The 144,179-nt window shown below is 33.8% G+C and overlaps 11 protein-coding genes across 11 annotated transcripts; 6 read left to right on the plus strand and 5 right to left on the minus strand.

The window, feature by feature from the left end:
• Positions 1-694: 694 nt before the first annotated feature.
• On the plus strand, positions 695-3,878 carry LOTGIDRAFT_101234 (hypothetical protein; the record flags this gene model as incomplete). The annotated part of the gene is made up of 2 exons (XM_009048352.1): positions 695-835; positions 3,741-3,878. Coding segments are annotated over 2 exons (279 nt in total), but the record flags the coding sequence as incomplete, so codon positions are not given.
• Positions 3,879-7,718: 3,840 nt separating this feature from the next.
• LOTGIDRAFT_137986 (hypothetical protein) lies at positions 7,719-9,023 on the minus strand (the record flags this gene model as incomplete). The annotated part of the gene is made up of 1 exon (XM_009048353.1): positions 7,719-9,023. A coding segment is annotated over one exon (1,305 nt), but the record flags the coding sequence as incomplete, so codon positions are not given.
• Positions 9,024-16,485: 7,462 nt separating this feature from the next.
• LOTGIDRAFT_224662 (hypothetical protein) lies at positions 16,486-17,761 on the plus strand (the record flags this gene model as incomplete). The annotated part of the gene is made up of 2 exons (XM_009048354.1): positions 16,486-16,992; positions 17,095-17,761. The coding sequence occupies 2 exons, from the start codon at positions 16,486-16,488 to the stop codon at positions 17,428-17,430; spliced, it is 843 nt and encodes a 280-aa protein (XP_009046602.1). The 3' UTR covers positions 17,431-17,761.
• Positions 17,762-17,889: 128 nt separating this feature from the next.
• On the minus strand, positions 17,890-20,863 carry LOTGIDRAFT_199520 (hypothetical protein). The gene is made up of 5 exons (XM_009048355.1): positions 20,607-20,863; positions 19,989-20,118; positions 19,595-19,701; positions 18,901-18,997; positions 17,890-18,204 (listed from the first exon to the last, which is right to left on the minus strand). The coding sequence occupies exons 1-5, from the start codon at positions 20,798-20,800 to the stop codon at positions 18,094-18,096; spliced, it is 639 nt and encodes a 212-aa protein (XP_009046603.1). The 5' UTR covers positions 20,801-20,863; the 3' UTR covers positions 17,890-18,093.
• A 9,545-nt stretch (positions 20,864-30,408) lies between these two features.
• On the plus strand, positions 30,409-32,439 carry LOTGIDRAFT_62427 (hypothetical protein; the record flags this gene model as incomplete). Its single annotated transcript, XM_009048356.1, has 2 exons — positions 30,409-31,671; positions 31,966-32,439. Coding segments are annotated over 2 exons (1,737 nt in total), but the record flags the coding sequence as incomplete, so codon positions are not given.
• Positions 32,440-63,867: 31,428 nt separating this feature from the next.
• LOTGIDRAFT_171795 (hypothetical protein) lies at positions 63,868-65,026 on the plus strand (the record flags this gene model as incomplete). Its single annotated transcript, XM_009048357.1, has 2 exons — positions 63,868-64,064; positions 64,885-65,026. 2 exons carry the CDS (start codon positions 63,868-63,870, stop codon positions 65,024-65,026), a joined length of 339 nt encoding a protein of 112 aa, XP_009046605.1.
• A 2,602-nt stretch (positions 65,027-67,628) lies between these two features.
• Positions 67,629-68,219, plus strand: LOTGIDRAFT_84253 (hypothetical protein; the record flags this gene model as incomplete). The annotated part of the gene is made up of 1 exon (XM_009048358.1): positions 67,629-68,219. A coding segment is annotated over one exon (591 nt), but the record flags the coding sequence as incomplete, so codon positions are not given.
• A 9,848-nt stretch (positions 68,220-78,067) lies between these two features.
• LOTGIDRAFT_138023 (hypothetical protein) lies at positions 78,068-90,982 on the plus strand (the record flags this gene model as incomplete). The annotated part of the gene is made up of 9 exons (XM_009048359.1): positions 78,068-78,193; positions 78,527-78,770; positions 79,357-79,470; positions 79,966-80,154; positions 81,046-81,148; positions 81,515-81,649; positions 87,086-87,193; positions 90,089-90,353; positions 90,767-90,982. Coding segments are annotated over 9 exons (1,500 nt in total), but the record flags the coding sequence as incomplete, so codon positions are not given.
• Positions 90,983-93,298: 2,316 nt separating this feature from the next.
• On the minus strand, positions 93,299-119,680 carry LOTGIDRAFT_237855 (hypothetical protein; the record flags this gene model as incomplete). The annotated part of the gene is made up of 13 exons (XM_009048360.1): positions 93,299-93,913; positions 94,363-94,542; positions 95,377-95,438; positions 95,870-96,513; positions 97,309-97,459; positions 98,405-98,511; positions 99,220-99,367; positions 100,867-101,007; positions 104,630-104,726; positions 105,604-105,693; positions 106,735-106,817; positions 113,204-113,361; positions 119,592-119,680. 13 exons carry the CDS (start codon positions 119,678-119,680, stop codon positions 93,299-93,301), a joined length of 2,565 nt encoding a protein of 854 aa, XP_009046608.1.
• An 11,311-nt stretch (positions 119,681-130,991) lies between these two features.
• Positions 130,992-131,546, minus strand: LOTGIDRAFT_138021 (hypothetical protein; the record flags this gene model as incomplete). The annotated part of the gene is made up of 1 exon (XM_009048361.1): positions 130,992-131,546. A coding segment is annotated over one exon (555 nt), but the record flags the coding sequence as incomplete, so codon positions are not given.
• A 5,501-nt stretch (positions 131,547-137,047) lies between these two features.
• LOTGIDRAFT_171801 (hypothetical protein) lies at positions 137,048-137,889 on the minus strand (the record flags this gene model as incomplete). Its single annotated transcript, XM_009048362.1, has 2 exons — positions 137,048-137,482; positions 137,863-137,889. The coding sequence occupies 2 exons, from the start codon at positions 137,887-137,889 to the stop codon at positions 137,048-137,050; spliced, it is 462 nt and encodes a 153-aa protein (XP_009046610.1).
• Positions 137,890-144,179: the final 6,290 nt, after the last annotated feature.

Here is a 144,179-nt window from a genome sequence, read left to right on the forward strand (position 1 = left end):
ACTAGAGTTTATTCTACGAAACAAAAAAGTCAACGTTCAAGATGGCTTCTTTACAGGTTTGCTTATTAACTTGTTTGGAGTGAAAACTACAATATTTGGAAATATGTAAGCTTATATAATAGTCTAGAATCAGAGTTTGAACTAATTGTTATTATGAAAAATTTGAAAATCAGAATCTTTTTGAAAAGTGATATTAAGTAAATGATGTTCATGAATAAGTATTACATCCTATTAGAACTGGGTGATATATTGATATCAATATCATTAGTATAGGAATTTATATGATTAGTAATATTGCCTGATTAAAAAATACAGAAATATCACCATATTGTGATATATGGTAGTTATCATGATATACAGTCAAATTTTTTCCAAATATGATCATCTACACGATTCTAATAAGTAACTTCATATTTTGAACAGATGATTTTGCATGCCATTAAAGACTTGGTTTTTTTTACATTTAAATTTTTTTTTGGATGGAAAAAATTAACATTTTAATTCAAATACCAGACTTAAGAAATATCACGATATAAACGCATATCGTGATATATTACCGTTAATGATAGGTATCGTGATATGCGCTTTAACGAGCCCTACCCCCTAACTTAACCATAATGAAAAAATGTAACATACATACATATACATATATGTACCCAACACAGATGATATATTTGAACTATCTTTTCTAGAGACACCTCTACATTGTGCCTGTAAGAATGGAGATATGAAGGCAGTAGAGATGCTAGTGGTAGCAGGTGCTGATGTGAACTCTGTAGATCATAATACCTGTACCCCACTGTGGTTGGCTGTGGAAGCAGAGCGAACTGATATCGTGGAGTACTTATTAACATCACCTGATATTAATGTAGATATTGATTGTAGCTGTAAAGACCGATTCATGGCTAGGTGAGAAAGAATTTAATTACTGCCTCTATTTTGGACAAACTTCATCTTATACCTTGACTGCAATAGCCACCTTTTTGTATCACAGTTTACAGTGATTTCATTGTACGACAGCCAATCAGAGCCAGATCATGATGTGAGGTGCTCTCTCAAATCAAAATAAATTCTTCTACACCAGTTGGCCACACCCTGACACCCTATTCCCGCACACCGGGTTGGGAACCAGTGTCATAAAAGATCCAGTGGTTGGTAAAGAGGTATTTTTACACCTTGTATTGACATTATTAATGACTTTCTATAATCATCCCAATTTTTTTAAAACAGAAGTATCCCACCTAAGATTATGGGATTGTTGTTATTGTTATTTATTCAGGGATGCCAGTTGTACACCAATAAATAAAGCTGCTGAGATGAATAATACTGAAATAGTTCGAATATTAGCTCAACATGGTGCCAATACTGATATACCAAATAATCATGGGTAAGATTATTATCACCCGAATACAGATTTTGACATGGTCTTATTAACCCGTATTAAAACTAAGTCTGATACTATTAGTTTGTGGGCGTGGAAATGAGATTGGTGCTAATAATATATGACCAATCAGGAATGAAGAAGGGGTGAAGGTCATATAAACAAAAGTAGAGATGAGAACACTTTTTTTCCAGCTTATGAATATTCCAAAGTGTGGTTTTGATGACATCACTAATTGAAAAATAAGCTTGTATCATATTAGGAACTTTGTGATTAGTGATGTCATCAAGTATTTAGTTTTAATGGAATTACAGGAATGATAGAGGCCTGATTGAAAATTTGAATGGCGAAATTAGCGCTATCGGAGTATCAGATACAATCACTTTAATGTTAATGTCTGACTGAAAATTGAAATAGTGGTATTCGATGCTATCAATGTCTTGGACAAAGTTTGGAAAACATCTATACAATGTTCTATATATCAGTAATAAGTAGTGCTGAGTATTGTCAACCATGCCATGATACGATACCTATCGGGATACAAGAGTCACGATACGATGCATATCGTGATACAAGAGTCATGATACGATGTATATTGTGATACAAGAGTCACGATACGATGCATATCGTGATACAAGAGTCACGATACGATAATGTCTGGATACATGAGTCATGATACGATACATATAGGGATACAAGAGTCACGATACGATACATATCGGGATACAAGAGTCACAATACGATACATATCGGGATACAGGAGATACGATACATATCGGGATACAAGAGTCACGATACGATACATATAGCGGATATGGGGTAATGGGATAAAATTAACTTTTTATCTTTAAAGTTTCTATATATATTAATTCATAACTTTATTACTGTGATATTTGGTAATATAGTTGATAGAAGTGGTTAACGTCCACTGTCTTATAAATAGTTTCTATATATATTAATTCATAACTTTATTACTGTGATATTTGGTAATATAGTTGATAGAAGTGGTTAACGTCCACTGCCTTATAAAAAGTTTCTAACAATTTCAGTAAAAAAAATTGTTATATCAAAAAACTTATAAAAATCCACACTTTTTTATGGAATAAAATGTATTGCCAAGTATCGATACACATCACGATACGATACATGTATCATGGCATGTCATATCGCAATACATCGATTCACTGATATATCATACAAGCACCAGTAATAAGTGACTGATATCAATGCCAGTTATTATCTATATTGTAGAAAAGTAGCGTTGCATCATGCTTGTTATAATGGTAATAAAGGAATGGTAGATATATTATTAGCTGGTAACTGTAATGTTAATTTACTAGATGAAGATGGTATAAGTCCATTCTATGAAGCTTGTAAACACAATCATCATGAAATAGTTAGACTATTGATATCTTGTGGTAGGTAGTAGCCAAACTTCAATTTTAGGACAGGCTTTTGTGCCATCAGTTAGATTGTTGAAATCTTGCTGCCGGCAGATTGTGGTTGTGGGTTCTAAACTAAGTTAGCATGTGTAAGTGTATTGATGCAGTAGGTAGCCAAACTTCAATTTTAGGACAGGCTGTAGTGCCATCAGTTAGATTGTTCAAATCTTGCTGGCAGCAGATTTTGGTTGTGGGTTCTAAATTAAGTTAGCATGTGTAAGTGTATTGATGCAGTAGGTAGCCAAACTTCAATTTTAGGACAGACTGTAGTGCAATCAGTTAGATTGTTGAAATCTTGCTGGCGGCAGATTGTGGTTGTGGGTTCTAAATTAAGTTAGCATGTGTAAGTGTATTGATGCAGTAGGTAGCCAAACTTCAATTTTAGGACAGACTGTAGTGCAATCAGTTAGATTGTTGAAATCTTGCTAGCGGCAGATTGTGGTTGTGGGTTCTAAACTAAGTTAGCATGTATAAGTGTATTGATGCAGTAGGTAGCCAAACTTCAATTTTAGGACAGACTGTAGTGCAATCAGTTAGATTGTTGAAATCTTGCTAGCGGCAGATTGTGGTTGTGGGTTCTGAACTAAGTTAGCATGTGAAGGTTTGGTGACATAGTCATTATCTCAGACCAAACTGTAAGTGGTCAAGGATAATCCAGGGAAGATCAAGGCCAAGGACCAGCTTGTAGATAGGATCCTTGAGAACTGCAGTTGTTATCCTTGTAAAATATGATTGCATAACCAAAAAAACTCTTTGAAGATGTCAAATTAGAAATTGAGACAACAATGGCTCTTTATGGATCACATTGTATTATTTTTTTTATTTTAGGTTGTGATGTAAATAAGAAAAGATCGGACAGTGGATGGCATTGTCGAGGATTTTCACCATTACATGTAGCCACACAGTATCATCGCAAGCAAGCTGTGGAGGCACTGTTACAGGCTGGAGCAGACGTCAATGTGGGAGACTTTCGTGATGTCCAACCAGTAGCTCTAGCTTGTGAAGAAGGACAATTAGATATATTGAATCTGCTACTCCAATATAATGCCGATGTTAATCACAAAGATGAAAACGGATCTGTGCCTTTGGCATATTGTTTCGAATTTTCTTATCCACATGATGTGCTAAAGAGACTTCTGCAGGAAAACTTAGATGTGAACGTATGCATGTTTGATCAAGAACCTATCTTGCACTATGCTGTGCGGAATTTTTCAGTGGAAATACCAACAATGTTGATTAATAACGGTGCAATACTCAGCATTTTAGACAGACGTGATTTAAACGCTCTTTATTATGCCATCAATATGGGCAAGATGGCAACCAGTTCCTTGCTTTTGGTTCATGGCGCCAGAATTACCGAGTATGAATTAGAAAATGCTTTGACGTCTTTGAGAATAAACCAACAGTTGTTAAGCATCATAATTGATATTCTGGATATGAACATGATTAGAAATATCTTGCCAAAGTTTACCTCGGGTAACAAATATTTGGTTGCTATGGTAACCAACGTACTAAGTCAGCCTTCGAAATTGAAGAGGCTGTGTCGAGATGTGATAAGAGATACTCTACAGAGGAAAACTAATCAGTCTGTTTTGCCTTTGATTCAATCTGTGAACCTGCCTCATGTGATATTGGACTACCTGTCTTGTAATTGTTATTTAAATGACACAAGTTCTTGATGCTGATCCAAAGGATTTTTCCCATTCTGATCAACAGCGTTGGAGTTTAATTCTTAGACACTCTTAAGTACTTGTAGATTCATTAAGAACATTCAAATTCACGATAAAACTGCAAGAGCATAGTATCAAGTTCATTCATATTAAAGAGGTTTTCATAAATTTGTATGTGTATTGGGGACACAGATATCATCACTATACACCATTCCAATTTTCATTCCGATGTCTGTGGTTCCTGAAATTCCACTAAAACTAAGTGTTTTTTTACATCACTAATCGAGAAGTCCATATGTGATAAAGCATAATTATGAGTGACATCATAAAATACTTGGTTTAAGTGGAATAAATTGGAATGGTGCAAATTGATCCTATCAGTGTCCCCGATACACATAAAAAAAAAACAACTCTTTACAATACCTTTAATTACATTTTGCCCATTAAGCTTTGCCAAGTAATATTTTCTATTGCCAAGCTTTGTAGTTGTTTTGAATGTTATAAATTGTTGACTTTTGTTTTCAAAATTAAGTTTTATGAGATATATATATAATAATATATAAATAATACTTCACTGGGGACACAGGTTGAAAATAGGTCTTTAGATATAGGCATGAAAATAAGTTATACTTGTCGAATTTCAGTAGGGACGCAAGCTGAAAATAGGTTAGTTGTCTTAAACACTATGTCCAAACCTGTCTTGAAGTGTAGACATGAAAATAAGCTCTACTTGTCAAATTTCAGTAGGGATCTCAATTCAAAACAAATACTTGTCCTACACCAGCTGGTCACACCCTAGTCCCACACCCCAATGGACCCATTAATGATTCGGCATCCTATATATACAAAAAACACAGGAAGATATCATGCCTGAGGAACTGGGAAGATTCAGAGATGCTGTGCCATTCCACAGACAAATGTAGATCTATATTAAGAACAATTTAATATAAATAAAGAAAATAACAAATTCACAAATCATCATCATCATAATCATTAACACAATCATCATTACAATTTAAGAAGTTATCAAAACAACCTCATTTTCATATCACTTGATACAACTGATTCAACCAAAATAATCACTTGATATAACTGATTCACCCTAACATAATTACTTGATACAACTGATTCAACCTAGCATAATCACTTGATACAACTGATTCAACCTAGCATAATCACTACATACAACTGATTCAACCTAACATAATCACTTCATACAGCTGATTCAACCAACATAATCACTTCATACAACTGATTCAACCTAGCATAATCACTTGACACTACTGATTCAACCTAGCATAATCACTTGACACAACTGATTCAACCTAGCATAATCACTTCAAACAACTGATTCAACCTAGCATAATCACTTGACACAACTGATTCAAACTAGCATAATCACTTGATACAACTGATTTAACCTAACATATTCACTTGATACAACTGATTCAACCTAGCATAATCACTTCATACAATTGATTCAACCTAACATAATCACTACATACAACTGATTTAACCTAACATAATCACTTGATACAACTGATTCAACCAACATAATCACTTCATACAACTGATTCAACCTAGCATAATCACTTGACACAACTGATTCAACCTAGCATAATCACTTCATACAACTGATTCAACCTAGCATAATCACTTGACACAACTGATTCAACCTAGCATAATCACTTAACACAACTAATTCAAACTAGCATAATCACTTGACACAACTGATTTAACCTAACATAATCACTTGATACAACTGATTCAACCTAGCATAATCACTTGATACAACTGATTCAACCTAACATAATCACTTGATATAACTGCTTCAACCTAACAATCACTTCAAACAACTGATTCAAGCTAGCATAATCAATCGATACAACTGATTCAACCTAGCATAATCACTTGATACAACTGATTCAACCTGACATAATTACTTTATACAACTGATTCAACCTAACATAATCACTTGATACAACTGATTCAACCTGACATAATTACTTTATACAACTGATTCAACCTAACATAATCAATTGATACAACTGATTCAACCTGACATAATTACTTTATACAACTGATTCAACCTAACACAATCACTTGATACAACTGATTCAACCTGACATAATTACTTTATACAACTGATTCAACCTAACATAATCACTTGATACAACTGATTCAACCAAACATAATCACTACATACAACTGATTTAACCTAACATAATCACTTCATACAATTGATTCTTCTAGCTGGAGGTTATGTTTTGGATGGAGGTTATGTTCCATATTCAATTCCTCTGGATTGAATTTATGTTCTATTTTTGATTCTTCTAGCTGGAGGTTATGTTCTGGATTGAAGTTATGTTCTAAATTTGATCCCTCTGGATTGAGGTTATGTTCTATTTTTGATTCTTCTAGCTGGAGGTTATGTTCTGGATTGAAGTTATGTTCTATATTTGATCACTCTGGATGGAGGTTATGTTCCATATTCAATTCCTCTGGATTGAATTTATGTTCTATTTTTGATTCTTCTAGCTGGAGGTTATGTTCTGGATTGAAGTTATGTTCTAAATTTGATCTCTCTGGATGGAGGTTATGTTCTGTATTCAATTCCTCTGGATTGAATTTATGTTCTATTTTTGATTCTTCTAGCTGGAGGTTATGTTCTGAATTGAAGTTATGTTCTATATTTGATCACTCTGGATGGAGGTTATGTTCCATATTCAATTCCTCTGGATTGAATTTATGTTCTATTTTTGATTCTTCTAGCTGGAGGTTATGTTCTGGATTGAAGTTATGTTCTAAATTTGATCTCTCCGGATGGAGGTTATGTTCTGTATTCAATTCCTCTGGATTGAATTTATGTTCTATTTTTGATTCTTCTAGCTGGAGGTTATGTTCTGAATTGAAGTTATGTTCTATATTTGAGTCCAAAAGATGGACGTTATGTTCTACATTCAATTCCTCTGGATTGAGTTTATGTTCTATATCTGAATCCTCTGGATCGAGGTTATGTTCTACATTCAAATCCTCTGGATTGAGGTTATGTTCTATATTCAAATCCTCTGGATTGAGGTTATCTTCTACATTCAAATCCTCTGGATTGAGGTTATGTTCTACTTTTGATTCTTCTAGCTGGAGGTTATGTTCTATATCTAATAGGTCTGTATTGAAGTTATGTACAATATCTTCATTTATTATTGAAGTTTTGGCGGGATCCAAAATTTTGTTGTGGGTAAGATTATGATTTCTGAGTTGACTCTTTTGAATAAAAGATTTTTTACAAATATCACATTTATGAGGTTTCTCTCCGGTATGGATCTTTATGTGTCGATTTAAGCAACTTTTATCTGTGAACGCTCTACTACAATGGCTACACTTATGGGGTTTCTCTCCTGTGTGAGTCATTTCGTGAGTTTTCAGATGGTTGTTACTTCTCAACCAACGCCCACATATGTTGCACATCACTTTCTTACGAATGTTTGCATCATGGTTTTTAGCATGTCTGTTTAATTGGCCTACACTTATAAACGCCACTCCACAGGTGCCACACACAAAAGGTCTTTGAGGATCATGCGCTTTCACATGCATCCTGAAAGTATTTCTGTTTATAAAGGATTTGCCACAGAATTCGCATGTAAATGCTCTCTCACCAGTATGTGTTCTCAGATGATCCTTCAGATAAGATTGCCTTTTAAATGCTTTACCGCAGTATTCACAATTATAAGACACTGGGTCTGCATGCTGTGTCTTCTTGTGTGATTTCAAATCTGAAACATTATCGAACACCACATTGCAAATGTGGCACTCTTTATTTGGGACATATTTTAAACCATGTACACAACTTTTCTTGTGTTTGTTTAAAGGTCCAACACTTATAAATGATGCTCCACATTTTTCACATTTAAAGGGTCTTTGAGCGCTGTGTGACTTGGCATGCATGCCTAAGGTACCCATATCTTTAAAGGTTTTTCCGCAAATTTCACATGTATATGGCCTCTCCCCTGTATGTGATCTCACGTGAACATCTAAATGCCAACGTTTATGATATTGTTTGGCGCAGAATTTACACTTGTAAGGAGTAGGACCTGGATGGGTTTTTTTCTTGTGGATTTTCAAATTAAGAGCACTGCTAAACACTATGTCACAAACATTGCATGTTTTTTCTTTGCCTTTGGTTTTGGGGTTGTGAGCGTGCAAATGATTTCTTAGACGCCTTCTTGACGAGATGTTCTTGGCACCACAAATTGTGCACTCGTAAGGGTTTTCCAGAGATTTATGTCTCTTGGCATGTTCTTGAAGCTCCTCATACGTCTTGACTTTAGCACAGCAGTAAAAACACGCCAGGTTGTCTTTGATATATTTGTTTGATGTAGGATTTACAGTAGGAACGAAACTTGGGGTTTGTGAAATGTAATTGTGATCTGTATTTAAATGATTGGTTTCATCATTAGTGTCATTGATATCATCATTAACGTCATTGATATCATCATTATCATCATCATTATGCGCTTTAATATCTTCCATCTTTACCAAACTTGTATAACTAATATTACAACCTTTGGAGTCTTTTGCGATCTAATCAAAAAAAAAAAAAAAAAAAACACATATTAAAGAAATGAAATATCACTCAAAAAAAATTTTTTTTTCTTAAAATGTATTTAGGTCTATAGAAATATAAGGTCCAGTGATTTTACATTTGAAATAGACACACTTCCCTCCTTTAACATTCACGTGAAAATGACCTACTTTTCGGACTGAAAATTCTATATTCTGTAAAATCATATTTACTTATATTAACTTTTCCAGTGGTTATCAACCCAAAGACAATCTAAGACTCAGTAGTAATGTGTAATTGATATTTTAATTCGTTCGAAAATGATTGCCAAATTTCGATTCAGAAATCATTGTAGTCAGAGAGTAAGATAAAATTCACGAACACCAAAATTAATAAATAAATAACAAAATAAATGTGATTCTCGCAGATAATGACAGGCCATGAGAAAACCTTCTTCAAAGCTTCAAGAAAAGAAATTTTTCTGTCATTTCAAAAATATTCATTTACATTTTAAAAAAACCATATAGAAAATATTCATTTACATTTTAAAAAAACCATATAGAAAATATTCATTTACATTTTAAAAAAACCATTTAGAAAACCATAATTTGCATTGAAAATTTCCCCTAGTAAAATAATATTTAAAAATAATAATTTAAATAAAAATAATTGGCATTTTCATTAACCAAAGAAATTTAAGACTTAAATTCATAAAAATATTATAGGCAAAATGCCATTTGTAAACATTGTAGTCTGATTGTTAACCCTTTAGACCAAAAGATCCCCATAAAACAGGATTTATTTTTTCTGACTCTACTGCAGCTGACAACTGTCAAAATATCTATCAGAGGCTGGAATAGAGGCAAATGTATTTGCACTCACTTGTATTGCTCTATTTTCCAGAAAGTTTGTGCAGTAATCATTTAGATTAATTGCCAACAATTCACTTGCTAAATGTAAGTATGATTTAACATTATCTTGATCTATATAGACTGTTATAGCTTCTTCACAACTATAAAAATAAACAGAGTTACTGTGTTACCATGTTACTACATGAGAGGTTATAATAAATGTAATACTATGATTTAGTATACTGGGGCCATTATTCAAGTGAAAAAATACATGTTTATTCATGAAAATAGTATAATACTAAAAATATGAATATACAAACCATTTTGTTAAAGCATTAAGTTTAAATTTAGTAGATATCTTGAGTAATTCTGTGAGAGAATTTAAATCTTCTTTTTCTAACTGTATTATGTTTGTATATACCCATTTCATTAATGTATAACCAACTTCATACTTTAAATCTAAAATTAAACACAGTTCATACTTTAAAATTAAACACTTCATACTTTATAAATTAAACACAGTTCATATTTTAAAATTAAACACAATTCATACTTTAAAATTAAACACAGTTCATTCTTTAAATTTAAAATTAAACAGAAATAAATCATTCTTTAAATCTAAAATTAAACACAATTCATACTTTAAAATTAAACACAGTTCATATTTTAAAATTAAACACAGTTCATATTTTAAAATTAAACACAGTTCATATTTTAAATCTAAAATTAAACACAATTCATACTTAAATCTTAAATTAAACACAATTCATACTTTAAATCTAAAATTAAACACAAATAAATCATACGTTAAATCTAAAATTAAACACAGATAAATCATACGTTAAATTTCACAATACTTACAAGATAATTCAATAAATCATACTTTAAATATTACAATACTTACAAGATAAATCATACTTTAAATCTTAGAATACTTACAAGATAAATCATATTTTTAATCTAACAATAATTACAAGATAAATCATACTTTAAATCTTACAAAAATCTTAGAATACTTAGAAGATAAATCATACTTTAAATATTACAATACTTAGAAGATAAATCATACTTTAAATCTTAGAATACTTACAAGATAAATCATATTTTTAATCTAACAATACTTACAAGATAAATCATACTTTAAATCTAACAATACTTACAAGATAAATCATACTTTAAATCTTACAATACTTACAAGATAAATCATACTGTTTATCAAACAATACTTACAAGATAAATCATACTTTTAATCTAACAATACTAACAAAATAAATCATACTTTAAATCTTACAATACTTACAAGATAAATCATACTGTTAATCAAACAATACTTACAAGATAAATCATACTTTTAATCTAACAATACTTACAAGATAAATCATACTTTAAATCTTACAATACTTACAAGATAAATCATACTGTTAATCTAACAATACTTACAAGATAAATCACACTTTAAATATTACAATACTTACAAGATAAATAATACTTTTAATCTAACAATACTTACAAGATAAACCATGCTTTAAATCTTACAATACTTACAAGATAAATCATACTGTTAATTTAACAATACTTACAAGATAAATCATACTGTTAATCTAACAATACTTACAAGATAAATCATACTTTAAATCTTACAATACTTACAAGATAAATAACATTTTAATCTAACAATACTTACAAGATAAATCATGCTTTAAATTTTACAATACTAACAAAGATGTTCTTCAGTAAATAAATCTTCTACACCCCAATCTTGACTTCTAGAAGCTAAAATAACTTTATGTGCAGATATCTGATGACCATCTTCTAACCAAATATCAATATCACTGGAAACGAGAACACTCAAAGATATTTGGTTTTAAAGGGACAGATGTGCCAATTATTCTTACCTTAGTTTCAGAAACAATTTTTTTTATCTAAGCCAATTAGTAGACCTAGTACTTACAGCTCACTGTCAAAATTTGAGTCTCAAATCCATGTGTGTCCAGAATTATTCGTGTGAAATTTTCGTACATTTCTAGTACTGCTGAAGACTATTTACATTATATATTCAAGCAATCAATATTCAAAACTGTTACTAAAACCATAAAATTTTGTTCATAAAGCCAAATTTGCTGTAAGCTTAGAGATTAATATAAAAAATAATTACAAAAACAAAAATTACCTGAATGGGGACTCATTAAAAATACTAGCGACAAATTTTCCTAAATTCTGCAAATAGACATCGTGATCCGACTGTTTTGGGTCTGGTGCCAAAGTAACATAATATACATTGGCACCATTAGCTGGAATTTCCGAACCATTTCTTTCATTCTCAGACTCTACCGATAACACTTTCAATTTTGAGGTATCAACAAGTCCTACACATGAAATACAGGGATAAATATTTAATTCTAAAATTAAAACCAATCCATACCCATACTTTAAATCTAAAATGAAACACGAAAAGGAGGTAGGGAGGCTGTTAGCTTCAATCAAGAATTTGTGCAGGGGGGGGGGCGGAGGAAGAATATATTTCCAAGGGGGCCACCAAACCACCCCCCACCCTTTAGTTACGGGCCTGTTTAGAATAGAGGATTGACTAAAATTGTTTACATACATGTGGGTAGGCTATAGGGCCTATTTAGGACGTAAAACTCCATTCATTTCATTTCATTTATAGGGCCTATCATAGAATCTAAGACTATCTTATTGAGAACTTGACATGTTAAGAAACACATTGAGGGCATGTACTGACGTACATAATGTTTAACTTGTGTCTATTTGTTGTAATAGATCTTATTTATGAAGCAAATCTTCATGGAAGATAACCTTAGTTATTGTCTATAGGCGTCTACGAAAATACGCAACGTACGTGGTAAATAGACACTGCCACAATTCTAAACATGTATATAAACAAGTGTAGATCTATCGTGCTAATCATGGAAAATCAAATAAGGCCTACTGAGATTCTAATCAATGACAAGTATTTCAAAGCAAAATTTCAGATGAAAGTCAAATAGCCCTAGTTACCTAAATAACTCAGATTTTCCATTCCAACCAATATTACAAGGTTTCGCCCCCTTCTTCCCTAGTTGTCAAAGGGGAGTAATTTCTAATATTATGTTTGTGGTCTGAAATAAATAATGTTCGATTTTGTCTCAATTTTTTATGGACCAACTTGTTAAGGATTTAATCGTTGTATTTATAGTTCAGTGGATTATATAGTAGGCTACAATCCCTGAGATAAGAAAGGCATAATTCATAAGGTTGTAAGGAAGCAAAACATCTTTGAACCAGGGACGCTTAGATGTCTAATATAAGATATCACGTGATTTGTTATGGTCAAAATGGCGGACGAAAATTTGGGTAATTAATTGTGTTTCATTCTACATGATTTTTATGTTCCATGTCTTTCATCATAGAACTTTCACAGGGGACACGGGGTTACAAGGAAAACTTAAGAGAAAATCCAGAAATAACAAGTATTTATAGGGGGAGGGGGTATTACAGTGGGTAATGCAATTTATCAAGGACTCTGAAGAGGGGTAGGCCTAATATATGGTTGAAAACCCTTCTTAGGGCCTTGTTAATTTGATTCGACGCTGAATAGGTATGCCAACCTATCTCACATTCTTTATTTCAATAGAATCTGGTACAAGAACAAGAGCAATGAAGAAAAGAAAATTTGCAGAAAATATGGACAATGAGCTGAATGTATTTGATATAAATTTTGAAGAGAACTCAAAACTATCTGATCAAGATGTCTATTTATACAATTTAGGACAATTTGTAGCCAGTATTTTCAATGAGACTCGATACAGGTAATGTAAATGCAAATGTTTTCCATTTGGTAACTCTCTGAATGTCTGAGCTAAATCAATCTGTTATAAATGAAATACATTTCAATCCTTGTGTATTGTGGGGCAAAGCTCTTTACTGCAATGTTTTATCACTGTTAAATTGATGATTTGTGGCATGAATATAGTCAATAACTGGGGGATATTTTGGAGAAACTTGAGACTGCGAGTGAAGCTGAAGAAAGTATGTGCTAATTTCCTGAATGAAATTGTGTACATAGTGATAATGTGAATGCAGTTTAGTGGCACATGATGAATGTTGAGCTAACATATCAGTAATGATCTTTACTAGGGCCAGCCCCATTGTTAGGGTGGGGTCTGTGGGGCTGGGGCCCCAGCAAGTGATAATTAATCCCCAGCAAAACCTTCTGAAGTTCAAAAGAGATTGACTCATTTACAGTGTCTTTGTACAATATAAAAAAAGATATAGATTTGATACTTTTTTGGCACCTCAAAATTGTCAGAAATGAGTCTTCAAATTTTCTCAGCCCAGCAACAATTCATTCCTGGTGACAGGGCTGGCTAGGGCTGCAACAATTCAGCAATGAATCGATGAACCATGATTCTTTCGTTTCCATCATTCTATTGGATAAAAAAATCAGAGTTTTTTTTTTGAGAATTCTCTTGTTATAATATTAAAACTATTTTTAGTTTAGTATCTCAATACATCATATCGATCAGCATCGTGTAGTTCATGGAATCACAACTTCAAGAATTATAGCAACGACTTTGAATTAAACTAGTTGTACCACAGCTAAGAAATTATCGGTAATGGTTTTCCCTCTTATCAAGAGAAATGTCCTGTAAACAAAATGGTTACAGAATAAACAATTATTTTCCAGTGATATTGATATTTGGTTAGAAGATGGTCATCTTATATCAGCACATAAAGTTATTTTAGCTTCTAGAAGTCAAGATTGGGGTGTAGAAGATTTATTTACAGAAGAACATCTTGATTTATCTTGTAAGTATTGTTAGATTTAAAGTATGATTTATCTTGTGTAAGTATTGTTAGATTTAAAGTATGATTTATCTTGTAAGTATTGTAAGGCTTAAAGAAAGGTTCATCTTGTAAGTATTGTAATATTTAAAGTATGATTTATCTTGTAAGTATTGTAATTTTAAAGTATGATTTATCTTGTAACTATTGTAATATTTCAAGTATGATTTATCTTGTAAGTATTGTAATATTTAAAGTATGATTTATCTTGTAAGTATTGTAATATTTAAAGTATGATTTATCTTGTAAGTATTGTAATATTTAAAGTATGATTTATCTTGTAAGTATTGTTAGATTGAAAATATGATTTATCTTGTAAGTATTGTTAGATTAACAGTATGATTTATGCTGTAAGTATTGTAATATTTAAAGTATGATTTATCTTGTAAGTATTGTTAGATTAAAAATATGATTTATCTTGTAAGTATTGTTAGATTAAAAGTATGATTTATCTTGTAAGTATTGTAAGATTTAAAGTAGGTTTTTTGTGTGTTCAATTTTAGATTTAAAGCATGATTTATTTGTGTTTAATTTTAAATTTAAAGTATGAACTGTGTTTAATTTATAAAGTATGAACTGTGTTTAAATTTAAAGAATGAACTGTGTTTAATTTTAAAATATGAACTGTGTTTAATTTATAAAGTATGAAGTGTTTAATTTTAAAGTATGAACTGTGTTTAATTTTAGATTTAAAGTATGAAGTTGGTTATACATTAATGAAATGGGTATATACAAACATAATACAGTTAGAAAAAGAAGATTTAAATTCTCTCACAGAATTACTCAAGATATCTACTAAATTTAAACTTAATGCTTTAACAAAATGGTTTGTATATTCATATTTTTAGTATTATACTATTTTCATGAATAAACATGTATTTTTTCACTTGAATAATGGCCCCAGTAGACTAAATCATAGTATTACATTTATTATAACCTCTCATGTAGTAACTTGGTAACACAGTAACTCTGTTTATTTTTATAGTTGTGAAGAAGCTATAACAGTCTATATAGATCAAGATAATGTTAAATCATACTTACATTTAGCAAGTGAAATAATAGCTAATGATCTAAAAGATTATTGTTCAAACTTTTTGGAAAATATTGAAAAAACGGTAGGTGTACAATAAGTACTATTAATATTAAAGATAACTTTTTGGATATCATCAAGCCAACAATGTGGGTATCAAGTAGTATCTTGTCAAAGTCCAGATCAGACATGTGCCATTTAGATTCTATTTTGCCATATATATTTTTCCATGCATAATCAAATAAAGATAAAGCCCTTGCAGATGCTTTGAGAGGCTGTCAGCAGAGCAACATTCTCACTGCTTCTTTCACCACAGGAAAATGAGTGAGATATTAGCTAAAACGAGAGCTCATTTTCCTGTTTTGGAATTTAGCTAAATTAACAGCGTATAGACACATGTTCGAAAAGTCTATCTTATAAAATTGCGTCATTCACGAAGTCACCGATGGTTTTGATGACATCCACACATGGTGAATTTCTGGCCTCCAGAGGCACAAAATATCAAACGGAATAGATATGTTTCTCTCACTAAAAATTCTGCAAAGACGGGGGGACATTTTCCAAATATTCCCAATGATTTTTTAGATTGAGAAAAGCTTTGAAGGTGATGATGAAAATGATAATGATGATGATGATGGTATGGATAATGATGAATCAAATGATAATGATGATCAAAGTGATAATGAGTTCATACCAGAATCTACCATGAAACCAAAGAAGAGAAAGTCTATTAAGGATAACTTATCATGTTTTTACTGTTGCATCAAATTCAAGACTGGTGAAGAACTTGATGAGCACGAAACAAAACATAAAGATGTCGAAAATCCTTTCGAATGCACAATTTGCGGTTTGAAAGATATTTCTAATAGAAGACGCTTACTTAGGCATTTACAAGCCCACAATCCGAATTCCGACAAAAAGAAAAAGTGCAGTGTTTGTGCAGAAGTGTTTAGTAACGCCCTTAATTTAAAGTTACATAAAAAGACACATCATCCGGGCAGTAAACCACACAAGTGTGAATACTGCAATAAACCATATAAAAAACGTTGCGATTTGGAAATTCACGTCAGAACACATACTGGAGAGAGACCCTATACATGTGAAGTGTGCGGGAAAGCTTTCAGAGATGTGGGAACATTACGCATGCACGTAAGAACGCATAATCCTCATAAACCATTTGTGTGTGACACCTGTGGAGCAGCTTTTATAAGCGTTGGTTCGTTGAACAGTCACGCTAAAAATCATGATGAAGAATATCGAAAAAAATCCAAGCGGGCATTTATTTGTAATATATGTGGGCACACTTTCGCTCAGAGCTTTTATCTGAAGACCCACGAAAAGATTCATTCTGGTGAAAAACCACATCAATGCAATCATTGCGGGAAAACTTTTACCGATCGCAGCAGTTTTAGACGTCATAATAAAATCCACACGGGAGAGAAACCTCATAGATGTGATATCTGTGGTAAATCATTTATTCAACGGATTCAACTTACGAAACATAGACCAACTCATGAGAAACCCAATGAGTCCAATCAAACTCAATCTCAACCTCAGATAATATTTACAGATAAACTAGATCATAACATGAGTACAGATTTTACAAATAAACATAACTTTATGGACCAATTGTATCATGTGATTTCATAAACATTAGTAAAATTGTTCATATCTATAATTATGGTTGGTTTTTTATTTTTGGGGGACGTGGTAGCTCAGTGATTTCCAATCAGATTAAACTAAGATAACAATTTCGTCACTCGTAATCTAACAATATTTATACCGAAGTCGCATACTGTTGACATCATTTCAACCAATCACGGCTGGTCATGCTTGCTGTCTTTGAGGTCAGCTCAAGTATTTATTTCTGCATACTGTTTCTTCAGATTTTCCACCCATTTCAGAGACTTTTGCAAAAAAAAAAAGAAACCACAATTAACATCAAAGGGGATTAAAGATGGTTTTCCTTATTTTTTAGTGTCAAATTAAGCAAACTATTTGATTAATTGGTGTTTCAAATGAATTATCATGTATTTTAATCATATCATCATGTTCTTATTGCATATTAAGAGTTTAAACCAATCATAAATGTCCATGTACATATAGTCTGGATAAACAAAAAAAAGAGACTTTTTGACCTTTCTTGATCGGTCACTCATTGAAATTCTGATGGTAATTCTCTTCTAATTTGGCTAATTTTCAATTAATTATGGACATGTGAGACAAACTCAACTTTCATTTTCATTAATGAATAAGAGAACCAATCTTTAAAAGTTTCATCAATATTTTTCAGGAATTGTCCAATATTTCCTCTTATCTTCTTTTATATATACAGGGATTTAGTTCGACATCTTGAATAGCTGATTTTATACAGGGTTTGACTTTATTGAAATAAAATAGATGAAACATCTTATGACTGGTTTCCTGCAAAAAATAAAAAAACTTGTGCCATATGACATCTCAGGTGTATTGCACTTATACATTTTGTCAATTGATTATTCAAAGGGACAGGTGTGCCATTTTGGGGGGTTGATTTTAGTCTTTATGTAAATAGTCTTCAGAAGTACTAGAAATGTAAAAAAATCGCATAATTCCTTTAAAAATACTTCAAACAAGGAATTTTACTCACAATTTCTATTATGTTTTTTCTATATGCCACAAGATAATTCTGGACACACATCGATGTAATGACTCAAATTTCAACGGTGATCTGTGAACTCTATTACTGATTGGCTTAGCTAAAAAATTTACGTTTCTGAGTATGATTGATAAAAAAAAAAAGGCGCACCAATCCCTTTAAATGGTCACTGAATGTTTTTTGGGGGAAAAAAGTACTAAATCTTGAAACAGACTGCAGAACTGATCACATAAATAAACAGCTAAAGTGCAACAAATGGATTTTAAACTGGTTGCATCCATGGAGAGTTTGATCAATAGCTGCATTTTGTACAAGAATAATAACATAGGTTCACAGAGGATCCTTGCTACCTGCTTGTCCTTGACCAAACCTCTTGGCATTGGTCTATCCTGGATTATCCATACCCATTTTACAGCTGGGTCGACTGGAATAATAAGAAATATATTCTATGATGCTCAGAGCAAACCTTGACGATACCTTACCTTTTCTAAGAGTTTAAAACCAAAACTTTCTATTTGTGTTATAAAGTTCTGTGAATTGGCTATTCTACTTTCTACTTCAGCTATCTTTAATTCACCACTGGAAAAATAACATTAAAACAATGAATATATGTAATTTATTAATCCAATGCATTATTCAGGACATTGTTGGGCACCATTGATCTGCCCCGTTCCTACACCAAAGTCATTTTAAAATTTCCTTTTCCGGGTAAAAATTTCCAAATGACTGAATTTATGAGATGCCACCAGGCTTATATACATGGTTAATTAAAGAATCATCATTTTCAATAAGAAATTCTATCATTTTTCTCATAATAATAACTCACAATTTCAGATATAAGGACCCTATTTGGTAAAGAAGCTATGAGGTTTTGATTTAGAAGTTTATTTATTTAATAGAATTATGCTGAATAGCTATAATGGAATGGTGGAAATCAATGCTTTCTTTGGAATTTATTAAGAACATCTCTTTACAATCCCTCTAAATTTGACAAACTAGCATAATAGCAATATTTTGCTCAGTGGCATACTTAGACGATGGGCCATTGGCCATACATCCCCACCCCTAAGGCCTGTGACTTTTGAACACTCGGCATCAGGAGGCATCTGTCCTTCATGCCACAGAAAGACACCTCATACTAGCAAGAGATGATAAATAACAAACAATAAAACATACCCTGGTTGTAATACTCTATTAGCTTCAGCTACATAATCATTTAGATTGGTACCCATTAGTGATAAACAAAATACTGCTACATCCATACTTTTAGTAGGTAATGGTACCTAAAATATAAATCTACTATTATCAAAGCAAAGCACCATCAAATATCTATCAAATTTTTCTTTTAATAGTAAGAGAAGCCATAAATCCAGTATGACAGCCTTTATCTTTTTATCAAAAAACAGAAACAGGCTTTGATTAGTTAAAAAAATAACATCATCAGCACAAGACTGGGGTAAAAAATTAGTTAGATTACAATTGAGTCCGATATATCTGAAAAAAAGAAACGCAATTCTCATCATATTTGAAGAAAAGACCAAGGCCTTTTCAAGACACTAACAAAGTTTACCTTAGAGATATCACAGACGGTAACAAATTTATTTAATGGTACCAAATCAAACGAATGAACTTTCTGTGGTACACTTTGAGCTAATTCTGCAGCACCACAACCAAAATCTGCTATTGTGTGAGTTTTTGGTCTGAAAAAAAAAAAAACCCAAAAAACCTGATATACACAATAAAACCAAACTATGTAATTTATATTTAACATCATATATGCCCCTAAGAACACATCTTCAATTGTCTGAGTAACAACATGTTTCAGGTTCTGTTTTAATATTCCTTACATGATATATCCACATTCATGAGATAAATAATGATTAATACTTCCAAATAGTAAAACCCCTAAATTCAACAAAGATAGTGGACCACAGCCATATACGCCCACCACGGCATGCGGATGGCAAACATTCAAGATTTTGGGGCAAGGGCAATAACTCGGCTTCTAACGGTCGAAAATAGCTCAAATTCGAACTTGATCTTCGTTTTATGAATATAGAGAGATGTGGCAATGTCATATGTGTACTAAGTGATATTCCATTACGCTAAAACATTATCAGTAAAATTTGAATTATGCTAAAACTGCAAAAATGCAGAATTATTTGTTATCTGTGGTACCAGTACTTACAATTTTTTGACTTGATTGATGAAAATGTTTAAAGGGTTGACTGGCCATTTTGAAACTTGTGACTGAAAACCTTCATGGTAGACCTTGAACGATTCCTGATCTTCTTGGAACATTGAGAAAGCTTCTGGTCCAGTCAGAGTGTACAACTGTTCATTTAGGAACCGGAATCTGGCTTCATTCAGCTGACTTTTCATTCGTTCTTGAAGTGTTTTTGTTTCTTTTTTATTCTTAGAGTCCTTTTTATCTTGATTTGAATTCCTTTCAGGAGTTTGCACACCACAATTTTTATTAGCTAAAATGTTTGATAATTTATTCGTATTAAATTTGCTAGCTATTTTTTTTTCACTTTCGCTGAATTTTGAAGATTTTTCATTTTTCTGTGAAGCAGCCTCTTTATTTTTCTGAACATTTTTGCCAACTTTTTGCTTAAAATCTGAATCTATTTTTGACTTTTTGGGGGGGATTTTCACTTCACCTTCATTTCCAGAATTTTTCCTTTTCTTATTTGATTTCTGAAAAGTATCTCCCAGATTTGAATTATAAGCCTTGTTTTTCATAGTGTTTTTGTCAATTTTCGTTTCCCCATTCACTTTGGACTTCTTTTTCTGTAGTGGCTTCTCTTCACTTCCTAATTTATTTTCAGTGTCATTCACTTTATCAGAATTGTTAACTTCTTTGTCACTACTAATGTCGTTTGTCAAAAAATTATGGTCACTTTTAGTAGCCTCTTTCACTTTAGAATTCTTTTTCTTTTCTGGCTTCCCTACACTTCCCTCATCATTAAATTTAGACTCAGACTTTTTATTCAAGGGCTCAAAATTTTTGTTTTTAACATTTTTGGTTTCTAAGGCCAATTTCTCTTGATCGGCTTTTTTCTTTAATTTTTTCTTTTGTTTTTTGGATAAATTTGGAGTTTCACATTGGAAAGGGTTATCAACTTTTTCTGTTTCCAATTCTGTTTGAAGATTTTCTGTTTCCATAGAAATCGTTTTCTTAATTTTGTCCTTTTTCGTTTTCTTCACTTTCTTTGGTTTTTCTGTTTGAACTTTCGGTATATTTTTTATTTTCGGTACATTTTCAGGAACGTATTTGGATTCCTTTCGGTCATCTTCTTCGTCTATCTGAGCGAATAATTCTTCATCTGAATCCATGTTTTCTTTTTTCCTTTTTGCATTTTCTTTTCTATTCAATTCCTTCTTCCGTTTCTTTCTATTTCTTTCTTTCAGGTTTTTCTTGGCTCTTTTACTCAAGTCATTGCCATCATCTGAATCACTACCACTGACATCAAATTGAACAATTTTCAGAGTTTTCTGAACAGATTTAAAATTTTGAAGAAATTCTTTTGCTTGTTTGGTTTCTTGATCAATTTGTTTGGCTGTTTTCTTTTTCTTAGTTGTGGTTGACTTCTGAAATTGACAAATAAAGTGGAAACTTATCGTATTAATAGCTTAATCAAATTTTGAGAGTCCACATAACCAGTTTTGATTCTATTTATTTCACACCAATGGCAAAAGGCTGGTAACTCTCGACTCTGAAGCTGTTTGCTTTTTAATTCTAAAAGTTTGTTTGTGAGTGTGATGATCATCACATGGCAGAATGTTTCTCATTCAGAAACACCTGATGCCACCAAAAGTGGGTATGTCAACTAGGCATCCTTTTAAGCGAAGACAACATATCTACTTTAGTTTCACACAATCTGGAGAGCTCAGCTGATAGCTACTTTGCCTTTGGTCAAGCAATCAAGTTGCAAAACCTTCAACCACAGTCAATCCAATATCATATCTATGCAATTTTTTCTAATTTTCATGATAGGCCCGATCTCGAGCAGAAGATGCAGGGTATTCTTTTAATTTCTTACCAAACTTTAGACGGAAAGATCAATTCGATCATGTCAACGACTGTCTACAATTCTACATGGTCATGGACTCAGTGACTGTCTGATTTTCGGTTGACACCATGATTTAGATAAAGAAAACACTTACAACTACATTTTTCTTCTTGCCTCCGAATAAAGCATTATTTAAGGCATCGGTAGTGTCATTTTCATCCCAATTATCAGATCCAAACTGCATTTTTATTAGATAACAGTGTTGGGTTTTAACTCTCTCACACGTGTTTTTGTTTACATGACCATTTTTAGTTTTACTGAATGGAGAGCTCTCTATAAGGGAAATAACAAACGTTTTTCAGACCATAATAAAATAATTAATAAAACTTCAAGGTTTATGTCGATTTCTAATTTGTGAATTTTAGGTTGTAACATTGGGTTAAGCAATGCTACGAAAGCACAGGCACAGGCATGTAGGCTTAACCTCCAGTGATTGGGGCTAGGTCAAGGCACACAACCTACCTTTAGTCCATGATAGCCAGTAGTGAAGCAAAACTTAAATTCACTTTCAAAAAATAATGTTGCGTTGCGTTTAAAAGTAAAAGAAAAGAAAAAAAGATTATGTATGAAACTGAAAGCCGAATGCATTTTGCGATTTTTCAACGCAAAATTAAGAATCCTAGTTGATTAAGGAAAGGTGGTCTCTTCTGAACATATATAGTATCAATAAATTCAATTAACAAAAACAATGGGACCTATTAAACACTCCAATATATGTCATAGTATTTGCTTGGAAAACATTTTTAGACCCCATTGTCGAAAATCATTGGGCCAATATCATTACTTATACTTACTCGACGCTTACTTTTGAAAAGTAATTTGTTAATGAATTTAAAGTAATTAGGCTACCTGTCACCTCAACATGTCAATGTATTTGTTTTAATGACACCACAATAAAATTGAAATATTTGATCTGTATTCATAAATTTCATTTGGCTAAAAAGGATCTTTTTTGGACAATGCGTGCCCGATTTTAATTTATATTAATGTGTATGGAGAAATTTCACTAAACATTTTTTCATTTTAGGCCTATTTTAAATTTATAAGCTTCACTAAAATAAGTTATATGGATAGTGTCAGTAAAAAAAGGCATGCTCTCTCTCCCAAATGACGGTATGCCATTCTGCGACTAGGCTTTTCAACTCAGAATCACTTTCGACAAGACTACACGATTAATAATGTTTCTTAGACGCATTCATTTATATCGAATACATTATGGAAAAACGAAAACAGGAACTTAAAGTTTGACAGTCGAATGCATGCAATGTAACTAAAACAATTATTTTTTTTCGGATGCTTTTAAAAGATTATAAGATTAACGTTCGCGAAGGTGACAATATCATAGAAATTTGGATGTGAACGAAATTTAACATATATTGTCAATGCTATCTGAAAATTCTCACGAAGCTTTCGTTGGCCCAGAATTAATCTTCATTGATATATTAAAAACAAGAGAACACAGTGACGGTCATGTTAACATTCTTGAACGCCTTTGACACAACAAAAATTATCCGTTCTCAGAGCTTTTCTCAGAACAGAATGGATGAATGTTGTGTTCTGAATTCTGGTCCACCTGATTTCTGTTCATTGCATTTAAACATAAAGTGAAACCAAGCCTTAAAATTTCCCCTTTCACGAACGACACTTATATTCAAAGGAATTATCAAGAAAGAGGCCAAAAACCTGTCTTTATTGCCTTAATGATTGAGTATCGGTCTCTATTCTTTTTCGAACTTCTACTAAGGCATACGCCCATTACGATCTGAAGTTCTCACGTGCTGCATAAAAATGATAAAATTCTGGATAGAATCACCGAAACGTAAAAAAGTAAATATGTATTCATTAGAAGCGATTTCGATGCAGAAACTATCCACAAAAGACGGAAAACTCAATTCATTCATTACAAGAGACAGATGCACATTTTTTCGCATTTCATCTGAAAGTCAGATGAACAGTGACGAACAACAAAATTATAGATCAAAGACAAGTCAATAGACAGAAAGAAAAACAAAGGTTAAACTTTAAACCAAATAGTTTAAAATGAACAAAACTCCATCTTCATTATTTATGAGCAATATTTTTGCTATTCGTCGTGTTTATTTTGATAGAGATTTATATCGACAATGAAATGGAGTAATCATATACGTAAGAAAAGATTTATGTACAAGGGCATAAAAGAGTAAGAAATAAAAATGTTATGCTAAGGTATAAAGCAAGGAGTATTGTTATGTCCTATTGTTTTATGATAAGCGGTAGAAGATCTAAGGAGTAAAATTTACCTAACGAGTGATAATATTACTAATCCGCTTCAGGTGAAATCTGGTCTAAGGCTACGTTCACACGATTGATTTGCTGCATCATAAATTTTCTCATGATCGATTTGGGTTTTGGGTTAAATTGTATCGTCTGTACTTTTTCGTATATTTTCCCTATGTTATACGAAATTTTTTCTGAATTTGAAATTTAGTGTCGCTGTTTTTTTTTAAAGGATTTTCTCAGAACGGGTATGGGAAGTTTTGTAGGGCTAACTCGTTTGTTGATTTCAAGAACGCTTTCAGTATATTCACCGTTCGTGTACCCTGTAAAAAATATTAATGTTAGATTGTCTCCCTTTGATTGAAAATCCATTTGATTGTTGAGAGAATGGTAATTGCATAGAAGATATCAACAAATTTATTCAAATGAGTTAATATAACGAACACTTAACTATATTTGGGTACAAGTGAAATATCATTTCAAACATTTGATATCATGTGGAAGGCTAAAAATGAAATAGAGAAAGTCTCCATTCACTTGAGAATTAAATTCCATCCAGGAACAAAGTCTATAAAAAAATTATGCCCAATTAATTAACATGGTCATTGGCATGTGCCTGACAGAGATAAAATCATCATTGATTCTAACCCAGTATAGCAATATCTTGATCAATTTTATTCTCCGTAAAAGAGAATAAGTTTGGATTGTCTCCCTTAGATAGGGTAGCCACATTCGGTTAAACCGTAAATAAATACCATGCATTAGGAGATCCAAACATTGGTTATGTACAGAACGACCGAACAGTACAATAATAGGTAATCAAATTAATACAAGACACCAATAATGAACATTTCTATTAAAAGCGTAGGCCTACGTATATGAGCGAGGGTTGACAACAGAAAAATGAATGTATCACTTTTTACGTCTAAATCGTTATCATTACGTATTGCCCAAGCCCCTGTTCGTCCAAATGGCTTATCGACGAGATGGAACTAACATTTTTAGTCAGATAACACTTTGTGTGCAGGATTATATCAGTTATTGTGCAATTTTGAATTTGGGTACGAGTCGACAAATATTTCTTGAGTTACAGTCCTTGATATAATGTTAAAAGTGGGCGTATATTGCTTCCAACACATATCTCAAATCGTACATGCTAAAATATTAACAACAATTTCGATTGATAAAAATATCAGTATCTCTTTGATTTCTAAAGAATCAAAATCTATATTCAATCAAATGTTGACAGAATGATTAATGCATGAAAGAGATGGAATTTGTAATCAAATGCAACACATCTGTAAATCATAACATGCTAAAATATTTTCAAAATTGATAAACATCGGTAGGGGAAAGTCGGGTCTTTAAATTGACTGGGGATCAAATACAGGTTTGACCAATATCAGTAGATCACAAGTAGCGCTGATGGCGAGATTAACACCGTGGATTAACACCCCTTTAATCTCTTATCATTTCATCATGTACTGATGAATATTATCCTAAAGGACATCAATAGTATAAGTGCTAAATATGCTGATATACTCTTCAAGGTTATTGTATCGATCATGAGTTATTATGATTATGATTTCACATCAATAAACACACATTTTTTTCTGTTATCTTTTCGTTTAATTAGGGGTTTATCAGTTTTTATTTCGATATTTCTGTTTTTTTTTATCTATTCTTTGGATTGACGATAGAAGAGAATCCAATAAGGCAATAATTGTAAGAATGTATACGATCATACGATACGTTACTGAGTGATGAAATGTGGAGAATATTACTTTTGGCGAAAAATAAACAGAAAAAATCTAATACCATTTTATGACGAAGCCTCCATACCAAAGCATGAAGTTCGAAATATTCGAATGAAATTTCCAGAAATGTCCGCAATATAATCAAATGCAATGATTTTAAGTAAACATAGTCAAAGGATGGAAAAGTACAAAATGAAATTTTCTTCAAGTCTATTTTGATAATGATTACATTGCGGTGTCGGCCTCCCGTAGTCGCTTAATATCTTATTAATCCCAGCAACAAATACATCAGTTTGGATGCCGTCGCTGAATCGGAATTTCAAATCAGATTCAAACGCGCTGTGTCGGATCGAATTGAATCTTTTAGCGGCTTTTCGGTGAACGCGATAAACTGTCATATTATTTATCCTTTACCTGTCATTAAAGGTAATTACAGAAGTTAATTTCTTTACTTGTCAATCAATTACTATCTAAGATACGCCCCTTAGTTCTGATTGGCTGATGAGAATGTAAAGGCGGGGTTATCATCATCAAGGTAAATATTATCTGAAATGAAAGTAAATTGTGTAGTATTGTATTTACATGTTAAGGCAGTCAAGCTGTTGGATTTTTAAGATCTGCATTTGGATTAATTTTAAATTATTCATGAGCCATAATTACTTAAAGAATAAGACATAAAAAGTTCGTTTTGGAGTTAATGTGCTAAACGTGTGTTTTAAAGTGAATGTACAAAGTCATTGGACTTGTATAAGTTCTCTTAGTAGAAGAATACCCACGTGTGGATATCTAGCTGTTACGGTAGCAATAGTAAAAGGTAAAATACAGTTTATTTTAACAGGGTACGATATGCCCATGCATTTCGATTTCCTCGACCCGTGCTTTTTGTTGCGTTATGCTCACGGAAAGGGTGTAATTGTTATACTTCGACTACTAGCATGACTCGTCTTAGATGTTGATGAGAACATTGTCTCATAAAAGCACTGGTCGAGGTTACAAAGTAAAGATTCATGTTAACACAAGGTATATACAAGATGAAATTTAAGATAATTATTACGTTAAATATGGATGTCTTATCATATCTTTTGCTGATTACATAGAGTTAATTCCTTGAAAATAACTTGATCGGCCCATGCTTTCGGCATTGATTATTTTACTGAACGTACCAAATGCATTGACTGCAACAAATGCTTTTAAGGTTTGGTATGGATTCACAACCATCTTTGTAACCTATAGCAGAATTTTGCTACGACCTTTGCTTCCGGGTATGACTGAAAGTCAAAGAAATGGCTACCACTTGAATTAGGCAATTGGGGTAGATAGTTGGGTACCATGGATTCGAACCTCTTTCACAAGAACAAACTTTGATGCCACAAGCACAATTTCGAGGGTCAGCCTAGTGTCAAATCTAACTCCCCTATCTAGCTAAGCGATACACAATTGTTTGTGCAATGAAGTTGACAAACCCCGGGTTATGCGTAGGATAAAACTGAATTCCTGATACCTCAACCGATGCCTTCGAGTGTCAGCCAAATTTTCATCTATAGCTAATAAATAATGGATCGTTTGTGCAGTGAAGTCGACAAACCCCAGGTGATGTAGGATAAAATATTGAATTGTTATTTTTCAGTGAGTAAAATTAATTAACGGGACCCTAGCTAATTGTAAATGTCAGGGTTGATCGCATCCATTTACAACTTTACATACATACTGAATATACAATTAATATCGATTTTATATAACATATTATATACATTATATACAAATATCCTATTGATACTGATGTTATATTGGGTCTTTGGAAAAAAAAAACGTGACTATGGAACTTGTAAGGATTATATAGATATTGATATTTTTAAAGATCGATCTATCGATCTGGTCATATCTTGGTCAAAGATTTTTAGTACTATTTGTTAATTAAGCAGTTTGATCTAGCATTGGCTTTTGGCTTTATAATGACTCGATATCTTTTTAGTTGAAAACAAATTTTGCTAAAATTCGTACAGTAGTGTTCCGAAACCAGCCAAAAAGCATAACGATGTTAAAATGTTTATGTAAATCGTTTAACTTGTTTTGGCGTTCTAAAATTTAGGTTTAAAATTTCACATAAGTTAAGTGACACATTTCTCTAGATCTTGTTGTTTTTATAAATTTGAGTAAATTTTTCCAGACTGCTCCTTTAATAGCATAGCACGTCACAAGGACATTAAAGGGATTGTTAAAAGGTTTTTGTAAATCAAATTCCACCATTCCAATTTTCATTCAGATGTCTGTGATCCCTGAAATTCCATTGAATTTAAGTGTTTGATGACGTCACTAACCAAAAAGGGGCTCATATTTTGCGATATTAGTGACGTCATCAAACACTTCTTTTTATGGAATTGCTGAAACCACAGACATCTGACTGAAAATAGGAATAGTGCAAATTGATGCTATCTGCAGTGTCCGTGGTACACACACAAAATATAGAAAACCTCTTTACAATACCTTTAATAAAGTTCGAACCTATGGAACCGATTATAAGGATAATTTTATTATATAATTTAATATTTGGCTCGAGATCTGTCTGTCTACTTAGTTAGGCATGGCCACTTTATCTGCCTTGACATTTTGAATTTAAGTAACGAGTCTTATAAAAAATATCTCAAAATTATATTGAAGCTTTTTATCACTAAGATGAAGACTGCACCCAACAAATTTGAATTTTTGAACTCTATTGTTCAAATTGTTACAGAAACTCCACCATGCTTGACTTATGACTAAAAAGTAAACTAGTGCAGTAACCACGCGTTTATACCAATTTTTTTAATTAATTTACTTTTTGAGTTGTTTACGGTTGAAAAATGAATTTTAAATAAGTCAAACGAAAAGAACATACTATTTTTAATGACGTTCCACCCCTCTTATAGTTGGTTGACCGGTTTCGTTAACATTAGTCAAAAAAACCTTTCATGTTGCTTTGTATACGTTTATTTGCCTGCCTTATCAATTTCCTTCATTCTAAATATAATTAACTCTCCTCTTTTCAACAAAACTTCATGTTTTATACAATTTTTTTTCTTTTCATTTTCGCCATCAACAGCTTTGATTAATCGTAAATGCCTTGGTTTTGAAATGAACAAAAATAATTTTAATTTGATGGAAATTCTTCGGTGGTGAGTCTTCAATCTTAAAGTTAGGATGTCTTTTTTGTTTGGACGATAATAATTGAGAATAATCATAAAGACGTTGGTCGTGGCAGTCTCAAATAATAATATTGTAATATAGAGTGATTCGAATCCAAAGCACCAAAATCACTGAATGTTTTTGAGAATGTCCAGATCTGATACGATGGGCGATTTTTTTTTCGTTTGAAAATATTCTAATATGGAGTTGTGTAGTATTTTGTTAGAAGAACAAGGAAAATAGAGCGTTATTTCAATTCGATGGTGATTTTTTGCATATTATTATTAATTACAGTTATGTTATGCTTTTTACTTACCACCTTCAAACATGCACTTTTTATCACCCACCTTAAACATTCTTTCCTTTCATTTCAGATTCTCTCTGTATGTGGATTAATGTATACAACGAGCTGTGATGAAACGAAGAAAATTAGACTTAATCTCAACTGACACAATGCATCTAAATCAACAAATTTCGTTACGGGCTGTGTTTGTTTTATCGATTTTAACCTCCGTTTACGCCGCCGATTTACAAGTAACCTACACAATACCCGAAGAACAAACGGTCAACAGTTTCATTGGGAACATCCTTAAACGACACCGAAAATCTTAAAGGTCTGATCAGCGACGAAGACTTCCCGAATTTGAGATTCAGCTTTTTAAGTGAAGGGAACGCCATCACATCCCTGTTTTCGTTAAGTAGATTAAATGGTGATCTAAAAGTCGGACCTAACTCTACATTAGATCGCGAACAAATTTGTCCGTTTACGACAAACTGTGAAATAGCCTTGGACGTAGTCGTACAATCACCATTAAGCCATCTCTTCAAAAAGGTCGCAGTGAAAGTTGTTTTAAAAGATATTAACGACAACAGTCCTAAGTTTCCCAATCCGATTGTTAATCTTGACGTATCTGAAGCTGTATTAGTCGGAGCATCAATTCCACTTGAAGGTGCGTCCGACGCAGACAGAAGTAAGAACAATTCCCTACAGTCTTACGAAATCGTTCCCACCATTGGCGCCTTTGGCATCTCTTACAGACAAAATCTTGACGGCACTACGTTTCTAAACCTGATTGTCCGCGAGGAACTTGATCACGAAACGCAGGATAAATATTCCTTACAGATAATCGCCAAGGACGGAGGACAGCCGCAACGCCAGGGTATTTTAAGTGTGAATGTAGCCATCACGGATGTCAATGACAATGTGCCAAAATTCACTAAAGACAATTATACTGTCACCATTGATGAAAACGTATCGCATACCTCCGTCATAATTAACGTTCACGCAACGGATGACGACTCCGGCGACAATGGAAATATAACCTATAAACTCAGTTCGCACCAAGACCTGAAACTAAGGACATTGTTTAATATCGATTCTATCTCAGGTGATATGACAATCAAAGGTAATTTAGAAAAAGAAGCCACAGCACAATACAACGTAATTGTGGAGGCAATAGACCATGCGTTACAGCCTTTCACGAGTCAGACAGTAGTTACGATCAACGTGCGTGACGTTATCAACAGTCCACCTATGTTAACTGTCAACGTTTTATCAGATGCTGCAATCTCCGAATATGCCAGTGTCGGCACCGTTATCGCCCATGTAGCCGTTAAGGAATCTGACCGCGGGCGGAACGGGATTGTCTCATGCCAACTTGATGATCCCAATTACTTCCAGCTCCAAGGATATGATCTGGACGAGTACAAGGTCATTGTAGAAAAACCAATTGATTCGGAAATTACCCAACAGCAGAACGTTACCATCATTTGTCAAGATGCAGGAACACCTCCTCTGTCCTCGAATTTCTCCTTCCTAGTGACTGTTATCGACGAGAATGATAACACTCCAATCTTTACCAACGGTAGATATTTTGGAAAAATTTCTGAAAATAGTCGAATCGGACTGAGTGTTTTGAACGTCAGTGCTTCCGATCAAGACCGAGGACAAAATGGACGAATTCGTTATTTTCTCGGCCCCGAATCTGCAGGCCATTTCAAAGTTTCTCCCGAAGATGGTTTTATTCTAACTGACGCAGATATTGATTATGAAACCAATCCAAGAATAAACTTCTCTGTTCTTGCAGTAGATGGTGGCAAACCCGCCAAGACAGCTACTGCTGAAGTATCCATTCAGATCCTAGACGTCAATGACGAACGTCCTAAATTTTCACAAAAGACCTTCATATTGGACGTGTCTGAAGCAGCCAAGCCTGGCGAGATTGTGTCATTAATATCTGCTTTTGATTTCGAAACTGGGCGAAATGGCGAGATCGAATACTTTTTAATAGATAAGACGCCATCGACACCCTTTACATTACTAAGTAATGGATCATTAGTTTTAGATAGATCTCTAGATTACGAATCAAAACAAGTGTTTGGTTTTAATGTTATGGCCATTGATAAAGGGATACCTCGCCTCAACTCCACGGCTGAAATTGTCGTAAAAGTCAAAGATGAAAACGATAATATACCTATTATTACTTTCCCCAATTCGCCTAGTTATCTTATTAATGTGACGTTCGCCGATAACAAGGGAACAGTGATTACTCGTTTAAGGGCCATTGATTCTGACTCGGGGCTAAATGGACAACTACGTTACGTCATCACCAGTCGAAACGATAGCGGGAGATTTGAAGTTGATGCAGAAACTGGAGATATATACACTACAAAGAATTATAACTTGAAAGATATTGACTTTTACAAATTAATTATTGGAGTCCAAGACATGGGGACCCCACCAATGGCCGCCCATATCACCATTTACGTTAAATTGGAGCAAGGCAACGGTACCGCAGCTTTAGGTCAAGATGACACTAACGACCAAAACATACTGATAACCTTAAGCATTGTGTGCATAACTATCGTTTTCGCAGCCATCGTGGTGTTGGTCATCGTTATTATGAGACATAAAGACAAGAAGAACCAAAGTTCTGGCAGTAATTCTCAGAATCAGTCTGGATTGGAACCAACTCAGTACGATGCTGTGGTCAAAACTAATGGTAATCACGATCTTCACCCTCATCTTGCTGATGATTCTGGATACAGCTTCAGTGTGTCATCTGATAAGAGTGCAGTCCTTCAGAATCCATCGTGTATAGAAAATAAAGCAAAGGTAAGAAACTCAGATTATTTCTTTAACCATCTATGCATTCGCTATCCCACTTAATACCAAATTTTCAAAATGTTCTTAGCATTTAAGAATGAGATGAATTTTCACCAATATTTACCATTTGCCAAGTTATATCACGCTATCTAAGGCGTAACTAAACTTCAATAACATTTTAAATATAATAGATTTAATCGTCTGGCAGAAGGATCCGTTTTAACTGCTCAATATGTGCCCAATTAAATATATTTTTATATAAGCAACATTTTTGGTTTTTCAAGCTACAGAACAGCTATAAATCTCCTCTTTCGTATTCTCACTTACAAAATTAACATAACGTATTGAAATCTTTAACACGTAGACCTAACAAACGAATCTCATTAAGTTAGACCACCAAGTAGTTCAATTTCATTCCATCACAAAATCGCACATACTTTTCACGACAACACCTTATCTCCATAGCTCTCTATCAATCTTGTTTGACATACCTTACTTAACTTCTTACATTAGAGAGTTTTGTATGAAATTTGAAATAAAAATAACAAGTAACACACTTTAGTTAGAAGTCTGTCAGGGTTGCTTACAGAGCTTAGTTGACAAACCAAGACGCAGAGTGGTATGTTGTCTGCAAGATCACTTACTTTTCAAATTAATTACATATCTTATACTATAAGGCATTCTTTCATGTCCTAACGATAGCTTTAAAAACTGAATATTGCATGCAAGTCGTTTACCAAAGATCACTTCAAATGAATGGAATTTTACGTCCCGCTTTGATGAAAAATCACTAGATGTGTCAATGCCAATGCAAATTTATATCATAACCTTATAAGAGTAGTTCAATTACATGTATATAGATCAACCTATTTCGCTGTGTTAGATCCTGTTTTCATACATACTAAAGTGATATAAATTGCAGACCTAGATCACGCAATATATTGGATTAGAAACACATGCGTAATGCAATATGTTGGATAACACATGACATAGGTAATATATTGGATTAGACAACACATACCATGGGAAATACAATATATTTGATATGGGCGGATAAAAATATTGGATTATACATAACATAGGCAATGCAATTACACATAACATGGGCAAGGCAATATGTTTGATAACACAAAGGTAATACAATATATTGGATAACACGTAACATGGACAATGCAATATGTTGGATAATACATAGCATGGACAATGCAATATATAGGATAACACATAATATGGCCAGTGCATAAATGGGATAACACATTAAATGGGCAGTGCAATATGTCGGATAACACATTCTAAGGACAATGCAATATGTTGGATAACATATTCTAAGGACAATGAAATATATTGGATAACATATGACATGAACGTGAAAAAATATTGCGTTTCTAAATTGTGGTATAGCTAAAGCAATATTATTGATATTACCAACGACTTAAATTAACTAAAGCTCATTTCACGATGCCAACATGTTCAGGATAAACAATATTCATCAGGACAGCTTTTCTTTGAACAAAACTGGCATCGGGCAATTCTATCCAACCCCAACGAAACCTTATCTTCCATCTTCCATATATTTCAAATATATGAACAGAATTTTTTTGGCGAGATCCCACTTGGTTACGTAAACTGTAGAAGGCACATGTCAAGAAAAATAACATATCGTTGGAACTGAGAAGGCAATTAAGATTAAATTTAGATAGTGCTATTCATTAGTCTAGGAATTGCATGTTAGCTTGAGGGAATTAATAGCTCTCTCAGAAACTTAAACGCCCTTTGTCAAACCTTGCACCTGTTGCAACCAATTTTTTACCAGAACGTTCTCATCAAATTTGGCAAAAACAGCAGGAAATTCAAGTCTATTACTCAAGACTTGATGAGGCGTGCGTTTACGGGTCTCTGATATCAGTAGTCATCTTGTTACCAAGCTGATGAAAGAATGGTAGAATGTTTGTAGAAAGAGTAATAAATATGCTAGCGATATGAAAGTTGTTTAAAACTTGTAAATTATTATCAATGTTAGTATTATCAACGATCTGAAAGTGATGAAAAATTTACACCGCCACGATATTCTGATGAGAGTTTTGTTGTAGATTATTTTGAAACGACTTTGAACGATTCTTAAAATGTGCATTTATAATTGATAACTGATAAATGCTGCGATATTTTGGACGTCACTTTGATTTCTTTGAGTTTTGTTGTAGATTATTTTGAAACGACTTGGAACGATTCTAAAAATGTGCATTTATAATTGATTGCTGATAAATGCTGCGATATTTTGGACGTCACTTTGATTTCTTCGAGTTTTGTTGTAGATTATTTTGAAACGACTTTGAACGATTCTAAAAATGTGCATTTATAATTGATTACTGATAAATGCTGCGATATTTTGGACGTCACTTTGATTTCTTTGAGTTTTGTTGTAGATTATTTTGAAACGACTTTGAACGATTCTAAAAATGTGCATTTATAATTGATTACTGATAAATCCTGCGATATTTTGGACGTCACTTTGATTTCTTCGAGTTTTGTTGTAGATTATTTTGAAACGACTTTGAACGATTCTAAAAATGTGCATTTATAATTGATTACTGATAAATGCTGCGATATTTTGGACGTCACTTTGATTTCTTTGAGTTTTGTTGTAGATTATTTTGAAACGACTTTGAACGATTCTAAAAATGTGCATTTATAATTGATTACTGATAAATGCTGCGATATGTTGGACGTCACTTTGATTTCTATAAAAAAAATGTACACATATAATTAAATATTTTGATTACATAGGTGAGAATTCATAATGTATGTAGGTTTGTATTTCATTGGCTAGGGCGGTGTAGTGTACATTTCTATTTTGTATATAAAAATCTGCTAATGAATTCTGCTTCACATATAAAAATTACCTTTACATGCAACCTCTACCAATCTGACGTCGTTAAAAACATTGCCGAATTTGTACAAATGTGTTGACTGAAAATTATGAAAATTCAAATTCAAACAGTTCAGTTAATTTTGATATTAGTTAATCTCTAAATCAATAAGGCCTTCGATCCCCGGGGGGTCAACCTCCGACCCTGCCCATTTATTTTAAGTTCAGAACAAATATGGGGCAAATGTACCCGATCACCTGTCTTTAAACAGTCATTAGTGTAGAATTTACTTTCAAAATCTTCTGAAGTGGTAAGATTAACCTTTGCCATATGTCTAGTAGTCGCGAAATACTCGCCACATACTCTACTTCCGGATTAGCCTAAACTATCAAAATTAAACCGCCATTAAAAAGACCATAAAATTTTAGCCTTCTCCCCTCGTTAAAGACGTAAAAGTGGGCATAAATCACGACTTTTATGACCCCGGGCATGCTGCAAAAAACACACATTTGGAGTATTTAAGTCGTAAAATTGTGTAACTAGTTATACCGGGTGACGCTTCATCCATCTTCTTGCTAATTTTAAGTGTCAATTTTTAACGAGACTATGGTAAAAGTTTGACAGTATTTTACAGTGAGCTTGTTAAACCTGTTGATCGAGTCTACAATCCAATTAGTATTCTTATGGTAATTGCACGTGTCAAATTATGACATGTTTTCGGGTAATGGTTAAAATTACATTAAAATCGATTTAAAAACGAAGAATATATATTATATGAACTACTTATGGTTATTATCTAATAATACGTCGAGCGTTAATTCGTTTTCCATTTTATTAAAATTTCATTTTGCATATAAAATTGAAGCTTACACTTGCAGAATTTCAGGGACTTATTACATATAAGCTAGGAAAGCAATCACAGCTATGTGTAGGCTATGTCTACAAAAAAATTCTCAGGCAGTTGACAAGGTTAAAGAAATTTTTAACAATTTTTCTTAAAAAAAATAATGTTTCAGTCAGTGACTGCATATTATTTAAAGATGGGTTCCCTATGTTTCTGTGTCAAATTAAGCAAACTGTTTGATTAATTGGTGTTTCTAATGAAATATTATGTATTCTTAATCATATCTTTACGTTCTTATTGCATATAATTAAGAGTTTTAACCAATCATAAATGTCCATGTATGTACAGTCTGGATTCTGGATAAATGAAAATAAAGGAACCTATCTTTAACCATTTCAAGTATATGATTACAAAAACGAAATGCTTGTTGCTTGACGACCAATTAATACCAATTTTGTTTTTTGTGTAAATTGCATTCGCTTACAGTTTGCTTAAGATCGAGAATTTGTCTACGAATTGGGTATTTTATATAGAAAAACCCAGCCTCATAATTAGAAAAAAGAAAACCTGCAAAATAATTTTGAAATAATATGATCGAAAACGATAGTCTTAAATGAAAAAAATTCCAACTTAGTCATTCAGATTTGTACAAGATTGAAAGTATTAAATTTTTTCATAAGCACTTCAAATCAGCCCTATACAAAAGTTGATGACTATTGTCCTGTTTGATTCAAGTGAAAGCTGTAAAGTTATAAAATAAAGTGGCAGTTTAAAGATGACAGTAAGGACTTGAAGTGATATATTTAACATGGTATATTGACAGTCATATTACCTACTTCAACCCTAGCCTGTTGGTCACTAGTCATAAAACTCTTCAAGTTTTTACTTATATACCTTCAGCTTGACACGATGGAAATCATAAAATTCTTATTAGAAAGTGGAGTACTTTGACTTTGGGTTTGGGTAGATCGGAGAGATTATCTCCATAATCTTGTCATTAGAAAGTGGATTTGCTCTAACGACGTCTTTGGACAGATCAAATAGAACTTCCAAATGCATATGAAATTATCATTTTGAGTTGGTCTTGGACAGACAATAGATTTCAGATTTAGATATATATGACGTAAGAGGGGCTTAAATGGAAAAAGCGTCTAGTCGTTCGGATCGGACAATAAACCGAGGCCCCGTTTGCTACAGGCTGTGCACGTTAAAAATCCCTCGACAGTTGGAAATCGAAAAAGTGCAGACTAATGCCGCTGTTCTGGCAAAATTTCCCTCATTGCACCTCATTGCATGGCGTAAAACTCCATTCATTTCGTTATATATGTCGACGGGGAAAAATATGAATTGCGGTTTTGAGTTGGGATGAGCGAAATTTCAAATAAAAGGTAAAATTCTCAGCAGCGCTCATAATTTTTATAAGAAACCATATAGAGTTTTCGTATCCTTGATCTTCTCGAATTACCCTTTACATATTATATACTATTTCAAAATTGAGCTTGAAACATCAACTTAATTTCTAAACCCATCCCTGTGGTAATTCACCCATTTCGCCTTTAAATTTTCAATAAACGGGCTGAAATACACTGCTCACTCAACTGACATCAAAGGGAATTATATCGCGAGATAGTCGTGCGTCTTATAACTGTATATTTCACAATTTTATCAATTTGAAATATTGTGTAATTTTTTATTTATCAAAATGACTGAGTGCATTCGAAATAATAATAACTTTATCTTTGAAATTTTTGTGAGGTACGCTTCGACTGGCACAGGTACGTGATACAATCTAACAAAATAATGCGGCAATTGAGCGCTGTTCGAGTTGACATTTTTTGTTTGATTAGAGACGATGATAACTATGCCTAAACCATTAGTGCTATCCTAACATTTATTAAAAATATAAATTATGCATCAGTTTCGACTGCACGTTTACATCAAATTTGACTAGATTATGACTAATGCAGATTTTTAGCGACGAGATTCAAATGATGAATAACATTTTTGCTTTCAATAATCGTACGTAGGTTATACAAAAATATTATTGAAACATCTGCCATGTGGTCGTTTTAATCATTACCGTCATCATCATTAGCAACAGAATTACCAGTTATAACATCATCTGCATTGTCATCATTAAAATGTATCAGTTTTTCATCAACGTCATCATCATCAAAGTCGTCGTCGTCGTCGCCCTCATCATCATCATCATTACGTCATCATCATCATAATTACGTCATCATCATCATCACGTCGTCGTCGTCATCAGCTGTATCAGTTGCAGCAACATTTGTATCTTTATCATCAAACCATATTTGGAATAAAATCAGCAATAGCATCTGTTTCGTCATCATCAATCATGATTTAAAACTCACGGCCTATATTCTATGAAAAAGCTACATGAACAACAGCTTGTATCGTCCAGTCAAACACCGAGTGGACATTTATAAATAAAGGAATTATAATGACATAGACTCAGTAGGAGCCAAAAGTTGTAACAGCTTACTCATCACAATTTTGTTATCTTTGTCATTCACATACACATCACATATACAGATTTCTTACAGGAACTTTGCTGGTTACTAGTAGGGATTTAAAGTGATTGTAAAGAGGTTTTCTACATTTTTTATGTGTATCGGGGACACTGATTACATCAATTTGAACCATTGCAATTATCAACTAGACGTCTACAACACGTCACGAATCGCCTTATGAGATAAGGCATATTTTACGATTAATGACGTCATCGAACACTTAATTTCAGTGGAATTATAGGAACCACAAACGTCTGATTACAATTGGAATGGTGTAAATTGATGCTATCAGTGTTCCGGATACACACAAGGAATTTAGAAAACCTCTTTACAATCTCCTCTGATAATTATTTATCTATACAGTGTTTTTAATATGCTAGTACCAAAAGCTTGTAGGTGCTCGTGGGCAGTGTGTCGAAAGAGGATAAGAAATTATCAGTTTACTATTCATTCAGATCTATATTTAAATTCTTAGTAAGAACGATTACGAAAATGACTTTTCTAAAGTAAACAATTTAGTAATGAGGCAAAAACAGAACCCTGCCTTATTATTTTTATTTTGTCTTTCTGCTTCAAAATGCCTTCAATTAATTAAGAGTATAAAGAATTTCAATGGTACCATCACTTAGTTATGCCGCCATTATGTAATGGCGTCTGTGTTGCTCAAACCAATATCGGTCTCTTTGTAATGACGATGAAATTTTAATGAAGATGTAGAAATTAAAAGAAAACCTCAATCAATTCCGGTTTTAATATTCACAATAGATTAAACCAAGAGAATTAAATGCATTTTGGTTTAGAGGGTTTTAAAATGGCGGCATCACCTGAGTAAACAAAACCAGAAAGAGATGTGGGATAATCGCACGCACGTCCTTTTGATGGAGTTCGTTTATTACTGAGTACAATCTGACCTAGCGAACCGTACTTTCTGGTCTGTTTGCTCGTTTGTTTGCGCTGGAAGTTAATTAATAGAGATTTTCTCCATACCTCAACTAACTTATAAAGCGAAGCCCTCAAATATGATAATTGGTAGCGCAAAACCAATATTGTACCATTGAGCAGGTCATTTTTTAAGCTTTTGTGCAGTCTTCCACATCATTTGTTACAATGACTGTTTTGTCAACCGTATTTTCTACATACAAATTAAGACTCTTAACTTAACGATTTTGTTTGTCGGAAATAAAAGTAAATAAAAATAAGCCATTAAGTCAAAGTATAAAATAATATTAAAAATTGATATTTTCTAATGCATTTATTTAGCAAATTATTGAACCGATACATAATATGATTGGGTATGAGAATATATTTGAATAAAAAACACGACATCTTTAAGATACATTAAGACTTGATGACCAGGACAACACTAATATTTTCAAATTTGTCCAGTGGTTTGAATTTATACTTAAAAAACCTTAGCAGGGGTATGAATTAGCCAATCCGAGATAACGTATGAGATGAAAAAATTAGTAATTCAAAATATTGTGATACACGTCGCAAAAAATAACGTTAATACATAGTCTTTTTTCGTTAATTTTTTTTGTATTTTTTTCTAAATAATGATAAACCAAATCTTTCATTTTTAGGAGAAATTAAAAATAGGGGAAACGTAACCTTTCGTACTCTGTACACTTATTTCTTATCTACATGTATAGCTAATAGCATTTAATGCATATATAGATAATGCTCGTTGTAACTAAAATGAAAAGGAAAAACTTTAACAAAAAACTGTACTGAAAATCAACGACATATTGAACCAATTATGTAATTTTTTAGAAAAATGCATTGACATCAAACGTATTGATAACGGACTTAAATGTTTTGCATCAACGATTTCTTTCCTTTAGTCGTGAATGCTATGAACTTACTGTTGCGATCCTATCGTAGATTCAATACGGTCTTCTTACAATATTGTACTGATGATATTTGAAATTGAAAAAATTTGCTGTCAAAATTTAAAATTACTTCACTTAAAGGCTTTATCTTGATTTTAAATCGAATTTTGTCAAATTGCCTTGTATTACAAAAATTTTGTTGTGACTCACTGAACAATAATGTACTGTATTTGTCTTCAATTTGATAAGATGAAAGATCATATCAGACCTGCAATTATTTTATTATTAGCAATGCTTGATATTGATGTAAAAATGTGGGCACATTTTTCGTTTCCGGTTATCGGGATTTACAAAAACCGCCAGAGACAAAGAAGCTATTTACAATCTATAATATAAGCAAATGTAGCTTATTTTGTCTGTCCTATGATACCAGCGAGTTATAGTAAGCCTCCCCGGGGATAAAAAAAAAATTCTGCATTCGCCGCATATATTATCCTTGGATGCGGTTCAACACAGACGGATATAGGTCTTTGCAATAGATGGACGGACCAAAGCCCCACCGGACAAATTCCACCAGTACGTAGGACAAAAGCTCTCTCATCCCCGGACAAAAGTCCATATCACCAAGGGCAAAAGTCCCAACCACCAAAAAATAAAGAGTATAGGTCTTTCGGTATTGGACTGACAAACAATCGATCGAAACCGATAGTTTAGTTCGCAATATTAAACAATGTAAAATGATCATTGGAGACACCAAATTGATTCTTTACGTTTTTTCCCCTGTCACTAACTCGTTATGTTTATTTGACGACTCGTCTTTTCTTATTCACTTTGCTACGTTTGTTGACAAAATCCTCTTCATTTCTAACAAAACATTATTTACATTCACCATGTAGCTCTCAATCAACCACATTCAATACCTCGCTAAGTCGAGATTCGTGAGGTCAAAAAGTTGAGGACAGGTGACAATGTTTCGTTCCGGATTGTTTTGTTTCCGATTTCTCGAGTCAATCCAAAATTTTACGACAGCTTTGTACACACTGCATACCAGCCCTCTTTTCACTCGCCATCCCCTTAGACAGACTGGACAAAGACCTTATCAATAAGTGACTTTTTATTGACAAAATAAGAGACAATGTAAGGGGATATATTGACGCTTGTCCATTTTTATGACCAGAATAATGATCTAAAGCCGGCTTAATAGAACAAAATGGCGGCGGCTTATCGTGGACATACTTCCGCCGTTGCTTAGGAACTATTGGATCTCGTTTCGTCAGGTGCTCGTGAGCTTCGTTTCGGCCATTATCAAGATAATCCTAAATTTAAGTGATAAATAACCCATGTTAAATTGATAAAACGGCTCCTTTATCTTCAGTTCAAGCTACTTTTCATACCTTCTGTACGCGATTAGTCAGGTTTTCAAACGACTATTATTTAATTTAACTAGCGATAGACGTGCTATTTGTCAAAATAAACGTCAAATATCTTTAAAGTTCTTGAACCCGTGGCAAGTTTGAGAACATTGATCATGATGATTAGGCCCTGTATTTACATTTAAAAATTCTATAATCATAATATCGTTTTTGACAAGATTAGGCGTAGTCATAATTGATTTTACATATTGCAATATAGATTTTAAAAATAAAAGAAAAAAGGTACATGCAGGCCTATAGATAAGGGCGTCTAATCTTTTATGATATCACCACGAACAATAAATGTTCAGTAGGCCTAATATAGATTTACTAGTTTGAAAATGTAATTTTAGATTTAATATCCTTAGTATATGTATATTTTACAATAACAAAATATTCAAGATTATATTCAGTTAAAAAGATATTCACTCTTTAAAAATAACAAGATTTTACAGAGTGAAACATCATAACATTTTTTTTAGTGAGTGAAAAATAACAAGATTTTTACTCAGTTAAAATTACTTGAGATTTACTCAATGAAAATAACTTGAGTACGAAACAATAACAAGATTTGACTCAGAGAAAAATAACAAGAAATTTAATAAGTGAAAAATAACTTGATATTTGCTCTACAAAATAACAAGATTTTTACTCAGTGAAAATTACAAGATTTTTTACTTAGTAAAAATTACTTGAGATTTATTCAGTGACAATTACTTGAAATTTACTAAGTACGAAACAATAACAAGATTTTTACTCTGCGAAACATAACTTGATATTGACTCAAATAAAATTATATACAAAATATTAACTTAGTAAAAAATAACAAGATATTTAGTAATATTGATATTTACTTAAGGAAAAGTATATTCAGTAAAGATAACAAAATTTTTAATCAGAGAAAAGTAACGATAACAAGACGTTTACTCAGTAAAGAACAATAACAATATATATACTTTGGGTTATCGTTTGTTCCAATTTAATATTTGACGTTTACAATTCCTGCAGTTCCAATGGAACAGATTATATGGATTAAGATTAAAAGAAGGATATAGATTTATATATATGCATTCTTCTAATTTCAGACATCAGAGCCATCCAGAGATAGGAACTTGTCTTCCAATAGTACCAACTCTCAAATTAGTTCCGACTGTGGTCGTCAAGAATCAAATAACGTAGATAATCTTACAGCTTTACAGTTACATAAAGCCTTATTACAGAACTATAAACAAACACATGTAAGTAATCAATGTTTTATAAACAGTAATTATAATAGATTTATGTTATAGTGCTGTCTGACATAATTTACCACATTGCCCACTGCATGGCCGATTCAATCGGATTGTGAAAAAAAAAGACCAATTGCCTACTACATAAAAATTTGCTGTTATTGTTTTCCGGATGTTCTATTTATACAAATTTAACATTATTTTTTTAGGGTACTAATGACTGGTCGAGAAATAATGCAGCTGATGACGTCAGTGATGCATCAGGGGAAACCGCGACGAGCGATAGTGGCAGAGGCGGAAGTGAGGAAGACGTCTGCAGTCACAATGAAACTCACAATTTTGGTAAGTTCCCCATGACTCACAAGCAACCTAAAACCGCAAGCAAAAAAGCCAGGATGCAATTACCACTCCTGTGAAAAAGGACATTACGCTTTAATGAACATCAATACTAAGCTTCCGCCATGATTGTTTTCAAAAAATCTTCATTAACTGGAAATCAATTCCCAATCTCCTATACTATTATTTAAAATTATATCAATTTATGAATAATTTTCTATATACCGCGTACTGGCGTAGAGATTTAACATTGCCTGAATGTGGGGCATCGGGTAAATTCTACCACGAACTCTACCGTAACGTCTGCAACTCAATACAGTAAATTGGTTTTGCGGGACAAAAATCATGTGTGAGTTATCTGAGCAATATTTTACCCGAGTCTGGATTAACCAGGTAAACATAGGTACCGAATGTTAATAAGCCGACTTAAATATGCTTTTTAACATGGATTAACTACCTGTTGTGAAACACGAACAATCTTGCTTGGCACAATCTAGCCAAACATTCCTTAGCAACCAAGACTTAATCTGAATTTTCACGAATTTCTTGGAATCATTCGCTTTTTGGCAGGTTCTGAAAACAGTCAAAGGTCCAGGCCAAGTATTCTCAAAACGATCTTAGCGCTATAGGATGTCCTAGAATCAATGTTAGAAGATAAGAACCTAGGACATCCTAGCGCTAAGATCGTTTCGGGAATACGTGGCCAGGATTATAAAAATACACAGAGACTATGACAAAAAGCCAATTGCAATGTCTTGAAGGTTTGCTTAAACACCATTATCCATTATCAACCGAGTTTCAATCGACCGTTTTATTTGAAATTTCGACTCTCACGATTTCGTTTTATGTGTTATATTGCCGCTAATCGTCAGACAGTAACAATGAAAATATTTGCTTATCCTGCAATTCCCAACACAACAGCAAATACTATACTGAACGTAACATTACGTCATTATTAGTGCATACTGTACTGTCTCCGACTTTCCCAAAACGATATAACGCAAGCGTCACCGTCTGTATGCCAATCGTAAACAACCGTTACAAATTTTAATTGTTAAGTCTTGAGATTGAAAATTTGGAAAATTCGCGCATCGCTGAGGAAATGTCGATGACAAATCCCATTTAGTTAGTGGAATGTTCTATTTGATTAAGCGACGCTGTGACATGGTTTTAAGGTAATTATTTGTCGATTGTGGTATGTAGGGGAAACAAAAAACTTTCCTTAAAAACGCACTTCGTATTTACATTGACGACTCCTGTCTTCCTACTGTTTCTTAGAGCAAGCATTCTTAAAGTTACCACATTTTATGCAAGACAATCAATTGAACGGAAACCATCGAAACGTAAAAAGGCGCGTAAACGTTTGTTGTTTTTTTTTTCGTGTAACAAAAACACCGAAAAGACAATTTACCGAAACCTGATGGTTTTATTTCACACGCTGTCCGGGGACTAACCTGTTTATGGGCGAGGAAGTGGTTTCCCAATGATTTACGGATCCTCGACGCTTGATTTCCCTTCCACGATCCGAAATTTTTGTAGAAAAAAATAAGTCTGCTAAATATGTAGGGAAGGGAGAAAGAGGTTCACACCAAACACATAAATACAAAAAAAATTGAAATGAATTTTACGACGCCAAGTTTCTAAATAACATCTTACTCAGCACGATTATCAGTTCCTTATGGTTCTTGCACACAGCTATTTTATCTGTTATAACCATACTGTCTTGTAGCTTCAAAATGATGCCCAAGGGACAATCGTATCTCGTGTATCTGTTAAAACTGCGAAATATTTTAATACAAATGCCTTCTGTAGATATCAGACACGAAAATATCATATAAAATTCAAGCTGTTTGTTATCAATAAGAGTTTCATTTTTGCCGCTTCGCTTTGTGATCTTGCGTTCTTCATCAACTGCCTAAGAAACTGCCGAAAACAATGGAATGGAAACTTTGATTCAGTTTCAACCAGTATCCCTTGGAATACGTAAGCCATCTCCTCAAATATATGATAAATATGCAGATCCGTTATTACGTTTCGTTTTGTGTTTGTAATGAATTGATTCCACTTGCCATCCATTATCCGAAGAAACTGCTTGCACTACGAGTTCAAGATCAATTAAATATTCAACCAATCAAATGCTTTGTTAGGAATTTTATGTGTATTTCCAGCACGCTTTAAACTATAAACCAGAAATTTTGATGCCATAGAGTCAAAATTCGACTAGATTTTCAGAATATTACCTCAAATCGTAGATAATGATTGCAATAACTCGTGCAAAAACACAAACACACCATCTGAATTTCTGCATTTGAATTAATAGCCAAAAATAATACTTTAGAAACTCGCGATGAGCAGAATTTCTTTTCTATTTCCCATCATTTAGTTTTAGCTCTGTCTGTTAAATATACTAACAAAATCTGACGTATCTTTTAGAAGTTGAAAGTCATTAAAGAAATGAAACAAGAAGTTTATCAGTAAATCCTACTGATCAGATTGGACACTGGCCAGTTAATTACCTTCTACATAGAATTTAATCAACATTAAAGGGCGGAACCTGCTAAAAAAAGAATGATTTTATTTTTCTGTCAAGGTTTGTGTTCTATGACGTCATTGACACCCCGTGATCAGAAACAGGTCGTCCGGTCCCGTTTTTATGTTTTTGCTCTAAACATACTTAATAAACATTCCCGGAAAAATTGCGCACTACAATAAACGAGGACGCTATGTTTCGCCTACATTTAAAATGGGTTCCCTTATTTTCATTTAAAATGCTAATACTTATATGAATAGAAAGTAGAGGTAAATTAGAAGAGAATTACCAGCAGAATTTCAATGAGTGACCGATCAAGAAAGGTCAAAAAGTATTTTTTTGTTTATCCAGACGTACAAACATGAGCATTTATAATCGATTAAAACTCTTAATATTATATGCAATAATAACATAAAGATATTATTAAGAATACGTGATAATTCATTAAAAACACCAATTTGTCAAATAAATTGCTTAATTTAACACTAAAAAATAAGGAAATCCATCTGTAAATCATTTTCATTGAAAAACGTAGATTTTCCTCCATAGCAGATACAAATTGGCTTTAAAAGATCGTTTTTATCTTTTAAACTTTTAGGAGGAAAAAAGATATCAATTTCCAGTATAACCCCCCAAAAAAAGAAATCGATGGGCTAAAAACCCACTAAAATTTATATAAGCTAGCGAGACTCTCTCTTTAACTCGTCAAATCGTTTTAATTGGTTCCAATGAGAGATAGCTAGGTTTTGAACATGTACCTTATTAAAGATATATACCCCTCTCAGATTTCTTATCAAAACAGAATTTTTTACATTTCACAGAATAATCAACTGTTCTCTTTCAATCAAATCAAGGCTAATGGCCATTTGGTGCTGTCTCGATATAAATAAATCTGTAAATTGAATTCCTTCAGATATAATTAACCTACCACTTAGCTTGGCAATTCATTTTTTAACATCATATTTAGTTGATTGGCACCGCCATCGGTGTTGCAAAGGAAATGTACGTCATTATTTCAGACATCTTGGAAGCTTGGCACATGGAATTAGATTGGATTCTAATTGCCGTCATAATCTATTATATGCACTGAAAACCCGCTGTGCACTAATTGTGCAGTAATTAAGCCATTATTACCAATAAGAAAATTGCCAAATGAGAGCACCATATCCAACTTTTCAGCTGTTGCACTCAAAACAAAACTCAAAGCCCGTAAGGGGCGAACATTTTGTGCTGTTTTTTGACGTTTTGTATTAATTTACATTTTTTTTATTTTTTCAGATGAAACAGATACATCACGAGACTTTCATGTCAGCAACAACAGCTTCCAATCATACGGAACCGGAAGTGCATCAAGTGTGAAATCAAAAGACGTTATGAGAGGAAGTGCGAGAAAACATGTGACATTTCGAGATCACAGATCAACAAATAATAATATTAATAAAAACAATTCTAGTGCTAATTCAAATCCGGTGCAAAATTATCCAAAATCGCACCCAAAAGGATTTGACAACCGGAAACCAAATATTTTATATACGCATGCGTCACAAGACCAATATCGCCAAAATCCACCCAATACAAGTGAACAATATAAATTGGAAAAAGATGGATTTTATTCTAAAGGTGCTAAAAAACTTCCAGTGCTTTCGGAAAATGACTATATTCCTATGCACGGGCGTGTAGCTCATCCAAGAGGATGGCGCAACGATAGTGTCGTTACCATGACAACGGAGGACGGCGATGATCGTTCAACCACGACTTCCGGTAGTTATACTGTGGATGAGGACAGATTTGTGAATTTAGACTTCAACCAATGGAATGACGTTGTCGTGTGAACTTTATAGCAACGCTTAAGTATTAAGGCATATGCCTTGCATTGCGTGGTGCTGCAACGCACCAGCTACTTGCATGGTGTCTTTCCAAAGGAAACTGAAATCCACACAAAAGAACTAAACTAGACAGCCCATATTATTACTTGGGCATAGTAAGATCTTGCTTAGAATCTGACATATTTTGGAGTCGGTTTATGGAAGACTTCCCCATTGCTGATGCCACTCTTCATAACCGACTTTAATATTGTTGATGCTATTGTGAATAGCTATTGTCACATTACTGATGTCATCTTAAATAGGGACTTCCTTATTGCCATCGTGATAACAAAAATCTTCCACTTTGCTGATGCAAATTTTGATAGCAATTTTCACAATGCTGATGGTACTGCCTAAAGCGATATTTACATTACTGACGCCATATACATAGCAATAAACATATGTACACATTGCTGATGGAAATATGAATATCGCTTTAAAAATTGCTGATTTCAAATTTCTCTCCATTACTGATGCCATTATTTAACGAGACTTCCATATTGCTGATGCCATTTTGTTTTTGTATATTTTTTGTTGAGTTTGATAATTATTATTTTTATATGAAAATTGATTAAAATTATTAAAAAAATAAAATCAATTTATATCAAGTATAGATTAATGTAGTCTTTTATTCTCGTATTCTTAAATAAAATATGGAGTAAAATTTTACTCTTCTGCTCGTTATGGATGGAATTATAACCGATAACAGCATGCAGTTGCAGGGAAAATAATTTTTCTTTGTCTTGAATTCTTTTAAGATAGGTCCTCGTAGATCTTGAAGCATCTGATATTGCACAGTAACCCTTAAACTATTAGTGATATTGTTTTAGTAAAATATTTGCAAAAATATCGTTGACCACGCCACAGAAACAAGAATATATGCATACATTGCAATACTTTGAACATTGGGCTCCATAGGAGAGATGTTTTGTATCTTATAAGACATAGCGATAGTAATCTTTTGCCGTATGGGTTATTTGGACTTGGACCATGTTCACAACTCACAGTCGAAATTTGAGCCTTCAAATCCATGTGTGTCCAGAATTATTCAAGTTTGAAAGTTAAAATGACGACTCGTCTTTTTTTTAGAATCTGCCATATATATATATATAAAACAGATATAGAAATGAAAAGTGAAATTCCCGAAAATGGCAAATCGGTCCCTTTAATTGAACTTTATCAAAACTTGGCCAATAGACGATACAGCATAACAAAACTCTGTTACAGGTCTAAAGAGCGATTTCCCTTACAAATAATTCGACTCTATTTCGTACGTGATAAGCCTAATCAAAAACTAACAAGCTACTAATTGGGAAAGCTTCGAATTTGTGTGCATTTGGCGAAACGTTCTACATACAAATAAAGTGGATTTAAGGGACAAATCAAATGTCTTATTGCCTACCATTGTACTTTAATTAGAAAAAAGACACCTTTTGATACGCACTCTATCTGAGCAAATACTGGAAATAGCGAGAAAAAACATCGAGTTAGATATAAAACAGTGAATAAAATTATAATTGGGAGGATCAGTAGAAAGCTTTAGAAACTTGAAATCTTTTGAATAAAAGGAAGTTCAATATTTGTCTATACACGACACCTGACCACTGCAGCAGCTTCAGTCTACTTAAAGGTCAAAGGTCGGTTGATTTTCGGTGTTGACCTTGATGGGAGTCCGTTAAAAATCTTTAAATCAAAGGACGCGAGTCGTGAGATACAGTGTGCTCAATCTCACATTGAAAATCTTCACTTTCTGACCTAGACCATTGCACTGTTCTCACCACCATCTAATACTGAGAGAGGAGAAGAAATTTGCCACGAAGAATGGCTTAAGTCATAGGAGAAACCAGCACAGTTATGACGAAACAGTAGCTCATGAAGACTTACAAAATTCGTGACCAAAGCACCTTCATCGCAAGGAATATCAAATAATGAAAAGCACAAAATACTGAAGAAACAAAAAAACAAAAATTTTAAAAAAAATATCGAAATAGTGACGAAATACCAAAATAACAAAGAAATACCAAAATGACAAGGAAATGCTAAAATACTGAAAAAAATACCTACAATACACTAAATAACAAAATAATGAAGAAACCTCATTAATATCAAAGAAATACCAAAGTAATGAAGAAATATCAAAATAATGAAGAAATATCAAAATAATGAAGAAACCACTTTAATATCAAAGAAATACCAAAGTAATGAAGAAATATCAAAATAATGAAGAAATATCAAAATAATGAAGAAACCTCATTAATATCAAAGAAATGAAGAAAAAACAAAACAAAGACAGCGCCACAATCAAAGAAAAATACCCCAAATCACGAACCGCATCATACAGCAATACCGAAATCCTACCGAAAAAAAGTACATCTACACCTTCAAATTGACAAGAGACCTCCCATCGAGCAGTTTCATAGGCGATGAGGCAGAACTTTTTCTAATGGTAAAGCTTTCGTTAAGAACTGAATCGCAGCTGATATGCGTGATTTTTTAATATCCACAAAGCTTTTTTCAGTGAAGAATTTGCCTTTTAAATCAAGAAAAAAAAAACTTCAGCTGTAATTTCTATGTTCACGATGTGTATAAAAATTGCTTTTTGCTTATATTTATTTTCCTTTTTTATTTGGTATTAGACTTTTTCTTGTTGGCAATTAATATTTCATTTTTTCAACAACAAAAAAAAAAAAAACAAAATGAAAAAACGGCTTTGTAAGACGAATTGAACTACAAATCCTCGTTCTGCGCCACTTCTTTATCTAATTAACAATTAAACACATTTCATAATAATTACATTAAATTTCCTTGCATCGATAACCAAAACATTGCCCGAGGCCAACTGAACTGAAGCGAATAGATTAGTTAAAGAGACCCCCACACCATAGCGTTTGCTGTAACATGTGAGTTGTATGTTACATATATTTTTTTGATACGCGACAAACAACATTTTTCTCAAGTTTCAAAGGGATTTTAAAGAGGTTTTCCAAATGTTTATCGGGGACACTGATAGCATCAATTTGCAACATGTCGATCAGCCGTCGCTAATCGCGAAGGGCGCCTTATGATTGTGTTAAAGCATATCTATCGATCAAACACATTTAGTGGCATTTCAGGAATTCTGATTGAAAATTTAAATGGTGAAAATTGATGCTATGAGTGTCCCATAAAATTTTTAGAAAACCTCTTTACAATCCCTTTAACCTACAGGTGCGCTTAAATCATATCGATCGCCTGCGGCGTATGGTTGCGAATGAAGAATAGTTCCGATCACAACTAAACCATGCAACCAATAAAGTCTTTGAATGGCATTTAGCAATTGTGAGTACGTCCTCAGGCACCTAATGAGAAGAAGTGATGGGCAAATGAGCATTAATGTATATATATATAGTTTGCCCATCACTTCTTCTCATTATGTGCCTGAGGACGACGGGGGAAACACGTCGAAACGTTGCATAAAACTTTAACCAGTGATTGTTGTTCCATAAAGCTTTGTCTATATATTATGCAACCAATAGTTTTTAGAACTATGTATGAACCATTAGCACCTGATGATCAGGTGTGAGGGCCCCTTTAAAGTAAATATTTTCTTCAGCGTGACATCTGGTGTTCAGATCTTCTAAGTATTCGAGTATAGAGTTTTGAATTACGTTTTTCTTTCGTTTTATTGACGAGGCTATTCAAATTTAAAGAATACAGTATAAAAAGTACTTGACCCAAATGGGATAAAAACTTAGTAAAAAGTCCATTCATGTCATCATTAAAAAATTTTTTGCTTTTCTTTTTTATTTTTTATTTGTGGATAATTGTTCAATCAATAAAAGTAAAATTTCAAGATGTTTATCACTTGATGTTGATAACGGAAGCTAATGATAAAAGTATTTATGTATGACTTTGGAAATGATCTCGTTATCATAATTTTGGCTAAGGTCGTTGGCAGGATTGAACATAAATTACTCTCTGGCTACATCAAGTTCTAAATCACATTTTGGCTATCATTTTTATATGAATTGAAATATTAATCTCCAAATATTGCTGCGAGTCTTAGATTTGGGTTGATGAAAATGCCAATCATTGAAAACAAAATTATTTGAGCTATGATTTTACAGAGGGAGATTTTCAGTTCAAAAATGTGTGTCATGTGTCATTTCAAGTGCAAACTTTTCAAAACTTATATATTCATGGACCCAAAGGCAATCGAAGACAATAGGTATGAACTTGAAAATCATATTTTGAATATTTGTGACAAGAGAGAAAAAATTCAATTTAGAACTCAATGTGGCTAGAGAGTACGTTTATACTAAAGATTTATCACATGGTCACAATAAGCTAGGAGTGTTTGCATCGGATCCATGACAAATCGATGATCATATTGAGAAACTGATTTGTCTACTAGCAGTTAGTTCACCTTTCTTGTATCATACAATCCAATCAAATCGCAAGAAAACTGACAATTAATATCAAGGTATTAGACGCAGTTCGTAAAAGCTTGACATTGTGAAAATGACACTTAGTACTGATCAACGGGAGGGCTACAGATTCGACTTAAACCATATCCAATTTGTAAAGATAGTTCAACTTGGGCATCTGACGACAACAGGCAGTGACAGCGACTTTTCCGTTGAGCTTCGTCCGACTATCAAGCGATTCCCAGTCGCATGGTCGACCTGAACCACCGTTTACCAATGTCTCACAATCATATAAACTGTTTTAGAAGATCGAGATAAAATTCTTTGAAATTCATTCTAGATCTATTGATATTCGTTTCGTCGATCCCCGATAGAATGAGTGAAGCACCCCACGGAAAACACGAAACGCAATATTGGAACTGTGATCAAAATCTACTATTGATAGCAGTGTTGATAGTATGATCATTCTGTTTAAATTAACCGGTTTTAAACCAATTATTTTGAAGGTGTAGTTTGCGTGTTGAAATGGTAGAAAACGGCTGTTGGAGGCAGATTTAGGAAATATTTATCGGTGTTAATACAGATTTATCAAATTAACAAGTCATTAAGAGAGCTGTAAATAATTCCACCAATGTCAATTATAAACTAATTATTATCAAAAAGTCAATGATTTATGATAATACTTTAGTATTGATGTCAGCTATAATTTACAAGTTAAATATCTAATGCTCTCTATTTATTGACGTTTATAGTATTGTGCATCATACCTCCTGCTGATTTTTTGTTAAATGCAGACTGCAAAGTAATCTTTTTATCTAAAAAAAGACCGGGCCTTCAATAATGAAACTTGACATCGTCCACCAAAACTTTGGCTCAAAACCGTCATTTTTTACTTAGGAATTATTGACCACATTGCACAACACTATTTCCTATCGTAGCACACTGCACCATATCACACATCATATCACAGCATATCACAGCATATCACATAACACTGCACCATATCACACATCATATCACAGCATATCACATAACACTGCACCATATCACACCACAGCACATCATATCACATAACACTGCACTATATCACACATCATATCACAGCATATCACATAACACTGCACCATATCACACATCATATCACAGCATATCACATAACATCAAACCATATCACACCACAGCACAACGCACCGCACCGCACTCCACACCATACCACAACTCAGCACCGAACCATAAAATACATCACACCGCATCACACCATATCACAACACACCACAGCCCAAGACACAACAGCACACCATACCATATCACATCACATCATACCACATCACACATAACACTATACCAACCACATATCACCACTCTATAATAAATAAGTAACGTAATTTGCACTTGAACACAACAAGTAAAATATTATCACAGATCACAATGATTTAAAAGGATATATTATAACCGCATTGAATAAAACACCAAATAAATAGCATTAAGATTTCCGCAGATTTTGGTGCAAATATATAATATAAAGTTCTTCGTTCGAGATAAATCACGTTCTTTGGGTCTATATTGAACAGTTTTTTCCATTATATCTTATCATCATGCACTCGATTACATTACATTTACAGTTAGATTTTTTCAAACTCTGTTATAATTTAAACCTGATAGAAATAAAATCTGTACAACAAGTTTTTTTTCTTCAATTTCGTGAATTAAAGTGACTTAGTAGTATACAGATATATCATTGATATACCCTCAATTATATTTTAAAAAGATATTCCGTTTTTACTAATATCCACATATGGTAGATAGTAAAACACGATTAACTGAATCCAGCGACTTATCAGATTTTCTAAGAAAGAAAGAGAGAGAGAGAAATAAAGAAACAATTTTAAAAAGGATAACAGCTTAGGTTCACGAGAATCCTTTCTACCAGATGGTCCTTGGTCAAACATTTTAGCATTGATCTTTCTCAGATTATCAGTATACCCATTTACAGCTAGGTCGACTGATCTGATCCCAAAGTTTTTTTTTCTTGGACTGTATTATGCTCGTAGGATGAAGAACAACCCCAGGCCCGTATCTACAAGTGGCGAGAGGAGGAGGGAGGGGGGAGGTGTGAGGCACACAATTCTAAACATACCAATTACATTACTCCAGCTTAACACCATACCGGATGCCCTTAGGGATATATTACTCCCTCCCCCCTCCCCCACCCTAGAATAATCAAGTCTGGTAACGGATGCTCCAGGGAACTAGCCACCAGCAGAGTCAGAGTCCTCCATATACATGTAGCGTTTCAATACACCATTATCATTTCCCATATCTCGGTAGCCATCAAAGATTAGCTATCAGCAGTGTATCTCTCAGAGGCAATGTAAGAGTCTACATAACAAGGTATTTTGTTTTATGACATCCTGTATAAACTTCTAGTACATACCACACCTGTTAATGTCTAGTTGTTATCCTGTCTAGCTGTCTATTTCTCTGTTTCTTGTCAGTGTCAAGTAAGTAGCCCAAAATATTACCTAACTCTCTGTCACCTTTCTTGTTGAACGTCACTCATTTTGGCACCACATGTAGGTCAGTCAGTCTGGCTGAGTCAGAATTAAAACCTTGCAATATTCTAATATACGTTATACTTTTGGCAAATCTGAAAGGCGCAAAATAAAAGTGTAAATGACATTTTTTTAAAAGAATACCAACGAATAAAGTCTGCAATTCCTTTACTAAAACCAAGGGGAAATTTTCTTCAGAGAGGCGATTTTGAATTCGTGCTTGGCCTTAAATGGCTCGATATTTTTTTGGAAACCTCCAGAATTAGAATTCGGTGTTTATTTTGCTTAAATTTACCTATATATCTTGTGCTGTTTGGTTGTTAATCATTTTACTTGATAACATTACCTGTATGTGTTTCGAAACGTAGTTTGTAATAAAATTTGTAGCATATCCATATATCTTTTGCTCTTAAATTTTTAACTTGTTTTGGTGGGCATTAACGGCAGGACACTAAAATCTAAAAATTCCAGATACGTTAAGGGACACTTTTCTCTAGATTTTGGTGTCTAATTTTCATAAGTTTGAGCAAAAGAAAAACTTAAACAATCAGACTGCCCCTTTAATGAGGTATATTGCACCAACCTTAACGACAAGTTTACCAATGCAAATGACATGTCTAGTTTCAATATTTATCTTTGAACTCATCTTAATTTCTTTTCTCAACATAAATAAACCGGTAATTATACAGATATCTTCAATAAACAAGTTAGAATTTTAATTTGGCATCACGGAATGTCTGCAAGTTGTGTGTGTTTTGGAATGTATTACATATGTCTACAGTCGAAACTTCATATAAACTATTCCCTATCTCTACAGTATATAATTATCTTGGTTGAAATTCAAGCCATCAAAGGTTCAATCCAGTCCTGAGTTCTAGTGTACTGTATTGGGTGTTTTGTTTTCCTTCATTTTAGTCAAAAGTGGTTTTTGATACCATATTCACAATATCAGCTACGTTGACTCTCAAAAAAGGAGGAAACATTTGGTCATAAATTATGCCGATTACTCCTGACGAATAAATAATTTAGCCTTATGATTGCTAACAGTTCTAATAATCTGTCTGAGTAGAATATCCCAAAACAAAAGAGCCCAATAAACTGTCTAACCAAAGTTATCTCGAAAAAAAAACCAAAGTCTTAGATTTGAGAACCAATACCAATGGTAAGAAAGAGCAAGACAAAGAGCAATTGAAAGTAGGACAGCTTGGTGGAATTTCAATCATGTCATTTCACAAACGACATGGTCACATAAAAATCTGGAACGATAAGAATTCAGATTCATCATTGAGGCTGTAGTGAAAGGAATCGGACCCAAGACACCGATTAATCAGCAGACCTCCATGCTTAGTTTATCAGAGTTACATAACTGTACATATAACGTAACAGGCAATAACAGCTGAACTAGCCCAGTATGTAATAGCTCTGTAATGTATCCCCTGTAGATAGTCTCATTCCTTAGATACGCTACAACGAGAATCTTATTACTCTAATGATTCTTCAATGTTTAAACACCACAGATTTTCGCAGCGGCTTTAATTTTCTGTGATATAGCCCATGAGTTGTGTGTCTTTTTATCATTTCTGGACTTTTTTACAAACTCGTAAATGAAGAAAGAGCATTTTGCAAGGCTGCAATGCGTTATCTCGCTGCGGCGGTTACACATGTATCGTTCGTGAGAACATATTCTGTATCGTTTTAGTCTCGATAGTCAACGTCATAAGGCGTATCTTAAAGGGACAGATGCGCCATTTTTAGGGGTCGATTTGGTTCTTGAATATTTGTAAATAGATGTACTAGAAATGTACGAAAATCGCATTATTCCTTCAAAAATATCTTAAACTAGGAATTTCACTTTTTATTTCTTTATATGTCTTTTCTATATGTAACAAAGTCTCAATAAAAGACGAGTCGTCAATTTAATTTTCAAACGCGGATAATTCTGGACACACATGGATTTGAAGTCTCAAATTTCGACGTTGAGCTGTGAACACTATTACTGATTATTAAGCTCAGCTAAAAAAAATCCCGTTTCTGAGACTAAGGTACGAATGGTCAAAGGGATGGCAAATCTGTCCCTTTAATTAATTTTCTAAAAAGAGGCTCACTGGAACAATTTTCAGGCTATTAATACTATAGTTCCAGTGGAATAGTAAGGCATTCGTGCGAATGGAATAGTTTAAAAGGGGGCTATACAATATCTGATTCTATATGGTAATTCAATTTGGAAATTTTGGTTAAGAATTGGTCATTAGAAATGTATAACTGAATAAATTTGGCGATTTGTATTAAACTTAAAATTAAAACGCGTTTGATTGTGAAATGTCTTTCGGGTTTCTGAATAGATCAGTGGGGACTTCACCTTAGGGGTTAACGACGTTAAATCAGTTCGCTTCGGATATAATTTCCTTGGAATTAACTTAGTAAAGTCAAAGAAGGTAACAATCCAGAAAAGTCGCAATAGTAATCTGGCTTTTGACGGTCCACTGTAGGGAGTCCCCTTTAAGTCGTTAATGTTAGTAGTTAGAACTATGATTTATTAAGCCGACTTAGTCCATAACATTAGATAACGAGTGTCATTAAATTACAGTAGGGTCGAGTCTGGTCAAGCCCCATTCACACTACGGCCATTGTCTTGTCATTACCATACTGACAGAGCGAAGACGGTGGGAGATCTCAAAAGAAAAGAGGTGATGGGTGTTCTATTCTGCCTCATTTATCACATAATGTATTTATGGGGTCTTAAATGAAATAAGATTGACAATTTCCTTTTGGTTGTTATTCAACAATTGTCACGTGTAATTATATGTTTCAAATTTAAACTACAGACTTAAACGTCACAATTATTACAGGTTTTGTATATAGCGGAATTTTGGAAATTATAGCGATCGGGCAAATTAAGAGCTCTCCTGGCATCGCTGCTTTCATTGCCCGCCGGATGCTTCGGAATTCGAGTAAATCTTTCATTTCATTAGACTTTTTTCCCGAAGTTAAGTGGATGATACGCGAACATTTTCATGACGTTCAAAGAAAAAGTTTTAGTCAGTTGGTTGTTTTACTGTTTTCCATGTAATACTGCAGTAAGGATGACACAGAGGAATAACCTTTTAAAGATGGGTTCCCTTATTTTCAGTTATGAAAATGAAAATCCTAATACTTAAATGAATAGAAAGTAGGGGTGTTCTAATGACAAATACCAGTTTGTCTCATATGTCCATAATTAATTCATAATTAGCTAAATTAGAAGGGAATTAGAAAGGTCAAAAAGTTTTTTTTTTATCCAGACTGTCATACATGGACATAAATGATTGGTTAAAACTCTTAATTATATGCAATAAGACCCTAATGATATGCTTAAGAATACATGATAATTCATTAGAAACACCAATTAATCAAATAGTTTGCTTAATTTGACACTACAAAATAAGGAAACTTATCTTTAATGTAAATCCCTAAAAGAGGAAAATATTGCAATGATGTACAATTCAAATAGTCGTAGTAATGGGACCAACTTTTCACATTAAAACGATAAAATCTTGCCTTGTTCCTACTGTAGATAATCTGGTGTCCCTAAATTCCACAAAGGTGCAAATTTGAAACTTATATGCTGGCAACCTAAGAAGACAATTTTGTTCGAATATACGCCTTTAGATATTGATTAGGCCTATTCATTGGCCATCAGAAACCTTTGTTAGCCATAAAGGAGTCGATTCCCTTCTTTACGTTTACGTGTCATAATGGCAAAGTTGCATAAGATGTAAGTCGGTCGGAAATGCACCGAGTGAATAGTGTTCAAGGTTCATTTCCGCCTCTACATGATCACAATTGTCTCAGTCTAAAAAAAAACCTTCTCCACGGTATGCTAATTTTATATTATGAAAAACATCCCATGGAACGCAAATTGGTCGCAATTTAACACTCGAAACGTAGCGGTGGGTTTCTTCTTGTATTCAAATGTCATTTCAAAATTAGCTAGCTTTCTTTTTGTATTAAAATCTTCACTTTAAGCCCCGTTTTCTCGTGAAGAAAGGGGTTTAAGTGCCCGTTGTAGTTTGTATTTTCGGTCCTAAAGGACCCCTGGTCGTCCTTTTTATCAGTCTTGGTTATAATTCAATAATAAATTTTCTATAGAAATAGTTAGTTGGCTTAATAGACCGTATTGGCTTTATTAAAGGCACCCACAGTTTTATGTGATTTTTAAACGGTATTTACTTGTATCTGAACATTTGTCATTTTGTCATATTTTTATGTTCAGTTCTTGTTTAGAAAACGATGTTATTATGATCAGTATAGTGAATCGTGTCTCGACACAGCTTGCCCAAATCTAATGATCCCTTTCAATACAAAATTACTCTTTTTGGGGATCTAGAAAAAGGTGCGTTTTGACGTTGATATCGTTTCAGATTGAAGCTACCATTTTTTTTAAATATTTTAACGATCCAATTCAATTTTTTTTTTTCATTTATAGGAAAAATCTATTTCGATTATTCCAAAAGTTCTAGAATTGGTTAATAAATGTGAATATTATTTGACGTCCAAGTCCATTGTTACACTATATCGACATGGACGCAACGAATGTAAAACGCAAAACATGAACTGGGGTTTAATTTTGCCAGAATAGTGGCAATTGTTTATTCATTCCAATTCAAACTGTTGAGGGATCATTTACTTCTAGAGCCCGTAGAACACTGGGTGATGGTTCATTGTTCCGTCCGACCGACTCGATATAATTAAGTCCCAGCGATCTACATCACTGAAATCTAAAGTTAACTATACCAGGACCCAACCCTGGACTTTCAAGTCAACTCACTGAGCTACAGTAAGTTGAAAAATGATTTTCCAGCGAAAATCATTTCTTAAAAGAACAAAACCAAATAGGCCAATGTGTTGATGTCCTTTTTTCGGAAAAAGATGAAATTTCAAAGCAAAGGTTCTATCTTTGGGCATCTATTTTAACTATAAGGAGGTAACGCCCATTTAAATACATTCGAATGTATATTACCATATAATTAAAGTGTGCAAGAGTCTGCCGTTTAAGCCTAAGGCCCGACAATACCAAAAGTCCTTATCCTAATATCGTCTATTCTTAAAGATACACGCCCATTTTTACAACTCCTTAACGATTTAAATAATCTTTAAATACAATTCAGAAGCCTTATTGAAAAGTAATGTTTCTTTAAACGATTTGAGTTTAAATTTTCAAGTGTATTATGTAATGTTGAAGTTTGTGTTTACGAAATAAAAGACGAAATAAAAATAAGTAATCAGTCGTAAACTATCGAGATTTGAAAATGCTGCATTCGCACCTGCCTGGTAATATGTAATCACTTCCCGGAAACTGGTGGTGTATGTAAAAGAATTTAATGACTTGTTTGTGTACGGATGTACATGTGTTTCAATGTATAAAAAGGACATCAAACCACGGCCAGCGCTTTTGAAGGGTAGCTGATTGGAAAGAATTAAGTAAGTCGCAGTAAGCGAACTCTGAAAGCAGAGGGCATTCTGAGACTTGCAAAAGGATGACTGCATTTTCCTCTTTCACAATCTCACAAAAATACTTGATCACCATGGTTCATAAATTAAATTAACGCCAGTCCATCTGGGTAATTTATGTAATCTATCGTAGCCTACAAATAACAGACGACATGACACAGCGTTCTCTGATCTCCTGGGACCGGAAGTTGTTCTAAATGACGTCATTTGTCATGTCAGTCAGTTATACAACTAAACATATCTTGTAGTTGGTAGATGTCACTCAGATTTGGAATTCTTTACATTTTGAAGGCAAACCGAAAGTCCCACGAGGACAACTTATTTTAATTTTGTAAAGCTTCGTTAAATGACCATCGATTAAGGAGACAGTAGGCCTATATGTCAATTTACAGGGAATATTACAAAGCAAACTCGCAAAGCAGGATTGGAAATAAGGTTAAGACCAGTTTTTGCAAATCGTGCTGTTTTATTTATTTAAAACCAAATAAAACCAGGGTTATTCCTTGACCATACAATAATGGAAAGACCAAAATTTATTTCATGTTATCAAAACCCCTATTCATGTTGAACGCTCGGAGAAATGATTAACATGTATCCTTTTTTCTGTTTTAGGGGACCGTAGTAGCTCAATGAACTAGGCGTATGTTCGCTAACCAGGGTTTGATTGCTGGCATAAGTCGGTAGAATACATTAAGATTATTTATGGAAAAACAGTCTTGTCGTTCGTACTGGATAATAAAAAAAATGTAAAAATATTCCTTCGAAAAGTATGACATAAGACTCCATTCCTGCGTTACTCAAATCCCAAGATGCAACGTAATTAATGACGTCACATGTGACACCTCAGTCAGTGTAATCATCACCTGTTATTTAATTAATAAAAGTAATTTGATATTAATTGGATATGCCAGTATTTAATGTGTTTAAGACTGTACTGTCTAAACAGTTAGATAAGATTATTGAGCTCTCGACGCAGCGGGGGTTTATCGTGTTTCAAATTGGAATCGTGACTTGTTTTAACAGTGGCAATAGGAAATGGAATCAACTCAATTGCATTTTAAGTATTAAAATGCAAGTGCTATTTTCTGCCTCTTAATTAGGCTATTGAAGGCAGACAACGTCATGCACTGTGCAATAAGATAAAGTTTTTCAGACCAGCAAGTAGAAATGTCCGTATTTCTTATGTAGCAAAAATGGTTGTTCTTGTCCAATCCAAGCGAAAAAATGTGAAAGATCTTTCAAGTCTGTTCAGCCTACAATAATTGGCTTCAATGGTATTAATGATAGTAACGTCATAATCTGGTAAATGTTGGCGGAAATGGAGTGTAAACTTACATCTTGGAAGAAAAATTTTAATGGTGCTAACAAAAGCATTACTTGTCCTCAATAAAAAAAAATAAATATCTTGGAAGAATGTTTCGAATTCCTTCAACATTTTTTGGGGCCGGAATTTTTTCCGCTGCATCTAATAGGTCTAATAAAATATGCGAATGCATGTCAACAAATTATATGGACGTTGTCCTTAACAAAAACGTCTACATAGGATCACATTAATTGGAGACTGCACCAAGAAAACTATGATAAATATCTTCAACAGAGGTTTGATCTGACATTGATGGCTTATGAATATTTAATCAGCTAATTATTTGTTTATATATCATACTTACTGTGTATCTGTCATCATTTTCACTGTCAGACGTCGACTTGTCACTATTAATTATCTCCCTTGGGAGTCAGCAGACGACGGACTTGTTCACCTGACGAATAAATATTAATGTGCACAATTATGCACGTTTTAATAATGACCACTATTAATGCGAAAATTCCTCGGATGTGCGGATGGGATATCGGCACATAAAATGTCACATTTTTGTGGGAGTTGCTCTGACATTAAGATCGCCTGTTTTTTGCAAATTTTGAATGCAATAAATTTTGGTATCTACATAGGCCCGGCTAAGTTAAACCACCAATGACTAGGCTACACAAAGATATTGCCAAATGCCTTCGTGTACCCCCACTAGTACCACCACTGGTAGCGCAGCATTCAACGGCTATCCAGTTCTATATCATTATATGTAGTTACTTACTAAATCACTAATAACTAATGAAATCTTTTCATTTTAAGCATCCATGTTATTGATAATGTAGCTCAACAACTGAAATTCGTGGGCCAAGGGGAGTAACTCCATTAAAAGTAGTCGATTTTCTGCCTTCCAATTTTATACTAATTTTCAACAAATGTTTTTATAATCACTCATACAGAAAGTGGGATATATATTATATTTTATTCATACAAATTCACGTATTTTTTTAAGGCTTTCTAACATACGAGTACCTTTTGTGGCATGTTACGTTATATAAAGATGGTTACGTTATTGATTTCATAATATTTTGGTTACGCATTATGCTCACGTGACAAACACCACTTCCTGCAAGGTGGAGTGTAATAATTTCTACATTTTTATACACTATTTTTAAAATAGACTATTTTCTTTTACAAGATTTCTCGACTTCTAGATTCTTATCTTCTTTTAGGTTAAATTTTTATCCCTCCATTTATCTTGAAATGTAACGAAATCAATTTCTAAACAGAAACTAACATATCTTTTAAAAGTTTTGTGATGTTATCGGGTTTGTTGGTGCTCTTTTTATTAATCAATATGGCGATTGTTTAATCAAATTCCACGTACACCTAAACAATAGCTTTATCTTACTTATTCTTTTAAATAGTATTTGAATAAATACTTAAATCTGATTTTTGGTTTAAGTTGTCATCACGAATCGGATCGTTTGTTTAGGAAAATTGAAGTCAACAACTACAGCATTGTCCGACCTATTCGGACCAAAGCAAGGTTATTTCATCCCTGATTGCCCGAGGTAACGCGGACTTTATACTCTAGGCCTATTCAAGAAAGACATATCTTAATGAGAACCGGTTTTTTACTGTCGTCAACTATTAATTTGTCAGAGGCTAAAGCATTTACTGGCATTGGCATGCATATTTATAGGCTAACCAGGGCAGGGCTGATTCATCATTGGAAACAGGCCTAAGGGTCAAGAGTTTATTTCAAAATGATTTGAATAAAGAGAAGAATGTGTTTGCTAAATCTCAATTATAACTTCAAAATCAAAATTTGTCAACAAATAATGAAACATATTTTACAGAATATATACAAGAAAATCTGAGTTGCCAAAATGGCAGAAGCTGATGAAAGAAGTGAGCTTATGGCAATAAAAGAAGAGTATATGAAACTTCAGGACCATTTAGCAGATGCTGAACTAAGATACCATACCTTGCTCAATATTAAGGAAGAAGAAAACAAAGTCAATATAGACTATGATAGAAACTTACATAAATTTGTTTCCAAATTGTTCAACAAATCTAATTATAGGTAATATTTATAGCCATTATTTAGACTAAACTGCTTCTTTCAGGCCCCTTGATAGGTTGCATTCTTCCCCCCTTTTCAATCCTTACTATTTTGTGATTTTCTCTTGGATTCTTTTTTTTGATGTCTGAGACTATAGCCTGATTGAATAGAAAGACTTAAAAATTGTCTAAAAAGCTACAAAGTGTCTCATTTCAAATTTCAAAATATACCCCAAGGCACTTATTTAGCCAATCTGTAATATGTTAAATTATGTCTGGGTTATGGAATTTGATATTATTTATTTTATTTTTTTAAGATGGGTTCCCTTTTTTTTTATTTATGAAAATGAAAATGCTAATACTTTTATGAATAGAAAGTAGAGGTGTTCTAATGACTTTGAAAAATACCAGTTTGTCTCACATGTCCATAATTAATTTGTAATTAGCTAAATTAGAAGAGAATTACATGTACCAGCAGAATTCCAATGAGTGACTGATCAAGAAAGGTCAAAAAGTCTTTTTTCGTTTATTCAGACTGTACATACATGGACATTTATGATTGGTTAAAACTCTTAATTATATGCAATAACAAGAACATAATGATATGATTAAGAATACATGATAATTCATTAAAAACACCAATTTGTCAAATAGTTTGCTTAATTTGACACTAAATAAATAAGATAACCCATCTTTAAATTACAGTCTTGAAAATTTGAATATCATGTAAACTGTACTTATCCTGAATTCAATACTATGTGAAACTCCCCAAGGTTTGATACAAGGTGATTCTAGTTCAATGCAGAATTGATTTTGATTTTAAACTATATTTGATATTTCAGTGACATAGTTATTTTATTAGAAGATGGTCATCTTATATCAGCACATAAAGTTATTTTAGCTTCTAGAAGTCAAGATTGGGGTGTAGAAGATTTTCTACTTACGGATCATATTGATTTATCAGGTATTATTTCTGAAATTTAAAACATTAAATCTATATAGGCTTCTCAGTGACAGCTTTAAAGAGTGTTAGGCCTGATCCCTAAATACTAAAGTATAAGAAAATGAGCTTGCTGGTTCACTTGTTTTTTAAATATTAAATGAATCCTATTGCCCATGATTTTCTTATTTACAACATATCCTTTAGCCCATGATTTGCTATACATTTTAGATATATCCTATTGCCCATGATTTGCTTACATTTTAGATATAAAATATCCTATTGCCCATGATTTGCTATACATTACAGATATAAAATATCCTATAGCCCATGATTTGCTATACATTACAGATATAAAATATCCTATAGCCCATGATTTGCTATACATTACAGATATAAAATATCCCATAGCCCATGATTTGCTATACATTTTAGGTATAAGATATCCTATTGCCCATGATTTGCTATACATTACAGATATAAAGTATCCTATTGCCCATGATTTGCTATACATTACAGATATAAAGTATCCTATTGCCCATGATTTGCTATACATTTTAGATATAAAGTGTCCTATTGCCCATGATTTGCTATACATTACAGATATAAAGTATCCTATTGCCCATGATTTGCTATACATTTTAGATATAAAGTATCCTATTGCCCATGATTTGGTATACATTACAGATATAAAGTATCCTATTGCCCATGATTTGCTATACATTACAGATATAAAGTATCCTATTGCCCATGATTTGCTATACATTTTAGATATAAAGTATCCTATTGCCCATGATTTGCTATACATTACAGATATATAGTATCCTATTGCCCATGATTTTCTATACATTTTAGATATAAAGTGTCCTACAGCCCATGATTTGCTATTCATTTAAGATATAAAGTATCCTATTGCCCATGATTTGCTATACATTAGAAATATATAGTATCCTATTGCCCATGATTTTCTATATATTTTAGATATAAAGTGTCCTACAGCCCATGATTTGCTATTCATTTTAGATATAAAGTATCCTATTGCCCATGATTTGCTATACATTTTAGATATAAGGTATCCTACAGCCCATGATTTGCTATGCATTTTAGATATGAAGTATCCTATTGCCCATGATTTGCTATACATTACAGATATAAAGTATCCTATTGCCCATGATTTGCTATACATTACAGATATAAAGTATCCTATTGCCCATGATTTGCTATACATTTTAGATATAAAGTGTCCTACAGCCCATGATTTGCTATGCATTTTAGATATAAAGTATCCTATTGCCCATGATTTGCTATACATTACAGATATGAAGTATCCTATAGCCCATGATGTTATTAAATGGGTATATACTGGTAATATTAAATTAAAAAAGACAGACTATGTTATAGAAATATTGAAATTAGCAGTTAGATTGAGACTAATAGCTCTTGTTACAATGTAAGTAATTCGCATTGGCTATATATGAATATCAATGGATGTTATATTTATTAATTTTTCGAGCAAAGAATTAAAATTCGAAGACATTGTCACATAACTGAATCAGCTCTGTCGTCTGGAATGAATTGGTACTTGGGCTCTGATTTTGGACTCAGAAAATTTGAAGAATTAAAGGCCCATAGAGCTCACTTCTGACAATTTTGATTCTGCCAAAAACCTATCAAAATCTAAAACTTTTTGATTTTGTACAAATAAAATGAATCAATCTCAGCTGAACAACAAGTTTTGCTGGGGCTTAATTCTCACTTGCTGGGACCCAGCCCTCACAGACCCCACCCTAACGATGGAACTGAATTATTTTAATCAATGTTTCCCATCACCAAAACGGATGGGGATTTACAACCAATCAAATTCAATAGCCAGTTTAGACTTTTTTCCCTTCTATGTCTTAATGTCAATTTTTTTTATTCTATTAGATGTGAAGAAGCCTTGATACCAAGGATTAATGAAGAAAATTGTAAGGAATTTCTTCAGTTAACTGTTCTTTTATCAACTGATTTATTAGAACTTCTTAAAGACCATTGTAACAATCTTATTGTATTTAAAGTAAGTAATTCTGCAATTTTTTTAGTGGGGGATATCTGAAGTAGAATTCTGATTCTGAAAAGTGATCTGGGTAGTTATATAAAGGTTCCTTGGGTTTCAAGATTAAAGTTTGGTTCTATCAGCTGGTTTTATATTTACAAAAGGAAGGAACAACCATTGTTATAAGGATATCTTTTCTACCAGCTGGTCCTTGATCCTACTGGATTATCCTTACGTATTTATAGCAGGTTTAACTGGAATAATGAGGAAGGATGTTGTGTTTGTTATTTTAACTATATCCCTCCAATATATATTTTTAGGAAGATGAAGAAGTTGAAGATGAAGAAGAAGTAGAAGAAGCTTTTCAGGAAGAAGATCATGTTGATGATAATGATGAATCTATGGACCAAGATGACAGCCAAGATAATGAAATAGAAACTTTAAAGTTTGATCCAGATGAAGCTGATGACTTAGTGTCTGCAAAGGACGAAGGAAGCATTGTGGAAAAAAAGGATACTCCAAAAGCCAAAAAAGTGAAAAAGTCACCTAGAAAGTCATCTTCAAAATCATCTTCTGGTACAAAATCACCCAAATCTCCAAGCCTCTCAACTTGTCCAGTTTGTAATGAGAAATTTCAAAACAGATCAGAAATGCGATTACACAAAGCAGCAGCTCATCCTGGAGACAAACCCTACAAATGTGAATTTTGTGACAAGAGCTTCAAAAAGAGATGCTCGTATACCATTCATATACGAACTCATACTGGAGAGAAACCATATATTTGCCCTCATTGTGGGCGTGGTTTCCATGACAGCAAATGCTGTCGTTCACACATTCTAACTCATGAGGGACACAAGCCTTATCAGTGCAATATATGCGGCAGATCATTCATCATGCGTGGAGTCCTTAACACACATATGAAGCAAAGGCATTTTAACACAGACTCAGAAAAAAAGAAAGAACGTCACATGTGCAGCATTTGTGGGAATTCCTTCACACAGAAGGGTCATTTGCAGACACATGAGAAAATCCATTTTGGTGTTAAGGCTCATCAGTGTAGCTTCTGTGGTAAAAGTTTTGTGGAAAAAAGTGCAATGACAAGGCATGTGAGAACACACACTGGTGAGAAACCTCACAAGTGTCACATTTGTGGAAATGCCTTCATTCAAAGTGTCCAGCTACGTAAGCATATGGTTAAACATGATAAACAAGCAGCTTTTCACAACCTGGGTCCTGCTAGAAATCCTTTACCCCCTCTCCCACTGCCTGTTAATTATTCATAAATCTGATTAAATTATGCGCATTTACAAGATCACAAAATCAAAATCTACAATAAACTATGCATTTATAAGGAACTAAGCATTAATTTTGATGCTTACAAACAAAGTTTCTTGAGTTCATCAAACATTTTTTTTAACGATTTTTTTGGAGAACCTTTTTTTTTTATCTCCAACCCTGGCTTAATGAGTTAGACATTTGCTTGCTAATTTGAAGGTCCAGGGTTTAATCCCGGCATAGGTCGAGATGATACCTTCTGATTTTTCAACCCAGTTTCACCCTGTCAATGATACAGGTAAGAGGGGCTGACATGGAAAAAGCATCAGATGGGACAATAAACCGAGGCCCTGTGTGCTACGGGCTGTGCAGGTTAAAGATCCCTCGACAGTTGGACATCAAAAAAAGAGCAAGCTAATACTGCTGTCCTGGCAAAATTTCCCTCATTGTACCCTGCATGGCGTTACCCATCTACATTAGAACTTAAAACTCCATTCAATTCATTTTCCAAGTCTGATATTTTGGAAATTTTAATAAAAAAAACTATTTTGGCATTAGAATCTTACTGTACTGATTTTATGTTAAGTCAGCAATAATTTAAAAAAGCTGACTATTTCTTTATATTTGAGCAAAGTTATATTGTACACATTCAAGTCCATTTCACTTGAAACAAAATTTTCATGATTTGATTTGTGCAAAATATCTGCTAGCTGTATGGGTAAGGTGCAAAATGACTGTTGTTTGTTGTCAGATATAATTGAAATAATGTTGTTAATGATTTTTTCTAATTGATTATGAATGATGTAGAATATCTGATATAATATTGTTTCACATTATGATAATAAAATATTAAATTTGACCTGTTTTCTTATGCACGACATATCTGTCAAAATAAAAGGAAGAATTCTTGCACAAATTGTGAATTAAACCATCGATTTTTTATAATTCTTAATTTTCTCACCCAATGGAGCAACGCCCTCCCCCACTCCACCCCCTGACCTCCCCGATAAAATTGATTTCCCCCTGAATAAATCCTGGCAACCGACCAATTACATTACTGCAACTAAACACCACACACCATTGCCCTTAATACAATTCCCCTGTGGCCCACACCAAATTATGATAAACTCGAAGGGTAGACAAAGCAGAAAAAATATTGCCCGGGTAAGATAGAGCCAGATCTGTCGGGCTACTCCGACCTATGTCGGGTTTGAACCCTGTACCTTCAGTCACCGCGACCTCCCTTATAAATTATAACTAAGGCAGAACATAATGTTATAAATGCATGTTCATTTAGTATCGTTATTGACATAATGTATTCTATTTTGTTAGTGCGACTCCTGTTTATTGAGCTGTTATACAACTGTTACACTTTCAATAAACGTTATTGTGTATTAATAGATTTTATAATTTACCAAATTCTACTTAGTCCGAATTATTGACTAATACAATATAATAATTTTATAATATAGGGGCGGTGAGTTTCAGGGGCGGTGAGTTTCAGCGGCAGGACAGCATGCTTTAGACATCTGATTTTAGGAAGTGAGGGGGTAGGGGGTCTTCTCTTGGATATTGGGTAGATTTCTTGTGCATAGGACCGATGTGCAAACGATCTTTCACCTACAAAGTAACGGAACTATCGTCACTACCGCCGCGAAATATCTAATTATTAGTTTGTACACGAACTGTATTGTAATCATGACAAAACGATAAGGGTAGTTCTCTTGAATTGTAAAACAAATATTCAATATAAAAAAAACAAAACCAAAGCACTAACGATCCGGAGCACATAACGAACCCCGAAATCCAAATGACACATTGGCGAACTCATATCAAAATTGCAGTCAGAATAATTCGCACTAATTCTAGAACCGAATGTGATGATATTCAATTTTACTATGTCAGTCAGTATCAAATATACTACAGAGGTAAGAATAAGCTATCTTTTTTATTGTTGATTTCCCGAATACAATTGACTTTATCATACGTGGACTTGATATCAACTGAAATATTATTTATAATACCCCCTCCCTTTTTGGTGCTAATGAGGATTTTTCTATTATTAATTTATAAGATAAACTTGTTTTTTTTTTTTTTTTTTTCTGTTAAAGAGTTCAGACCAAATTCCAAATTGTTGTTCTTTTTCAACACTCAAAGTTCCAAATCGTTATTGTTTTAAGTAGACTTAAGACTACCTTCATAAATTGTTATTATTTTCCGCAGACTATATTCCAGATTGTTATTATTTTCAGCAGACTACTATCCGAATTGTAATTGTTTGGCAGTTTACTTTACAAACTGTTATTTTGATGAGGAAACTGTGTTCCGTGTTGTTATTGTTTTCAGCAAACTACTTTGCAAATTGTTATTGTTTTCAGCAGACTACTTTGCGAATTGTTTTTTTTTTCAGCAGGCTACGTTCCAAATTGTTATTGTTTCCATCAGACTACGTTTCAAATTGTTATTGTTTTAAGCAGACTACCTTAATAAATTGTTATTGATTTCGGTGGACATTATTCCGAATTGTTATTGTTTTCAGCAGACTACGTTTCAAATTGTTATTGTTTCCAGCAGACTACGTTTCAAATTGTTATTGTTTTAAGCAGACTACCTTAATAAATTGTTATTGATTTCGGCAGACATTATTCCAAATTGTTATTGTTTTCAGAAGACTACGTTCCAAATAAATATTGTTTCTAGGAGACTACGTTCCAAAGTGTTATTGTTTCCAACAGACTACGTTTCAATTTGTTATTGTTTCCAACAGACTACGTTTCAATTTGTTATTGTTTCCAGCAGACTACTTTTCAATTTGTTATTGTTTTCAGCAGACTACTTTGCGAATTGTTATTTTTTTCAGCAGGACACGTTTCAAATTGGTATTGTTTTAAGCAGTAATTGATTTCGGTGGACATTATTTCTAATTGTTATTGTTTTCAGCAGACTACGTTTCAAATTGTTCAAGCAGACTACGATTCAAATTGTTATTGTTTTAAACAGACTACCTTGATGTTATTGATTTCGGCAGACATTATTCCGAATTGTTATTGTTTCCAGCAGACTACGGTCCAAATAAATATTGTTTCCAGGAGACTATGTTCCAAATTGTTATTGTTTCCACCAGACTACGTTTCAATTTGTTATTGTTTCCAGCCGACTACTTTCAAATTGTTATTGTTACCAGCAGACTACTTTTCAATTTGTCATTGTTCTCAGCAGACTACTTTTCAAATTGTTATTGTTTCCAGCAGTCTACTTTTCAATTTGTTATTGTTACCAGCAGACTACTTTTCAATTTGTTATTGTTTTCAGCAGACTACGTTTCAAATTGTTATTGTTTCCAGCAGACTATGTTCAAAATTGTTATTTTTTTAAGCAGACTACCTTAATAAATTGCTATTGATTTCGGCAAACATTATTCCGTATTATTATTGTTTCCAGCAGACTGCGATCCAAATTATTATTGTTTTCAGCAGACTGAGTTCCAAAAAAATAGTTTCCAGGAGACTACGTACCAAATTATTATTGTTTTCAGCAGACTGCGTTTCAAATTGTTATGGTTTTCAGCAGACTGCGTTCCAAATTGTTATTGTTTCCAGCAGACTTACGTTTCAAATTATTATGGTTTTCAGCAGACTACGTTTCAAATTGTTATTGTTTCCAGCAGACTACGTTTCAAATTATTGTTGTTTTCAGCAGACTACGTTTCAAATTGTTATTGTTTCCAGCAGACTACGTTTCAAATTATTATTGTTTTCAGCAGACTGCGTTTCAAATTGTTATTGTTTTCAGCAGACTACCTTATTAAATTGTTATTGTTTCCAGCAGACTACGTTTCAAATTGTTATTGTTTTCAGCAGACTACCTTATTAAATTGTTATTGTTTCCAGCAGACTACGTTTCAAATTATTATTGTTTTCAGCAGACTGCGTTTCAAATTGTTATTGTTTTCAGCAGACTACCTTATTAAATTGTTATTGTTTCCAGCAGACTACGTTTCAAATTTCTTTTCTTTTCAACGCACATCTCATATTTATATAATTTCTGTTTTAAAGTACATCATGAAGACGGTGATTAGTTTAATCGTAATATCAATGGTTTTGACAATGGTGTCGTCTTACTGTATGTTTGATGATTTTCCAACAGGTAACATAATTCATTTACCGTTACCATTCAGGTTATTCTTGCAATCTCTAGAAATGCTTGGAGCTGTTTTTGTTGGGATCTCTAAAACATTGACGTAATCGAATATTCCTCAAAATTCAGTAATTTCGTTCTGTTGCGTGATATTTAGGTTACTTACCATAATTTAAGTATTGCCCAATATCGCGCCATATTTTGCCTCTGATCTGTCGGATGGGCATACAATATTCACTGGTCCGTGGATGTCATGCACAACACAAATTAAACCGATCTTAGAATGTGCGTTGAAAAGCTGATACCCCAACAATTTGTTAAGAAGCTCAAATATTGTTTTCTTTTCAGGTTCAAATGAATGTATATTTGTCCCGAGGTCTTCAAAAGAGTAAGTCAAGTTTTCTTTTCCAAAAGCAAAACATTTTTGGGCATTTATTAGTCTATTGTAATACAGTGATCCATTCATGACTTGTTGCCTCTTTAAGATGGGTTTCCTTATTTTTTAGTTTAGAAAACTATTTGATAAATTTGTGAATTATTATGAATTCGTAACCATATCTTTATGTTCTTATTGCATATAAGAACAGCTTAATCGAGAAAAGCAAGAGTTTTCATCTGATTATTGATATATTAAATAACTTTTTCAGACCAAATTCAATAATAGTAAAGGGAGAAAAAAAGAAAATTGGTGATACATGTTGTCGATGTAGGATTGAACCCGATACTTCTCTTTCTTTAAGCTGTTGTACAGATGATTCGTAAGTAGCTATTACATTTGTTGCGGACTCCTGTCTATTGCCTGATCGATGTAAGGCTGGTAATAACTGTGCGGGTGGGGGCATGGATGTTTGACCGACTTTGCGCCCCCCCCCCCCCACTTTCAAATGTGTTATCATTTTTATACGCCCACATCTCTCTATGTGGACGTATATTGTCGGCACCCCTGTCCGTCCGTCGGTCCTTCCGTCCGTCAACATTTGCTTGTAAACGCTCTAAAAACTAGATTTTTTGATGGAATCAAATGAAATTCGGTTTGTGTATACAAATTCATAAAACGAAGATCAAGTTTGAATTTGAGCTATTTTCGACCGTTAGAAGCAGAGTTATTGTCCTTGCCCCAAAATCTTGAATATTTACCATCCGCATGCCGTGGTGGGCGTATATGGCTGTGGTCCACTATCTTATATAGTGAAAGGATGGTCTGTGAAATCCCCCTTCCTTCGAAAATTTATGGCCCCTGCTCGGCCTCTTCACCTGATGTTTCTTAGAGAACCCACAGCGTAGGTTCAGACCTGGTCGAGTTAATTTAGCTAGAAAATTGCAGAAAGGTTACAGACCATGCAGGGTTGATTTAGCTAGTAACTCTTTTTTGATTATAAAACGCTCCTATCTTTTAATTTCAAAATGGTGACATCTGGTAATTGGCGATTATCTATAATCTATTTCTTAAATACTTGTACGTTAATTGAAATAAACAATTTCTACTAATCACTAATTTCTATTTCAGATGTAATGGAGCCTAAGTTAGACCAAATGTGAAATTAACTTCTAATAAAGATTTTGATCAACCGCACTAGTTCTATTTAAAGCACATTAAGTGTTATAAGTGCTCTTGATCTCTCTTGTTGGTTTTTTAAAGCAAATCTGACGAATGGACAGCAACTTGAAACTGAGTTGCCGACTGATCCAGCACCCCGTCCCCTCCCCTTCGACATGGTGGGAAGCTTAGGCTAAGACTGATTCGGTCTTTATTAGAAGAAGGTACAATTCGTCCTCTTGCCATTAAATTATGTCCCTTTTTGTAAAACTGTACTTTGCGTCCACGATTGAAGCGAACAACCGCCGCAGCAAATCATTTGGGTGGTTCTTCTTGTGATGATTTGTCAATTAATTTATTCATCTATTTATTATTTAATTTATTCATTTATCATTCAATTTATTTATTTATTTATCATTCAATTTATTTATTTATTTATTTATTTATCATTCAATATATATATAAAAAAAATTCTTATTTAATTTTTTTATTTATTTATTTATTTATTTATTTATTTTGTTTATTTATGCTTTAGTAAAGCATGATAGTTTGATATGATAAACAAAAAGATAACACTTCAAGAGTTAGTTGCCCTTGATAAATTTCAGATAAGACAAGATAGGTATGTTTATGATAATGCGCATTTTTTTAAAGATATTTCTGTAACCATGCACAATCATCGACACAGAGGTGAAGTCAGTAGGCTGAATGATAACTGACTTCTTTTAATAACAATATGAAATCAAAGATCTATAATATTTCAGAAAGGTAAGGCTGATAGTTTTCATATAGTTTGACCAGTGGAATAGCCCAGTTGCGAGTTTGATTGTTGCCTGCTAGGTGGTTGGGGGCAGTGGCTTCGTATCCTCCACAACAGTCAAGGCAATAACAATTCTGATTCCTGTGTTAGCTTTCAACCCGTTATACCAGTTTATGACATTCTCAAATGCTATGTAAGTCTTTAGAATTAGCGAAAGCCATTTAGGTCAAATGATAACCACTGTTAACTATTGAAAACACGAGTAGATAAAATTCCAACGACGTTATGAATATATCGCTCGTTGAAAACTCTTTGGAATTCTAAAATACAGTCTGTGTACAGTGTAATGATTTACGCCATCAGATAAAGATAGTTGTTTAAATCATGCTATATCAATCCAGGAAGGTAAAGACGTTATCTATTTTTTTTAATTCAATGTCGTGATGGGAGGCAAATGAGACAATTTTTAGAAGTGTTCTTTCAATTACGTATTTTAAATCGTCTTGTACGAACTTCCTACAATGTTCATTTCGCCCCAGTGTACAGTCGGATAATATTCTCATAAAGGTACATAGAAATCCAGGATGCTTCAACATGAACGAATGGTTAACTTTCTAATACGATACCATAGGTATGTGGCTAAATTTACAGGTATTAATTATTATAAAGGGATTGTAAAGAGGTCTTTATTTATGTATATAGAGGATAGCATCAATTTGCACGTTTTCCAAAATCAATATGCGTATATGGGACATTGATATCATCGATTTGCACCATTACAATTTTCAATCAAGGTCCTTATATAAATAGCAACTTTTGCCAAAGTGACGTCATAAAACGCCCATTTTTATTGGCATTGCAATGTGTATTAAACATCCGGAGCGAATGTTCAAATTCCCGTTGAAAAATCATGGGATTGATGAATGATGCTAATAAGGTCACAAACTCGAATCATAAATAAATTTCATAATCTAAAGAATATTTCAGGATAGTATGAATACAAATTTTCTCAAATACTTTCGCTGAAGATTCCATTTTTGGCGATTCACTTGGTCGCATGAGAACCACAAGAATACAATTTTACACAAGGATATTGTTATGTCATTTGTTATTGCTAACTTTATTTGAAGACCTCTTTGAAATCGGCAATGCCAATTAGGCTACTAATTAAGATACTAACACGAGAGTTGTGATTTCTATGTAAACTTGACCCAATTTACGAATTTCATTCTTGATTTGGCTCAAATATCTTTGATCTTCTTGTAAAATGATTGTTAACAATGCATTATCTGATTTTGACAAAACTTAAATATTCATGCTTTCATGTACGTTGACGAGATCACGTCCAAGTTTCAAGTTCTCATTGTCGATAAGCGAACATATTAAATTTTAGTACGTTAGCGAAATTTAACATTGTTGGATAAGCGAACATATTCAATTTTAGTACCTTCGCGAATTGTTGTATAAGTGATGCTTAGCTGCGCTATAACTAGATTAATCATAGTAGAAACTATAAATATCACTTATATTTTTTCTTTATTTGGAAAAAGTAACGAGGCTTGCTTCGTCACTGCTAACTGAACTAATTAGCCCATAGATTTTCAACTACGGGGACATGTCGCCATCTCGGGAAATTTGAATTTTTTTCTTCGGGACATTTGTTGTGTCACAGGCCATGTAAAAAAAAATACAAATACAACATATCATATGACTACACGATACTTGGCTAACATTATCAAATTATTATCAGATTATTTGATACTACATACTTCCGAAGAGGTGCATGGTATCCAACCCTAGTTGTTATTTCGATATCTGGGGACATCGTGTTCATGCTGATACGATTTGGAAAACGCAAACAAAAAAAGATTGAAGGCCACTGACTTAGCCAAATGATGCACTTTCAAACTTCAAAATTTCGCGGGTGTAAATACCAGCTTTAAGATAACAAGAGTTGTTAAAAAGTTATTTCTCCCTTTGTACATATATTTATTACTTTTGCTAAAATGTAAAATCACTCAACCCTTTCATATACTTACATAACACACAATACTAAGACTGGACATTAAAGGCTTAATAGTTGTCACTATTGTCAGGTAACCACATGTTGCTATCAGTTATATTAAATTGCCCATATAAACAATGGTATATATAAAAACAGGTATAATTAAACTTTGACCGTTTGTCACATGTAAATATATGTAGATAATGGAGGCTAGTGTGTTATAATATTTAATGAGGATAATATTCATATCGTTTGATTTAACATGAAACCAGACGATATTGTCAACGAACGGACACATCTACTCAGTCATGATTCGCCGTCAGTTGCAAATGGGTAAGGATTTTCAATACACAATTAAAAATCAGTCTACAAAGGTCAACGATTCTGAATACACGATCCACCGTAAGTTTTCAATGGGTAAGGTTTCTAAATACGTGATACACCATCAGTTTCCAATGGGTAAGTATTCTTAATACTTGATTCCACCCCAGTTCCAATGGGTAATGATTCTTAATAATACGTGATACACCATCAGTTTTCAATAGGTAAAGATTCTAAATACTTGATTCCATCCCAGTTCCAATGGGTAATGATTCTTAATAATACTTGATACACCATCAGTTTTCAATACATGCAATGATTGTTATACACGATACACCATGGCTTCGAATGGGTAACGATTCTGAATAAATGTACACGATTTCATGCCATTTTCCAATGGGTAAGGATTGCCTAGGCAGGATACACTATCAGTTTCCAATGGATAAGAATTCTGAATACACGATCCACCGTAAATTTCCTATGGATAAGAATTCTGAATACACAATTCACTAGCAGTTTTCAATGGATAAGAATTCTTAATACACGATTCACTAGCAGTTTTCAATGGATAAGAATTCTTAATACATCATTCACCATCAGTTTTCAATGGATACGGATTCTTAATACACGATTCACTAGCAGTTTTCAATGGATAAGAATTCTTAATACATCATTCACCATCAGTTTCCAATGGATAAGGATTCTTAATACATCATTCACCATCAGTTTTCAATGGATAAGGATTCTTAATACGTGATTCACCATCAGTTTTCAATGGATAATGATTCTTAATACACGATTCACTATCAGTTTCCAATGGATAAGGATTCTTAATACATGATTTACCATCTATTTCCAATGGATAAGAATTCTTAATACATGACACACCTTTGGGTATGGATTCTTAATACACGATTTTCCGCCAGTATTCTGTTGGGAAGCAGTCATATCTTCTACCAATTGCCAAATTTCATGTTTGTTTTAACTATTTTTCAGGATAAACTATCAGCCCAGAATATTTGAGCCACCGGATAAAAAGAAAGCAAGATGGCGATCTATACGGTTGATGTATTTAACCATGTTCTTAAGCAGTGTAACGTTTACTATCAGTATGGCATCACTCTGGCCATATCTACAATTGGTACGTCATATCTCACCTGGGGAAATCCCAATATTGAAGAGCTGGTGTACAGCTAACCCATGGTTCACAACATATGTCGATATGGTATCTTACAGTTTCCATTGTCAGTATTGCAGAGCGGAAGAGATGACATGGAAAAACATCTTGTCGTTTCGATGAGAAAATAACCACCTTCGTTTGCTACCGGTTTGCCACGATTCAGGTTGAAAAATTCGAAAATTCACTACTGATCTCTGGTTATCCAGCTGACATCAAACTTTTTAGAGCTGAACCGTAGTCGCATGAAAAGCAACTCATAAAACATTGAAATAATGGTTGTTCTTTTAATTTCAGGTGGATCGTTCAGCTACTGCTGACTTTCTTGGCTGGGTAGTGGCTGCTTACAGTATAGGTCAATTGGTAGCGTCACCACTGTTTGGTTTCTGGGCTAACTATGGCAAATCAACAAGATGGCCTCTTGTTATCTCTATACTTATCAATATATTAGCAAATGTGATGTATGGTTATATAGAAAGTTTTGATGACCACAGAGATTATTATTTACTGTTATCAAGAGCTATGGTTGGATTTGGTGCTGGTCAGTCATTTCTTTTCCATCTCAGCTACCCACACAGTAGCAAATTCATGGGCATCTGTTCATTTTGTGTTTGTCAAACAATAGTTAAACAGGGCATAATTCAGAAAATTCGGGAAAGAAAATCCCTTAATAAAAACCGTAGCAAATAAATTTGACCAGAATCCAATCGAAATTATTGTCTTTATATCGAAAAATGGCATCTGGTTTAGCATCTAATTATGTGTTGCTATTGTATACTGGACTGAAAGTTCTTTTCGTAAACACCGAGTCCGCCATCCTATCATCCAAGATAGCTTTTCCTCACATAATATTCCAAATTTTGTCATATTCATTTGCGGAAAGTGTCTCAATGATGACGGTTTTGTAACTTCGCATGATATTGTTATCGACATGGCTTCGAATGGGTAACGATTCTGAATACACGATTTCATGCCATTTTCCAATGGGTAAGGACTGCCAATGCAGGATACACTATCAGTTTCCAATGGATAAGGATTCTGAATATAGGATTCACCAGCGGTTTTCATTTGCGGAAATTGTCTTAATGATGACGGTTTCGTAACTTCGCATGTTATTGTTATCCTAGGTAATGTAGCTGTAGTAAGGTCCTACGTAGCTGGTGCAACCAATCAAGAAGAAAGAACACCAGTAATGGCCAATATCAGTATATTTCAATCATCTGGTTTTATTCTTGGTCCAGGTAAATCCCCACTCGATTTCCAAATTATCTCGAACTTTTTATTCGGATTACTACACCATTCATCTATGATCTGGCAAAATTTGTATTGAAATCGTGTTCAGTTGAATTTTGAAGTTATAGCATCATACCTGTGCTAACCAATCAAAATCACTATTGAAAGAGTGCTTGGCAAATCATTTATTGAACAGATCACTTCATTGGTTGAATATTTTAATTACCTCGAACATGTGTTGCATTGCACTTACATCAGATAATTGATGGCAAATAAAATCACTTCACGATCAAAAAACTACAGATCTAGATCTGCCTGTATGAATTAGTGTTCTTTGGAAAAGGCAATAATTCCACCAAAGCCAAACAAAATACTCTTTAAATATTATTGCAACCAAATCTCCTTTTAATTAGTTGATCTAGTTGATATACCCCATCAAATCAGCTGAAATAATTTTGAAAAAGAAACCAATAATTTCGAAAACTATTTCGTTCTATTGTTAGGCTTCCAGGCAGCTCTTGTTCCACTAGGATATCCTGGACCAGTTCATATCGCTGGATTCCATTTTGATCTGTATACGGCCCCAGCATTCTTCAGTGCGATAGCTGGAATTATCAACATTCTTCTGTTACTAACAATATTTAAAGAAACCAGACTGGATGATGTCTCTTCATTCAGTGTTCAAGAAAATGGTAGGTGTTGTTTATTTTATCCAATCTTGTGAATTGAAATAGATTCAAGGCATTGCACGGGCTTGTGGAAGTCCAAAATAAGCTGACGTTTACCAGCCTCTGGTGGCTTTTTACGGACTTTTGATTGAGAATCTGTCATTACTCTAAGCATATACGATAGCATAAGAGCATGAGAAGATTCGTCAAATGTTGCCTTGACCTGTGCTTTCGTAATTTCAATTATACATGCATATTGTTCTTACGAGCACTTTCACCTAATTTGGAACATATAACAAAAACACATGACAATATTATGGAATATAACACACTTCTTTAATAACGTTGTGTGCCCAACCTTATTAAAGAAGTGTGTTATATTCCATAATATTGTCTTGTGTTTTTGTTATATGTGCTCCTCGCTTCTATATGTCGTTCAAATCTTATAATTTGGAACATTGCTTGAAAAAGAATGAATAGTTGTTATTAGAGAAAGACTGCTAACAAACACATTATGGTATTTATATCTAATGGAATTTTGAAGATGGTGTACTTTTTAGACTCTCGAGGTCCTTTTTATACGCCCACACCTCTCTATGTGGACGTATATTGTCGGCACCCCTGTCCGTCCGTCGGCCCGTCCGTCCGTCAACATTTGCTTGTAAACGCTCTAAAAACTAGATTTTTTGATGGAATCAAATGAAATTTGGTATGTGTATTCATATTCATAAAACGAAGAGTTCGAATTTGAGCTATTTTCGACCGTTAGAAGTAGAGTTATTGCCCGTGCCCCAAAATCTTGAATATTTACCATCCGCATGCCGTGGTGGGCGTATATGGCTATGGTCCACTATCTTTCTACCAATTTGTTTTCTCGGGACAATCGAAATGATTTTTTCTGGGTTTTTATTACAGAAACTGTAGAGTTAGAACCTGATTATCGACCAGATTATTTCGCTGTTATATCGTCTATAACTATATTTTTTGTTGTCTTATTTATATTTACGGTGTTTGAAACGTGAGTATACGTATATTGTGTAAAAGTTAGATCATATCAAGTAAAATAACCGAACGCTGGCTGTCATTCAACTGTCATCTGAAAGTCATTTGGCATTTGCTTCTTCTTTGAAATTCAGATGTAAAGTTGACCTCACAATTTTTTGTAGCATAGGTTCATTATAATTAATTTAACACAGAAATCTCCTCAAATTGGGTAATGTTAATAAAAACAATGATAATATTGTCTATGTGCTCTCAATGCAAGAAAAAATGGTTTAATTACGTACTCAAACATTCTGTAATGGGGACTTTGATGAAAGCATAAAATCACCAATATTCACACACATCAAAAGCTTTTATTGCTGGATTTAATACAATTTTTCAGAATTGGTTCACCACTACTCATGGATATGTATGGATGGAGTAAGTCTCAAGCTACCTTGTATCAAGGTATTATATTAGTTGGTGCTGGATGTGAAGCTATTGTAGTCTCTCTATTTGTCAAAGCTTTGGCTAAAAGGTAAGGCTCTTATGGATCTGTCTGACGTCGATTGAAAAACTCGACTACTAAGACAAATTTATATGCCCTTCTGAATTGAATCTGGATTTAACTCACCAATGTAGATTTTTATTATACGCCCACATCTCTCTACGTGGGCGTATATAGTCGGCACCCCTGTCGGTCCATCCATCCATCCGTCCGTCCGTCCGTCCGTCCGTCGGTCCGTCCGTCCGTCCGTCCGTCAACATTTGGTTGTAAACGCTCTAAAAACTAAATTTGATGGAATCAAGTGAAATTCAGTATGTGTATACATATTCATAAAACGAAGATCAAGTTCGAATTTCAGCTGTGATGAAACTTAAAATTTATGTATGGCTGTGGTCCACTATCTTTAAATTCGTTTTTAGGTGTTTGGATGGCAGGATTTGTTTTTCATTGTCTCAGTACGATGTTATCCGCTGCCTTGTTCCAAACATCCAAAAAGTGTTTTATATATTTGAAAATGAACTGTATGGATGAGTGAGCTAGACATCTGAACGATACTAAAGCATTAGCTCTTAAGTCTCCGACAACAGTGGACCATTCATCGATCTTGGACCAACCACATCGCATGATCATAATAATATTAAATACACAAATTGGGTGAATTTTATTACTAATCAAAAAGGGTTACTGTGATTGACAAACTTTTAATCCACTACGCTTGTAAAGATCACCATTGGTATAAGTATGAACTAAGATCTCGAACAGATCGGGAGTGTTCTTCTTTACGTTTAATCTGGATTCGATTTCATCCTTGCAATAACGACCATTGCATCTGGAAAAGTATATGGCTTTAATCATTAAGCAGAGGAGCTGACATAACTAATTTAAATGAAATGAGCGGAGTTTACGCCCTACTTTTCGCATTAATGGGCTAATGTAGACATCAACGCTATGCAGTGTGGATTGAGGGGAATTTTCCCAAGACAGCGGGCACAGCCTGTAGCACACGGCGACATAACTGATACATGTTTGCCCCCATGTTTGCCCTCGATTGTTAAAGAAGCTATGGCAATAATAACTATGACGACGATGATGATGATGATGATGATGATGATGATGATGATTGTTAAGATGATGACAATGATGATGATAATGTCATACATACCCAGTGAGACCACCGTCAAAACCTTGATGGTTCACATTAAAGAATGCTTGTGTTCCTTCTGCAAAGTATTCATCTTCATTGGAAAGAGCGTATGATTTGCCATAAATATGATGCTTAATGACGCTGGCGAATGCAGCTTTCAACTAAAACAGACGTACAAACAAAAACTATTGGGCGTTTCCAAGACTTCAAAAGTTCGAAGATCTTTTAGTCAAGTGTCAGCCGCCTCGCAGGCTGAAAAGGACACCCTGCTTCGTTTATTTCATGTCGAAGTGATAGGTCCAATCTTGCATTTGAAATATCGATGCCATAAGCTTGTAACAGACTCATTTTAGGGTACTCATTTCGGATACTCCGAACGCCAATACTTCTCTCTGAAATTTGGTCAGAATACTGATGTTTATGGAAGTGGATTAGCGTAATCAGTAGCTACATGTAAAATGGTACTCAACCCACAGGGCTGTGACGTGGCAACGAATCGAACTTTTGGTGAGAAAAGGAAAATGCTTAAGAAAATCTGTCCTTCCTTTCAAAGATTAACAATGCACAAACCCTTGTAAGATATGTTTGTTCAACACCATAAAATTTGATGGTGTGACCAAATTCGTGTACAAGAACATTGTAGTGATGTCGGTAAGGATCATGTGCTAGACACAATACATTGTCTTCGAGGACCAGAGCTCTGCTACCACCAGATCCAGCAACAGTATCCCATTTACGACCATCAAATGTACAAGATGGTGAACAACTTCCATCGCAACGACCTGGAAAGAAACATTGAAGCTCTTGTGTTGCTTGTGAAACGTTCTTGAACTGGTGGACACTTTCTATTGATGGTGGTGGATTTTTACTTTGCTCACGATAGTTGATATGGTATTGCCACGTTTACTTTGGACAATATTGAAATTTGTTCACATTTTACATATCAAATATGGGTTTCGTTGTTTTTTAGTGTCAAATTAAGCAAACCATTTGATTAATTGGTGTTTCTAATGAATTGTCATGTATTCTTAATCATATCATTAGGTTCTTATTCATATAAATAAGGGTTTTAACCAATGATAAATGACCATGTATGTACAGTCTGGATAAACAAAAAAGTCTTTTTGACCTTTCGTCACTTATTGTTCTGCCCAAACGTTCAAGTGTTCAACAGGGACAAGGAATATTTGTGTTGGCTCCACTACATAACGGATTTAATGCTCGTTCTAAAAAGGTGTGGTCGTCTGTTGGTGTTCTGATGAGAATGAAATGAATTGAGTTTAACTTCATACCTTTCTGCACCATGTGGGCTAATGGAGACGGGTCTTGAGAATGAAGAAACTTTGAAGTGGTTTGACTAAAATAGACTAACCTTTACATGCCGGTGTGTCTTTAGTTCTGGCCATTTCTGGATACGATGACAGGCCTTCACCATGAGCAAATACACCTACACCGTGGGATCTGGTAGCTAATCTTTCAAACACAGTAGTTGGCATATTTCGTACCATGAAACTTACAATTAAGGCAGTCTGTAATATCAGACATTAATTAGAATATATTTAAAAAACTATGACAGTTGCTGGAAAATTGCATCGACTTGGAGAATATTCCACTTATTTGACTCCTTAAGGCATAATCTTCTGAACTGCTGAGCCTAAGATTTGTTTGTTCCTCTGTTTCCCATCTGATAATCACATCCTGGAAGTTATACCGAAACTTCTGTCTCTATTCCAGCCTCTGATAGCTATTTGGACAGATGTCAGCTGGAATAATAGGCACTGTTAAATGGAGACATTCCGCATCTCTGCAGGTGCTGGGGTTTTTAAACCTATTTAGATTCCTAAGATCTGTAAAACCTAGGTATATTTGGAAACATGCATATTTTTGTAGTTCAGTCATACCAACATTTATTATGTTATGTTTTTTTTTGGCGAGACTGATCTAGCATCGGCCACTTAAAGCTGCCAAAAGTTCAAAGGTCACAGAGTCGTCATACTAACAAAAACGAAAGTACGGTGATGCCCAAAAATAATTTATAATCTCATATTATATTAGAGAAAACGCATCTCTTGGAGGTGTGGAAAATCCCCATTTAACAGGTCTTTTTCTTCTGTCAAAATATCCATCAGAGGCTGGAATAGAGGGGGCATATCAACGTTATATATGAAATCGGTATAGTGTTTTGAGTGTGTTGCAGATCATGAAGTCTAGAAAATTCTCCCCCGGATTTTAATGGTAGTACATATACCTCATAGTGTCCCTTTTCTGATGTTTTCATAGTAGCAGCAACTTGTACAGTATGTTCTGTAGGTTTGTTAGTATGTATAGCTCCATTATGTGCTACATATTTATACTTGTAGCTGCCACTCTGAGCCCTTTTGTCGGGCAATCTTCTGATGAAGTCATAATCTTCTGGACTGTAAATACAACGAACAAAGTTGATCAATAACTCTAATGTCTATCGTTTGTTTGAACGAAGACCATCGGACGAAATATGGGAATGGTGAAAAAGAATATCAATAAGTTTTTCAGATACACATAACTACACGTAATAATGATTTTATATAATTAAGAATGAAACCAAACAGAAAACGAATTTTTATCGAATTACGTCCAAGATTTTTTTTTACCTTAACTTGCCAGTTGTGTAAATGACGTCATCTGCTTGACCAAGGGCGACGATGCCTGAAAAAAATAACAATATCGATTATTTACTAAAAATGACATTCATTTCGCACAGATGTCCATCTACAGTCGTTAAGAGACATTGAAAAGACGTAGATCTAAGACGGTGAAAGTCTGAATTGGTCTTCGAAAGCAAAAGTTCACAATTCCAAAACCTATACCTACCCAAAAAGCATAACACTACTGACGTCCACATGGTGCTGTTCATGTAAACGGTTCAGCATATAGGGTAGGGTAGTGTTTATCTTTTATCGTTCGAACGTGTCACGATAAGGAAAAATTTAGCACGAAAACATTCTTAATTCCTTATCTTTCATTGCCATTTAATATTTAAAGACCATCTTGACATATCTTACAAATACAAACGTGCGTGCTAGTAAAATCTCGCGTGTGCCCGTGCTGCACGACAAGATTATCGCGTCTTCCACAGGATTTATAATATCAAACAAGTTTGATAATTGTCTCCGATAGTTTTATCGTCTACAAGACAGACCGTCATCATCCAATCAGATTCATTTTCCTTTCAATTGCATGCTCCGCACGTGATTATCAACAAAGTGGAAAACAACTGTAGATTTTTTCTCCTCGTTTGCACGTGCCTGTCGGTGACACTCCTGACAAGACTAGTCGGTGACGAAAATCTCCGAACTAGACCATTCGTGTGCCCCTAACCTGCGTTCGGTAACTCACCTTAATGAACAGTATTCGTCTTACTTACATTTTGCTGCAATGAAGCTGGTTCAGTAGAAAAGATCCAAATCCTTCGTTATATTTTGGGTTTTAGTTTTCAATCTGGGAAACGCCTTTGGTGTATAGTTTCGCTGAACATCCCAGATCTGACTAAATCCTCTTTAAGTTTTGATCTGATGATGAAATCGGCGAATTTGTAAAGCTACCAGGAAAGCATTAAGAGTGTCCTTACAAAAGTAGTTAAGCTCGTAAAGCTGAAATGAAATGAATTGAGTGGTGGTAACTGTAAAAGCGCTGTTCTTCTAAATGCTATTCATAACATAAGTAACCAACGAGAAATGCCCTATAGCACAGAATGCTTCTAACCACCATAAAACTTATCATTAGTCAAGAGTGAAACTGTTCTACACGCAAGCAACAAAAACTGAAGAAGGTTGTGAACACATTAAAGACAAAATGAGAATATTACTGGTTGTTCAACAGTGTCGTCATCGTGGTCTTCGCAAGTATTTCTTGAAAAAGGAACTCCAATCGTCAAAAGGGACAACGGGAAAGTTGCAGAGAGCAACTAAAAGACGTGTCTCAAGATACAAATACAAAAGCTATAATAAGATACATAAAATCTATGTATTTTTTAAGGAGTCGCGGTGACTCAGTGAGTTAGACGCTTGCTCGCTAACCCGAAGGTCCAGGGTTCAATCCCGCCATAGGTAGGTTTCCCCCCGTCAGTGATGCAGGTAAAGGAGGATGACATGGAAAAAGCATCTAGTCGCTCGGAAGAGACAAGAAACCGAGTACTACAGGCTGTACACGTTAGAGATCCTTTGATAGTTGCAAATAGAAAAAGAGCAGACTAATGCCGCTTACCTGAAACAATTTCCCATGGTGTAGAAAAGTAGGACGTAAAACACCATTCATTTCATTTCATTTGATTTTTAAAATTTCAGATTTAATGAAAGAAAGTTGATGTTGTTTGGATTTATAACTTGTTTAGCTGGTTATTTTATATTCTTACCATGGGGAAACGTCTTACCAGTAAGATCAGTTGCAAGTGAGTTTACCATTTTCTTATTAGATTTTGTCAAGTTTTGTGTACATTCTGCATTCTGGACCTCCTCAACAGCTTCCGGAATTTTTCGGTTGACTCTAAGCTTTGATTCCTTTGTCTGACTTTGGCTCTAGATTTCCTCAGCTGTTCTTAATTTTTTCATCTAACTTCGATTTCAGCGCCTGAATTGTGCATTTGATTTTAGCAGCAGACATGTGCGTTCGATTTTTGTGGTTGTCTTGTGTTTTCTACTTCCTCAACTGCTTAAATTAAGCAGGTACTAACGATCCAAACCGCAAAACAAAACCCGAAATCCAAAGGAAACATTGGTTTCAGCTCATGAACTTTTCACATGCGGAAGTATATCAATCATAAGTGACTTATAATTTTGACTTCTCAACTGACTTGTTTCGGAGATATCCTAGTCTGACCTGTAAATTTCATCCACTACTAACTTAGCGATGGTCACGATATACATTAGAATCCATAGTATCCCATAGCAGTAGTATTCAGTTTCCTTTTTAACTTGAAATCATTGTTATCTCCCTTCAAACTGAAGGACGAAACGGCTAAAAATGGGAGTAAGAGGCCATACAATTGTTTATTAGAAAAAAATACCCTTTGACAGCGGAATTAATCTACTCTTTTTCTATTTTCAATTGACGTGGACAGCCTGTATCACACGGGCTCGATTTATTGTTCCTCGACTAGACGCTTTTGCCATGTCATCCGCCTCAACCTACATAACCGACAGGCGGGAAACCAGTAGAACAATCTGATGATAATATCTCAATTTCAGCCAAGGGGGGTCGTTTTCCAAACTGTCGGTCAGCTGGGTACGTTAGATTATTCTGACCGATTCGACCGCCGATTCAAACACTTCTTTTGAAGTCGTGAACTGGGTTATCATTATTAAAGATCAGAAGTTAATATTTTTCTTTTAATGATCGTTAATAACGACCGAAGAAGCTTATATCATGTTTTTATTTTTCGATTCCCCATATATAAAATAATTATCTGCGCTTATCCGATAGATGTGGTACCTTAATATGATTATTCCATGATTATATATTAGTAAGGCAGTATATTATTTAATATAAATAAATCCTAGGCGGAGAAATCATATATCTCTATCATTAATCCAATCATGCAGGTAATACGATCATGGGAGTCTTCTATTATCTTCCTACATCATATATATATGATATATCATTCATAAATGGTCCTGTAGATGCTATACAGCAATAAGATACGATATTCTACATTTTCAATGTTTTGGGGTCCTTCAAAATTATGTACTGAGAAGGTCTGTAGGGAATGGGATAAATTGGCTTTATTTTGGGAAATTTTGGCATTTTTGAATTGATATTTTCGGGACAACTAATACAGGTTGTTCCAGTGGCATTATTGTACTATTTCTCGATTTCCATCTGACAAGGGGCCGTTAACGTGTACAGCCTCTATCACCAAAGGTGTGGGCACACGAGTGATCTTGGTTGGAGACTTTTGTCGCCGATTAGAGTCTTATCTTAAAGTTCAACGACTGATACAGACACACTCCATTCGGTCAATTTCCACCAATTTTCACGCGAGGAGCATGCAATTGAAAGGAAAATGGATCTGATTGGATGATGACAGTCTGACATGCAAACCCTTATCAAACTTGTTTGACATAATAAATCCTGTCAACACGATAAACTTGTCGTGGAGGCACGGTCACACACAAGATTTTACTCAAGACACTAGTCGGCGACAAAAGTCTCCAACCTAGACCGCTCGTGTGGCCGCACCTTTAGATGCACGGTTCATCCGAACTACTGCACTCTTAACAATTCAGAAACCGGGATAGTTGAAACCGTAGTATCACAACTACATACGACAAACCAGATCTGCTGGTTTCCTAGCCAAGTCAGCCACCAAGAGTCTCCAAGGCCATAACATTTTAGGTGTTATTGAGCTATTATTGATTATGGACTTACCAGTAATTATGAGTTTAATGTAATTCCATATTATTCGAATCATTATTTCCTTAGAGCTTGGCATCTTTTATGACCTGAAAGCTGCCGTATCACGTGTATCTAGACTTAATACTAGCATTCACGTGTTTCTATATTCGGGATCTGTGAGAAAGACTCAGATGTGAGAGCATTTTAGTTTTAAACAACTTGTGTTTAATCATTTTCACAATGTCAAGTTATTATGATTGGATTGTACATTACCGAATACAGACAATCAGGGCCACAGAAACTCTGTAAATCATAAGCCATAATGTGTACAGTCTTATGTCAATATATTCGGTAGCGTAAAATCGAATTAAATACAAGAAAAGAGCGCTTTGACGTCAAGGAATTAGACGTAGTTCGTAATAGCTTGACAGTGTGAGATTGGTGTAGTATAAGATGGATCATATCACTAAAAATATGATTCAGATCAATCTCTCACCAATAATTTGAGAAGCTGAATTAACCAGTTTACGACACTTTCGACGACGTATGTTTCTTTCATTAAGTCGAGAAAAGAGATTCAAAATGCTTATGAACTACGATGGTGGTAACCAGATTTTTGCACCTTCCTTGAATTTGTTACTTATGTTTTCAGCTTTAAAACCGGCAGGAAATTTCACCAATGTAACTATGGCCTATGGTGCAGATCTGAATACTACAGTTGAACCTGCAACATTTTTACAGCGACGACTTGAGACCTCTGAGAGTCTCATTGGCAACTCAACAACGATCTGGTCTTTGAACACGGTGATGACAGAAACGTCAATGACAACGGATGTCGATACCAGTGCGTCGGTGGGAACCTTTTCAACTTACGATACTACTTACAGTACTGACCCCGCCACAACGACAAGTGAACCTCTTACAACCAGGATAACGTCTGATGAAACAGCTGGTAGTTCTTCAATGCTCACTGATTCGTCATCACCTTCTACACCCTTGTCTACCACGAGTGGTCCAATGTACACCAATACCACAGATAATGTGACCACAACTACGGTTGAACCACAGGGCTGTCCGGAATATTACAGTTGGTGTTCATATACCCCAGTAATATTTCTGTCCCAGTTTTTAGCAGGTGTTGCATGTATTGGTATAGGTTATCCTGTAGCTCAGATTATGAGTTATACGATATATTCAAAAATACTTGGTCCTAAACCTCAGGTAATTGTGTTCATATTACGTTCAATGTTTTAATTTCGGCGTTTCGAATTTTTTCAAAATATATATTCGTTTTTCTGAGGAATCATTACAATACCAACGGCTATCCAAGTTACTTTTCTAAAAAGCAAACTTTCAGAATACCGTAAAGGCATTGTGTCAATTCGGAACGCAGTAAGTTCTTGTTAGGACCTAGATTGTAGATTTGATTTTATGCGATGATGATTTGGTAATCAATGTGCTTCGTTGCATGATGAAGCCAGAATCCATGTGCGATAGGATGTATGTGCTAAAGATCCAAGACTGACATTGTACACGGGACAGGGCGCTTTTCGCCTTCGTCAGCTCAATCAGGAGCAGACAGATAACACGTCATTGTCTGTGATACGATTCTGATCATATTGTTGTTATTTCAGGCCGTATGGATGGGTTGGTTAACTGCAGCTGGTAGTGCAGCTAGAGCAATAGGTCCAGTGTTTGTGACACAGATATATAATAGTTATGGACCGCGGGTGACATTCAGTGCTTGTTGTGGAATACTCTTAGCTACAATCCTATTTATTTGTATTATATCCAAAAGACTTGTACCGTTCTCAGTCCAAACTAAATTGATCTCTCCTGTACGAAACTAACTGGACTGATGTGTACGTAGCTTTTGGTGATTGTAGGTTATAACTTATGAAAAAATATTTATTAAGTGTATTGAATATAAGACTTATCAATCGAATTGCTGATTCTAAATTTTTGGTTTGGAGTCAATTCACTCGGAATGCATGATCTAAAGATGATCTTTCAATCGTGTCTCAAGAAAAGACGAGTCGTCTTTTTTAACTTTTTACGCGAATAATTCTGGACACACATCAAATTTCGACAGTAAGCTGTGAACACTGTTACTGATTAGCTTAGCTAAAAATTACCGTTTCTGAGACTAAGGTACGATTGGTCAAACGGATGGTGAAGCTGTCTCTTTAAGGGGTCCCTACAGCGATCACCGGTTGTGTAAGGTTGGGAATATAAACAGCGGTCATAAGTTTCGAACGCAACTGTCATGCAGCTGAATTGCAATTTACATTCGGTACTCATGGTTCGCAACTGTTAATCGCTGTGGTGTGAGGGCATCTTACATTGTCCATCTAAAACGAAACTATCAGCTTCCAACAAGCAAGGGAAATGTTGGCTGATAGACAAGAATGACGGCAAAGTTAAATCACATTTTCATGTGATCAAAAAAACAAAACAAAAACGAGCACATAAACAACTTCACAAAATATATCTTTCAAATATATATAACAATATATAGATTAGTTACTATAATAACAACATTTTAAAACACTTTTAACTCATATAATACATAACTACTTTAAAACAAGTTGCCATTTTTAATCTAAAAATCATCCACAACTAGGCCATAACTTTAACAAGCAGGACTTAGTCTCTGCCTTTCCTTATGTAGTGGTCAATGTCTTAAATACTTCACTTTTGGACACAAAATTTAAAGATGGGTTCCCTTATTTTCATTCATAAAAATGAAAATGCCAATACTTATATGAATAGAAAGTAGAGGTGTTCTAATGACTTGGAAAAGTTTGTCTCACATGTCTATAATTAATTCAAAATTAGCTACATTGGAAGAGAATTACCAGCAGAATTCCAGTGAGTGACCGATAAAGAAAGGTCAAAACGTCGTTTTTTGTTCATATAAAAAAAAATAATAAGAATATAATGATATTATTAAGAATACATGATAATTCATTAGAAACACCAATTAATCAAATAGTTTGCTTAATTTGACACTAAAAAAATAAGAAAAAACCCATTTTCAAAGTTAAAAAACCTCTTTAAAACCTTTAAAAAATCTTTTGAGAATCAGTGGGATCACGCAAAGCATTAATTTCAATATCAAAATCTACAGGTCGATTTTCAAAAAACATTTGCGTATCTTTTAAAATGTAACGAAAAACTTCATTAATATAATGCATAGGTGCATAGGATCTCCAAAATTCCGTGCCATTTATACAACTGATTGCGTAGCTAAACCAAAATTTTTGTCAAACATTGGTTATTCTCATTTGTTATCATGATGGTTAATCTCATTTGTTATTAAGATGGTTATTCTCATTTGTTATCATGATGGTTATTCTCATTTGTTATCATGGTGGTTATTCTCATTTGTTATCAAGATGGTTATTCTCATTTGTTATCATGATAGTTATTCTCATTTGTTATCATGATGGTTATTTTCTTTTGTCTTTTGTTATCAATATAATCATTCTCATTTGTTATCAAGTGGTTAATCTCATTTGTTATCAAGGTGATTTATAAGCATAGTTATCATTTAGATAACAAATCAGCGCTATTATGATGGTAACTGATTATAGACATGAAAATGATTACGATGCTTCCATAATGAACACTCTTTCGTATGATCAATATACCTCGCTGTAATAATTATTATATTATTATGTTTGTTACCCTGTTTTGCTATTATATTATTATCGCTATTCATTGCTATTTCAATTATCATTATGTTCACTCTGAATTGCTATCATTATGTTCACTATGCATTGCTATCATAATTATCACTATGAATTGCTATCATTATGTTCACTCTGAATTGCTATCATTATGTTCACTATGCATTGATATCATAATTATCACCAAGCCTTGCTTTCATCATGTTCACTATGCTCTAATAAGTATCACTATGCATTGCTATCATTATGTTGACTATGCATTGCTATCATAATTGTCACTATGCACCATTACCATTATGTTCAATATACATAGCTATCATAATGATTGCTACATCATAATGATTATTAATTCTTCTGGGCCTATCAAACTGAATTTCGCAAGTAAAATTAATACATCTGCTTGAAACTAGAAACAAAGAAACACTACTAAATAATATTTTTTCTAAAACACAACTAAATTTATCACTGGCTTTGTCAAACTATATTTTCAGGGGAGTAATTGGCAGGAGGATAAAACATTTTTGGAACTGGAATTCTTCCTAAGGCTGTTTTAATTCTGCTGATTCGATCCACAGAAGACAGATTTTTGTAACCATCACATACAAATTTCACGCTGTCTCTGGGATTTGTCACTGAGGTCCTTCCATCCGAATTTGATCCATAAGGCTGAAAATTTTGAGCATGACCATTTTGGACATTTGTTGTGCAACTACCCCTACTTGTCGCATGATGATTCCGCACAAATGGTGCATTGCTGCCTACGTCATAACCATTAAAATCGGAACCTTGAGGATGGCTGTTCACTTGGGAATGATCATTCCTGTAATGATTGCCAAAAGCTTCATGACCACTGTTATGCCTGTCACGACCTGTATGAAGAGGATCATTGGACATATATTCATAGTTGTTCCCTGAGTTAAAAGTTAGATCGGTTCCAGATGGAACCTGAGCTGGTGGTAAAGATGAGTAACCTGGTGGACTCCCTCCAGAAGATAGGATGTCCTCATTATTGTGTGGTAAATGCTGAACTGTCATGGAAACATCTTTCTTTAACTTTAATAATTCTGATTCCATCTGACTTTGTTGACCCTGAAAGATGGTTTAAACCAGTCAGACTTTAATCCCAAGGAATAAAATTACAAAAACCACCATCTACAGCTCAAGTTCTGACAAAATTGGATCGATACAAAATCAGTCCTTAATTTGAAATCGGCTGGACTCTATTTTAAAGGGACGGGTGTGCCATTTTTTTGACCAATCATACTTTAGTCTCAGAAACGGGATTTTTTGTTAGCTGAGCCAATTGTAATAGTGTTCAAAGCTCACCATCGAAAATTTGAGCCTTCAAATCCATATGTGTTCAGAATTATCCACGATTGAATGTTAAATTGAATTGCATTTCTAAATATGAGGCCCTGGCAGCTTTCGACTATTCTTTTGTCCTTAGGAAAGTAGTCAAGAATTATGCCAATAAATCTAAATGTAAATCGCACAAAAGAGCTCAAGGTACTAAAATAATATCGAAATATGATCATTACCTTGATCAAAGCTAATTTTCCCTGTAGTTTTTGATGTTGAGCTGTATCTTTATGATGTAAAGAATGAGCTATGATATCTTCAATACGACTGATTTCTTCTAACTGAAAATTTAAACTTTCACCAATTTCTAGATGTTTTCTCTGTAGTTGATCAGCAAATACAGTAAATTCATCAAAATTCTGGAATAATTACAGAAAGATTCTATTCAAATTCTGGAATAATTACAGAAAGATTTTATTTAAATTCTGGAATAATTACAGTAAAATTTTATTTGAATTCTGGAATAATAACAATAAATTCATCAAAATTCTGGAATAATTACAGAAAGATTCTATTCAAATTCTGGAATAATTACAGAAAGATTTTATTTAAATTCTGGAATAATTACAGTAAAATTTTATTTGAATTCTGGAATAATAACAATAAATTCATCAAAATTCTGGAATAATTACAGAAAGATTCTATTCACATTCTGGAATAATTACAGAAAGTTTCTATTCACATTCTGGAATAATTACAGAAAGATTTTATTTAAATTCTGGAATAAATACAGTAAAATTTCATTTAAATTCTGGAATAATTACTGTAAAATTTTATTTAAATTCTGGAATAATTTCAGTAAAATTTTATTTAAATTCTGGAATAATAACAATAAATTCATCAACAGTCTGGAATAATTACAGTAAAATTCTATTCAAATTCTGGAATAATTACTGTAAAATTTTAATTAAATTCTGGAATAATTACTGTAAAATTTTATTTAAATTCTAGAATAATTTCAGTAAAATTTGATTTAAATTCTGGAATAATAACAATAAATTCATCAACAGTCTGGAATAATTACAGTAAAATTCTATTCAATTCTGGAATAATTACTGTAAAATTTTAATTAAATTCTGGAATAATTACTGTAAAATTTTATTTAAATTCTGGAATCATTTCAGTAAAATTTCAGTTAAATTCCGGAAAAAAAAATCAGACTTATCTGCTTATTATGTAAAAGTAAAACTAACCTGACTACCTGCCGATGATGATGGAGAAGAACAATTACTGTAGTGTGGTAAACCAGATGATACTAAAATAAAAAGGATCATCTTAGCTCATTTGGAAGCCCTATCACCTAATCATGCTTGTGGTAACTTCTAGTTATACACCCAGTAACCAACAAAGAAACAATGACCCTTTGGTTTATTCTTATTAGGCATGGACTGCCCTGTAGCAAGATCCAAGTTAGTGGAAATTTCATCAATCTACCAAAAACCAAAATCCAACAAAAACTGTGATCACTGCTAATTCAAATTGGTCCAAGATATCAGCAATCCTGTCACAAAAATCATATCAAACCACACATTTTCAATTTTTTATCAAGAAATTGCCACAGTTAACATAAGTACAGCAGTTTCAAGGCATCAAGAGCTTGAGTTGAATGCAAATCCTTACTTGGCCATGTAGTAGCAGCTTATTTTCATCCAGCCAAAAAACAATCAACTATTTTCAGACAATTACCTGAATGTGGTGTCCGAGAAATTTCTGGATTTGATGAGTCTTGATGAGGTAGATTTGGATATGAATGAAAGGAATTTTGAGGATGATGCAAACTCCCTTTTCCATGGAGGATATCAGATAAAATTGATGTCTCCTGTCTGCTATCCTTTTGAGTTTCATGAGGAGTTGTCGCCCCTTCATTGGAACTCTCATTAGAAGAAGGATACTCTTTTCTATCATCATCATCAGCCAATCCTGTGGTGTCCATGAACTCTTCTGAGCTTCCACTGCCATGGTTACTGGATGAACCAATCATAGAGAGTTCTATTCCATTGAGATCTGGGTAGGAGTCCAATCCTGATATACAAGCATCCTTTTGATGTAAATTGCCATTTGGAGTCTCATCCAACCTCCTTTTCCGATGATTTGAGTAACCATCGTCTACAGATGAATTTTTGTCTGATAATGGATCACTATTGTCAACGGCCTTAATGACATCACCATGGCTGGTAAATCCATAGGGCTGATCCATCAATTCTGGGGAATTGGCCGCCAGGGAATTGGCCGCTTTGATGATTTCAGACATAAGTTCCTCAGTGTTAGTTATTTCTTCATCTGTATCTTCTTTTCGTTGTTTATCCAATTTCTTTGTACCTTCTTCAACACTAAAATAATAAGTTGGAATGGCAGTATGGACTCAAGGTATATTTTGAAATAAAGAGTTGGACGTAAAGCAAACAGTGACAAATTTTTGCAAAATTTTATTCAAAATCAGCTGAAAACGGAGAAATGAAAAAAAGGCAGGCATTGGTGTTAACATATCCACAAACAGGCATGTAAGAGAATAAAAATACATTGAGCTTATGGTGAATTTCCTTTTTTGAAAATCATGTTCGTCATTATCAGAAACTGTCTGAAAAGTTTTGTTCCGTACTCCTCTGCTTCTATTTGGGTTAAAGGGACATTCTGCTCTTTTTTGGGACGAAAAATTTGTATGCTCAAATTTGTGAAAACTATGCACCAAAATCTAGAGAAATGTGCCCTGTAACATATCTGAAAGTTTTAACTAAAAAAATCCTGTGTTAAACGTTACATAAGGTGTTTTGGAGGCTGTGAAAAAAACTACTGTATGGATTTGAGTAAAATGAACGCCTAATTGTAGAGAAATATGTCTTCTACATATTCTAAAAGGTTTCGAGCCAATATAAAGTTAAACATCAAAGATAGTTCAAACAGTTTAATAGCTTAAATACTCTGGTTTTTGATTAAAATTCTAAAACAAATTCAGTTTGATCAAGAAGTTACATAGATATCAATAGCATACTTTAGAAATATTTTCAGGTATAATTTACGATGTTTTTGATAATGAAAACTTTTTTTCAAAAAGGCAGAATATCCCTTTAATGAAGATGCTCACCAGACAATGAAAGTAAAAAAAGATTTCTCGAATGATTGCTTACCTCAATTGTGTATTCAAACTAACTATAAATTTTGGCTGATGTGTCCATGAATCTCTAGCTACGCAGGATCGTGATTCAACAAAAGTTTGCTCATCTGATCCTAATGTTTGTAATCTAAAAATAGTACTTGGTACTTCCCCTTCACTCAATACTGAAAGTTAGGTAAGCATGAGATGAAGAAGACTTCAAAATAAGTAGAAAGCAATACAGTTTTGCTATTTTTACACAAAATGGACAAGAAGCAGAAGACTCTGTTGAAGAAGGATTGAAACCGGTCCAAAGGTTCACCTATATGCAAGCTTATTGTTTTCCATCAAAAACTTATTCAGTCCACCCTGATGAATAAGGCTTACAAGGTGTGTTCACCTTTTAGCAAACCTGTTGACACTTTGTGACTTAAAGATGGGTTCCCTTTTTTCATTCATGAAAATGAAAATGCTAATACTTATATGAATAGAAAGTAGAGGTGTTCTAATGAATTGGAAAATTACCAGTTTGTCTCACATGTCCATAATTAATTCATAATTAGCTAAATTAGAAGAGAATTACCAGCAGAATTCCAATGAGAAACTGATTAAGAAAGGTCAAAAAGTCTCTTTTTGTTCATCCAGACTGTACATACATGAACATTTATGATTGGTTAAAACTCTTAATTATATGCAATAAGAACATAATGATATGATTAAGAATACATGATAATTCATTACAAACACCAATTAATCAAATAGTTTGCCTTTTTTGACACTAAAAAATAAGGAAACCCATCTTTAAAAGTGTAAAATCAGGAGAAGAGATTATCGGTTATGGTGAGTAATCATTTAAGCTTCTTGAATCACAGGATTCGATCATTGTGTGTTTTAAAACAGTTCAACACCAGGAAAAAGATGGAGGGAATGATTCATAAAGACTTTTTGACAAACTCTGAAACTAAACCTGAGGTAAATCCACATTTCCTAGAGAAAAGTATGCAAATTTGACGAGATCAAATAGATGAAGGCCCAATAGAGACACACTTTCACCCAAGACCACCAGCAAGGCCCTTAAGTGAATCCCTTAACTATAGGCCTTACACAGAGTAAAAAGTTGATCTACTTACTCTTTTTATGACTTTTGCCCACAAAATAAATGTCTTCGGGATTGATATGCATATAAACTGAGGTACCATAATTTTCACTAGGCATACTTCCTGTCACATGACAACTCCTAGAATCAGACAGATCAAAATACATCTCTAAGCAGTTCATATCAAATATTCTTTGTTAGTTACTTCATACATTCTCAGATCTAACGCAATTTGTAAGAAATGCATGTTAATAAATGTAACCAATCACTTCATGTCCTGTGTTTAAGTTCAAACAGTCAAATCCTTTGTTCAGCAAGAGGTTAATACACACTTGTAAGGAATTCTGGGATATAAAAGAAAGAGAGAAAAGAAACATCTATATTTTACAAGGAAAACAACTTAGGTTCACAGTTAAGGATCCTCTCTACCAGATGGTCCTTGGCCAAACCTCTTGGCATCGATCTTTACCAGATTATTCGTACACATATGCAGCTGGGTCAACTGGAATTATGAGTGAAGATGGCTTACTCAAGGTCATCAGACTTTCAAACGCCGATCTTGATCGAAACCCACAGCTGCCATTTTCTTCACGTAACCAAGCATATGATGTCACGTAAGAAACCAAAGCTCTAACTATATTTATATGAACACACTGACTTAAACATTTAGTTCACATCAATTTGAATCGAACGTTAAACAACAGCGTTGTAAATTTTTTGTGTTAAAAGCATAATTTTGACCGAAATATGCAAGCAACCCTCTCAGTTAATGGGTTTGACCACCCATGGCCAATACCTTAGGTTAGGCAATTTCACATATTTTTAACAATCTATAATTTTTTTTTTTACCTTGGATCTGTGTAAAGAATTTGTCCGTCCATTGCATGCTGGGTAATCCATTCATTTCTGCCACCATCAAGAATTGAAATATTTTGTATAACTTCATTTTCAAGAACTCTTCCTACTCCATTTAACCAGACATCATTACTTGTTCCTGCTAATGGACGGAAATTTCAAGAAATTATTAATTTTAGAAGAGTAACCTGCTAGAACTTGGTGACGCAATCTCAGACCTATTTCTTACTTAGGGTATGATTCACACCTATAACCCCTTATTACAGGGAGTACATCACCAAAAAGGGTTTTGACATGGTCTTGTACACTTCGTTTTGGGGCATGGAAATGAGATTGGTGGCATTTAAATCAGACCAATCATTTGACCTGACCAGATCTAACGAAGAATCAACAACCAAACCAACAACACAGAATCTTTCAATTTGAACCAATCCAACTACCAACTACCAACATCTACCTAGTTTACGATATCAGCATCCACTGGAAGCGACCTTTAACCATCTACTAACCAACCAATCTAGGTAGATTAGCTCAGCCCCACATACCACAATCACACTGTTGCATAGGCATTTGACAAATTTGATTTCAAAATTGAAGAGTTTTTATCATAAGTTGGTCTAAATATTTACTGTAAAGAAGTTCTTAAGGCTGATTCTCTCAGGTGAATATTACATAGCACACACACTGTTGCAAAGGCACTGACAAATTTGACTTCAAAATTGAAGAGTTTTTATCATAATTTGGTCTAAATATTTACTGTAAAGAAGTTTTTAAGGCTGATTCTCTCAAGTGAATTTTACATAGCACAGACACACTGTTGCAAAGGCACTGACAAATTTGACTTCAAAATTGAAGAATTTTTATCATAATTTGGTCTAAATATTTACTGTAAAGAAGTTCTTAAGGCTGATTCTGTCAGGTGAATTTTACTTAGCACATAGCAAACACACTGTTGCAAAGGCACTGACAAATTTGACTTCAAAATTGAAGAGTTTCATCATAATTCCATATCAATATTGACTGTAATTTGAGCTTCAAACTACACAGAAGACATATAAAACTAGTGAAAGACTTTTCAGAGTAGTTTACATTCTAAATCTGTCATAATAAAACATTTTTCTCGGGACAGGTATTTGAATTTTTTCCTGATTCTTGTCACAAAGATTCTTCAAGTGTCAGAAAGAAATGTCAAGAAAAATGTCTTCTAGGTGATTGTGAAATGAAATATTTTTTAAGCTTCTTTGCACTACATTGTCTATTTCCATGTGGCTATTGTTCTTCTTCTTCCATAACATACTTTTAATGATTGAGACCTGAAGCATTATTCGTTAGTATTTCCATTTCCAATTTTTTAATTCAAATTTTAAAGATGGAATCCCTTATTTCCGTTTATTAAAATGGACATGCTAATTCTTATATGAATAGAATGTAGAGGTGTTCTAATGAAAAATACCAGTTTGTCTCACATGTCCATTATTAATTCATAATTAGCTAAATTTGAAGAGAATTACCAGCGAATTCAAATGAGTGACCCATCAAGAAAGGTCAAAAAGTCTTTCTTTGTTTATCCAGACTGTACATCCATGGACTCACTGAGCCCAAACACCTCCCTAAATCTTAATAATGATCTTATACCTTTACCTGTATTAGCTTCTCTTGACAACAATGACATCTCTTGTAGTTGCCCCACGATATGTATCATTGTATAGCAGGCATTTTCACGATAATTTACATTAAGAAACCTGGTATAGAATGATCTGGTACTGGATCCACTATCAGGAGCTAAAATTACAGAAAAATAACAATTGTTAACCAGCTGAAAGAGTTCTTATTAAGATAGCTTGCCAGGCAAGGTAATATACGCCTACTGGCTGCTTTGATTCTGAATAAAAAATATTACCATCAGAAATACACTTCTTTTGAACTTTTTGAGGCGATACTGAATAATATTACCAAGTTTCATCAAAATCTGTCAAGAATTGGGCCCTCTACAGTGTTCGAGGGCTAAAAATTAAATGTGTATTCAAGGGCAATAACTCATACTAAATATTTTTTAATTTTTCTGATTTTCAATAGGGTTCATCCTTGGGAGATTTTGAACAAGCATACTAAGATTCATCAAAATCAGTCAAGAATTGTGCCTTGTAGAGTGTTTACGAGCAATTGTGGACAGACAGGAGTGACCACAATGGGCGTATAAAAATCGTCTCTGATAAAAATGAATTGCATCCCCAAAAACAAATTCTGGTGGTAAACTCATATCATCATTATAACTAAACATCACACATTGGAATCATGTGCATGCAAGCCTAAAGTATTCATGTGTCTGACTTGGAAAAATACCAGTTTGTCTCACATGTCAATAATTAATTCATCATTAGCTAAATTCAAAGAGAATTGACCGATCAAGAAAGGTAAAAAAATCTCTTTTTGTTTAACCAGTACATACATAGACATTTATGATTGGTTAAAATTCTTAATTAAATGCAATAAGAACATAATGATATGATTAAGAATACATGATAATTCATTAGAAACACCAATTAATTAAATAGTTTGCCTAATTTGACACTAAAAAAAGGAAATCCATCTTTTAATAATTGACTTGTCATTATTAACACTCCTTCTTAACAAGTTTGCTTATATATGGCTGAAGCTAAATTTTGAAAATCCATTCCCACCTCCAAAACAAGAGAGCATTATTAGATGCTAAATTTGACAAAAAAACAAGGAAATCCATCTTTTAATAATTGACTTGTCATTGTTAACACTCCTTCTCAACGAGTTCGCTTATATATGGCTGAAGCTAAATTTTGAAAATCCATTCCCACCTCCAAAACAAGAGAGCATTATTAGATGCTAAATTTGACGAAAAAACAAGGAAATCCATCTTTTAATAATTGCCTTGTCATTGCTAACACTCCTTCTCAACGAGTTCGCTTATATATGGCTGAAGCTAAATTTTGAAAATCCATTCCCACCTCCAAAACAAGAGAGCATTATTTGATGCTTAATTTGACAAAACAAACAAGGAAATCCATCTTTAATTTTTTCTTCTATTGAAAGAATATCGTTTATATTTCATGTTATTTTCTGTATTGTGTTCTTCATATATTTTTGTTATTAAACGTAAAAGTTCCAGAAATAATTATTGTCAATGTCTTTTTGTGAAGAAAAATAATTATCAAATTGCATGTTTAGAAAATCTGAAAAATGAACATTTTTCATGATCGTGACGTTTTACGAGACTTTTTTTTGAATTATCTTTAAATAGAACCCATTCTTTTGATAATTCACTTTGTTGTATGCTAATATAGAACTTAGGCAATACAAAAAACTTTTATTATTACAAATTATTCATGAAAATATTTCTAAAGTATGCTATTTATATCTATGTATCTACTTGAACAAACTGAATTTGTTTTAAAAGGGTTAATTAATTGTTAATTAAGTAGTTTGACCTAGTTTTGGTGTTTGGTTTTATAATGGCTCCATATTAGTAGTTGAAACACTATAGAAAATAATTACAATTAGGCATTTATTTTACTAAAATCCGTACAAAAGATTTCCAAAGACCCAAAAACCATTGTGTCGCTTAAATGTTAAAATGTACCTTATAACTAGTTCTAGTGATCTAAAATTAACAGCAAGATACTTTAAAGTGAAAACTTTCAGTAAAGTTAAATGACACAATTCTCTAGATTTTTGTGTATATAATTCATAAATTTGAGTAAAAAAATTTTTTTCCACCTACTAACTGTGTACCGGCATTATCAAAATATATTAGATCCTATCTCAATATGCTAACTTATGCCATTGGTGAATTGAGAAGCTTTCACTGAGTAAAACTGGTTGAAAACTAAAGGACTAGTCGCATATTATGTTTTAAAGGGACAGTTACGCCATTTTTTTTAACAATCAAACTTTAGTCTCAGAAACAAGAATTTTTTAGCTAAGCCAATCAGTAATAGTGTTCACAGTTCCACATCGAAATTTGAACCTTCAAATCCATGTGTGACCAGAATTATCAGCATTTTAATGTTTAAAGGAGGAGTGATATTTTTTCAGATGCTGCCATATATGGAAATAGGAAAAGAAATTCCTAGTTTGAGATATTTTTGAAGGAATTGTGTGATTTTTGTACATTCTAGTACTTCTGAAGACTTTTTCATATTTTCAAATGAACCCCTAAAATCTGTCCCATTAGGATCGAAAACTTTTACAATTTCCCAAAATTCAACTTAGGTTCAAGAGGTTCTTAAATATGCGAGGTCACAGGGGTTAATATCAAGGCATTAATGCTGGAAAAGTTTTAGCTGTATACGTACATCTAAGAGAACACTTTAAAACTTTTAAAAATAGTGAAAATTGGTAAAATACAACAGGTAGCTAAGCTAACAGGTTGAAATTTTTGGTCTCGATGTTACCCGGTTTTTTGGACTCGGTGCTTCTCTAGCTCTCCCCTAATGTGCATAAAAGTCAATTCTGAGCAATTTTTTTTGGTGAAAAAGTGCCAAAAATCCTGTTTTTCATTGAGAAAACTAAAACGTTCAGTTCTTCCAAAGAGATATGAATGTGTGGTTTAGAGAATTGGAAAGCTAACATTTGAAACTAAAACATGTGAAAATTTCATCTTCCGAACTCAACCAGTTTGTTCGTGGTGAAGCTTCAAAGTTAAGATTTTCAAAAAAGTCAAAATTGGTGGAAGCTACCTGTTGATGAAAAATTCATTTATTGGTCGAATATTTTGGGTCTTCCGACAATGTAAATATACTTTCCACCCACTAAGATATAAATGATCTCAAAATAGATCTAGAATTCTCCGAAGACTTAAGACTCGGAAACCAAGATAAATTGATACACTTTAGGGAATATCCTAAAATACATAAAACTTAAGCCATTCTGTTTCTTTCAATCCAGAATTTTCAAATTACAAATCTATACTGTTGAAAAGTAAAAATTAATTAAAATTTACTTCAAACCTTTTCTTTCCTTTATTGTAAAAATCTTAAGGGGAATTTTTCGAAACTACTTGTGTATCGAAGACACTGATAGCATTGATTTACACCATTCCAATTTTCAATGAGACATCTGTGGTTCTTTCAATTCAACTAAAACTAAGTATTGATGACGGCCTTCTAAATCATATCATTATGTTCTTATTGCATATAATTAAGAGTTTTAACCAATCATAAATGTCCATTTATGTACAGTCTGGATAAACAAAAAACAACTTTTTGACCTCTCTTGATCGGTCACTCATTGGAATTCTGCTGGTAATTCTCTTCTAATTTAGCTAATTATGACTGGTATTTTTCCAACACTTCTACTTTCTATTCATATAAGTATAAGCATTTTCATTTATGAAAATAAGGGAACCCATCTTTAATATATATAGACTTACAAGTTCCAGAATAATGTCGAGGTAGAAATTGAGCATGAAATAGCTTGACATCATCGGGATGAATTATAGTTTCTATATCTTTACCAATAAAATCAAACTGAAACAAAACATATTACTGATAATACTAACTTTAGATAGCTCTTCTTGCTATATCTAAATCTAAATGCCTCCCCTGAGGCCTGTGGGCGGTCTTATTTTAAAGTCAAAATTAAGCCCTCTAATGCTAAAAAATCATCTCAGACTGTCTGAAATTTGTTGGCTTCTAGAGGCCCTTCCGTCTCAATGGGCTTCGGTACAACAGACCTTGTCTGACTGACAAACCACTCATTTTGGCCCTTCCTCAGGTATTTTCTAGTTAACCACGCTTGACCTGTACAAAAAAAGTCAAATCACCAAATCAAATAATCTAAAAGTTGTAAAGACCAACTTCGTTTCCATTTGAAATTGGCCTATGGTGGATTTGAATTTAGTGAGAGCTAATAATGAATTTGTCTGTATTGGTTGTGACTTAAAAACAAAGATTAGGACAGATCAATTTATTTTCTTGTTGTAAGGATTCTAACTCAATTTTCCAGAAATAAGAAGAAAAAAAAAAACAAATGAGCATTGCTGGAAAAAAAAATTCATTCATTCATTCATTCATTCATTCATTCATTCATTCATTCATTCATTCCCAATGAGAAAAATCATCCCCTAAAACACTCATTTTTGATAAAATATATATTTTTTGAATAAATCTATACTAAGAAAGTGGGAAAATCTAGGTCAATTCTGGCTTTTGTAAGGTTCTTTTCTTGCTCACCCTTCAAACAAATTTAGTCTTTTTTTTCCAGTAAATATCTGGTAAGAAGAAAATGAATTAGGCTGACCATACACAGCAATCCTGTTCTAGAGTTTGTATGGGTTGCTGTCTGAAAAATATAGATTAAGAAAAAAGAGTGCAGCTGTCTTGACCTATGTACTGAAATACTGACCTGATTATGACCTAGTATATGACCGATAGCTTCTGTTAGTAGTATAATAGTACCTTTCTTTGATACCACTATCAAAAATCCGTCTACTGCCTGTAATAAATAATAGTACATCTTACCAAGGTACATGACCAAAACATTGAAATTTCTTAACTTGGTTAAAATGAATCGTTATTCATCAGTGAACTGACCTGGCTGTGTATTCTCGAAATGATCTTTGCTAGGACCAATCCTAGGCACTTGTGACAGGTTTTAAGGCATCCTAAATCTAAGATTCTTCCTATTCTCAAAACAGTCCTACAAGTATCCTAAATAAACGATCCTAAACTTCTCTACCCTATAAACCCTATATAACATTCTTGACAGCCAAAATGGATTTTCTAAAAACACTTAGAGAAATAAAAGCGTTTCAATAATTACTTAGTTTAATGGATATATTGTCTTATATAGAGATTCTATTCTTTATTCATGGTACCATTTCTAAAAACACTTAGAGAAGAAATAAGAGCATTTCAAGAATCATTTAGTTTAATGGATATATCATCTTATATAGAGATTTTATTTGTTAGTCATGGCACCTGGTAAGTTCAACTGATGAATATAATACTCTTATTGACCAAGTTTGAGACTTTAAATTTTATATCCATTCTATCCTTTTAAAATGTATTTCATTAGTCACTTGTTGGCACTTTCATCAAGTTTGGCACATTTTGTTGATCTTTTAAAATAATCAGAATATCAGCTTAAAATAGAAATGATAGTCAAAGAATCGTTTTGCATTGGTAAAAAAATAAATTTATGTTCATATAGCCTACATTGAATAGAAACACAGTTTCCTTTTAAAAATGTAAACCAAACAATTTCACAAAATTTTGCTGAAAATTCCCCTCTGATATAACCAAAAAAGTCAGTAAAGTTTTGACTTGTGGAAGCCAAAAATTAAGCATTATTTTCTTAAATTAGTGACAAATATTTTCAGGGATTTTGATTTGAACAAAATTTGTCAACCATGTATTTGGCTCTGTATCTTTTCTTTAAATTTGGATTATGATCAATATTTAAACCATTCATTTACATAATAGAGAGTGTTTTGAACAGTGCTATTTTCAGAGAAATTTTCAAAATTTTACGTACATCTTGTAAGAGTTGTCCCCAGTTATTGGTGCTAAGTGTGTCTGGTTTCCATGATCCTTGAGCCATTTTCATCTTCTTAATACCTATAAATAGAAAACAAATAACGCCTTTTATGGCTTGCCGTTTGGGGCGTTGAACATATGTAAATAGTGTTCAGAAGTACTAAAACTGAAAAAAATTGCATAATTCCATCAAAAATACCTCAAACTAGAAATTTCTCATTTCAGTTGTTTTGTTCACAACCTTATCTGCTCTCTGTAAATTGGAGTACATCTGAAAGTTTTCTTGTTGATGTAGTCTCTGACACCCAGAAATCTTTCGTTGCAGTTGTGCATAGATGAAGTGGGACTTGATGATTGTGTCGTCTTTTTAACTTTCAAACACGAATATTCGTTCACAAGCTAATATCTCACTGTAAATTGGAGTACATGATCTGAAAGCTGTCTTGTTGATGTAGTCTCTGATACCCAGAAATCTTTCATTGCAGTTGTGCATAGACGATGTGGGACTTGATGATTGAGTCCTCTTTTTAACTTTCAAACACGATTATTCGTTCACAAGCTAATCTCTCTCCTAATTTTATGGCACCCGAAAGTTGCCTTGTTGATGTAGTCTCTGACACCCAGAAATCTTTCGTCGCAGTTGTGCGTAGATGAAGTGGGACTTGATGATTGAGTCGTCTTTTTAACTTTCAAACAAGCATATATGTTCACAAGCTAATCTCTCTCTGAGAATTGGAGTATCTGAAAGTTGCCTAGTTGATGTAGTCTCTGACGCCTGGAACTCTTTCATTCAAGCTGTGTGTAGAGGTAATCAATTTTTATGCTAATGATCATATAGTCTGTGCTATTTTTAGAAATCATCATTCTTCCCCCCTTTTTGGGTTTTTGCAAGCCTATTTTTGACTAATTTTAAGTCTAAATTTGGAATTTGATGTCTGAATTGCATTTTCTTTCAGTTATTGTGAGATGATGAGAGATTTCATGCGGAAGGACAATTATAAAAATAGTTGTTTTGTGTGCGGTGACAGTCAAGCAGATGTTGATAAAATGTAGTGATCTACTTTCATTTTGACTAGCTCAAGATATTCATGGTCATCATATATATGAATTATTAGAAACTTTTCAACGAGATTTCTGTTAAAAGTTATAGAAGGTTGAATTTCGAGATTTAACATGGCAACAGATGTCAAATGAATTACTAGGTTGGGTCCAGATAAAGTGGAACTTGATGATTGAGTCATCTTTTTAAACCGCTAAGCACAAATAATTATGAATACGCATTGATTTGAAGGCTCAAATTTCGACAATGAGCTGTGAACACTATTACTGATTATGTAAGCTAAAATAATTCCTGTTTCTGAAACTAAGGTATGATTTGTCGAATGGATAGTGAAGGTGCTCCTTGAAAACTCTGAATTGAAGATATATTTGGACATATATGTCTGGATAACCCCTAAATATGGGAAATTAATCCTCAAGTATTCATGCTATATATATTAAAATATTGTCTCTCATTTTTTTTTTAGCCCCAAGGGCACTCAAATGAGATTTGAAGTATATTTTACTGTCAGTTAAGTATTCCAGTTATACACCTACGTTCATTCTGAGTAGATATTAATATCCATCATTTATTATTTAAAGTATTCTCTTTATGGCACTTCTTGTAGGTCCCTGGGGCATTTTTAACCTACCAGGCAAAAAAGAGTTCTTTCCAGAAGGTTTGGTACATTCATAGTATTATGTTAAGAAAGGTCAAAGCAAGTCAATGGAAATTTTAAAAAAAGGAAATGAATACATTTTGAATACTTTTTTTTGGTCTTGTTGTAATAGTCAAAACGACTTATTTTTGTTATTTCTGCATTCATCAGCATGCCCAAGAATAATCAATTTGATCAAACAAAATATTGTCAAATGGTGTTTTAATTACGACAAAGTTTAGTTAACTATATGGTCTCTTATAACTTGTCATATTTGATAACCTTCATTTTGAAATGAATCCATTTAAAATCGTGCTTTCGGGAGCTTTTAAGAAATTAAATGAAATGTATAGATTTTTACGTCCTACTTTTCTGCACCTTCTGGGGTAATGAAGACGAACAACGCCATTCAGGGTGCAATGAGGGACATTTTGTCAGGACAGTGGCGTTAGCCTGCTCTTTTTCGATTTCCAGCTGTCGAGGGATCTTTAACATGTACAGCCTGTAGCACACGGGGCCTCGGTTTATTGTCCCATCCAAACGACTAGAAGCTTTTTCCATGTCAGCCCCTTTTACCTGCATCACTGACAGGGGGAAACCCGGTTAAAAATTTGGAAGGTATCATCTTGACCTATGCTGGGATTGAACCCTGGACTTTCAGGTTAGCTGGCAAGAGTCCAACTCACTGAGTCACCGCGGCCCCAGAAGCTTTTCAGAAATGGACAGATCAACAAACAAGACCCCTGGACATTCAGGTAAGCGAGCAAGCTTCTACCTCACTCAGCCACCTCGGCTCCGGAAGCTTTTAATGGATGGATCAACAAACAAGACCCATGTGCATCACTCGGTTGGCTTTTGAAAGCATTAGACATTTTGATGGAAAATAGCGTCGGAAATATAGCACTGCAGTTCTGACACTATTTCTTTGAGAGTAAGGCACACTGTATTGTGTTTGTAGTTTTCATAATCCATTTCATCTTGTTATCAAAAGAAAATTTGCTTAAGAACTCATAGGAGAATTTCATGCAATTGCTAGTGTCTGGAATAAGTTCTCCATGGATTGAATTATTGAAAACTTCTTTCAATTTCCAAGTTCTTCAGACATGCCAGTCACATTATTGATAAATTCAAAATCTTAAATACAATTAACTGCAATCATATGCCATTTTCAATTTCAATGTCTTCATGTGCAAATTCATGTTATCCCAAACTTTTTTTTATCATCTTAAAAATCATTTGAAAATAAACTTCAGCAAGTATTTTCTGCTGACTGACTCTCTTTAACATTCCATTATCCTTGAAACTAAAAACTAGACCAAATTTTCAATCCATCATTTTGTTTTCTTCAGTAAGGGTCCAAATATGGCCTTCTTGAATATTCGTGAGTTTGATGAAATCGCCAGCCAATCAAATCCCTGCCCTTTCCAACACTAGAATTTTGCTTTCTTGAGAAGCATTAGAATCTTTTGTTAGTGTCACAAAATCCCAGCCCTGGAGAGGGCTAGAATTTGATTGGCTGGAGGTATTATCAAACTGATGAACATTCAATAAGGCTGTCTTTAGACCCCAACTGAAGAGGCAATATCAAAAATAATATAAGGAACTCGGGTATTACAAAATAATATAATGTTCTTCAAAACAGGATTTAGTGCTCTGGTGATTATATTCAATACATATTTATAAAAATGTAAGCTGTAAAACTCTCTGTTAAAACTCTCTGTTAAAAGCCTCTGTTAAAAGCGTCTCTGTGTAATTGGCTTGTAGAAGACATTGGAAAAAGTGTGTGTATGGGACAATAAACCTGGGCCTTTTGTATTACAAGTGATGCCTATGCTAAAAATCAAAAAGAGTGTAGGCAAATGCCACTGTCCTGGCAAAATTTCCTTTATTGTGTACTGCATGACATGGTGTGTCTATACCAAATGAGGTTCAGAAAGGAAGATAAAAACCCCCTTTTCAACTGTCTAGACTTTAGAAAGTTCCCATGCATGACATAATGACTTACATTTATTTATAGTAACAAGAGAAAATAGGTCCATAGTAGAAATATTTGACACAATTACTATTAATAGAAGCAACATAATAAGGTTTTTGTATCGTTCAAAGTTTTTGTTTTTTTAAGTCAAAAACAAGGACACGCTTAAATGCAATTTTTTGTAATGACAAATTAGATCAATTATGCGCCTTTATTATTAGGACTTTACAGTCTTTTTCAATCTGCCCTATTCATGCTAATTGACATTCCAGGGGTGCTGAATTTTTTCTAAAGGGAGGGTGTTAGTTCAGTTGAAAAATTCTTCAATTGACACCAATAAATGTCATCTGAAATAGACTATAACGTATGAAATCGGAGACAAACTTCATACGAAATTTGAGGAAAATAATCCTTCTGATAAACATGCAGTAAAAAGGTAGACAACTGTATGGGCCATGTGCCTATGCAAAATATTTCATTCTAAAAAAAAAGGGTGGGGAGCATTTAAAAGTGCAGGGGCTTCAATTAGAATGAATATAGAGTTTACTTATTACACACCTATATAAGAAGTAAGGAAGAAAAGAAAAGAAACATGTTAAGTTCTTTGGAATCTTTCTACCAGCTGGTCCTTTGTCAAACCTTTTGGCATTGTGACCTTTCACTAATGCCGCTGTCCTGGAAAAATTTCCCTCATTGCACCCTGCATGGCGTTGCCCGTCTTCATTAGCCCACATGGTGCAGAAAAGTAGGACGTAAAACTCCATTCATTTCATTTCATTTCCAGATTATCCATTCTAGTACCCATTTATAGCTGGGTTGACTTAACTTATTCCATGTCATTGAGCTTTCACACACCAAACGAGAATAGAATCTACAAATGATAGTTGTTCAATGTAGCTAAGTATGTGCATCAGTTCATTCTGTGCCATTTTGTTGGAGTGCTGAGTAGTCTTTTATAATTTATTCATTTATTACCCACCTATTTATAAAATAGTATTTATTATTAACCAAAAGAGAATGTTCACCCGTATGGAACACCTGATGTTACTTGCCTTCATGCTAGTTGCTGCTCCATTGGTAGTTCGAACATCTGCCTCTAATCCAGCCTCTGATGGATATTTTGACAGTTGTCAGCTGGAGTAGAGTCAGAAAAAAAAAGACCCTGTTAAATGGGGATTTTCCACATCTCCAAAGATGCGTTTTCTCTAACTTGATATTGAATTAATTTAAGATGATTGTATATTAGTGTTGGGCATCATTGTAACTTTTGTTTTGTTAGTATCACGTGACTCTGTGATCTTTTGGCTGTGCACGCAGTTTTAAATGGCTGATGCAAGATCAGTTTCGCCAAGAAAAACTTTGATGGAAGCAGAGACAAGACATAAATGGTGTAGGGAGAAAATGATGGTATGACTGAACTGCAAAAATATTCATCTTTGCAGTTATATATAAATGTTCCCATTTAACAGGGCCTATTTTTTGTCTGTCTCTACACCAGCTGACATCTGTCCAATTAGCCATCAGAGGCTGGAATAGAAACAGATGTTTAGGTCTACTCCATTGGGTGTACAGAGACGCTATGCCCCCCTGCCCCTGAACTGTACCCTATTTAATTGTTAGATTCAACAAAATAATAATGTTCGCTTTTGGCCAAAAATATGTGTCAAAACGCACAAAATCAATTCATTTTTCATAAATGTTTCGTAGGGAGACCATCTCAAACGTCCCTGCTCTTCCACAGAGTTGCCCAATTTAAAATCTTGAACTTGACGGTCTTTCTACCATTTAAGTCAGTCTGCCCCCTATTGCACTCCCAACCCCCACGAGCTTCATATGAATTTTAGCCAAACAAACTTGCAAGTCTGTGTTTATATTTACAAAACAAAAGCTAAAAAATACAAGTTGAAGCATGTTGATTGACTGGTTTGAATTTCAAATGACATCGAGAATACCTATTATTAAGAGGTTTATGTAAAAGGCCACAGTGTAGAAATGATATGTATTTAGTTTCAGACAAGTTGAAATGATGATGATAATGATGATGATGATGACATTTTAATATCTGTCATATCTGTTTAAAGATGGGTTTCCTTATTTTTTAGTGTCATATTAAGCAAACTATTTGATTAATTGGTGTTTCTAATGAATTATCATGTATTCTTAATCATATCATTATGTTCTTATTGCATATAATTAAGAGTTTTAACCAATCATAAATGTCCATGTATGTACAGTCTGGATAAACAAAAAAAGACTTTTTGACCTTTCTTGATCTTACACTCGTTGAAATTCTGCAGGTAATTCTCTTCTAATTTAGCCAATGGAGTTTTACATCCTGCTTGTCTGCACCAATTGGGCTAATGAAGAAGGGCAACACCATGTAAGGTGCAACGAGGGAAATTTTGCCAGGACAGCGGCATTAGCCTGCCCTTTTTTGATTGCCAACTGTAGCTGGATCTTTAACGCCTGTAACACATGGGGCCTCGGTTTATTGTCCCCTCCAAACGACTAGACGTTTTTTCAATGTCAGTCCCTCTTACCTGCATCACTGACAGGGAGGGGGGAAACTGGATTGAAAAATCTGAAGGTATCATCTCGACCTATGATTAAACCCTGGACCTTCAGGTAAGTGAGCAAGCATCTAACTCACTGAGCCATCGCGGCTCCCCATTAAAGACAAATGCGACCACAAATTTCAGCACAAAGTGCCTGTAGACACTTTTTACAAGCCAAATTGTTACTGGATTTAGAAACTTTTTTCTGGACACCCAAAATAACTTAAAAATTTAACTTACCAAAATGAATTTTTAAATAAGCTACTGTAAGTCTCAGAATACTTGATTTATCTAGTTTCTTTTGACAGGAAGCTATAATAGGTACCTCTTTAGCTAGTTCTTGTATCAAAAAGTTCAACTTATCTCGGCGTATTTTTTCACAGACATTGCGTGACAACCTGAAATAAAAAAACATTTCTATGTAAATAAAAGCTTCTATTACGGAAATAAACAATTTCACCCTCTTTCATCAAAGTCTGTTTGGAATTGTGCCTTTTTAAAGCGTTTTTGAGCAATTATGGATGAATTTAGGGAATGAAAAAACGGATATGGGTGGCAAAAAATTTCATGTGAGCTCACAAAAATCATGTTCCGGATTTGAAATTTATTTTTTTAAAAATCTGAAACAAATTTTCCTGCTATGATTATTTTTTGAGCATATTCATAACCATCCCAGACTACATACAAATTACTATATATTTCACATGGCAGAAGATAGCTTGCAAGGGAAGGTAATATACTCCCACTGGCAGCTTTGATTTTGAATAAAAATATTTTGTAGTGCAGTAACAATCACCAGTATGAAATATTCAACTTTCAGTCAGACACTTTTTTTGGGTGATACTGAATAATAATACCAAAATCCGTCATTTTCAACAACAAGGGCAATAACTCATACTAAATATTTTCCCTCATTGCATACCACACGGAAAGTCAGTTTTCATTTTAAAGATAAGAAAAGTAAGCTGTAGAAAACTGATTTTTTAGAAAGAAAGGTCATAAAACGTGAACACCTGAAGCCCAGACTGTTTTTTAATTAAGATTATCTAAATAATGTTCTTTAAAAAACACAAAAACATTCTGAAAATTTCTTATTATTCTTAAGAATGCATTTAAATGGAAGGTTTAATAAGCTTGAAGGAAATAGCATTTCAGACAATAAAGACTGTTACACTCAAGGTTTTTAAGAAGCTTAAAATATTTTTTCCAGATATTTCTATAAAGACCTAGTAGATCTATTGTTCATTGTTAATACAGAACATCTGCTTCTTATTTTTTTTCCCAATGATTTTATGTACTTTTACAATTTGAAGTATATTTAATTTTTTCAATGCTTAATAGCTTAAAGCCCAACGCAGACGAGGAACATTTTAAGCGAACAATCGTAAAAATTTTGTTTCGATCATTTTTTTCACCGTCTGCGGATTACAGAAATACGAACAAAAATGCTCCTATTTCACCGTCTACGTTGGCGTCTTTTTTTAAATCAATAAAATAGCTAACGCAATTTTACATAATCTTCTGGACGTCGCCATTTTGAGGTCATGTGATTTTCCGTGACACTGGCGTGTTGTTCGAGCTAAATGTTCGTTGTCTGCGGAATTATGTTTGTCGTCTGCGGATAACGGATAACAAATATATTTGTTCGATGTTCTTGTTCGTCGACAGAAATGTTCCTCGTCTGCGTTGGGCTTAAGATAGATACAAAAAATATATACAAAATAGTTATTTTTGTTTTAAAGGAAAACCTTCACTATCCGTTCAACCAATCATACCTTAGTTTCAGAAACAGGAATTTTTTTAGTTTACATAATGAATAATATTGTTCACAGCTCATGGTTCAAATGTGAGCCTTCTGTCTACTGGAAGGGGTCGCAGCATGTGATTTCTGTCTAGTGGAAGGGGGTCACAGTGAGTGATTTTCTGTCTAGTGGAAGGGGGTCACAGCAAATGATTTTCTGTCTAGTGGAAGGGGGTCACAGCAAGTGATTTTCTGTCCACTGGAAGGGGGTAACAGCGAGTGATTTTCTGTCTAGTGGAAGGGGGTCACAGTGAGTGATTTCCGTCTAGTGGAAGGGGGTCACAGCAAGTGATTTTCTGTCTATTAGAAGCGGGTCGCAGCATGTGATTTCTGTCTAGTGGAATGGGGTCACAGTGAGTGATTTTCTGTCTAGTGGAAGGGGGTCACAGCAAATGATTTTCTGTCTAGTGGAAGGGGGTCACAGCAAGTGATTTTCTGTCTAGTGGAAGGGGGTAACAGCGAGTGATTTTCTGTCTAGTGGAAGGGGGTCACAGTGAGTGATTTTCTGTCTAGTGGAAGGGGGTCACAGTGAGTGATTTTCTGTCTAGTGGAAGGGGGTCACAGCAAGTGATTTTCTGTCTAGTGGAAAGGGGTAGCAGCGAGTGATTTTCTGTCTAGTGGAAGGGGGCCGCAGCGAGTGATTTTCTGTCTAGTGGAAGGGGGCCGCAGCGAGTGATTTTCTGTCTAGTGGAAGGGGGATCTGCTAGAAACAAATTTATGTATCTTCAGACAACTGAAAATCGCAAAGCGTGAAATTCTGAATAACAACAAAATGTTTTTTTAAGGTTCTGTTTTAATATTTCTATTTTGATATTAAAATATATCAATATATAATTGCGTAGCCCTCAGGAAATATAAAATCCCTGCTATATTCTTGTAACAAAATGAGTGATGACAAATGGTAGGGAAGTAATAAGTCTGAATTGCAGGAAATCCTGTTGTTATATCAAGGAAGCAGTTATTTGGAACAATAAGATATGATCAGATGACACATTTTATGAGTTTGTTCCACGTTAATGAAAAGACACAGAATGAGAATGAGTCAAACACTGGGAATTCCAATAAATTACTCACAAGTCATTCTCATTAGATTTGGACATCCAGTCTCACATGATAATTTAGAACTGATCTTGACAGCTACAGTGGAGTTTTTACATCGGAAAAATTTCAATATCAACTCATAACTCAGTTGTATGAAGGTCGTGTTCGAAACTTATTCGCAGCCATACGCAACTGGTGATCACTATGGTATAAGGGTCCCTTAATCAGCCCATTAATAGAGACACCACTGCAGAGCTATAATTAGTGACAATGGCAGCAGACATTAAAATCCAGAGCTTTGAGTACGAGGAGAGTGTCCATAATCCAACATTTACACACAAATATAATTAGTAGTTCATTTCTATAAATTTTTGGGCCATGCCCCCCTCCTGCCCTACCGTATCTAATGCCCTAAACTGCAAAGGTATGTAAGGGTGCTTGAATGACCTCTTAGTCAATAAAATCCTCGCTTCTTCACTGGCAATAAATGTAATAAATTAACATCCTACCTTTCTGCATCCAATTGGGCTAAAAGACAGGCAACACCTGGCAGTGTGTAATGAGGGAAATATTGCTAGGACAAGCACTGGACCTTGGCTTGTAGACAATAAAATTAGTTTTAATGCAATCTAACCTAGGTTGTATAAATTTACATAACATTTGCATTAAAAGACAATAAATCAACATAAATAATGTAATATGTGTCACTTTATGACCTGTTTAGAATATTTTGATCATAATTTAGCTAACAATAGACGTCTCTTGACCCATATATGAGTAATTGAAATTTTGTCTCCCAGCATTGAATTTCGTTCTCCAGATTTAGAAAAAAAATTTCCTCTATTTTTTTGACCACATTTTCAATTGATGGTTATGCCCTTTTTCACTTTTCCACAGTTGGAAATCGAAAAAGAGCAGGCATTTGCCGCTGTCCTGGCAAAATTTCCTTCATTGCACCCTGCATGGCGTTGCCCGTCTTTATTAGCCCAATTAGTTGCAGAAAAGTAGGATGTAAAACTCCATTCATTTTATATAATATATTCATATCCTTATACAAGACCACATATATCTATTCCCCTGTAAACAATAGTAGCCAAGCATATCATCGAAAATCATTAAAGGGGAGTTGTTTTCTATATTTTCTATGCGTATCAGGGACACTGATGGCATCAATTTGCACTATTCCAATTTTCAATCAGACATTTGTGGTTCCTGCAATTCCACTAAAACTAAGTGTTTGATGACAACAATAATTGAAAAATATGCTTTATCACATAAGAAGATTAGTGAAAAACTAATTTTTAGTGGAATTGCAGGAACTTCAGATGTCTAATTGATAATTGGAATGGTGCAAATTGATGCTATCAGTGTCCCCGATACACATAAAAAAATTCAGAAAACCTCTTTACAATACCTTTAAGGTTAAGCAATAACAATATTTATCAATGTCTCTAGATAATGAATATTGAACCATTATTGACAATACTAGGTCAGTTAACACAATTAGGTCAAAGGGAAGAAATTAGGTCAATAGACAATACATGACTATAAAAGTAACATACAGCATATCTAGGGCACAAATGTCAATATTCTCCCCCCTACACCCTCTAGGTATAAGCCATCAAAGATAAATTAGAAACATGATGCCAAAGGGAAATTTTCTAGTAGATTCTTTCACTTTGGCTAATTAGGTGAAATTTAGCCAAGAGGAACAAATAAAAATAGTGAAGCCTTAAAGATGGGTTTCCTTGTTTTTTAGTGTCAAATTAAGCAAATTGGTGTTTCTAATGAATTATCATGTATTCTTAATCATATCATTATGTTCTTATTGCAAATAAATAACCAAGTTTAACCAAGCATAAATGTCCATGTATGTACAGTCTGGATAAACAAAAAAATACTTTTTGACCTTTCTTGATCATTTACTTAATAATGGACATGTGAGACAAACTGGTATTTTTTCAAGTCATTAGAACACCTTTACTTTCTATTCATATAAGTATTAGCATTTTCATTTTCATAAATGAAAAAAATGGAACATATCTTTAAGGAGAAAATATTATATTTTTCAAAATTTTGCATGTTGATTCTAAGGGTAGTATACCTTTAACTATGCATGTCTTTGATGTTCTGCAAAAACATGGGACAGAAATTAATATTTTTGCTAGAGAATTTCTTAAGCTGCGGACAGACTGGGCGAATTTTGAGCTAGATGCAGACCCTGAATTTTCATCTTCTGTCTCACTAACAAGATACGTGAGTGTGCAATATCAGTTTAAGCAAGAAGAGGACCCTAAAATTGCCATCTTCTGTCTCACCAACAATATACTTGAGCCTGCAATATCAGTTTAAGCACAAAGGGGACCCTAAAATTATCATCTTCTGTCTCACCAACAATATACTTGAGCCTGCAATATCAGTTTAAGCACAAAGGGGACCCTAAAATTATCATCTTCTGTCTCACCAACAATATACTTGAGCCTGCAATATCAGTTTAAGCACAAAGGGGACCCTAAAATTGCCATCTTCTGTCTCACCAACAAGATACTTGAGCACACCACAATGAGTATCTGAAACACATCTTCACACCTGTTCATCAGCTATGTTTTATCATCGCTAGATGGTGTTTCAGAAATCTGTCATCTGTGATGGTCAATTTTTGTCAAGGGCTTAATCCTATCTTCATTGACCAGTCGAACTTCTTAAGGCAGTCAAAGAGTACCAGATGTATTAAAAGTCCAAAAGATAGGTAGGTAGGATTGGTTCAAATTGGATGATACTGTGTTGTTGGTTTGGTTGTTGATTCTTTGTTAGATCTGGTCGGGTCGAATGACATGGTTGAAGAGTCCAAAAGATAGGTAGGTAGATGACAAGTTATCGTTCGCTTCCACCGGATGCTGATAACGCAAACTAGGTAGGTGTTGGTAGTCGTAGTAGTTGGTAGTTGGATTGGATCAAATTGGATGATTCTGTGTTGTTGGTTTGGTTGTTGATTCTTCGTTAGATCTGGTCGGGTCGAATGACATGGTTGAAGAGTCCAAAAGATAGGCTATGCCTTATATAGCATACACAGCAAGGTGATATAGATTACCATATAATTATTAGATCTTCCCCAAGCAAAGTAGCCATAAATTTAGACGAATGCATCACTTGAAAAGGCAACAAGGAATGTCTTGAAAATTATATTATATAATAATAAATGTTGAATGTAATGTATAGCCCACAATCACCTATAACCTATTAATATTTTCATAAATAACCATTAAGGATTGAATGTGAATCCCACAATAAAATATTGCCACATAGTCTTTTATCCCAGTGTTCAATAAGATATGAGTTTTTGCTTGTATTGTGCAGTTAACCTTGCTTTTTCCATTAGTATCAGTCAGGGGTACATCTAGAAAATGTCGGGGGGGAGGGAGCAAAAATAGGAGATATCTCTATGAGGTAAAGCCCCTTGAATGTCAGAGTTCTGGGAGTTGCCAGAGGCTCCTAGAGGTACCCAGAGGGCAACAGATTTCAGATAAGGAAGAGAGAGGGGGAGAGAGAGAGAGAGAGAGAGAGAGAGAGAGAGAGAGAGAGAGAGGGGGGGGAGGGGCTTCCCCCACCCCCTAAATACATCACTGGTACTAATAGGGTATTACTTGTTTTCTAAAAATACCTATTCATCATTCTAAAAAATTCCTATTTTAAAAACTTTAGCTTTATTTTCAACTTTCATTGCAAATATGAGATAAGTATTTCTAAATATAGCCTGTCAATTTTAGATGCATAAAGCCTACTTACTTTTTGGATAAGTTGGTCTCATTTCTGGAGTACCCAGGCATGAGGGACACTGTAGATGATGGTTCTTGACCACAATTTTGGTGGGCCATGACACTAACTTATCCTTCTGTCAGACGACACCGACTTGTTTAGTTCACAAAATTAGGTCAGAAAATTTAACCTGACCCATATATCAGTCCCAAAAAAATCAAATCACGTGGGTCAAGTGTCATAAACTGAGTCTAATCTTTGAATTCATAACATAAAACAGTTCAGTTATAGCTGTCCAAAAATGGTACCAATCGTAAACCCACTTCAGTAAACAATTCCACACTATAATATTCAGAAGCCTATGAACACAATGACGATGTAGAGTATATGAACTATTTGTTCTATATTCCTTTTATATACTATTTTCATTTCACAATTTTATCAATGTGATAATGTCACACTAATGTCAATGACATGTCATTATCAATAAGATCTTATCTGTATCATATATACACGTATACAGAGTTAGAGAAAGAAACATAAATAAACGCAAATAACATGACGTACAGTCAGTGCCTAATCGTCGTATCGTTAATTGTAATTTATGTCATGCGCATGAAAAGAATTGTGTCATATAATACCTGTCAAGGCCAGGTTATCATTAATCCTAACGGTACAATTCTTCAAAACAAGAAATATTAATATTATAGTGTGGGTGTGTAGATTTTTTGTTATGGCCTGGACATTTGCTATTGAAGTTTATACAAGAAACTCGTTATATAAGGCTTAGGGAATCTATATTTTAATATTTTCCGAAACAGACGTCATACCCCTTCAGGTAGCAGTAAGGAGGACATAAGTTATATTAAAGCCACATACATAGCATAGTAGCCTATACATAAGTTATTTTGGGTTCGAAGGCGTATCGGGGCTTCAAAATCGTTAATATCAATATCATTTTTCTTATTACCCCGACCTATGCTTTCGTAATTTCGATTAGAGATTGATTTTACAATAATTTTCATATAATTATAATAACGGTTTTCTTAATGAAAGACAGAACTGGGTTCAAAGCTTTAGTCTTCAATTCTAAAAATAATAACTTCGGATTTTTCAACCCGGTTCCCCCTGTCAGTGATGCAGGTAGGCCTAAAAGCTGCTGACATGGAAAAAGCGTCTAGTCATTCGGATGGGACAATAAACCGAGGCCCCGTGTGCTACAAGCTGTACACGTTTTCTTAAACAGTTGGAAATCGAAAAAGAGCAGGCTAATGCCGCTGTCCTGGCAAAATTTCCCTCACTGCATCGTGCATGGCGTTGCCCGTCTTCATTAGCCCACATGGTGTAGAAAAGTAGGACGTAAAACTCCACTCATTTAATTTAATTTAATTATAAAAGGTGTAACGGTAGTCTAGACATATAAATAGAACACATATATCGATATAAAGCGTATTTAATTATTATATATTTTATTGATTAAAATCTTTGCTGTTGCTTATAATACTGATTCATAAAGCATTGGATCTTTGTTCAGTTCCAAAATTGGTATAGGAGAACCTCTCTCGTGTAAGAAATAAATCGTGAAGTGTTCAGGATGTTTTCTATGAGCGGAAAAAAGATGATGTAAACGCTATAAAACTTCAATAAGAAACGATGTGGTAATGTGGCGCTAATTGGACTTCACTAAAAAAAATTGAAAAATGTGGTTAAGAAGATTTTGTGGAATTTCAACGGGCAACGCCATGCAGGGAGGGAACTTTTGCCAGAACAGCGGTATTAGCTTGCTTTCTTTTCATTTTATGTGTCTTTTTTTGGTAAACCAGGCACTAAGTATTGGCATGATTGTAGAAGCCAACCTCACGAGACTAAGGGTAAAAATAGAGGGTAAACCGACATAATGTGGGTACATCTGTCGTAGTTAAAGTTAACAATACAGCAGCTCGGTGTAAGCACACATACCCAAACCTTCCATGGACAATCTGAGAGGGTTCTCCCCCAAGAATTTTTTGAAAAATATCATTGATAAAAGGGACAGGTGTGCCATTTTGGGGGTTGACTTTAGAAATTAGTATTTTTTATGTAAATAGTCTTCAGAAGTAATAGAAATGTACGAAAATCGATAATACCTTTAAAAATACTTCAAACAAGGAGTTTTATTCATTATTTCTACACAGAGTATCTTACGTTAACGAGTCGTCATTTTAAGATTCAAATGCAGATAATTCTGGACACACATGGATTTGAAGGCTCAAATTTTGACGATGAGCTGTGAACACTATTACTGATTGGCTAAGCTAAAATATTCCAGTTTCTGAGACTAAAGTATGATTGGTAAAAAAAAAATGGCCTACCTGTCCCTTTAAGCAGTGGCGTTTTTACGGGGAAAAGAGGATGGATCGGCTTTGACCTTCCCATCTATTTGAAATGCGAAGAAAACTGAAAAAATAAAGCCTACATTTCCGAGCTAAATGAAAGTCTTTGACAGTTTTATCCAAAGTAACATAATTTGAATAAGTTTGAGTTGATGATACTCCTCCAATTACCATTACATTTGATTAATATCTGTGACTCAAATTTGGCTGTATTCACTAGCGTATCATCCAATTTAAGCACACCATTTACAAACTTCCGTGATATCAGAACAGTGGTTATTGTAGTCAAGATATGAGACGAAGTTTGTAATAGCTTGACCATTGTGAAGAAATTCCGGCAATTACGTTCACTCTGATGACAATAGTTTTTGTTGCAAATTTATTTAGAAATATTCTTCCCATTCCGAATAATTGTCGGTATTTAAAGTGATACTACGTCTTAGAATGAACATAAAATTTAATTTCTCGAAATGGTCAATATGAGTATATATTCATCAGTGAAATTACCTGGTGTCATAAAGTTACAACAGAATCACTGTAAAATCTGGAAAATTGGAAAATTCATAAAACTATGTAATTATTGAAGAACGCTTAATCTTGACATTAAGCGTTTTTCAATAGTTAATTAAATATTTATGGATAATTACTAAGTTTTTTTGATTTATCGGATTATATAAGGCTCCTGTTATGTTATTTATGACACCAAGTATATCTACTGGCTCTTATTCGCCAAGTTTAGAATTCTTGAATGTTATGTCTATTCTAAGACGTAGTACTCCTTTAATATACACCGTAGTATTAATGAGGTTTTTAATGCATAAAACAGAATAATAAGGACGTTTAGGAATCTTTCTGGAATGGTTAGTGAAAGAATCATGAATAATAACGGGATATCCTGTTAACTCCTCTGTAAATGGCAAGAGAGAAGTAGAAGGATATTATCCACTAATCCATCGATAACAAAATAAAAGTCGTATAATTGCAGTTCCATTTACAGGGCAGCTTACAAAATAACAGTAAAGACTGTTGTTTTTGTGGGTTGAGCAGAAGACATAATATTTTGGCTTTCATTTTGATAAGATTGGTAGATTAGTTTTCCAACGCCAACGAAAAAAAAAACATAGCGACGTTTAAAGGTTTACGTAAACCTTTTAACTAGTTTTGAATTTTTTAAATTTAGGGCAGCATACCCTGAGTTAAATCTTTCAGATAGGTTAAGGAACACATTTCTCAAGATTGTGGTGTATAGTTTTCATAAATTTGAGGAAAATATAAGGAAACGCATCTTAAATTTAAAAAAAAATCACACTACCATTTTAAAATCAATGACGTAACAGCAGATTGGCTGATAGAACAAAATAATAATCGAAAACATTATTATGTCCAATAGATTCAAGGTTAGATATTTATTTTTTAAATATAAGCATCGACGTAATCCATGCCAAGTTATCACCTATTATCTCGCTCATCCCACGTATAAAATAAGATAAAACCTAATTGATTTTTAGTGCAAGGTGAACTAGTGGTTTTATACAGTTTATTGAGCTGTTTTCAAGGACATCTTCAATGTAAGAGTAATATTAGATTTTTAAAGGCGATGGTTGGCCATTTTTAGGGTTGATTTAAGTCTTGAATATTATGTAAATAGTCTTCAGAAATACTAGAATTGCATGAAAAACGTATAATCCCTTCAAATATACATCAAACTATAAAGTTCACTTTCTTTTTGTATACAGTTTTTGTTTCAAACGCGGTTAATTCTGGACACACATGGATTTGAAGGCTCAAATTCCGACTGTGAGCTGTGAACACTATTACTGATTAGCTTAAATAATAAATTCAGGTTTCTAAGACTAGGGTACGATTGGTCAAACGAATGGCGCACTTGTCTCTTTTAATTTTTTTTAGACAATGTCCAGATATTTAGCATTGGCGATGATGAAATTTTTTAATAATTTTCTTGAAAATCGGTTGAAAATGTAATAATTACAACCTAGAAAACCATTATTTTTTTATGTCGTTAAAATTCCGAGAACAGAAAATAAATTCGGAAAGGTCGTGGTTATTCAAGGGATTATCCTAGGCATAGAAATTTTTTTGAATTACCTACACGTCCATGTATATTGCGTGATAACTTTCATTTAACGTCTCAGATCTTCTTTCATGACATTATTCTGTTTGAAGTTCAATAAGGTTCTTATGTTTGTTTTTCTCCGATTTCAGAACAAATTAATTACGCAGTTGAAGAGAACACGGAAGATTTTCGTCCTTGGGCTTCAGTAAGGAAATTGGAACGAGTTGGAAGTATGCCACATCAAAAAATTTCCTGAGTTTTTTAAAACACGTCGTAAACAAACATCGTCAAAATTGAAATATGGAACTATCAGTAAAGAGAATTTACTTAGTGCACCATGGAAAGTGATTCTAGTTGATCTTTCAGTTATTGAGCTTTTCTGCTTCCTTGTGCATCTGCACACACGCACACCAACCCACCCTCACCCACACTCATCCTCACACGCTAGAGAAAGAGAGAGACAGGCAGACAGGGGGTGAGACAGAGACAGAGAGACTGAAACAGAGAGACACAAAAACATCAGAGCTATAGATGGCCGTGCTTTTCTGCACCTGATTGGTCAAAAAGAAAGATGGGAAACGCCATCTAGTGTGCAACGAGAGAAATTTTGAATTAGCCTTTCCAACTGTAGACAAATCTTCGGCGTTCTCTGGGGGCCTTGTCACATCCGCACGACTAGACATCTTTCCAATATCGGACACTCCGACTTGCACCAAGCCGTTTTAATCACGTGGATTTAAGCTAATATACAGTATGTACAAACTAAATCGATTTTAAATGAAGCTACAAAAATCGGACAATCATATGATTTACTTGTCTCATGACGTAGATAAGAGACAGTTTCCTTGTTTGATGTACGATAATAAAAATTTATTATATTTTTCCAGACTCAAATTAGGTTCATTAATATTAGCCCAAAAAGAAGCAGAATAATAGAAGGCAAAAATCCAATTCATTTGATTTTAACGATCTTAATTTGAATAACAAAGGTAGCTGGAATAGTAACCAGCTTACCCGAGGTAACCCGCATAGTAACCGTGTCACCCAGAGGTAACTCCTCGTATAGTAACTACCTTTCCCAGAGGTAACTCTTACAGTAACTAGCTTCCTCAGAGGTATTTCGTATAGTAACTAGCGTCCCCAGAGGTAACTCGTATATTAACTAGCTTCCCCAGAGGTAACTCGTATAGTAACTAGCTTTCCAGAGGTAACTCGTATAGTAACTAGCTTTCCAGAGGTAACTCGTATAGTAACTAGCTTTCCAGAGGTAATTCGTATAGTAACTAGCTTCCCAAAAGGTATTATCTAGCTTTTAACTTGATTTACTTGACTGAGTCAAGTACGTCGATGGTCCTGACATGGCAAATATGCAGCTACATTGACTTATCCCGTTGATCGATTTAGTTTGTACTAAAGCACAGCTATGTGTTCTTCTGGAATGCTCAGATGATGGAGTTTAAAATGAAAAAATGTTAATGCAAAAACCACCATCGTACCTACAATTGCTAAATGCCATTCAAAAACCACCATTGTTATTATAGTTCCAAGGATATCATGAATATGGGTACTACCTGCCGCTAGAGTAGAAACATAACAATGTATACTTTACAGTCTTACCAACAAGCCCGGTCAAATATCTGCAGTCTGATACGGTGACTTAGTTTTATAGTTTTTTGGTCAGTTGATTACTACCCGACTGTCAACAACCATAACCATTTCCTACTGCGGAACAGAACCTTAGTATTAACCATGGTATTACCTAACATCTTGGAATCAGATTGTTATAAAATTAGTAATAGAGTCTGAAGTTTTGTCTGAACTATGGGACAATATTAAATATTCTTAATGCGAAACTGTGATTATTTGAATGAAAGCTAATTTAACAAGCAAAGATAAAAAATATATTTGTAATTTGAAGATCTCTGTTCATAATGTTATTCCCGAGCGCTTAGTTTTGAACCCTTTCGCAATCAGTGGAATAATTTTTGATATTCTGTCAATCTACCAAAATGACATGAAACATAAGCCATCTATCTAATGAACAAACCCATTTTCCAATTCCAAAGCCAATAACTCAACAATTTTTCAAAGTAAGCTACCATCAACAAAAAGAACTAACAACATCAGCATTCAAAGATTTGTGAAAATCAAATTAAAACTTTTGTTTAACTATAAATGATAAAATTTTGATCCACATTAGCATTAGTTGTCACCACTGAAATTTGATGCTTAGATCACCAAAATTTTATATTTATTTTAATCATCTGATGATATATTGTCGATAATGGAATAAAATGCATGGCATTTATTTAAAGATGATGTATAAGCGAAAAAAAAAATGGAAAATGAATCCATAATTAACGAAGTTAAAAAATTCGTTACATCCTTTTTTGTATCTTTTAGATTCTGTTTATGATTAGCGTTTACAGATGATGTATAAATGAAGAAATTGAAACGTGAAGTTGAAAAATTCGTAGCAACCTTTTGTTTGTATCTTTTAGATTCTGTTTTTGGCCTTTGTTTACAGATGATGTATAAGCGAAAGGCGAAAAAAAAGGAAAATGAATCCATAATTAACGAAGTTAAAAAATTCGTAGCATTCTTTTTTTGTATTTTTTAAATTCTGTTTATGACGAGCGTTTACAAAAAAATGCTTAAGCGAAAAAATTGGAAAAAAATTAATTTTTAAAATTCAAAAATTCGTAAGCCCATATAATTCGATCTATTTTCTTAATTATGAAATATAAACAGACGTTATGGAAATAATTGATTAGAAAGATGGATATTGATCATATATATATATATTTGTATTTTCTCGGTAATCAAGTTGTCGCCTACTGAATATTAGATTAAATAAGGGGCCACAGAATTGTCAAGGGTGGTGGGGGGATAATAGACAAAACTTTCCCTATGTCATATGATGAGCGAAAATGAGGTGGGGGGCATATCCGGTCCAGTCTCAATTTGCAACACCCCCGCCTTCCTCACATAGAAACGGAACTGAGGAAACATCACAATAGGAAATTGATATCATCTATTTTTAATATTCAGGAAATTCAACAGCGGAAATCTCGAATGTGAAATGGTAAGAAAAATAAGGACGGAAAAGTATTATTTTGGAATCTAATGAACTAGATACGGTACAATGCATTATTAGGTCTTTAATTTCATTAAGTAATGTACTCACTTGAGTGTCGTTCAAAATCTATTCTTTAGAAAATGAAATCTAGCCTAAAGGCCTAGTTCTCATCTGTCTTAGAAATTGAGTAAGAAAAAAATTCTTAATTTTTATTGTGCATTTCTCTGGTTTCAAGACCATGGTACTTTTATGTTTGGAGAGTGGCGAAATGGACTCAGACCACTAAAACGTTTCATGTAAATAATTGTATGTCCATGTTATCTTAAGAAATCCTCTTTCTCCCTACCTTTTCGGGTTTTTGCATGTCTATTTTTGACTAATTTTGGAATTTGATGACTGAAATTTGATTTTATGAGATGATAAGACAATTGTAAAAATAGTCGTTTTTTGTTCAGTGACGGTCAAGCGGATGTTGATAAGATGTAGTGGTCTATGTTCAGTTTGGCTAGCTCAAGATTTCAAGTCATGATTTACTGAAGTTTTGTCCAGAAACTACGTATTGACCAGAGTTTCATGTGACATATTATTGGAATGGTTAACGAGATTTCTGTTAAAAGTTATAGAAGTTTGAATTTCGTGATTTAACATGGAAACAGATGGCAAGTGAATTACAGTCCAGAGTCCAAATGATCGATTTTATTTGTTACCTCCCTTTAACTTGAAGAATTCTACTTAACGTGCACAGGCTAATAGTCGTTATGTAGTGACTGATGTATGATATAAAGCGGATAATGATCCACACGAGACATAAAGGCCCTGTCAGTTACGGACTGAGCACCACTTACTAAAAAGGTTAGTATGTTATAAAACTTTGGTTCAATATAAGAGCCCTCTTTTTGCGATCCAATATTTCTTTTGATAAGCCCAAAATAAAATCTACGACGACAATTTGGGAATCATTTTTCTGCCGAAATATGCAGAAAAAAATATAAGAAATTGATCGCCATAATTACAAACGGAGCGTATTAATTGTTAATTAAAGATGGGTTCCCTTATTTTCATTTTTACGAAAATGAAAATGCTAATACTTATATGAATAATAAGTAGAGGTGTTCTAATGACTTGGAAAAATACCAGTTTGTCTCACATGTCCATAATCAATTCATAATTAGCTAAATAAGAAGAGAATTTCCAGCAGAATTCCAATGAGTGACCGATCAAGAAAGGTCAAAAGGTCTTTTTTTTTGTTTATCCAGACTGTACATACATATACATTTATGCTTGGTTAAAACTCTTAATTATATGCAATAAGAACATAATGTAATACTTCCAGAAAAGTATGCGACATGTTTCTCTACAATTTGGCGTTTATTTTGCTTAAATCCGTACAGTATTTTTCTTACACCTACTAAAATAAACATAGACAGCTTTCTTTATGTTATAAATAGTTTTGCCAAAAAAAATTAGCGGCTGATTTTTTAAATTAAAACTTTCAGATATGTTAGGAGGCCATTCTCTCTAGATTTTGTTGTGTATAGTTATCAAAAATTTGAGCAAAGAAACTGAATGCCCCTTTAATTGAAACCTGAAAAAACTCACGAAACTAATGCAGGCAATTATTATCTACTTACCTAAAGATGAATCTTGTTGGAAAATATCAACTTCTGTACATGCACAAGTCCGATATGAATTTACCTGTAACCCGCCTACACACATACAAAATTAGCTGACATCAGCAAAAAAGTTGGGCTGAATGATCGACAGGGCCATGCCACTATGGTGTATGGGACAAATTCTGACCCATGTTAAAATTTATTATTAATATTATGGTTTGCAGAGATATCTCTTTCGACAACGTCAGCTATGGCATCTTTAATATAATTCTGTTTGTGCAAATATTCATTATAATTTAATTGATGTAATATACGTCTCAGAGTTGTACCAATTCGGAGAATGAACCTTCCTAATTTGTATACGTCTATTTTATCCGCTTAAATGAAGGCTAAATCCTTGACCGACTTTGACGAAAATGGGAGAAGTTGTATATCTATTGGCGATAGAACATAAGTAATTGTTGATTGTTGAAACGATTTTTCCTTACAACAACTCTCCAGGGAAATGATCTTGAGCGTTTTTGGAATTAATTATTAAAAATAAGGGATTGTAAAGAAGTTTTATATGTATATAAGGTCCACTGATAACATCGGTTTTCACTATTCCAATTTTTCAGACGTCCGAAGTTGTTGTAATTCCTCTTAAACTATGCGTTTTATGACGTCACTATATCAAAGGTCCTTATATATCTAAGGGCAAAGCAGCTTTTGAGGAAGTGGCGTCATAAAAAGCGTACTCTTAGTGAAATTGCAAGTGCCATAGACGTCTGACTGAAAATTTGAATGGTCAAAATTGGCGATATCAGTGCCCCAAATACACATAAAAAGTTTAGAAAACCTCTTTCATGGAAATATAAATGATACGATTCATTAAACGGAATTTGCGAATGGCAAATTTGAGACTTTCAACAAAACTGCAAGCTAGCAACTGACCAGATCTGGGAAAATTGTATCAATCGGTCAATGACTAAATTATCGCTAATACCGCCAGTTGATTGTCGTCAGTTTTTCAGGTTCTGTTCAAAAGAAAACAGACGATATTGTAGTCATTTCGGTCAAATCAGATCGTAGTCACTATTTCGCTCACCTCGGCTGCATAGGATACTATTCGGCAGGCGACTTGAGTCCCTTTCTGTTTCATACTTCATTACAAAACGCGTCTTAAAGACATGAATTCTTACCTTTCACATAATGTTCTGACCGTCTGCTGACTTGACAATGATACAATGACATATTATGTTAAATATCACACCCTTTTATAACAAGGATATAAATTGCATAAGAATAACCTATGACAGATTTAAGGGGCGGAACAACCAGAGAGTTTACTAAGAAAATTTGAAAGAAACTATTTCGTTGAATTAATTAAGTATATGTGTATGTACTGCCATTGAATGCGTATTCAGGTGTATAAAGATTTCCTTGTCAGCGATGCAGGTCATTAAAGATATACTTCCTCTTTGAATACTTATACGGGAGCCGCGGTGGCTCAGTAGAAAGGGGGGAGTTGGTTATCCCATGGATTCACGATAACATCACCCTAGCCAGGTAATCTTGTGACTCAGTGTTAATGTTTGCCCAGCAAAATGTGTTTCAATCCCAGTCAAACTACTTTACAATTGTTAACCTTGCTTCGTAATTTAAGTTATGTACGATAGATTAGGTTCTATTAGTACAATTAGTACATTTGGCATGACGGCACCCGTTTTGGAGCGAATAAATGCATTACGGAGTCCATTGTGAGATTGAGATTCCAAATGTGGCGGCAGCTCTATGGAAAAATACGTAAACCTCCCATTGAGCTCCTGACAGGGTTTATCCCAAAAATATTTTCAAAAAATGTAATCGAGTAGGTGCATTCTTAGGGAAATCATGTTTTTAAATTTATTAGAAATCTGTTTGAATTTGGGGTACAATTGGGGTTACAAACCTTATTCAAGGGGGAGGGGGCTGTACCCACACTGGGGCTGCAATTGGAAGGAAAAAAAACGATAATCCTACACTGTTCTCGTACCTGGTACTTTCAAACATTTATCGTTCTAAAATGTTTTTAATTTTCTTTATTGAGTCCCTCTTCTATAGATAAGGCAGTCATGTTATTTGCCTAAGCAATGTATTAAGGTGTAATATTAAATCAATACATCGTTAAAAAAAAACCGAAGTTGCTAGGGCACTCGATATGCGATATACATAGGGTTAATATCTCGGTGGTTAATATCTCGGTGGTTAATATCTAGGTGGTGGTTAATATCTAGGTGGTGGTTAATATCTAGGCGGTTAATATCTCGGTGGTTAATATCCTTGGTGGTTAATATCTAGGTGGTGGTTAATATCTAGGTGGTGGTTAATAACTAGGTGGTCAATATTTCGGTGATTAATATCTCGGCGGTTAATATCTAGAAGGTTAATATCTAGCAGGTTAATATCTCGGTGGTGATTAATATCTCGGTGGTGATTAATATCTAGGTGGTGATTAATATCTAGGTGGTTGATATCTAGGTGGTTAATATCTAGGTGATTAATATCTCTATTATTAACTAGGTGGTTAATATCTAGGTTGTGGTTAATATCTAGGTGGTGATTAATATCTAGGTGGCGATTAATGTCTAGGTGGTTAATATCTAGGCTGTGGTTAATATCTAGGTTGTGGTTAATATCTAGGTGGTTAATATCTAGGTTGTGGTTAATAGCTAAGTTGTTGTTAATATCTAGGAGGTTAATATCTAGGCTGTTGTTAATATCTAGGCTGTGGTTAATATCTAGGTTGTGGTTAATATCTAGGTGGTTAATATCTAGGTTGTGGTTAATAGCTAGGTTGTGGTTAATATCTAGGTTGTGGTTAATATCTAGGAGGTTAATATCTAAGTGGTTAATATCTAGGTGGTTAATATCTAGGTGGTTAATATGTAGGCTGTGGTTAATATCTAGGTTGAGGTTAATATCTAGGTGGTTAATATCTAGGTTGTGGTTAATAGCTAGGTTGTGGTTAATATCTAGGTTGTGGTTAATATCTAGGTGGTTAATATCTAGGTGGTTAATATCTCAGTGGTTAATATCTTGGTGGTTAAAAGTCAGAATGGGTTAAAATTGAAACTGGATCTCCATTTTAAATAAATACATACCAAATTTGATCAAAATTGGTTAAAACTGCAAATTCTAAAGCTATCGCAGGGAAATGTTAGCGGACGGATTAGTGTGAGTATTTTCATTTTGTTGATGAACATCCTGAAAATTTGAATATAGGAAACCGAGTAAAGTGTGAAGTGGCCACTTAAAAAAATAAAGCATACTAAGTGCAATATTAGAACTCTCAAAGACTTGTTTTATTTGTATTGATAACGAATATATATTTTATGTATTTAATGACCAGTATTGGCCTATATTGAACTTCCTGATTCATAAGTCTATGGGTGACACTTTCAATCTAGATAGCCTGTTTCGGGGTATTAAGGTCTGATTTTCCCATCATTGTCGTAACTATTCATGTAAAGGTGCCCTCACACAATAGCGATTGATAATTGTGTATGGTTGCGAATATTGAAAGTTGGCATGAGTACCGAACGCAACTCACAACTTAGTTGCATCATGTGATATATCCATTAATTATCTATCATAGAGTATATGAGTATATTATATATATATCTGGCGCTGTGATAGTGCTCGGACAGTTGAGGTCTTAACTATGATGTGTGTGAAAGGAATTTGATCGGATTTGATCGTATTCAAGAATTTCACAATAATAGGTTTAGCATTACACCGTTATTAAACCTATTCACGGGCGTATCACATTAACGATACTTTATATCCCGGATATCAATTTACGAATCAGTTATGTCAAAACGATTACAAGATTAGAAGCTTTTCTTCCTGGTTTAATTTGGAATATCAAGGTTTGTTTGGTACATTTATTTCAAATTAGGACGTCAGTTTAGACACATTATTTATCGTTAAATACCTCACATTCTGTTGGAAAATGAAAATATCAATGCAAATAATTCCAAATGTTTACGTAGAGAAGGTTGTTTTCTTTTCGACTAAAGTGCCGCCACACCCCAGAGAATATCGGTTTGCGTATAGTTGCCAATAAGAACAAGTTTTGAACGCAACTCTCGTGCAGCTCAGTTGTGAGTTGCGTTCGAAACTCATAGCCACTTGCATTATTCGCACCATACGCAACCGGTATTCGCTGTGGTGTAACGGTACTTTAGTGACGAATATAATAGTGAAAACGTTATTATGGATGATTACTTTGTGATATCTTGTGATATTTTTATTTTGAAGTTATTTAAAAGTGGTATCTAATCTTTGTATTGCCTCTTTTGCACAATTCAAGCCAAATGGTTGGTGCGTTGGAAATCAAAAGAGGAAAGACAGCAATAAGCTTGTCTGCTACACACACATCGATTTTTGACTCAAAGTTTCAAACCCAGTATTAACCGTAATAGTCAGCCGGCTAAATTAGCTAAAAGAGTACAGAAAAATTTGATGACAAAGTATTGTTACAAGCAAGCGGCCATGCCTATAATGTTGATTACAGGTCACTGGTGAGATTCTTAATAACGAATTTGGAAAAATATCAAGATATTTTCGGTATTTCAAGATGTTTTCGGTATTTTTAGATAGCTTTTTTAATTTTTCAGGATAGCTTTTTTAATTTTTCAGGATAGCTTTCATATTTTAGGACAGCTGTTATTTTTTTTTTCTCTTTTGAGCGTTTATGTTTCCAGATAGCTTAACGATTTCATAATAGCTCAAATATTTTATGATAGCTTGAATATTTCATAATACACGTAGCTTTAATATTTGTTGATAGTCTGAACATTTCACAAAAGCTTTAATATTTTATGAGAGTGTTAAAATGTCATGATAGCTTTCACATTTCATAATAGTTTTAACATTTCATAATAGATTTAATATTTCAAATTGGCTTTATATTTCATATTGGCTTTATATTTCATATTGGCTTTATATTTCAAATTGGCTTTATATTGCATATTAGCTTTTATTGCATATTGGCTTTATATTTCAAATTGGCTTTATATTTCATATTAGCTTTATATTTCATATTGGCTTTATATTTCATATTGGCGTTATATTTCATATTGGCTTTATATTTCATATTAGCTTTATATTTCATATTAGCTTTTATTGCATATTAGCTTTATATTTCATATTGGCGTTATATTTCATATTGGCTTTATATTTCATATTAGCTTTATATTTCATATTGGCTTTATATTTCATATTAGCTTTATATTTCAAATTGGCTTTATATTTCATATTAGCTTTATATTTCAAATTGGCATTATATTTCATATTGGCTTTATATTTCGTATTAGCTTTTATTGCATATTAGCTTTATATTTCATATTGGCTTTATATTTCATATTAGCTTTTATTGCATATTAGCTTTATATTTCATATTGGCTTTATATTTCATATTAGCTTTTATTGCATATTAGCTTTATATTTCATATTGGCTTTATATTTCAAATTGGCTTTATATTTCATATTAGCTTTTATTGCATATTAGCTTTATATTTCATATTGGCTTTATATTTCAAATTGGCTTTATATATCATATTAGCTTCATATTTCATATTAGCTTTTATTGCATATTAGCTTTATATTTCATATTGGCTTTATATTTCATATTAGCTTTATATTTCATATTAGCTTTATATTTCATATTGGCTTTATATTTCAAATTGGCTTTATATTTCATATTAGCTTTATATTTCATATTAGCTTTATATTTCATATTAGCTTTTATTGCATATTTGCTTTATATTTCATATTGGCTTTATATTTCATATTAGCTTTAATATTTCAAATTGGCTTTATATTTCAAATTGGCTTTATATTTCATATTGGCTTTATATTTCATATTAGTTTTATATTTCATATTGGCTTTATATTTCATATTAGTTTTATATTTCATATTGGCGTTATATTTCATATTGGCATTTAATATTTCATGTTAGCTTAATATTTCACGGTAGCCTTAATATTTCTTGTAACCCTCAAAGTAACGAACGGATAAGAGGATACTTAGTAATTTCCGAGTTATCATTATATCAAATTTAAATAATCGGAATTTGCAAATAACGTCATAATCTGTAGTGCTGACACGATACATCGGCGAATCACATTACGACATTCCATGATACGGATATCGTATCGTGAGGTCATGTATCGATACTTCATGATACATCTCATTCCATAAAAAGTCGGCGAATGGAATCACAAAATTTTTATAACTGACGTGACTGAAATTGTTGAATGATACAACAGAATTAAAATAAGGTTACAGTTTCGTTTCGTTATATTTGTTTTCTGTCTTCATTTTGATCTAAAAAGATACATATCATGGTCGTGTAATGTTGACGTTCATTTAAATAACGAAACCCACAGTAGAGCCTTATGAGTTATGAGAATGCCTATACTCGTTTGTAAAAGGGATTCTGATTGGCCGAAGAGTGGCATTAATAGCGTAATTATAGCACGGCCACTTAACATCCGCTGGAAGCGAACGTTAACTTATCATCTACCAACCAACCAACCACGACCACTTATCCAATCCAATCAATCCAACCAACCCATCTGTCAACTACTACAACTACCAACAACTACCTAGTTTGGAATATCAGCATCTGCTGGCAGCGAACGTTAACCTGTCATCTAACAACCACCAGTACGCGACTCTGGTATTAATGGTGTTAGATTACAATTGAGACAGAAAATATAACGAAACGAAATCTAATTGTAATTATTTTGGTCTGTATGCATTTAGTAGAATAACAACTTTTTACTGTAACCTTATTACATAAACCCCTCCTGATCTTACCAGATAGTTAATTAGGGTTGTAGTGAAGGAAAGAGTTTGAGTCTGCCGCTATTCGAGCCTTTGTTAGATATTTTGATAGTTTTCTGCTGGAATTGAGTCAGGAAAAACTAGGCCTTGTTTAATGGGGATTTTCCACACCTTCGAAGGTGCGATTTTCTAATATGATATTAAATTACTATTACGATGACTATAAATTAGTATTGGGCATTACCGTAAGTTTCGTTTTGTAACACGTGATTTTGAACTTTTGACTGCGTAGGCAGTTATACATGGCTCAGTTTTGTTAAAAAAAAAAAACTTTGATGGAACTTCAGACGTGACTTAAATGGTGTAAGTAGATTATGATGGTGACTGAACTACAAAATTATCCATCTTTCCGAATATATATTACGAGTTATTAACTTCGGAGGAGCGAAAATCCGGTAAAACATAACCTACTTTTTCTGTATCCACCCGCTGACAACATTCAAAATGGCTATCAGAAGCAAACCAGCTGGAATAGAGGCATATGTTTTGGTCTACCTTATAACATGTTCACTGTTTTTGTATATGCAATGTGGCTCAGTGACATAGAGCTATTTTTTCCGTATTATTCCTTTTGATCTTTGATCGTTTGCATTACCCCGCATCCCCCTATGAATGCTTACTATTTCGTGATTTTTAAGATTTAATACCATGAAAAAGAATAACAAAATATTTTCACTGTTAAAATAGTGCCCAATACATCAATTGTAAAGCGATATATAAATATATTAATAATATATATCATATCATATGAAATACACATATTTAAAAACTATCAATGAGTATCAAAACGACAGATCCAGCAGTGAATTTCAGTCTTTCGCCATGCCCATGGAAAATATAATGTCATCTTAAGTAAACATAATGCCCATGTTAAAGCTTAGGTCATCTTAAGGATGCGACATCGAGAGTAAGTTACATTAACAATTTGAAATATCACAGGGGCCAATCCTGTTATTTATAGTCTAGTATGGACAATTTTAAAAATAATTTCAATTCACATTCCGTTTTCAGAAAAGTAGTTCGACCCCATATCAATTCATTTATGTCTGGTTCGACTAACTGAATACTAGTTACAAAATCAAATCCACTTTAATGTCGGTCACGAACGGGGTCGTGAACCACGAAATATTAGCGATGTTGCTGCTTGCCACCGTGTCGTTTTTACACTTAATACAGAAACAGACACATAGATATTATTGATATCACTACGCCCGACAAAATCGGGCGTTTTTGTTACTTGGTTAAATAATCCGTGATTCACCAATTCACACAAACAAAGTTCCAGTTTTTGCATGTTTCTCCCGGTTAAGAAAAAGTAATTTTGATTAAGTCAGGCCTTTTGAATTTTGGTCATATATAATCGTAATGCGATTCTGGTAATTAGGCAAGGCACGTTGCTTCGTATGGTTAATCGCCTTTCCCTTGTGATACTGAGATTTCTCCCTAACTTTTGAAATGCTAATTCTAATTCATCCTACTCAGTGAGTCTTCTCTTATCCATTCTTTCCATTGCTGTGACGGTTCGGTGACAACTGACAGCAATTTTCTGGAAGCAGAATTTCATGGGATGTGATGTAATATTCAATAGCACCGGTTTGTTAATATGTATTGGACTGAAGCCAGGACTACATTTGGCAACGGAAATATCCACAGGAAACCGATTTTCATAATGCTGAAGCACCCACAATATGTATTCAGATTTTAAACTTGTGTCGGTCGGATAAACAGTTTCTCGAATTTCAGAGAAGTTTGGAATACAGACGAGACCCTGTGTTCGAAGATAAGCTTCCCCAATACGTGTTTGAAAAAATGATACATCTACACCATACTTCGAAATTTCTCTATTGAGCTTTTGCTGAAGTCGGTGTGTTAATTTGGCTGAGTGTACACAAAAGATTATGCAACATATCTGAAAAATAGATAAGAATGTATCAATACATTGAATGTTTAAGTCGAGTTTGTTCGTGGTTTGCATAACCGGGTATGGATAATTAAAATTAGATTATAATATCGATTATTTTCACATTTCCATTGTAATCTAACACGTATTATACTTCTTTTTTTAGAACGCAACTGCGGTAGATACATTGTTAATAATAATAATACTTATCAAATCTTTATTAGGCTGAAAATTAATCATGCCCTTTTTACAATTTTGCCCTTCAACGGAACACAGCATATATAATACAAAAGAAACTATAGTACAATGGAGACGAATAATAACAGGAAAAATCGAAACGTAATTGTAATTTTTTTTTTAGTATTTTTAAGCAAAAAAGTAACACTTACCAAGTAGATGAAACTGACAAAAGTCATCTTTAAAACTATCCAAAAATTATGATTTTATTTCATTTAAGGGGGTGTTTTTATCTTCATTACCATCCTAATAGGGGCATTACCTGTGCATCATTTTACTATTTTGGTCAATTTTAATGAAATTTAAATATAGATTAATTTGCCCGATGTTTATTATTAGAATGTGTTCTAAAACGATATTGTTATCATAATGTTGCAATAAACGTTATAACTTTCTTGAAAACGTCGTCTAAGTATTTGCATTTTCTTTAGATATTTGTATCGTTCAATTGTGTTTTGTAGTGAGTAATGTATTTGTTAATGTAAATTCCACACCCACCACTACTTCTTATCATTAGATTGTATTTTATGACTCTTGGCCCTGATAACTATAGTTATATAGAATTAAAAAAAAAACCTAACGACCATGGTGTACCATTTTCATGGGTTCATTTGGGTCTTGAATATATTATGTAAATAGTCTTCAGAAGTCTTCGAAATATCGAAAATCTCATAACTCCTTCTGAAATATCTCAATCTAGGAATTTCATTTTCTATTTCAATGTATTTCTTTTCAATTTTTCTCAAGTCTCAAGAAAAGACGAGTCGTCAATTTTAATTAAAATTAGAATTAACGCGGATAATTCTAGACACACATGGATTTGAAGTCTCAAATTTCGACGGTGAGCTGTGAACATTATTACTGATTGGCTACAAAAATATTTCACGTTTCTGAGATTAAGGTACGACGATGCAGAATCTGTCCCTTTAACCTCTGCATTTCTCACTATGAATGCAAGAATTGTAATGGTACTACTGTAACAAATTGTGGGTGTTTTTTTTCTATTCGTCGCTGGTATATGAAATTAAATGAAGTTTACGTCGTGTCTTTCTGCAATCGCTGGTATAGAGATAGTTTATATCTATGAGGGGTGAAGGTTTGGCAGTGTTCCAAAAGGACATTGTTAGTAATTCCGGCTTCCTGGTCTTCTAAAAGTAAGGGCACACGCACCGTCTTGGTCGGCGATTTTTGTCGCCGGCTAGAGCCTTGTCACACGAGGGGACGAAGAATCTCCAGTCGTTCGTTTTCCACTATGTCATGAAATTAAAGGCAAATCGAATCTGATTGGATGATGACGCTCTGCCATGTAGACGATAAAACAATATGACAAATATGAAACTTGTTAATCTTGTCGTGAGAGCTCGGGCAGAGGTGAGATTTTAATTATGATTCGTGTCGGCGACAAAAATCGGCGACCAAGACTGTTCGTGTGCCCCCACCCTAAGATATATTAAATCGTGTCGTGGAAGCAGGCAGAGGTGAGATTTTATTTATGATTCGAGTCCGCGACAAAAAACGGCGATCGTGTGCCCGCACCCTAATGGATATTTGTAACTTTTTGTAATATTTTGGTTTTTCCTTCAATGTCAGTAAAGGGAATTATCCTATTTTAATGAACTTTATTGATTATGAAATTTAAAAAAAACTGACCGAATTGCATTGTTTCATCAACAAAAGAGAAAAGTAATGATGATTTTGGCACAGTTTAACCACTGTGTTTGTTGCAATCTATTTTTCCGAGATTTCAAATTTTAATACATGTTTTGTATGTGGTGGATTTTCATACATGAATAGTATTTTGTGGGTTTCAATATTCAAGAGTTCGACGATTTTGACGCTCTCTTATAGCTTCGTAAATCTCTCATACAATGTCAATGACTTTAAACCCTTGTAGAAAATTAAGGAGTGGGTCTTGTATAAATGTTTAAAAGGGTCAAACTCTAGTGAAACCCCAATATGTTGATGGGCGCATATCTGAATTTTTTAACAATGATATCAGTATTAGCTCCTCGTTGTATGGGTGTGTTCCATTGTGAATCAGACAATTTTGTCTGCCTTTAACACAAATACAATCAAATTATTTGTATTACACACCTGTGAATATAATTGTTATGGGAATTCCCCGAAATTTCAGAACTATGTTTCGTGACTATTAAAGTCTCCTTGACTTGTCAAAAGTATTGATTCAAATTCATTGCTTTATTATCAGTAAGGGTGATCTTTTCTTCTTGAAAAAGAACGATTTTCAAGAAGAAAAGATCACCCTTAGAAAACCAACAAGTTTACTAAAGATTTCTGTATTTTTCAACCTTCTGAAAACCTCATAACAAACACGGATGCAAATCGTATCTAAATTATGAGAAATTTCGAAAAGATTTTTGTCTATTTACGTTATCTAATCTCGCGAAGAGATAATGTTTTTTCTATAGCTTTTAAGCGAAGGTGGCAACAAGGGAAAACTGTTTCGGATCACGGTTACTTTCATTTTGTTTTTACGTGACACTGTAACGTGAACTACAAAAATGTCCATGTTACCGAATATATGTGGGTTTGGCGGATCTGATCAAAATAAATAGGTTTAAATCCCCCGATATGGAATACATTTGTTTTTTAAGCTTTAATAATCACACTTACAAAACAAGAATTTTTCAAGCATTGATCCCCACCCCCCCCTCCCCACACACACCCCCTCCCCCTCCCCACACACACGTACACCCTCCCTCACTCTCTCCCCTTCTCTAAGAATAGCTTAGGGACACGTGTGACGGACGGATTGTTAAAATGTGATAGTGCGTGATATTGAAACCCAGTGATGCTAGAATGATATTATGCGTGTGGTTTCTGATGAATGATTTAAATTCGTGATGATGATAGATTGAAAGTTTCACGTCCTATGGTGTGGGCACACGAACAGTCTTGGTCGCCGATTTTTTGTGTAGAAAACTCATATAGTACCTTTCAATTATATTCCAGTTTCTTATTTGGCGTCTTGAATAATCTGGATCACCTTTTACTTGCGCTTTATATTTTGTCCGGTGTCCTGATAAAATTTCCCTCATTACACACCACATTGTGTTGCCCGTCTTCATTCATTTAATAATGTGCAGGATTTCCTCCCTTGACGTTTAATTTTTTTAACGATCGTTATGGAGAACTCCTTGACTAGTACAAAAAATCTGCTTTTTTCATATTCGATTTGTCTAGTCAGGCAATAATTGATCTGGTGATTTTCGACTATATAGTAGTGGGGAATGTTTCGCTAAATAGACCATGCTTACTCTTTTCGAAACACCAAATAGTACTTCTCGTTTGATATACAACTAAAGCTTTCAAAACAAATAAAAAGCAAATTGCTAACTTTAAATGTGATTTGAAGGATTTGTTGAAATACAAAGCCATTTTAAGAATTCGAATTATTTAGTCGAGATGCAGATTCAAATTGGCTGTGTGTTATTTCCATGAAAGACTCATTCGTAGTTTCGTATGATATACATGTATTATAAAATATGCTGATGTACTCTATCGATTGAGGAAGTAATTTGAAGACAATATGGGTTTAAGAGTTATTAGCAAGGTAACTCATTAGTGCAAGGTAGACTGTGATGTGGCTCAACTCTCACGCGATAACCAATGTGAAGTATTGCTTTCATTGTGTGTCGTCATTGGAAATACCCGTTCGATGTAATGTGGTATTTACACATGGTTATCATCCATATGAATACGAGTTTTGAAAATTGTCATACCGTCAGTTTTGCTGAAACTTGAATATCGGACACACAACGTGTCTCTCTTGATCAAACCGTCAATTCTGCTGAGACTTTAATATCGGACACATGACGTGTTTCTCATGCTCAAACCGCTAGTTCTGTTGAGAGATAGATGTCGGTCAAATAACGTGTCTCTCATGCTCAAACCACCAGTTCTGCTGAGATTTAGATATTGAACAAATGACGTGTCTGTCATGCTCAAACCTACCATTGACGTATCGACAATGTGAACTGATCTCTTGTTAATAAGACACCAAATAAAATATCAGACACATGACGCCCTGCTGGAACGTTAATATCGGACACATGATGTGTCTGTCATGCTTAAACTGTCGTGCTGAGACTTTAATATCGGACACAAGACGTGTCTGTCATGCTTAAACTGTCGTCCTAAGACTTTAATATTGGACACATGACGTGTCTCTCTTGCTTAAACTGTCGTGCTGAGACTTTAATTTCGGACACATGACTAGTCTGTCATGCCAGGACTTTAATATCGGACACATAACGTGTCTCTCCTGATCAAACCGTCAATTCTGCTGATACTTTAATATCGGACACAAGACGTGTTTGTCATGCTTAAACTGTCGTGCTGAGACTTTAATATCGAATACGTGACTTGTCTGTCATACTTAAACTGTCGTGCTTTAATATCGAACACACGACGTATCGACAGCATGAGATAAACTCTTGTTAATTAGACACAGCATGGTGTTAACATATCGTTAATGGTGGCTTCCTGACATATAAACTGTTGACAGTCCAAAATTTTCAATACGAACGTAGAGTTGGCAATTTTATTTCTCATTTCTCCAAATAGTGTGAAGGAAACCGCGATGGCTCTGTGAGTTAGACGTTTACTCGCTGACCTGAAGGTTTAGGGTTCAATCCCTGCTTAGGCCAAAATAACCTTTTTTTAATCCGGTTTCCCTCTTTCAGTCATGCAGGTGAGAGGGGCTGACATGGAAAAGCGTCTAGTCGTTCGCATGGGACAATAAACCTAGGCCCCGTGTGCTACATGTGCACGCGTTAAAGATCCCTCGAGAGTTGGAAATCGTAAAAGAGCAGGCTAATGCCACTGTCCTGGTAAGATTTCCCTCGTTGCATCCTGCATGGCGGCCCTCGGGTAATGATTTGTTCGACCATTATGTGGCTTTATCGCAATTTCATTTAAAAGCAACATTCCGTTTTAAAGTCGTGATTAAAAGCGTTGTAAATTATACCTAAAATTATGTATACAGAAGTATTCCAAAAAGCATAACGAACATAAAAACCTTACGTAATGTTTTTAAATATTGTTAGCGTCTAAATATTAACGGCTGGATGTCTTTAGTTAAAACTTTCCGATACGTTAAAGGGCGATTTTTAATAAACCAATTATTAACTTTTTCTTAATTATGGCAACAATATACCATGTAAGTTTAAAATGTTATTTAAATAGATGCCTCGTCATTTATCGTGGCTCTTTAAAGATTAAATTTATATTCACCTTTTATTTATATTTATCTGTCAAGTGCAGGATCAAAATAGAACATCTAGGAAGTGCAGGTTTTTTTTTAATTTGATAATAAAGTGCAGTTATTTATTTTCAGCGGTTGTTTCCTTCGCAACTAGCTGTTGAAACCTATGCGAACGAAATAGTTCTTCAGGAAAGTACGATCTATGGGAAAGAAATAGTTCTTCAGGAAAGTACGATCTATGGGAAAGAAATAATTCTTAAGGAAAGTACGATTCATGGGAAAGATGTAATTCTTCGGGAAATGACGGTCTATTGGTAAGAAATAGTTCTTCAGGAAAGTACGATCTATGGGACAAAAATAATTCTTCAGGAAAATACGATTATTAATAGTTCTTTGATGAAAGGAATAATTCTTAGGGCGCATACGGCTATTAATGTTAAGCTGTCTATCAGCTTTGAAACTATGGTAACGCCCTTTGTATATCAAAACCATTTCAGAATCAATTTTTTTTATATTATGACGTCATTGACTGTGGGGTAAAATATATCTATACGTATAAGTAAAGTTCCACGCTTTATTAATGAAACTTAATGATATTATCTTTTATAATATTTCATGCTTAAAGAAACATTCCAGGTTTTTTTTCGAGGTCAAATTTTTTTTTTTGCTTAAATTTATGAATACTTTAATGTACCAAAAACTGTCCCTTAATGTATCTGAAAGTTTGAACTAAAACAAATCAGCTATTAATTTTTAAACGCCAAAACTATTTAAAAATTTAACGTAAATAAGTCCATGATGTTTTTTGATAGGTGTAATACAACTACTGTTTGAATTTAAGTAAAATAAACGTGTAAAGAAAATTATGCATACTGTCCCTTTAAGTCACTATGATTCTTTAGAAGAAAGGAACCAAAAGGAAAAACATGCATGAAATATGCCGTGTCGTAATTGCATTAATGATAACGCACAGCCTATAAGGCTGCTGCGGCTGGTTACAAATTCAAGTAATTATTTTCTTATTGTCGAGTAAAGAAAATGGGCTAAGATAGTTATGCCACTGTTGGGCATATTTCGAATCCAATAAAAGACAAAGAAGCGTCTAACTCGGCGGAATTGCTGCTTGTACGGACAGTGACATTAGTTTAATCTTTTTGACTTTTAAGAGTAGAGCAATTAAAAATTGGAGAGAAAGCGCCCATCAAGCAGAGACTTAACCTAAATATCTCAGAAGCTGGATTT

This window comes from Lottia gigantea (assembly GCF_000327385.1).
Source record: "Lottia gigantea unplaced genomic scaffold LOTGIsca_120, whole genome shotgun sequence".
NCBI lineage: Eukaryota > Metazoa > Mollusca > Gastropoda > Lottiidae > Lottia > Lottia gigantea.

Coding starts and splice junctions, on each gene's coding strand:
- LOTGIDRAFT_199520 (XM_009048355.1), bottom strand. CDS start 20,800: ATGAAAAGTCAGCTGAATGAAGCCAGATTCCGGTTCCTAAATGAACAG. Junction 20,119..20,606: donor ATCAATCAAGTCAAAAAATT/GTAAGTACTGGT, acceptor TTTTTTTTTCAG/ACCAAAAACTCACACAATAG. Junction 18,205..18,900: donor GTTTTAAACTCTTAGAAAAG/GTAAGGTATCGT, acceptor TATTTTTTGCAG/GAAACCAGTCATAAGATGTT.